This window comes from Phyllobates terribilis, unplaced genomic scaffold (genome assembly GCF_046119375.1).
Source record: "Phyllobates terribilis strain yellow unplaced genomic scaffold, ASM4611937v1 Scaffold_2__4_contigs__length_985480577, whole genome shotgun sequence".
Classification (NCBI taxonomy): Eukaryota; Metazoa; Chordata; class Amphibia; order Anura; family Dendrobatidae; genus Phyllobates; species Phyllobates terribilis.
In genome coordinates this window covers 905,698,370-905,823,044 of record NW_027362762.1, presented here as the reverse complement: position 1 = coordinate 905,823,044, position 124,675 = coordinate 905,698,370, and the positions used below count along the sequence as shown (strand labels likewise).

The window sequence follows — 124,675 nt, the reverse complement described above, 5'->3', positions numbered from 1 at the left end:
CGCGGCTCCCATCCCAGGCCAGTAGAAATGCTGAGCTATCCTGGCCTTGGTTTTAGCGATCCCTAGGTGTCCGGCCATCGGAATCTCGTGTGCGATCCGCAACAATTCCGCCCTGAACGGATAGGGTACCACTAACTGTCGGTCCCTGGGCCACGCCTCCGGTGAACCCTGCTGGACCGTTACCCGGTACAGCCGTCCCTGGTCCCAGACCACACGCTCGCAGTCTGACTCCATGGGAGGCTGTGCCGCCTGTTCCTTGAGAGCTTTCAGGCTGTCGTCTGCTTCCAACGCAGCCTGAAATTCCTGACTTGATGTGGCCAGAATCGACGAAACTGCCACATCCTCCGTCAGCCCCTCCGGGCATGTCACCTGGCCGCTGTCTGACCCGGCAGACACTTGGTCAGAAGTGGGGAAGCCGTCGGACCTCTGCAAGGCTCCTTGGGCTCCGGCGCTCCCACTCCTGGTGACAGCGGCTATGACCGCTGTGACCGTGGGTAGTGCCTGCTTCCCCTCTGTTTCTGACCAAGCCGCCCGATCAGGCAGGCTTCCTAGGCCTTTGGACATCTCGGATGTGGGGAACTCCTGCCCTGGGGTCTTACCTGGCGGCTCCTCTCTTGGGACACCCCCACCCCCCATGGCCTGTTCCTCCCCCTGCAGTGGGCCTATACTCAGCAGCCTGGATACCCCTGGGAGCCCTACACTGCCGGTAGCTGCCCCCCTCTCCATCCCTGAGCTTCCCTCTACAGAATCCTGCCCGCCCCCTCCCTCACCGGAGGACAAGAGGTCACGGCACGCTGGCTGAGCACCTCTGCGGGCATCCCCACACTCCCCACCTGCTTTCACTAACCCTGTTTGTGTTGTGTCTGTGCAGGTGTTACCCTCAGGTTTCACTCCCTCCTCCTCAGCAGGACACACACTACATACAACATGGTTGGCATTAGCAGCAGACAAATCAATACACTCTTGGGGGGCCGAACTTGGGGGTTCAGAGGGTACATACTGCGATACTAGACGCCCCAAGTCGGTCCCTAATAAAACATTTGCGGGAATATTTGGCGTTACTCCCACCTCCCGCATCCCCCTTCCGGCACCCCAGTCCAAATACACCATGGCAACGGGAAGTGCCGGCTCCACGCCTCCAACCCCGGAGACGGAAAGAGTCTTTCCTGGTACCAAGTCCTGGGGGGACACCACCTCAGGCCGTACCAGTGTTCGTTCAGCGCCCGTGTCCCGCAGTCCCATGACCGCAGAACGGCCTATGGTGACGGGTTGGATGTTGTCCAGGGACCTACCACCACCCCCTCCCACACACAAAACATTGGGCGCTCTCTGGGACTGGGATGGGGTCTTTTGGCGCTGGGGACACTCAGCCCTAAAGTGTCCTGGTTTGTTGCATAGATGACAACGTCTTACGTCTGGTCCTTGCCTGGAGAGGGCAACAGGGGGATACACCCCTTGTGTTCTAGGGGCCGGGGAAACAGGGGCATGACTGGGCTTACCCCCTCTCCAGGTGCTGCTGGCAGACTTCTTCAGCTCAGGCGCCCTGTTATTGGCATACTCGTCTGCCAGGGCGGCTGTAGCAGAAGCCCCTGTTGGTTTTCGGTCACGGAGGAACTGTCGGAGGTCCTCTGGGCAGTTCCACAAGAACTGCTCCGTGACGAACAGTTCCTGGACCTCCTGGCGGGTAGTAAGCGCTAGACCCGAGGTCCAGTGCTCTGCGGCTCTCAACAGCGCCCGCATATGATCGGTCCAGGTGTCCTTGGGGCCACGCAGCAGGCTCCGGAACTTCTGGCGGTACGACTCGGGAGTGAGGTTGTACTGCCGGATCAGGGCCCGCTTGATGCAGTCGTAGTTCTGTACCTCCCCGGCAGGTAAGTCCCCCAAGGCATCCAGGGACTTACCCCTCAAACGGGGGGTCAGGTATCTGGCCCACTGATCCCGGGCCAGATGGTGCTGAAGACAGGTCCGTTCAAATGCCACCAGAAAGGAGTCCAGGTCCCCATCCTTCTCCAGTAGAGGGAAGTCCTCAGCTCGGACTTTGGACGACTTGGTCTCCTGATGGGTTGGTTGCTCTAGCGGAAGCCCCCGCTGGGCCAGGTCCAGTTGGTGCTGGCGCTCCGCAGCTCGCTCTGCACGCTCCGCAGCCTCCCGGCGCTCTGCAGCCCGCTCTGCACGCTCCGCAGCCTCCCGGCGCTCCGCAGCTTCGCGCTCCTCCTCCGCTGCCTTCTCTGATGCTGCCAGGAGGGTTTTGTAGACGGCATCGCCATGAGACTGGAGACTTGCCATAGCCGCTTGTAAAAGGGCTTGTGATCTGGACAGGCTGGGCTGGGTAGGTGGTGGGCAGCCCACTGCGGGACCGTATACTGGGGACTGGCTCCCTGAGGTGCCCGGGCTGGACTCCTCCTCGCCATGAGTAACAATGTCCTCCCCTCCTGCCACATGGACCGTAGCATTAGCCTCCTGCAGGGTCTTGCTCCTGGTGCCGTCTGCCATCTTGGTAACCGACACCGCTGCAACCCTGAGTTTGCACACACCTTGTTATACTTTTAGCCTGACCGTCTAACGTTGGGCTGACCTTAAGACTCCAGCAGTGGAAGTTACCACTGGCAGTCTTTAGTGCCTGGGAGTAGGGGTCCCACAACACTATTATTCTGCAATCCCACCGCTCTGCCACCAATGTGATGAAAGCCGGCCGGTGGGTGCAGCTCTCTGGCGCCCCCTTACCTCTCAGGTCAGTCAAGGTACTGCACCTAGAGAAAGTAGTGCCAGGTAGCTGCAACCAGCGCAGGGAACACGGTAGTGTGTTATCCCTTCAACGTCACTACACAGCACAACTCGCTAGCGCCCTCTTAGCCTCAGGTCAGTCAAGGAACTGCACCTAGGATAAGCGGTCGCCAGAGAGACTGTCCTGTAACCTACTGGGTATCGGGGCCCTCTGTAGTGAGGGCGGTATATATATCTTCCTTGGCCGCGCCAGGAATATATATATCTGAACCTCCGACCGTCACTACCAGCCTTCCCCAATCCCCAGTTGGTATGCTGCCACCAGTCCCTATTTTAGATATACGCCCAGTCCGTGAATGGGCCTATATCGGGTCAGGGACCAACCCTGGGTAGCGTTTTGGCTTGAGCCGAGCTCACACGGACGTGCGTTCGTTATGCAGAATAAAAGGCAGGCCCACAATTACTTGAGGTAATTGATTATAATAATACACTAGATACACGATATACAACTAAATATACACAGGTATAAGGTCAGGCTAAACTATACAACAATGGAATACAACACACAGAATCACCACAGCATATCAGTTACCGGTTTCTTGATTTTCTTGTGACGCAGGGAGAGGATTCTGCGGTCGCAGGCACGGTTCTTTGTTACAGGCTGAGGCCTACCACCGCATGGTCAAACTGCTCCTCCCCTTGGTGGCCTCAGCTGGTGCTCAGATGTTCAGCACACCACTCTTGGGTCAAGACTGACTTGTCTCTTGTCTGTCCTGCTATCTTACCTGCCCCGTCCCGCCCACTGCTGGTGAGGTCAGCTGGCTCAGTCTCCACCCTCAGGTCTAACTTCGATCAGAAGCCCAAATTCTATGGAACCCAATAACTTCTTCTGGGATGGTCTCATGATACCCCCAGGGGTTCCCATGGATTCGGGCCGCCGTAACCGACCTTTTGATATCAATTATGATACCATACGGTCCTCAGGAATGGCTCCGCGCTATATCTTGGCTTCCAGAGCACGTACAAACGTCTACCGCGGAGGCTTGTGTGCGCAATGGCTCCGGGACGCCGTGATATTTTTTTTTTATTGGCCCATCCCATGCAACATGCGTGTACTTTTCATGTTTCTATATCTTATGCCTCCATGCTTGTGACAGACAAAGAAACTAGTCCTATGGGACAAATGGTCAGGTACAGATAGACGAAGCACCCCCCCCTGCTGGCTGTGTTTCCTCTCGAAGTCTTTGAAGCTCCTAGCATTCAAGTGTTAAGTAGGCTTCTTATCTTACAGGAGCCTGGATGGGGGGAAACTATCTAGTTGACGTTTTAACAGAAGGTCCCAAGGGTGGGGGCTGCTGAAGTGTGGCCATCCCTGGATATGATTTATCATTACCAAGATGGCGGCTACAGGTTCATCACAAGTGACATCTATGAGAACCTATTACCATTTTGTATGATATGAATGCAGTTTAGTTGCTGAGTTTGTGATATCAGGTTCTATTGAAATGATGCTACGTGATGCTAATATAAAGAAGAGCTTTACTTAAAAAAATAATTCAAATAAGCAAATCTGCGTCTTACATTTCTAGTAATATGAAGAATTGGTCTCTCCAAGGATGTAATACAGAAGAAGTAGAACCAAGCAGCACAATATATTCCTGTTCATCTTATGAAGCAGCCTGAGCTCTGCAAAACAACCTGGAGGACAATCTCCTACTTCATCCACAGTAGGCTGAATGTTCTTGGAGGGGGATAGGCATTACGTCTGATGGCTGCACTCCCAACTGTGACTCACATCGAAGGTCACCATCTCGGTTGCCAGCAGCAATGAGCCTATAACATAGGTCAAAGACCGTTAGGTTCACACTAGCAGGAAATGCTTGAAAGAACTTTACATTAAGTCATTGCAAAGAAGAGGTAGAGGCACAGGATTATAACCACCTGACTAATACTGTGTAGATCCCCTCCTGTGCTCTTAATCATTGGCGCGTAGGCTTCACAAGACCTTTGAAGGTTATCTGTGGTATCCTGTACCAAGAAGTTAGCAGTAGATCCTCTAAACGCCCCCATACACATTTGATGGCTGTCGTAGATGCTTCGGATGATCGTTCGGCAATCAGCCACTTTGGCCATCTCTCCCATACATGGCAATGCTTGTTTGGCAGAGCGCTCCTGAGCCAGCCGCTTATGTCTGGGAGATTCTTCTTTTTTCATTATTAGTCAAGTATTACATAGGGGATTATGCTATTTTGAAAACGACATGCTTCCAGCTAAACTACTATTAAATTGCCCTGTGAATATTTTAAGAGTCTTACTTTTTACTTTAGTAGTACTTCTAGGGGGGCTGTGGGGGCATCATACAATATGGGGGCATTATAATGTGTATAGGGGAGCTATGAGGGCATCATACTCTGTATAGTGGGCATTATACTGTGTACAGGGGCCTTTGGGGGCATTATACTATGTGAAGACTAGTGTAATTGGCTATCATACAGTATGAGGGGCATTATAATGTGTATAATAAGCTTTGAGAGGCATTATACTTTGTGAAGACTATGTGGGGGTTTTGGCTATTTTACTATGTATAGGGGCTTTGGGGGTATTATACTGTGTATAGGGGGCTTTGGGGGCATTATACTGTGTATAGGTGGCTTTAAGATCTTTCATAATATGTATAGGGGAACTATGGAAACATCATACTGTATATAGGGGAGCTATGGAGACATTATACTCTGTATAAGGGAGCTATGGGGACATCATAATACGTAAAGGGAAGCAGTGGGGACATCATACTGCATAGAGGTCATTGGTGGCCACCATACTGTGTATAGGGGAGCTGTGATCCCTTCATACTGTGTATAGGTTGGTGTGGAGACATCATACTGTCTATAGGGGAGCTGTGGGAACATTATACAGTTCATAAGGGAGCTGTGGGGGCAATAAACTCTGCATGGGGGAGCTATGAGGTATTACCCTCAGGAAACATTATTAAATGTTAAATAAGCATTTAAGAAGCATTATTGTTATGGGAGAACTCAGGCTATTGTGAAAGTCATAGGGGCACACAGGGGACATTATTACTTTCTATGGGGCAAAATGTTGGAACTGTTTTCTAGGACACTTGTACAGGGCGTTAATATTTTCTGGGGCAATTTTACCCTCTAGAGGGCCCCATATAGTATGAGGGTCCCCCTCACAAACCTGATACAGTATGATGTATCCACAGCTTCCATATAGTATGAGGTTCCCCTTCACAGCCCCCATACAGTATGATGGTCCCCCACAGGCCCCATATAGTATAAGGATTCCCACTCACAGCCCCCATACAGTATGACGGTCCTCCTGACAGCCCCCATATAATATTACTAACCCCTTTACAGCCACCATACAGTTTGATGTTCCTCACATCTCCAATACAGTATGCTGGTCCCCCACAGCCCCCAGATATAGTATGAAGGTTCCCCTCACTGCCCTAATACAGTATGATGGTCCCCTACAGCTCCCATATAGTATGAGGGTCCCTCTCACAGCCCCTATACAGTATGATGGTCCCCCAAAGCCCCCATATAGTATAAGGATTCACACTCACTGCCCCCATACATTATGTTGGCCCCCTCACAGCTCCAATACTGTGTGATGGCCCCCCACAGTATCATGGGCACCACAGCTCACAAAAAAAATACCCAAAACTTTATACTCATCTAATCCAGCCTCTGCGTCCACTGCAGTGGTTGCTTCCTGTTCTATCGCGTCTAGAAGTGACCACCAGGGCATAATGCAGTGACATCATTGCATCGCTGACATCACCTGTGTGGTGCTGGCCTCCTGCAGGCCGCAGATCGAAAGTATCTTGCGGCCCCCTGGAGTAAGTGATGGAGCATGGAGGATCCATGCTCCGCTACAGCTGTTACCAGTCCCGGCATCCTGAAAACACCGATACCGTTAACAGAGTCACAACTGAGACCCAAAGCCAGACTGGCCCACCTGGAATTTGCTAGAATTGCCAGACGGCCAGTCTGGCCCTGATGGTCACCATATGGCAGTAATATCGGTGTTGGTCTTTGTAAAGAGATTCATTTTCAGTAACATCATGGTCAACTACTGAGATTCTCCTAAGCCCACGATTAGGTTGTGCCACCGTAGTTGTCAACATGGTTACCTGATTAGGGGGTCCCTAACTCAGAAATTTTGCCCCCTTGTTAAGTCCACATGAATGCCAGAACCTTAGCTTTCCAAGCAGAGCATTGCTAGGAGATCACACTACCTATTTTGGATCCCCATAAAGTATCTTGGTGCCATCTAATCCCCAAGTAGACAGCAGTATGTAGCTGCACATGATGAAATAAAATGGTCACATCACTACTTCTCACATCTTGAAAGCACAGCGGCTCTTACAATGCAGTACTGAGTCTCATGAGTCCGGATCTATCATGGTTACAAACACGAGGTACTTATTTTACAGCTTGGACAACATTTCCCTGGGCATGTGACCTACAACTAAGCTCATGCATGTCACCAGAAATATATATATATTTATTTTTACTTTTTGCCTATGGGATTTATGGCTTCACAGAAAACAGGATTTGCAATAATTTAGAGAATAAATCATATCCATATGTTATACAAAGCACTTAAGAGAAAATATCAGCTACTTGTGTTTTCCTGTAAATAAGAAGCAGTGACCTCACCGAGGGACCGGCACAGATTGTGGAGACTTGGCGGAGACCTGGAAAATCTCAGGACAGTCTGAATCCCTACTGCTCTGAGGCAGACGGCAAAGCTTGCACACAGCTGAGCATATTGTACATGAGCACCGAGGAATTGTAATACAAGCGGCAACGTCACCTCGCTGCTCCTTCATTTTTTTCCAAATGCACCGCCAGTACACTATGTACTCACCCGAACGTGTAAATGTGGCCTTAAACAATGAATTGTTTTATGTATTTATTCAGCTCGTCAAAATTAACTGGATATAGTAAGATTAGAATTGCTCCCAGAGCTGTGTAAAGTATCTGCCCCCTTTAAGTGGTCATCTATTATGTCAGAAAAGTCTCTTTTTAAAAAGTGCCCAGCTGAGCGCACCATATAAATGAGAGTGAGCCTTGCCTAAGGCTATATTTACACATCTTGGTTTTTTCAGTGTTTTTTGATGCTTTTTTTATGCAAATTTGCAGCTGCGTTTTACAGTACCAGAAAAGTGTATAAGATTCCAAAAATCTCATGCACACATCTTGTTTGTTTTTTTTATCAGGATTTTGTGCTTTGCATGTTCTTTTGCAAAATAGAACACGTCACTTCTTTCAGGGTTTTTTTCAGCGTTTTTCACCCATTGGAAGTAATGGGTAGTGAAAAATTGCTGAAAAAACGTCTAGTGTGAACATACCTATCATGTTTTGCAGCGTTTTTAGTGAAAATAAGCAGGTACAACAGCATGTGAAACACATTTATTTTTGTGATTTTATCATCTTGTCTTGGTCACTGAGATGGTAGTTTGTATTAGGAGACTTAATTTAATTAGTGATATGTACAGTGTAAACATTGGCTGAGCTACATGTGAGATTGAACAATACCTGTGGCCCAGGGAGGTGTGAAATTGAAGAATGCCTGTGCAACTGAATGGCAGACCACATAGTGTGAAAGTAAATAGTGTCCTACAAACTCAATGCACTGCCAGTATCTTAGGTAAACTATTCCTGAACAATTCACCTCCCTCACTTTTATATTTCACATTTTGGTTAATATGGTTTCACATATGTCTTGCATTGGTGACCTGTGTTCACGCTTCTGTGGTGGAAGCAAAGCTGAACTTTGGGATCCTGAAAAACGCACAGAAAAATGCACCAAAACCTGCGTTTTTGATGCAGCTTCTTCCTGCTAGGAGATCAAGTTTTGCTGCAGTAAAAAACGCTGAAAAAATGCAATGTGTAAAGATAGCCTAAGTGTGGGTTTTTTTAGGCATTCAAGTCCAGGGTGTGTGTAAAACATTGGACTGCACTCGGTTGTCATTGGAAAAAATACATGACGTTCATGATGTTTTTGAAAATTCCCCTCTCCTTCCAAAAAAAGTCAACAAAAACTATGACCTAATTCAACAGTTGCATTTTTTTAAGTAATTTTTCGGTCTTGTCTTTCAGTTTTTGGACTTTGTGCCAAAATCATCAAAATGACACTTGATTTTTGATGAATTTGGCACATATTGAAACACGTTTTCTCTGTGTCATTTTAGAGTTAAATGTTGCAGACACGTTTCGACAAGCTTTAAAATGTCATACAATAAGGCGCGATTATCGTTAACGAGCGTTCCTAGGAATGCTCATTTCACAAAAATCACACAGTATAAACAGGCTGCCAATCGCCCGATGAATGAACAAAATTCTAGTTTGTCGGGTGAAATGATTTGTTGGCTGCAGAATAGATCATCATTCTCGGCAGCGCATTGTCCTGTGTAAACAGAACCCTCGCTGCCGAAAATAATGGCAACCTATCCGCAGTGAGCCAACTGCTGACCGGCAAGCATCGCACCGTGTAAATTGACCCTTTGTCTTCACCTACGCAAAAAATTATAATCAATTAATCAGATTTTTTTTACTACATTAGTGTACTAGAGCACTATTCTCAGAAATCTTGCAACATTTCAAAAATACAAAATAAATTTCTCAACAGGTGCATATTAGACTATAATCAAAGCTAAATAGCTTGCACCTAATGATGTGAGTACGGGAAAATCGCTACGCATAGGAATTATAATGAAGAAAACACGCGATCAGAAACAACCCAACGAGTGTTCAATAATAAAAATTAACCTTCATTCATAATATACTTAAAAGTCAGGAATAGATATCTAGCATGAAAGGTGCAAATGCATACATTGTTAAAAATCCATCATATACAGGATCAACACGGTCCATAGTGTGAAGAAGCCCAATAATTCTATTGTCCTGTAACCCAGTGTATCATGTCCAGTGCCATCATACTGAAATCCCACTATATCCAACAGTGGTAATTTATACTTTTCAAGACACCAGGGATGTTAAGGCACTAAGTGTATATACCTAGACATTGCATAGAAAAATCACCTGGTGACCGCACAGGGTATAGGTAAGTACATATATGAGGGAGAGCATACCTGGGCAGAGGACTGTACTTTATAGACTTCCACAAATGGACCGCGCGTCCTCCCCAACATTTCAAAAATGCAAATGATGAATAAACTGCAAGCATCTGGATAATGTAAAGCATGTCTAGCAAACCCAAAAAATTACAAGAACTGGAAATACTAGCGTAAATATGGTATAAAAGCCACACTGAATTTGGCACAAAAATAAAATTGCCTAAAATCCAAACTTTTGCTCCAAAATAAAAATGCAAAACAAAATGATAACCCATTGGGGAAATTCATTAATAAGTTCTCGCCCAAAAAGTAGAATAAAAATAAAGATAATTTTTGCCCCCCCCCCCCCCAAAAAAAAAAAAATGCAGATTTTGGCGTTTTTACACCAGAAGCGAGACAAGTTGAACATCACTCTCCAGCCAGAATCCAGGTTCGTTCGTGGGGAACGCAAAAAGATAGATGTTGCAATATGTCACCAACTTGTTCATTCCATGCCTAGAAGACTTGGTGCTGTCCTATAGGAAACGCAACATACTAGATGTGGTTATTTTTTATGTGGGGTGTACTCATTTTTGCATCAAAAATTATAATTTTGCAATGAAAGTTTACCAATGCAACGAAAGTTTATTAACCTCACCTTCATGTTATGGGTTAAAAAAATGTTCTATGAGTCTAGTCAAAAATTTTGGAAATTGTTCTTGCGTTCACTGAGATATCGATCACTTTTCAAAGGGGGTGTGCTCATTTATGCTGAGCGCTATAGATAAAACGGTAAATCTTGTTTACTAGACATGAATAGACGGCTGTGATCTCAGCTAAACATATATACCCTATAGGCAACAAGAATATTCCCTGCAGCCATGTTGACTGTGGGCACGTCCTCGCCGCTGACACCACCCTGCTTTGCACTTTCCTGCGCTGCTGGGGGAGCACGAGGTGATTGATGCTGACTCACCACACACTATTCAGCCCCTATCTTACCCCTGAAACAGGTCAAAGATTTATACGCTTTCTACTTGTTTGGAAAATCTCTGGGGTGTTGTCACTGACTGAGAACAAGCCAGTTTGCGCTTGACAAAACCCTGCTGCTTTCCTCTATGGCCTAACGTCCCTATTCCCTGAGCCAGGGAGGGGATATGTAGAGATGGGGACTGAGCCAAAAATCTGCTAGTCCCAGTTACATGGATGGATGAGATGGGATAAAATAATAATAAATGTCTAGAATTATATAATGTAGCATAATATATATAATATAAGTCAGCAGCACCTACATGGGACCCGCGAGCTATCAAAGATTCTGGAATAACGGGCGGCCATAAAAAATTCTATATATTGCAATGGTGGAGAAATTTACAGGAAGAAAAGATCAGAAATTAAATAATAGCACATTACTGTAATTATCTTGTGAAATTTCACAGTATGTTGCAATTCTGTGCAGGAAACAGTCTGGATTGTCAATCATTCTGGATCATGTGACTGTCGAATGAAAGGAATTTACTATATTTAAAAAATAAATAAATAAATGTATATATAAATATATATATATGTATATAATGCAGCATGTAAGATAAATATATTTGTATATTTGGTAGCAGCTATGAGGAAGCATTTGCAAAAAAAAAAATGGTTATATCATGAGACAGCATCGGTGATGGTGAGGGTCCGTGTTTTGTAACATGGACCCTCTGCCACGACACAAGTGGAAAGAAAGCTTCTTGTATGACTGTGTACTACTAATGGAGGCCATATACCAAACATAAATATTGCCAACCCCACCATTATGTCTGTATATAAAGCTGCTCTGATGCTGGGGGTGAGAATTAGAAGAGCCCCTCATTCCCTGGGATTAGACATGGGTGAATATGTTCTGGCCTAGGGGCAATGGCTAAATCCTGCCGGACTGTAGAGGTGCAGAGTTGCACAGCACAGCTCCATCAACGGAATAGTGTCCGGGACCGGGTACTGCACATTGGCCCTCTATTGATTTGAACAAGGGATGGATGTGCAGTACCTGGCTGCGGCCACTATACAGTTGATGGCGCTGTGCAGCTCGGCAACTGAGCAGTGTCAACCACTGAAGCTGATAGGCGGGAATGGCGGGTGTTGTATCCCCACCATTCAGACATTGATGACCTATCCTAAGGATAAAGTTCCGGAAAACCCCTTTAAATAAATATTTGATAGATAGATATTCAATACTAAATAGATACAGTGGGTAGGGAAAGTATTCAGACCCCTTTAAATTTTTCACTCTTTGTTTCATTGCAGCCATTTGGTAAATTCTAAAAAGTTCATTTTTTTCTCATTAAAGTACACTCTGCACCCCATCTTGACTGAAAAAAACAGAAATGTAGACATTTTTGCAAATTTGTCAAAAAATAAAAACTGAAATATCACATGGTCATAAGTATTCAGACCCTTTGCTCAGACACTCATATTTAAGTCACATGCTGTCCATTTCCTTGTGATCCTCCTTCAGATGGTTCTACTCCTTCATTGGAGTCTAGCTGTGTTTAATTAAACTGATAGGACTTGATTTGGAAAGGCACACACCTGTCTATATAAGACCTCACAGCTCACAGTGCATGTCAGACCAAATGAGAATCATGAGCTCAAAGGAACTGCCCAAGGAGCTCAGAGACAGAATTGTGGCAAGGCACAGATCTGGCCAAGGTTACAAAAGAATTTCTGCAGTACTCAAGGTTCCTAAGAGCACAGTGGCCTCCATAATCCTTAATGGAAGAAGTTTGAGACCACCAGAAGTCTTCCTAGACAGGGCCGTCCAGCCAAACTGAGCAATCGTGGGAGAAGAACCTTGGTGAGAGAGGTAAAGAAGAACCCCAAGATCACTGTGGCTGAGCTCCAGAGATGCAGTAGGGAGATGGGAGAAAGTTCCACAAAGTCAACTATCACTGCAGCCAGCAGCCCTCCACCAGTTGGGCCTTTATGGCAGAGTGGCCCGACGGAAGCCTCTCCTCAGTGCAAGACATATGAAAGTCCGCATAGAGTTTGAGTTTGCTCAAAAACACTGAAGGACTCCCAGACTATGAGAAATAAGATTCTCTGGTCGGATGAGACGAAGATAGAACTTTTTGGTGATAATTCTAAGCGGTATGTGTGGAGAAAACCAGGCACTGCTCATCACCAGACCAATACAATCCCAACAGTGAAACATGGTGGTGGCAGCATCATTCTATGGGGGTGTTTTTCAGCTGCAGGGACAGGACGACTGGTTACAATTGAAGGAAACATGAATGCGGCCAAGTACAGAGATATCCTGGATTAAAATCTCTTCCAGAGTGCTCTGGACCTCAGACTTGGCCAAAGGTTCACCTTCCAACAATACAATGACCCTAAGCACACAGCTAAAATAACAAAGGAGTGGCTTCAGAACAACTCTGTGACCATTCTTGACTGGCCCAGCCAGAGCCCCGACCTAAACCCAATTAAGTATCTCTGGAGAGACCTGAAAATGGCTGTCCACCAACGTTCACCATCCGACCTGACGGAGCTGGAGAGGATCTGCAAGGAAGAATGGTAGAGGATCCCCAAATCCAGGGGTGAAAAACTTGTTGCATCATTCCCAAGAAGACTCATGGCTGTACTAGCTCAAAAGGGTGCTTCTACTCAGTACTGAGCAAAGGTTCTGAATACTTATGACCATGTGATATTTCAGTTTTTCTTTTTTAATAAATTTGCAAATATTTCTACATTTCTGTTTTTTTATCAGTCAAGATGGGGTGCAGAGTGTACTTAAATAAGAAAAAAAAAAAGTTTTTAAAATTTACCAAATGGCTGCAATGAAACAAAGAGTGAAAAATTTAAAGGGGTCGAAATACTTTCCGTACCCACTATAGATAAATATTAGATTGCTTGATAGATAAAGATTGATATACAAGACATTTGATAGACAGGTATTAGATAAATACATAAATATTATTAATAGAAAGTTATTAAATGGATACATTAGACTCATTTGTACATGTTATTATATTTAGATATAATAGACATTAACTAGAATAGATATTAGATGTATAAATATTAGGTAGGTGTATATATAGATATTAGATAGATGATAGATAAATAATAGAAAGATAGATAATAGATGATAGATAGATAGATATGAGATAGAAAGATAGATAGATAATAGATAGATATTAGATACATAAATATTATATAGATACTATATAAATATGTATGTATACGATTCATAGATACATATTGAATAGATTTGTAGATATTAGAGTGCTTGATGTATAGATAGATAATAGATATGAGATAGATATATAAATAATATATAGATATTACATAGATACATTATATATATATATATATATATATATATATATATATATATATATATACACGACTATATACGATGTAGATACATATATACTGTATATATAGATATAAATGTACGCCTGATAGATACATATTGGATTTATAGATCTTAGAATGCTTGATGTATAGATGGATAAATATGAGATAGATATTAGATAAATATTATATATACTATATATATATAGCTATATATACATTATATATATATACACACGACTCAGCGATACATATTGGATTGATAGATATTCTAGCGCTTGCTGTATATTGATGTATAGATATTATCTCGGTAGAATTGACATTAGATAGGACAGACATTAGCTGTGGTTCTGGCTTTCCATGTAGTGGTGGAGCTGATGCCCCCAGTATTGCTGGGTGCAGACCCCCAGGCTGGCAGCACATTGAGTGGCAGTGGAGCAGGGGCTGCTCCTCCCGGCTCCAGTGACAGCAGTGCTGTGTGGGTGGAAGGGTTAAGAGCTGACTGAGTGGATGAATGGCAGTAGTGGGAGGGCTGTGCAGAGCCGGGAGGGCTGTGCGGAGCCGGGTGAGCTGGAGGAGGACACTCAGACATTGCAGCAGCCGGAGCCGCACACAGGAGGCGGCCGGCGCCGAGGACCCTGCGCTCCTGCTCCTCACTCTCTGGATTTGGGGGACAATGTGGATGCTGCGCTGCACCCTGGACATGTGGACTCATGAGGCCCTGGCTCTGGGGTGAGTAGCAGTCCTCCTCTTCGTCTCCTCTTCTTCCTCCTCCTCTCCTTTCTCCTCACGTTGCTGCTGCTGTATTGTTACAAGGAAATGGCCATGACTGTACAGCTTCTCATCCAGCCCAATGTCTGACTCAGCCATGAAGGGGGAGGCCGGGGAGCCCAGCCTGGTGGTCCCTGGAGCCGGGCCCCCATTGTACGCCGGTCACAGTGCTGCTGTGCGATCAGGGCAGGCGGGGAGATGTCTGGTTTTAGATTAGACCTCTGGCTCCGGGGCTCTGGATATGAGGTAATGCTGGACCTGGGGAGGCTGCACACTGACACTGCACAGCTGGGGTCTGTCCCCAGAATCAGGCACACGCTGGAGGGGCTTCTGCTATTACTTACAGGAACAGGGGGCTCAGCATTACCCCGGGGGGCTCCAACCCGAGCTGTCACAATGGAGCAGATAGCTGAGCAGGGTGGGGAGTGAACCTGGGTGACACACTGTTACTGGCAGTGCGGGGGCTACTGGTGGGATACATTGTATTATTCTGCTTCTTATGTGTGTAACGAAAAGCAATAACCTGTACTTATATGGCACCAACACATACTGCAGAGCTGTACAATGTATACTGCTATAGCACCAACACATACTGCAGAGCTGTACAATGTATACTGCTATAGCACCAACACATACTGCAGAGCTGTACAATGTATACTGCTATAGCACCAACACATACTGCAGAGCTGTACAATGTATACTGCTATAGCACCAACACATACTGCAGAGCTGTACAATGTATACTGCTATAGCACCAACACATTCTGCAGAGCTGTACAATGTATACTGCTATATCACCAACACATACTGCAGAGCTGTACAATGTATACTGCTATATCACCGACATATACTGCAGAGCTGTACAATGTATACTGCTATAGCACCAACACATTCTGCAGAGCTGTACAATGTATACTGCTATAGCACCAACATATACTGCAGAGCTGTACAATGTATACTGCTATAGCACCAACACATTCTGCAGAGCTGTACAATGTATACTGCTATAGCACCAACACATACTGCAGAGCTGTACAATGTATACTGCTATAGCACCAACACATACTGCAGAGCTGTACAATGTATACTGCTATAGCACCAACACATTCTGCAGAGCTGTACAATGTATACTGCTATATCACCGACATATACTGCAGAGCTGTACAATGTATACTGCTATAGCACCAACACATTCTGCAGAGCTGTACAATGTATACTGCTATAGCACCAACACATTCTGCAGAGCTGTACAATGTATACTGCTATAGCACCAACATATACTGCAGAGCTGTACAATGTATACTGCTATAGCACCAACACATACTGCAGAGCTGTACAATGTATACTGCTATATCACCAACACATACTGCAGAGCTGTACAATGTATACTGCTATAGCACCAACACATACTGCAGAGTTGTACAATGTATACTGCTATATCACCAACACATACTGCAGAGCTGTACAATGCATACTGCTATAGCACCAACACATACTGCAGAGCTGTACAATGTATACTGCTATAGCACCAACACATACTGCAGAGCTGTACAATGTATACTGCTATAGCACCAACACATACTGCAGAGCTGTACAATGTATACTGCTATAGCACCAACACATACTGCAGAGCTGTACAATGTATACTGCTATAGCACCAACACATACTGCAGAGCTGTACAATGTATACTGCTATAGCACCAACACATACTGCAGAGCTGTACAATGTATACTGCTATAGCACCAACACATACTGCAGAGCTGTACAATGTATACTGCTATAGCACCAACACATACTGCAGAGCTGTACAATGTATACTGCTATAGCACCAACACATTCTGCAGAGCTGTACAATGTATACTGCTATATCACCAACACATACTGCAGAGCTGTACAATGTATACTGCTATAGCACCAACACATACTGCAGAGCTGTACAATGTATACTGCTATAGCACCAACACATTCTGCAGAGCTGTACAATGTATACTGCTATATCACCGACATATACTGCAGAGCTGTACAATGTATACTGCTATAGCACCAACACATACTGCAGAGCTGTACAATGTATACTGCTATAGCACCAACACATACTGCAGAGCTGTACAATGTATACTGCTATAGCACCAACATATACTGCCGAGCTGTACAATGTATATTGCTATATCACCGACATATACTGCAGAGCTGTACAATGTATACTGCTATAGCACCGACATATACTGCAGAGCTGTACAATGTATACTGCTATAGCACCAACACATACTGCAGAGCTGTACAATGTATATTGCTATAGCACCAACACATACTGCAGAGCTGTACAATGTATACTGCTATAGCACCAACACATACTGCAGAGCTGTATAATGTATACTGCTATAGCACCAACACATACTGAAGAGCTGTACAATGTATACTGCTATAGCACCAACACATACTGCAGAGCTGTACATTGTATACTGCTATAGCACCAATACATACTGCAGCGCTGTACAATGTATACTGCTATAGCAGCAACACATACTGCAGAGATGTACAATGTATACTGCTATATCACCAACATATACTGCCGAGCTGTACAATGTATACTGCTATAGCACCAACACATATTGCAGAGCTGTACAATGTATACTGCTATAGCACCAACACATACTGCAGAGCTGTACAATGTATACTGCTATAGCACCAACATATACTGCAGAGCTGTACAATGTATACTGCTATATCACCAACATATACTGCAGAGCTGTACAATGTATACAGCTATAGCACCAACATATACTGCAGAGCTGTACAATGTATACTGCTATAGCACCAACATATACTGCCGAGCTGTACAATGTATACTGCTATAGCACCAACATATACTGCAGAGCTGTACAATGTATACAGCTATAGCACCAACATATACTGCAGAGCTGTACAATGTATACTGCTATAGCACCAACATATACTGCAGAGCTGTACAATGTATACAGCTATAGCACCAACACATACTGCAGAGCTGTACAATGTATACTGCTATAGCACCAACACATACTGCATAGCTGTACAATGTATACTGCTATAGCACCAACACATACTGCAGAGCTGTACAATGTATATTGCTATAGCGCCAACACGTACTGCAGAGCTGTACAATGTATATTGCTATAGCACCAACACATACTGCATAGCTGTACAATGTTTACTGCTATAGCACCAACACATACTGCAGAGCTGTACAATGTATATTGCTATAGCGCCAACACGTACTGCAGAGCTGTACAATGTATACTGCTATATCACCAACATATATTGCAGAGCTGTACAATGTATACTGCTATAGCACCAACACATACTGCAGAGCTGTACAATGTATACTGCTATAGCACCAACACATACTGCATAGCTGTACAATGTATACTGCTATAGCACCAACACATACTGCAGAGCTGTACAATGTATATTGCTATAGCGCCAACACGTACTGCAGAGCTGTACAATGTATATTGCTATAGCACCAACATATACTGCAGAGCTGTACAATGTATACTGCTATAGCACCAACACATACTGCAGAGCTGTACAATGTATACTGCTATATCACCAGCACATACTGCAGAGCTGTACAATGTATACTGCTATAGCACCAACATATACTGCAGAGCTGTACAATGTATACTGCTATATCACCAACACATACTGCAGAGCTGTACAATGTATACTGCTATAGCACCAACACATACTGCAGAGCTATAGAATGTATATTGCTATAGCACCAACACATACTGCAGAGCTGTACAATGTATACTGCTATATCACCAACATATACTGCAGAGCTGTACAATGTATACTGCTATATCACCAACATATACTGCAGAGCTGTACAATGTATACTGCTATATCACCGACATATACTGCAGAGCTGTACAATGTATACTGCTATATCACCAACATATACTGCAGAGCTGTACAATGTATACTGCTATAGCACCAACACATACTGCAGAGCTGTACAATGTATACTGCTATATCACCAACATATACTGCAGAGCTTTACAGTATCTGGGATTAATAATAACACTATACTACTATGGCATCAACATATACTGCAGTGCTGTAGAATGTATGGCAGCAGTAATTACTGTATTCTGATATGGCACCAACATATACCATAGGGCTTCATAGCTAGTGGGAACAGTGATAGTAATACATTAGTGTGTATTAGTATAGCACCAAGGTAGCAATAATAGTATATTGATAGATCTCCAACATATCCCACATTCAAAAGGCAGAAAGGATAGTGAAAATGTGTATTAATATAGCACCAACACAGCAGTAACAGTATATAGCATATATACAATATATCACTGGTATATACTAGAGGACGGTACAATCAAGGAGCAGTAAGGATAGTGAGATGTGAATTAATATAGCATCTACTTATACTGTATACTACCTCACAATCAGAGAAAGTAATATAAAACAATAACATGACGCTACCATATACCGGAGTGGGGGCAATAGTAATAGTGTGTATTATTATAGCACAAACATGGTGAAAACAGCATATTGATGTGGCACTGGCATATACTGGAGGGCTTTACTATGAAGCGGAAGTAAGGATAGTGATATTGTATATTGATATGGCACCTAGGTATACTGTAGTGCTTTAGCCATCATATACCAAAGGGTTTTACTATCAAGACGGAACAATGATAGTAATGGTGTGTATTATTATAGCACCAACCTATGCAGCAGTGGATTATTATTTGGAGGAGTCATAGTGATGTAACACCTATCAAGAGAGAGCAAGGGAAGTATGATACCGTGTGTATTACTATAGCGCCAACATAAACTGTAATGCTTCACAGTAGCGGAAAGGAATAACACTATATTAATATAGCACCAACAGATACCAGAGGCCTGTAATATCAAAAGGGAGCAATGATAATAATATTGTCGTGCTTTACAATCAAAGGAAGTAATAACACAATATTGCTATGGCTCCAACCTCTGCAGTAGTGTTGTACAATCTTGGGATGTAATAATAACACAATATTGCTATGGCTCCAACCTCTGCAGTAGGGTTGTACAATCTTGGGATGTAATAATAACACAATATTGCTATGGCTCCAACCTCTGCAGTAGGGTTGTACAATCTTGGGGTGTAATAATAACACAATATTGATATGTCTCCAACCTCTGCAGTAGGGTTGTACAATCTTGGGGTGTAATAATAGTAACACAATATTGATATGTCTCCAACCTCTGCAGTAGGGTTGTACAATCTTGGGATGTAATAATAACACAATATTGCTATGGCTCCAACCTCTGCAGTAGGGTTGTACAATCTTGGGGTGTAATAATAATAACACAATATTGATATGTCTCCAACCTCTGCAGTAGGGTTGTACAATCTTAGGGTGTAATAATAACAGTATATTGATATGGAAACGACCTGTTTGGGAGAGCTTTACTATGAGCCTAGACCAATGATAGTAGTAGTATATATTAATCTAGCACTGATCGATGTATATACTGTACTACATTACTATCTTGGGGAGAGTAATAACAGTGTATCGACATGGCACCAACATATACAGTGTTCTGTTATCAGTGGTGCAGTAGACATACAATAACATAATAATAGAGCAATTATTGATTTACTTTATGAGATCTGGGCCAAACGCATGAGATATAAGGGAGATAGATTGCCAGCTCTGCAGACCAGGCAGCACTTTTACAATCCTGGACTGTTCATCTTTTGATTTATTGCATGTGGCAGTCACAGTTAATCTCGTCAGTGGGGTGATGGGGGTTACATAGTACAGAACAACCTCAAAGTCATACACAGGAGGGAAAATGACTGTTTCAGTGAGTCATGCTGACGGCCCAATAACTGGCAGCTCTCCCAAGTTATGGTTTTAATCATCACACAAGTGCGGTTTACTTTAACCACAGCTGGCTTCCCCTGCATTGTTTTGACCTTATATTGCAATTTAGGATGTCACATTTCATGTAACGCAAATGTTGGGAGACAGAACAATTGGTTCTTTTTGCCTTGGATTTTTCCTCACCAAAAATAGTGGAGAGAAATTTGCCATTTATTTTCATATCGCTTTTTGTATCTATTGGATTTTTCGTTAGTTTCACAGAAAAGAAAAAATAGTGGCACTCACCACCAGTCTAAAATTGGCTGCAGGGAGGGAAGGAGCACGTGTAGAGGACGACGTCCGTTTCTCGCTGACCTGCGCTTCAATGGGTCCGGATAGATGATCTACCTGGTGATGGTCTAGCAGGACACGTTGAAGCGCCGGTCAGCGAGAAACGGATTGCGGACTGTGGATTTTCATAGGACTGATGAATGCCGCTGTTTTTTCTTTTCTGTGACATTTATGCATCTATATATGTGAGCACCCGGCACATTTTGGCTGAGTTGCTCAAGACCAAGATTGGATTGGTATAATACAACACAGGTATTAGGTGCCAGCAAATTCTCTTGTTTTTCATTTTTAATTAGTTTATGTATAATACCATACACAGCAGAGCTGGATCTGTAGTTCGGCATTCATTCTGATGTCACAATTTATTATCAGAGGTGTAACTAATTATATATATGTGTGTGTGTGTGTGTGTGTATATATATATATAAAATATATAATTAGTGTATATACGGTGTATATATATATATATATATATATATATATATTTATTTTTTCTATTTTTTTCTCTAGAACAGTAGGTGACATACATATATATGTCACCTACTATTCCAAAATATATTTTACATTGGTGACTATTAATGGTCATCCATCGGCCAAATCCACCTGCTTCCCATCCATTAAATGTGTATTACAGGGTTGTGGGACTACAACTCCAAACATGCATTAACAACTGTTGGATGGCCTGGTGAAGAGCCCAAGATTGTTGATTCTTGATGCATCATCCATCAATCATGCAGCCGACATCTATCTCTCATGACTCCCCAACAAAGAGAGTTCGAGTGCTCCTGTGCTCTCTTTGAGATCCACTGGCAGATCCCTCTGGCGGCGGCTTATCTCAGGGAGAATAAAAGAGTTGGGAGTCCGATATGTGACATGCCCGATCCTTCTCTGACATCCTCTGTTGCTAGACAGCCTCCACATACACATTAGACTAGATCCCGCTGAATGTGAATGGGCCCTGTAGATGTTAGTCTCATGTTTGCTCCTGTTTGAAATTCATCATGCCGAACCATATGTGCCCAATCCTGTGTTCTCAAGGGAGACAAGCCCCCTCCTGCTTTTTCCTCTCTCCCCATTGAAAATACATGCACACTCCGACAATGTGTGACCATCCTACGAAGGGTACGTTCACATGCCATATGAGCAGATGGCACTGATGGGGGTCTGGGAGCTGGGATCCCCACCTCTCACTATATTCTGTGCGCCATCAGTTTACAGCGCATCTTTCGAAGCTGCGCTACTAAACACAATATAAATTCACTTTTTAATGCTTGGAAGAATATTATGGTTTTTGTGTTCTAGATATTGGTGTTGCTTTTAATCCCTGGCAACTGTCATGTCAAAAAAATGGATTTATAGCATTATAGAAGAACTTGGAGGTGTTATGTTCTTAATTGTCCTTCCTTGAAGAACTACAAGTCACAGTAGTTTCTGAAAGGTATTAACTAGGTAGACTTTGCTTGGACTTTCCCAAGAACTGTGCGGCACCAGGCTGTTTGGCTGTTTTACGTCATGGGCTTTTTATAGTTGTTTTCCCTGTTTGTTTGTTTATATTTAGATGTTGTTATTATCTGAAATTCTGACTGTGATTTTCTCTATCTGTGAGACCGCTTGACTTCTGGAGAACATGATGCCATCGCTTGTCATCTCATATTAGTCACTGTTTATCACCCTCAAAATAGCAGCCTGCAAAGTGATGGGCGAGTTTGATTTGGGGTCTTTGCGGTCATTCATTTACTATATCAGGTATCACATTAGTCAGAGATGGGTTAAGAAATAGATCCCCGCGAAAGACAAATATTGGAAACCTATGTATCAGACCATCACACAAAGACCATTCTGCAAAAATGACGCTATAGATACATCGCCCTATATACATCACCATGTAAATAATTGAATTAGATATGTGTGGTGTCGTCAGTGATCCATGTCATACCGCTGGACTTTGTGAAAGGAGATTACAGCTGATGGACTAATGTTTATTTTAAAGACACGGTGCGTTAACTCCCTAATGCTATTTTGTGTGCCCTGGATTGTCGCTGTATTAGTCCCCTACACCTTTATGATTGTGGCAGCCGAGCGTTTCTGCGTAGAGTATTCTTTGACTTTGTTCCCCAGAAGGTGAAGTCATGAAATGCTCTATTATCTTATCTAGGAGATTCCCATGTGTTTGTGATTAGGAAGAAGTGGCAGTGTGGATTATATACTCTGATAGATCCAGTAGCTGGGCTGCGGGTTGTCTGTCTGGCCTCTGCTTTATGAGTAATGTGCAGAATCTTGTGTAGATGACTGTTTATATGAGACATTTAGTTTAAAAGAACTAAAGAATAAATGTATATATTTTTTTACCTGGCGTAAATGCCGCTGTTCTCCTGAATCCGATGTTGTTGTTTTTTTGTTCCTACACCTCTCCATTCCTGAGATATGGCCTTTTCTTCTCTGTATATCAATCTAGACATTTTAGTCAAGGGGGTGTGGAAGATGAGTTGAGGGCTATGCCCTCTTGGCTAAAAAGACTAAGTTTACATACATTAAAGAAAGGGTTATATCTCAGGAACGGAGAGGCATAGGAACAAAAGAAAAACAACGCTGGATTCAGGAGAACAGCAGCGTTTACAGCAAGTTAAAAGCAATACATATATATGGCAAGTGACAGGTTCTCTTTAAAGTGAATCTTGGCGTATAGTTACTAATTCCTCCATTGTGCTGTTTGGCTCAAATCAGTAATAGCAACTGTTATGTGGGCCCCGTAATGTTCAGGGGAGACTTCCTAGCCTTGACATAATGGGGCAGGTTTCTGAAACTGACTTGGTTGCCCTTAATGAGCAATCACAGTGCAGTTTTTATTTGAGAAGAGCCGTTTTAAAAAAACAAACAAAACAAAACCCCATATTTTCTTTTAGATTGTTTTCAGAAATGAGACCAAAAATGTTGTCCCATCATGAGAACCCCTGTTCATATGCAGTATTAGGGATGATGAGCATATTAGAGCCTTAGACCGCTTGCCAACTAGGAGAGCACAGCAAGGAGTGGCTCTTGCATTGGGGAACCATCTATTTTGGTTACCTGCAAAAAAAAATTATTGTTCTTCTCACTACATCTTCAGACAATCACACAACACAATTCGGGTTGTGTGGTGGCACACTGAAATATGAGTATTGGGCTGTCTGTTAGATCAAGCACATATCCAATAGATTAAAGCAAAAAGAATGTAAGAAAGCGTCTTTCAAGCCAAAGTAATGAACATCCGAGGAGTTTCAATCTTACAAATCCTGTGGTTTTTAGTCATAGCGTATGACTAATCTACGACATGACTAAGAACCACTCCGACTTAAAGACGGAAGGAGTTAAGCTTCTCGGATGTGCGCCAATGCTGTGGAATATGTTGGTGCTATAGAAATAAAATTATTATTACTATGGTCTTACAAGATGCTTTCCTAAAAAAAAAATATATATTTTATTCTCAATTGGACATGTGCTGGATACGAGATAAGGTGCTAAAGGTAAATCTCCCAAGCAGAGAAGTAATGTATGTGTATGAAACCATGTATACCTGCATGCCATATAAACTTTATAACCCTCAGCAGTCTCCCAGTACTGTTATAGAATGACACAATCACTCATAGATGTCTTCTGCCGTGGCTGACGTTACCCCATGGGCACTAAAGTAGGGTTTGGTTTATGCACAATATTGTCTGATATCATCAGTTAAAATTGCACAGTGGGGTTGTATGCAGCAATATCCATTTGTTGCTTCCATTGTATCTGTGGACTTTACTCACCTTAAAAAAATATATAACGCTGATAAAATGGACAATCCCTATGTTTCCTCCCAGTTAAATAATAACACTTATATTCCCCTCCGGTGCCATCGCTGTTCCAGTGATATCGGCAGTGGCTCTCCAGGGGATCAGGCCAATCAGCGCTGGCTTCACTCTCCCTGCCTTCAGACATCTCAAGACAAGTGAGAGACCAGCCGCAGGTCTCACTTCCTCCGTATGGCAACTACTTCTGTAGGAGAGGAGAGTGAAGCCAGCGCTGATAGGCTGCAGGGATTGCTTGGCATAACAATGTCATGCGATCCCTGGGTGAGCCAGTGCTGACACCACTGGAATGGCACCCTCACTGGAGGTGAGTATAACTGCTATTATTTCACTGGGGGGGAAACATAGGGATTCAAAAGGGGTTGTCTGAGTAGTGGACAACCCCTTTAATGTAAATAATAAAATTGTAATATATTTAAAGAGGACCTGTCACCTAATCAAAACTGACCAGTTTTTGCTTAAATTTTATTCTCGAAGCTCGCCTAAGTATTCTGTATTTTTTTTTTAATCTGTCAAACGGTTCCAGAGGTATGGTTCTTTTTATTTGGTGCTGATTTTTACCGCCTTTAACAAGGGGGTGTAGCTCACAGGATTTATCTTTAAGCTGCTCTCCATAATTACCCTGTGAGTACTACCTCCTTGTAAACACATTAAAAATTAGCACTGAATAAAAAGTCCCTTATCTCTAAAATTGTATGTCGGATTTTTAAAAAAAAAAATAAAAAAATGGATTACTCGAGGGAGCAGTGGGAATAAAATTAGAGCCAACCCTGATCATTTTAATCAGGTCTACTTTACTGATGTAGACTCGCTGTTATGCTTTTCATACAGATGCCCCTTTTTCAGGACTGAATTTGTCATTTTCACCCACTGGGCTATAACAGTGTGCAAAAGAACCTGTGAAATGATGACATATTCAACTCTGCTACGTGTGTACACCTTACCCTTTGGTGGACAGATTAATAGATGCTATTAAACTTTTTATGGTTCAGTGTTCCGTGTTTTTGTTTTGGAAAAAGAAGAAAAAAAAAAAAGATTCCGCCAAGGTGAAGTATGCAGCTCCCACGTGTGCAAATGCCGCCATAAAGTGAGTGGTGTGGGAGGCTTCCTCTCTAAATTGCATTGCTATAACTCCAATTCCTGACTTAATCTTTAACATAATTGGCCTTCTGTCAGATGTTTGTTGAGTAGGCGCTGCTATCGTAAAAAATGACCTCCATGACTATAAAAGTGGCCGTACACCTTATAGCTCGCTTGACAGCTATTCTTCATGACACCCCCCAATCCAGTTGGACTTTTGGTTCCTCTGTCCACAGCTTATCTCATCTCATTAAACATACCTGACCTTGACATCTACTGTTGAGGAAGAACCTGAGGAAGAACCTGTGCACCCTTGTAGGAGTTGGTCACCAATGTTGTCAAAATTGGCAAGAAGTGAGTGAGTATCTGAAGGCTTCCCAAAGAGTGTTATCTCGTGAGGAAGAACCTGAGGAAAAACCTGTGCACCCTTGTAGGAGTTGGTCAACCAATGTTGTCAAAATTGGCAAGAAGTGAGTGAGTAACTGAAGGCTTCCCAAAGAGTGTTATCTCGTGATGTACATTGGGGGAAGGGGTTGTAATCATTTTAGAAGATTAGGTGGTCTTGTAGAGGTTACCCTGCTCAACCTACCCATCCACTTGAATTTTTGGCTCAGTTGGCTAAATTTTATCTAATTTCATCCAATATGTCTGACCCTAACATCCGCTTTCAAGGTAGAACCTGTGCACCCATATAGGAGTTAGGCAGCCATTCTCACTGAAACTGACAGGTTCGGCATCTGATGTAGTCCTTGTTAGGACAGCTCTACTTTTTTTTTATGAAATTGGCTAAATAAAAGTTAATTTATATGTCCCCTTTAAATGAAATGTGATGGACCATGAGGAAGTGAAGCATCCTAAATGGACAACTCCTTAAAGACTATGATGATAGATCATCAGCCTGAATTGATCAAACTGTCGCTGTGCCGCATCCCCCATGATGCTTAGCTTGTCCTGTAAATTGTCCATTATTGACCAGTCTTCTGCTTAGTAAAGATTTTCATTTGTATTATTTCTCTGTAGAAAGGCTATAATTCAGTTAACCTGTACCTGCTCTACTTATTATCTTTATGGCTTGTGAGTCATAAAATTATCGGTAGATATTTGCTGCGCTCAGCAGCTTGCCCTTGGCGAGGATTGAGCTGCAATGCTGAATGCAGACCCTGTCTTACGTGCACTAAAGAGTGTAGAGCTCTATATACAGTGATATCGCTCATTCTAGACTCTCATTAAAGGAAAATTTTCGGCAGGTTTTTAGACCCTAAACTAACCTTTGTATCAAAAGTCTGTGCCTCTGTTTTCTGGAAATCCAGCGGTGAATGTATATGCAATGAGCTGACAAGTACAGGCGCTTGTCCTGCACTTACAGATCTCGGGCTTCTCCAGCCTCTTTCTCCTCCCGTCGCCGGCCTCCTGCCTGTGATTGACAGGTCTCCCTTTTCTGTGACCTGCTTCCCCGCCCAGGCACTGTAATTCCCAGGGCCGGCACATGCGCAGTAGGGACTTGATGACGTTGTGAGAGCTGGACTATATATGCCGCCCACATGATCAATGGGGTCTGCTGAGGATCTCAGGCGAAGGAGCAAGTCAAAGAGAAGAGTGACTGTCACAGACAGGAGGGCCGGCAGTGGGTGGGGAAAGAGGGAGAGAGGCCGGAGAGCTGCAAATGCCGGCCAAGCCCCCTACACTTGTGAGCTCGTTCTCATGAACATTTGCCACTGAATTTCAAGAAAACGGAGAAACGGACCATTGATGCAAAGGTATAGACGTCAGACGCTTTACGTCAGTTTAGTATCTAAAAACATGTTGACAGGTTTACTTTAACCTAAAATGTAAGTGCTCTACCCAAAAGGTATAAATTACTCAAATCCTGCATGAATTCCAAGATTGTAAACCCAGCTATGAAATGTAATGTGAGTTCAATCATCTCTAAGATTTAGTTAGGGGCAAATTTTTAAAAGTTTCTTCCACATGCAATTTTGCTTATAGAGTTCCCCTCCATCCTCAATTTTACTTCTTCCCTAGAATAACATAATAAAATTTTGCCTGCCTGTCACCACCACTAGAGGGAGCTCCTGCATATGGTTTAATAAAAAGTTTTATGCTGAATAATCATTATGTCTGCACTAAACTTCATCTAGTGGTGGCAGAATATGTTCTTAGCTTCTCATAGGAGGGTTTGGGGTACCAGGAACCCCCATCCCTTAATTTGCCTATTCCTGTCTTATAAAAATGGGCATGAACCGTTATAGCAGCAGGAAAAAAAATTGCACTTTTTAGTGATAATAAATATAATCATTCCCTAGAGCAGTGTTCCTCATCTCCAGTCCTCAAAAGCCACCCTCAGATCATGTATTCAGGATTTCCTCAGCGTTGCCCAGGTGATAATTCCATTACTTGTGAAATACTAAGGAAATTCTGAAAACATGATCTGTTGAGGACTGGAGTTCGGGGATAAAACCTTAGAGAGTCCAGCCCTTGTTAAGCAACAACAGAGACATTAAAGCATGCTGAGGGTTGTAATTATTCAATAATTGGAAGGTCACAAGGGGTTGTCCAACCTTGAACAAAAGTCTGCAGTCGTTATGTGTCACTGCACACTTGTGAATCCTCACATCGCACGCACTGCACGCTGTGTGGATTTGCTGGTGTCAGGAGAGGGTGGTCATGTGACTTCAAGTATGTGATTTGTATACGTCCGGTCACATTCCAACTAGACTTGTCCACCCTCACTGAATACACTTGCACATCTAATTGGCATGTATACAAATCGCATACTTGCGGTCACTCGCCCACCTGCTCCCTGGCCAGCATCAGAAAATCCTGACAGCGCACAATGTGCGCATTGAGAGGATTCACAATTCTGCAGTCATTTGGAATGACTGCAGACTTGTACCCAAGGAGGATGGGCAACCCCTTTAAAGGCACATTAAAGTAGATGTGTGTTTTAGCTATTTTCTGATCTAGTGATACAGGTTTGGGAATGCCACGTTACTCTCTTATCTGTTTCACTCCCGATAACCAGGGATAAGTCACGTCTCTCTGCACCTGTTGGGTTAATGCAGTTTACGTGCAATGTTAATCTCTGTTTGCTGGTTGCTCTAGTATGATGTTTTAGCTGGTACCGTTACCTTTATCCTAATATGTGTGTGTATATACATACATAAAAGCATGTGAAGCATGTAACACTTTAACAGACCTGTAGAAAAGGACCTTGCTTTGCAAATCGATATCTCTTAACGCTGTATAGTGCTGAATATAGCACAAGCTTCAAAAAGACGGATGGAGACGTGTCCCCGAATTACCACCGGTACCAGAGGTTTGACTTGCATTGGCATCTGGGACTACCTGCTTTGTGTTTTGGATAAGGAGGTCATGCAAACTGTATAATGACTAGTTGGCCTAAATCTGTGCGCTTCACCCTATTCCACTCCTGATATTGCAAAACCATGAATCCCATTAGGCGATTCTAGTCCGTAGGTTTCAGGACATGTATAGTAGGATGGTCACCGACTGGAGGCCACTAGCCTAAAGGATCCAATATCAGTTTCTTCTTTTACTACTTTGGTCTTGTGTGCAAAAGAATTCCATATCCATCACTTGATGGATACCACCCAAGTGACCCCATTAACTTATAATTGGGCCCGTTGTGTTGTGATTGAGAACTTTCTCACAGTTCTATATTATCAGTATAAATCCTGGATATCGGTGGTATGCTGGGCACTGTTATAGAATACGGCATTGCTCCAGGATAATGTTGCTTTTCTTGCTTCTTGTCAACTTTGTGCGAATTCTGTCTAAAAATAAAAAACTGCATTATTCTCATATGAGCTGTTGGTCAAAGAAGTCAGAGAAGTGTTGGACAAAGACAAAACGGAGGCTCATCGGGCCATGATGTGTTAGGACTAGTGTGCTAAAGAATTATGGGACTAAAGGCCGCCATACACATTAGTCTAATGTCAGCAGAACCCACCAGCAGTCCAATGTGTATGGGGGCCTCCCGACTCTCCACCAATAGAAATTAGGGTTAGGGCAGCTCAGACTTTAACTTCAGACCCTTTTGTATTTCCAAATGTAAGACCCCGGCAGAGATATTTGGAAACGGCTTCCTACTCTCTACTCTGAAAACACATGGATTCTCACCTAAGCAGAAAATCTCATGAATGTGGGGGAGTCGGGAAGGATAGATGAAAGCCAAACGAGTGCTCCGCCATCAGTTAACTTCTGTATGTCCATCTATGGTCAAAAAATGACCTAGTGTTTAAATAAGATGTTACATTTATTTTTTGTTTTTAATTTTGGCATTTTTTTTACTTATCACAAATAAAAATAAAATCTAGATATAATGCACTGGGGATTTTTTTAGTCTCTAACTTCCTGAAGTTTCAGGAAACAACACATGTAGATAGCCAGAATGGTCAGATCCCCATCCTATATAGATGGTGATATAAAAAACTGCCAAATATGTTTAAAATAATACATATAGCACAAAAACTTGATTTAAACAACCGTCATTTTTTGTTGATAGCCTCCCATTATGTGCTGAGGGTGTATCTATAATCAGTAAATAGAAGGTGTCTGAGGCCACCAATTTTGGTGGGATGAGTTGCTGATATGATGTGTACATGTGGACCTTACAACACTACCAGATGTCGAGGGAAGATGGGTCTGTTGTCTTTCCTCTGAACCCATGTAAAATAATCTGCTGCCTGAACAGTAGCAGCAAGTACTCACCTAACTCACCCTGCCCCACTGAAATAAACATGAATGCTCGGCTAAATTGAACTTGCATGTTTATATTTAAATGGAGAGATTGCTGTTGGCTGAATAAGCATTCATCGGATATCTTGACTTGACTCTTATGTTTTTAGCCACATTGAATTTGCAGTTCCACCTAAAATCATCATTAGATGAATCATATCGTATCGTTAGACTTATAAAGTGTTTAAATGGGAGGTTGTAAGAGTCCGACAAAAGACGATCTTTTGCTTATTAAAAAAGACCTGCTCCTCATTATTATTATTTTTATAACATTTTTCTAATTAGTCCCAGAGATATGGGCTTTTTTATTAATGCTATATTTTATAGTTTTTAACAAGGGGGTGTGGCTCACAGGGTAATTGTGCAGAGCAGCCTAAAGACACGCCCTCGAGGATCCTGTGGGTCACGCCCTGTTGTAAAGACCATACAAGAAATCACTAAAAAGGCCCATATCTCTGCCTGCTGCCACCACTAGAGGGAGCTCTAGTATGCTGTTTTATGCTGAATAATTATTCTGTTCTGCACTAAACTTCCCCTAGTGGTGACAGAGAGAATATCATCATCTCAGCTTTTAGGAGCAGAATTTAAAAGAAAAGAATAATTAAATAAAAAAAAATATTCATTTATTCAGGAGCAATGGGAATAAAATAAGAGCAAAAATTGGCCATTTTTGACCTGGTGACAGGTATTGAATATAGTAGGTTGTCGTCCAAATGTTGCTTCACTGGTCAACAAACAATGTACAAAAATGGATTTAGTCTCTTACAAAAACTTGAAGCTCTTGGGCCCCAATTAAAATCTTCAATGTCCCCTTGGTTAATATTGGTCTCATCTTATGTGCCAAAGGGACCTTTTTACGCTCCTACCACTATTAGGGTCCAGAGGCGACTGCAACCCTTGCACCCAGTATAGTTACAGCCTATAAAACTACATTTGGTTGGTATCCTGATATCTTCACATATGTGTTACTAGAATCATTTAGGTTCTGTGAAACTTTAGAAAATGAAGTACTGGCATAAATGAGGAGAGACTGAGACAAAATATTTCACGATGGGGTAGTACAGTTTGGGATATCACATGATGCACCCACTTACTTACAAACCATCTGCTCCGGAGTTGCTTTATTTTGTTGTTCCTGTGGCTCACACCCATCACTCTCTTCGCTCTCTTTTATGTGCTTGACACACAGTAAACTTTGTTTTATTGAACTTGAACTTTTACCCCCTTTCCCAGTCTTTACACGGATCACATTTCCCCTTTTCAGACCATTTAAGTTTAAACTGCTTGATTTATGCACAGGAATAAAAAAGTAAAAAGTTCAAGAAATTCGACTTTGAACGTGTGAGCTGCGCTTAACTCGCATTCAAACTTTATGGTATATTATGGTATATTATGAAAGACGTGAGCATCACCACCTGATGGAAAGTGGATGAAGTAGACGGTCTGTAGGGTAGTCATTATGAGTTTATGGTGGTGACTCATGGCTGAGTTGTTTCTACCCAGGGGAATATATCTACACCCAGACAAACAGTTGTCCAGCCAGCGCCACCGCCAAGAACATGTCATGCTGAATTATCTGTTGAAGTTAGCCTGTAGGGTGCCGACTAGTGAAGAGCGCAAGTGCTCGTTACTTGAGTTTGCCTAGGGTGCTTGGGTGTGTACCAAGTATTGCGGGTGCTCGAGTGACATCTTTGAGTCCCCGCGGCCGCATGTTTCACAGCTGTTAGACAACCTTTAAGCATGCAGGGATTGCCCGTGTTTGTGGGTCAATACCCGCATGTTTTGTGGCTGTCTAACAGCCGCGAAACATGCGGCCACGGGGACTCTAACATGTCACTCGAGCACCCGCGACACTCGATACACACCCTAGGCAAACTCGAGTAACACTAGTGCCGGCATGAAGGAATACACCTAAAAAGTGAACAGTCCACATGCTCATTTTCTTGACAGGTGTCCACCACTTATCTAAAGTTTCCACAATTGCAACCAGCGTCTTTGGATTTTCTTCGAGTGTCTTTGGTCTCCTTTAAGTTTTGATATTTTTCTCGCTTGTTAAAGTGGATCTGTCACTAGATTTCACTTTAAAAAACTACATACAATATATATATAAAAAAGGATTCCTTAAACCTGACTAGGCTAGTGTACTTACTTTGAAAATCCATGTCAGAATCCTGAAATGAAAATTTATTAGTCCAGCTAGAGCTCATTTTAATACTTGGCAGAGAAACTTTTCATAAAGGATTAAACAGCCATTCTAAGGCTGTGTGCCCACGTAGCGTTTTTCAAGCGTATATGCTGCGGAATTTCCGCAGCGTAAACGCTTGAAAAACGCATGTATATCCGCACCCCATGGTCCCCAATGGCATTCCGCAATGTCAATGCCCATGCTGCGGATTTTTCCGCAGCGTATATGCTGCGGTCAAAAATCCGCAGCATGTTCATTAATTTTGCGGAAGCGCAGCGGAATCAATGTGCGGATGGTACCCAAGTCTGGATGAGAGGAGACTCTCATCCAGACCTGGGTACCAACGAACCTGTAAAAAAAAGAATAAAATAAAGTTTATACTTATCTTCTGATGTTTTCCCTCCGTCGCGCTGTTGTCTGAAGGACCTGCCATGTCATTGAGTCATGTGACCCACCACATGACTCAATGACGTCACCGCAGGTCCTGCACACAACAGCGTGAGCCGCTCAAGCCTCTGGACGGGGCAGAGAATGCATCAGAAGGTGAGTATAAAGTTTATTTTTTTATTTTTTACCATTCTGAACAAGTTGTCAAGCACTTTTCCAAGTGATGCTTGGAGAAGTGCTTGATAACCCGCATGCGGAAATGCATGCAAAGACGCCTCACAAACGCTTCTACCTGGCGGGAAAACCGCATGTAATATCCGCATGCGATTTTCCCGCCAGGGAGAAGCGTAAAAAATATGCTTCAGGTCCGCAACGTGGGCACATAGCCTTAGGCTGAGTTCACACGATGCGTTTTTCATGCGTTTCCGCGGCGTTTTTGCAGTTGCGTAAACGCAGCGGAAACGCATGAAAAACGCATGGTAGAAGGGCAGCAATGTTCCCCAATTGAAATCCGCATGTGCTGTGCCCATGATGCGGATTTTTCCGCAGCGTAAACGCTGCGCTCAAAAATCCGCAGCATGTCAATTAATTTAGCGGAAACGCTGCTTTTTTGGCGCCATTGACTTGCATTAGACCGCATGGAATCCGCATCACTGTATATGTTGATGCGCTTTTCATGCGGTCTAATGTGCGGATGGTACCCGGGTGTGGATGAGAGGACTCTCATCCAGACCCTGGTACCATTAAAAAAAAAAGAATAAAATAAAAAATATATACATACTCACCTTCTGACGGCCCGCGCAGCGCTCCTGCTTGGTTCCCGGCACTTCGCGGTTGAATGAAGAAGGACCTTCGCTGACGTCAGAGTCATGTGACGGGTCACGTGATGCTGACGTCGCCAGGTCCTTCAGTCTTCACTGCCGGTAGCCGGGACCGAGCAAAGCAGGACACCAGGGGCCATCAGAGGGTAAAGTATATATTTATTTTTTATTTTTTGACATTCACACACTATATAAATCCATGCCGGCTGCATGGATTTATATAGTGTGAAGTTGACAAGCACTTTCAAAGTGATGGTAAAATCGCTTGGGAAGCGCTTGTCAACCCGCATGCGGAAATGAAAGTGAAGACCGCTTCATTTCCGCATGTCCCTGGCAGGAAAACGCATGTACAATCCGCATGTACAATCCGCATGTACAATCCGCATGCGTTTTTTCCTGCCAGGGAGATGCAGAAATGCTCAGGAAAAAATCCTGAGCATTTCTGCATCGTGTGCACATACCCCCAAGTGATGCTAAAATCGCTTGGGACGCGCTTGTCAACCCGCATGCGGAAATGAAAGTGAAGAACGCTTCACATCCGCATGTCCCTGGCAGGAAACCGCATGTACAATCCGCATGCGTTTTTTCCTGCCAGGGAGATGCAGAAATGCTCAGGAAAAAATCCTGAGCATTTCTGCATCGTGTGCACATACCCTTAAATAGATTTTTTTTTTTTAAAGTAAGTACATCAGCCTCATCAGATGTAAGAGATTCACATAATTATGTAGGCAGTTTGCGATGTCTACCTATTTTTTTGGAAGATATAAAACTAACTATGTACATAAGGTACCTTAGCGGTTGGGTGACTATTAAGAATAGTGGCCAGCTACTAAACACCATGAAGCTTATGATTATTTTTCAATACGTTTCAAGAATGCAATGTGAGAAGAAAGGTGAAAGTGTAAAATTATTTTGCTAACCATGTAGTGTCCAAATGTACTTGAATTAGCTCTTCTGGGGTTGTTTTTCCTATCACTTCATTCCTCTTTCAGATCTTCCTGGCGGCCATTCAGAATGAAAGAATCCTCTCCTATACCGCTTATTATGCAGGAAAAATTATTTTATATACTCTCCACAATGAGAGCGATGAAGGAGGAAAAGTTCTCTCGCTGTGTGGGTGTATCTATATGCAAATGTTTATCTATCAGGAATGTGTTGCATAGGTCTTCACAAGTGAGGAGAATATTGTTTCGCGAGACCCTGGTCAATGGTCAACCGTCTATGTCGGTACTCTCTGGCCGTGGACAGGAGCTGCGTGAATTTCCTTACACTCCAGGATCCCAGGCTTGGTTTATGAGTACCCGGACTGGTGAGATGTCACCTGTACACCACAAGCTGCACAGATGACGTCAATCCAGGCCGGCAAAAAACTACTGCATCGGGGAACTCAGAAGCTCAGGAAATCTAGATATCTCCTGTCCACGGCCAGAGAGCACTGACCTGGACCATGGACAAGGGTCACGCTATATGATCTGCTCATCTCTAGTCTTCACCCTTTATAGCTGGGCTGTAAAGACCCTTCGTAGATAACAGTTGGCCGAATTTAGTGGGATCGGTCGGCCATCTAATGTGTATCGTGGCTTTCCGACTATCTCCTGAAAGTTGATGTCGGGGGAGATAAGGACTTGCCAGTTTGAATTTTTCTGCCTGATTCTATTGTTCCCAAATAAATCGATATGTGAAAGAGATACATATGGATAAAATGTGGCCAATCAGTGATGTGTCAGACCGTTTATATGAACGATCCAACCAATAACCTGCCAAATAAAACTGGCAGATTAAGAAACCTTATAAAACAAAATAATAAAGCACTCAGCTTGCACAAAGTGGCAAATGGTTGTTCGAATTTGACCAATATTGTATTTTTAGCTGACAATGGCCAGAAAATTCCAGCCTAAAACATCACATTAATGGTAGACAGTAGGCCATTATTAATAACGAACAATCATTCGCTTATGGTCAAAATCTGCCATAAACGTCTTAATTTTTTTGGAATATTTAAATGTGTACATCATTGGACTTCATTAGTACTGGCATCCTCACACATGCCTACATGTAAAAAAAGAAACGGTTGTGCTTTTACAGAACAAACATTGAGTTCTTGGTGTACTCTTGTAGACGGCTGCAGAATATATCACTCCTACACATGATTAATTAGTAAGTAACCCTGAGGAGTCCAAAGCAAGTTAATAATTGAAGATTATTTGCCTAAACTTAAACCCTGGATGCTATTGTCTTGAGATAATAGAAGCAGTGAAACATCTCACCACATCTAAGTGATCATAGTGTGATTCACCTGCCATAACTTGCAAAACTTGCATTCGTGACGTTGGTGCCAGCGATGTCATCACTGATTCCTCATCCATTTCATAGCTCTGAAACATCTGAGCTTCTTATTGATTGCTAAGATCTATCCCACCCACAGTTGTAAGTTTTTGTCTTCCTGGTTGGTATTTTATTTTTTGTTTCTCAGCATGTATACCGGTAGCGTTGTCATTCTCTGTCTCGAATCATGGAAAGAAAGTCTTCGGACTCTCATTGCACTGTCCTTAATGACTCTGGATGAATGACTAATGATTACCCTTTTGGCCTCTAATGAGCTCAGGATGACATCATGCAGATTAGTGAATCATGTCCTTCATCTTAAAATGGTAGAATTTATACGTCCCTATAATCCCTTACGAGTTGACCTAGACACTGCATAATCCATACCGTCTAACATGTTACGGTAACTACTGTCATCTTATTGGCTGCTGGGAACCTGCCCTTTTGTTGCCTGATGAAGGATTTGGGGAATTGTCTCTTCAGCTGTCCATGCAGACAAGTAAGCAGCTTAGTGAACAAAGCTTATGATGTCAGCGCTCTGTTGAGGTCTCTAGTCTGAGTTTTTTGAGAATGGCATTCCCTCCCGACCTTTCCTTTCAATGTTACGAACTTGAACATTTTGATTAAGAAAGCTGTGCCTTAGAACAAATTTAGACATACGTACTTCATGCCACAGGTCTCCTGACCCGAACTTGCTGGCCTCAAAATATACCTAGACTGTTGAGTTCAGGTCAGGAGACAGTACATCTTGAAACACGATACACGAAAACCTGAATTTGACCATTGGCTAAAGATAGTCAATGGAGACCAATGGCTGAAATAGAATTTTGGTGAAAAGTTCTAATATACAACCAATTCTATCTCCGTGCATCTGGTGACTTTCAGGGTTGGAGTGAAGCTAAGGCCAAAGATCGTAAGACAATACGCTTCTGAGAACAGTGATCTTTTGTGTGGCCCAAAAGACCATTTCAACCAACGAACAAGTGTTTTGCTCATTTCTCAGGTGATCGCCAGCCTATTTGGATAGATTGAGTATTCCTGGCAAAGATAATCATGTAGTGTAAGAGTTTAAGTGGACTTTACTGGGGGCATTTAGGCTCTCTGACCTGCAGTGGAGCTTTGCTTGTTTTCATAGAATCAAGCATACAACGATCGTTTACACAGGATGTTGTGCTGCCGAGAACAATGATTTTTCAGTAACGAGTGGTTTCTTCATTCATCATATGATCGGTTAGACATGCTGATTATCGGGAAACAAGTGTTCCTAGGAACATGCATTGCCAACGATTGGCAAATATATAAGCTCCCAAAGCTGTCATATCTCCTATAGTATATGCAGACAACATGAAGAGGTTTTAAGCTCTGGCATATATACACTGCTCAAAAAAATAAAGGGAACACTCAAAGAACACATCCTAGATCTGAATGAATGAAATATTCTCATTGAATACTTTGTTCTGTACAAAGTTGAATGTGCTGACAACAAAATCACACAAAAATCATCAATGGAAATCAAATTTATTAACCAATGGAAGCCTGGATTTGGAGTCACCCCAAAATTAAAGTGGAAAAATACACTACAGGCTGATCCAACTTTGATGTAATGTCCTTAAAACAAGTCAAAATGAGGCTCAGTATTGTGTGTGGCCTCCACGTGCCTGTATGACCTCCCTACAACGCCTGGGCATTCTCCTGATGAGGTTGAGGATGGTCTCCTGTGGGATCTCCTCCCAGACCTGGACTAAAGCATCCGCCAACTCCTGGACAGTCTGTGGTGCAACGTGACGTTGGTGCATGGAGTGAGACATGATGTCCCAGATGTGCTCAATCAGATTCAGGTCTGGGGAGCGAGCGGGCCAGTCCATAGCTTCAATGCCTTCATCTTGCAGGAACTGCTGACACACTCCAGCCACATGAGATCTGGCATTGTCCTGCATTAGGAGGAGCCCAGGGCCAGCTGCACCTGCATATGGTCTCACAAGGGGTCTGAGGATCTCATCTCGGTACCTAATGGCAGTCAGGCTACCTCTGGCGAGCACATGGAGGGCTGTGCGGCCCTCCAAAGAAATGCCACCCCACACCATTACTGACCCACTGCCAAACCGGTCATGCTGAAGGATGTTGCAGGCAGTAGATCGTTCCCCACGGCGTCTCCAGACTCTGTCACGTCTGTCACATGTGCTCAGTGTGAACCTGCTTTCATCTGTGAAGAGCACAGGGCACCAGTGGCGGCTTTGCCAATCCTGGTGTTCTGTGGCAAATGTCAAGCGTCCTGCACGGTGTTGGGCTGTGAGCACAACCCCCATCTGTGGACGTTGGGTCCTCATACCACCCTCATGGAGTCGCTTTCTAACCGTTTGTGCAGACACATGCACATTTGTGGCCTGCTGGAGGTAATTTTGCAGGGCTCTGGCAGTGCTCCTCCTGTTCCTCCTTGCACAAAGTCAGAGGTAGCGGTCCTGCTGCTGGGTTGTTGCCCTCCTACGGCCCCCTCCACGTCTCCTGGTGTACTGGCCTGTCTCTTGGTAGCGCCTCCAGCCTCTGGACACTACGCTGGCAGACACAGCAAACCTTCTTGCCACATCTCGCATTGATGTGCCTTCCTGGATGAGCTGCACTACCTGAGCAACTTCTGTGGGTTGTAGAGTCCGTCTCATGCTACCACGAGTGTGAAAGCACAACTAACATTCAAAAGTGACCAAAACATCAGCCAGAAAGCATTGGCACTGAGATGTGGTCTGTGGTCCCCACCTGCTGAACCACTCCTTTATTGAGGGTGTCTTGATAATTGCCAAAAATTTCCATCTATTGTCTATTCCATTTGCACAACAGCATGTGAAATTGATTGTCAATCAGTGTTGCTTCCTAAGTGGACAGTTTGATTTCACAGAAGTTTGATTTACTTGGAGTTATATTCTGTTGTTTAAGTGTTCCCTTTATTTTTTTGAGCAGTGTTTATAATTTGTAAGATTTTGTCCCTTATTTTATGTTAAAAGCCTGGAGTTCTACAAAAAATCTATGTCCGATTTACATTTTGAATTACTAAACGGACGTTAGGGGGTTCAATGATTTTCTCCGTAAATTTTCTATACTTCTTCGATTAAGGATTCTAGGCAGACTGACATTCTAGTAAAGAGCACACAAAGAAACGGCGCTGTCATACAGCGTAATAGGTGTATGGAGAAAGCGCGCAACATTCTTCTTTATAATCCACTTTATGCCTGAACTGTAACCTACATGACATGGCAAACAAAGCTTTTCCTATGCTCCTTCAGTCACCGCTTGCTGCACATTCCCCAATTAAGTTTATTTTTCTTAAGCATTTGAACTTCTGCTTGGTATGGATAATAGAAGAGAACAAAAGGTCACAACGTGAAGACATGGCGTTAATTAGAAGAGTGCAGGAGTGTCTTCGCTGTGTGACAATTAAGTAGATTTCCCACAGTCCTCTTACTCTTCTGCCATTTTTCAAGCTGAATGACTAGCTTGGAGTAAAGGGCAAAGGAATCTACCATGTTGACACGTGAAGCGTCCTTAGTCATTTTTATGACGGCAGTTGTGTTGTTGGTCGGCACAGAATTTTATAATCTCAGCAAAATACTGTTTTGTTTCTTTTGCTAAGTCATTGTACACAAAATAAATTGTTTTAAAATAAAAAAAATATATAGAATTTTCGAATAGATATGTTGGGACGTATTGTATTGAAGCCTGGGCCAGAATGTGCTTAGAAGGTATCTAAACTCATGGATTATTTTCTAGCCATGACTATGAAAATTTTTGACTCCTGGGTCTGCACACATCCGTGGTAACTAGTGATGAGCCAACGTGCTCGGTCAACCCTTTAACCGAGCACGCTCGGGTCCTAACCGAGTATCTTCGGCGTGCTCAAAAACTGTGTTCGAGTCGCCGCGGCTGTAAGACAGCTGCGACACATGCAGGGATTACCTGTTTGTTAGACAATCCCTTTAAGTGTCGCAGCTGTCTAACAGCCACAAGACATGCAGACGCAGCAACTCGAACAGAGTTTTCGAGCACACCGAAGATACTCGGTTAGGACCCAAGCGTGCTCGGTTAACCCTTTAATGCGCATCACTAATGGTAACTAAAGATGAACTGATTGCTTCTCGCAACCTCGTACCACTTGTAGCGCGATCTGGGACCCGAGGCTCGGTTTTGGCTTAGCCGGGCTGGCAAGATGTCACCAGTGTGCCGCATGCTGCACCGATGATGTCACGCTGAGCCGGCAAATCAAAGGAACCTTGAAAGTTCGGAAACTCAGCTCCTGTCCACAGCAAGAAAGGACTGACCTGAAGGCAAAGTAACCAACTCAATTCTAATGGCAACCACAACATTGGGACGCAGCCACCACCTCTTTAGGGGTCCCCATACGTATGGATCCCATTGGTGGAACCAAGATGTGTCAGGTGTTTACAGGAGATTCCAAAGTACCCAAACTGAGTATATCTAACCAGTCACTCTGAGACTGCGGCCTAGCTAATGAACTGTATAGTAAAATATTAAGAATTTCTTGAGAAGGGAGTGGATTTTTAATAAGGGGTTATTTGCAAAGTTGCTTGTTTTTACAAGCACTTTGCAATTTTACCAATTTATGAACTTGAGACAACCCCTTTAATCCTGATGTTATCACACATGTTCTTTGTTTGTTGCCGTAAGGCTCATAGCCTGCATATGGCTTAGAACACTGGCGTAAATTGTATGTGGACTATTTGCCATTTTTATTAATATGCTCACACTGTTGTATTATAAAAACCTTGTTTAAAGCAGCAGTTTCGTAAGCTGCCTTAATTATTTTTTTTTGGAGCAAGACCATAAGAATTCCCAATCAATCAAGAGAAAACAGTTGTAGATTTATAGGTATATTCACATCTCCAAGATCCTATCCTAATATGTAGCAGGTATATTAATAATAATATTAGAAAATACCTCCAATTAGAAATGTAGTATATTTCTTCAGATTCTCTATGTCTCTAACCCCATTTGCAGGGCATTACAGTAGCTAAGGTATCTATGGTTACGACCACTAAGAGCTGTCTAACCAACTAACTGTCACTATATGAGTGGACGTAACCATGGATACCTAAGTTACTGCAATGCCCTGCACATGGGGCAAGAGACAGTGATCCTGAAGAACTATACTACATTTCTAATTGGACGTATTTGCTAATATTATTAATATTACACTTACTGAATACTGAGATAAAATCTTGGAGATGGGAACATCTCTTTAAGCTTTCAGCAGGATCTTCAGCAAGCAGACATTTTGTGAGAATTAAAGGGAATCTGTCCCTAGGTTTTTTCTACCCTATGTGAGAGCAGCATATTGTAGGGGCAGAAACTCTTATTCCTGTCCTGTTTCACTTACTGAGCTGCTTGCTGTTATTTTGATAAAATCCCCATTTTTTTCTGCTGCAGATCTACCAGTCTTCTGAATGCTGAACTCTGTATAACCCTGTCCACACCACTGATAGGCCGATTTCTGTGTATACTGGTCTTAGGCAGAAAGCAGCCAATCAGTGGTGTGGGCGGGGTTACACAGCGCTCATGAATATGGAGGACTACATAGCCGCAAGTTTACTAGTCCTTTAGTGATAATATCCTACTGATAAAACAGTGATTTTATCAAAACTTCACTAAGCAGCCCAGTAAGTGACACATTGCTTGAAGGAGGGTCTATGTCTCTACATTATTCCACTCTCATTTCTCTCACTTACTGCCTCACTTAGGCAGCAAAAACCTGCTGACAGATTCCCTTTAACTGTTTTAGTAACCATTATCTGCATTATCACAACCTGGAGGACAGGACAGAACAGAGAGGGATCACCTAAATAAGCTATAACATTTAACACCTCGACATCTCCTGTCTGATCAAGATAGTCCCTCTATAGCATAAGCCTGCAGCTGTTGTACAGTCCAATAAAAAGACTTCCCAATAAGTTACAGGCAGCAGATATCTAGGTGTATTGGTTACCTGTGATTTTGGTCTTTCCTAAATATGTTTTGGATGTATACTGTATATGTATAGGGGTGCTTGTGATATTTCGGCATTGAGTACAGATAATGGGGCGGGTTTACGTTATTTTAAATCTTACAGATGACGTTATATTATCATGATTTTACGTTGGTCTCCCAGCAGTACTATGTCGGTGTATATTGATGGGTTTATTGGTATTATTACAGATCATCCCTTACACTTGGCTTGTTCTTTATTCTATAGTGTCACGTCCCAGGATGTGCCTTCTCTTTTGCTTATGCATCCCATTAGCTGTAGGGTTTTTTTTTGTCCACCTCGCGACTTTGTAAAGTTAGAGTTGAGTTATCTCTCGCAATTCAATACTATTAATAAAATGTTGATGAGCGAAAAAGCTGCGGAGGATAAGGTTTGTAGTTCATTTACAGTTCAAGGTTGTTCTCCGGTTAATGTCAAGCGGAGGTCAGGCCGTGTTGTCTAATATTAACACAGTCTCAAGGACGTGTGATTGACTTGGCAACAAACGGAAAAAAAATATGTTGACTGTGAACATCAGACGAGGTTATTTCTTTTTTCCTTCTCTGCCGTGCTGGATGTAAGCGGGGCACACCTCTTTGGAAAACAGATCATTGACTTTGCTTGTACCCCTTGCCCCATACTTATTGTTAGCAGTGAGGCGTTGTTCAGTATATGGCTCGCTCTAAAACAACATTGACATCTGTTACCTTAGAGTAACCTCAGCGAGAGGCTTTTATGAGGTTCTTGGTCATTGTGCTGACGTTTGTACTGGGCAATATATACCAGTAAATCTGATCGTAGGAAGTAGGCACAGATATATTTCTTTCTATAACAGATTTATTGGATATTACTTAAAGCGAAAAACCATGGTCTTCCTGCCCTCACCATATAAAACTACTTCTGAGGCACATATCAGTCTAATATGTCAAGGAACTGTCCCGATTCTCATGGTCTGTTACTTGCAATCAGCTTCGCTTTATCAGAATTCTACCAGCACTATAGGTGCTGCATCATCCTTTCCCCCACTTTCCAGCATGCATTGCTCCTGCCATTGACCACTAGCTTGCTCCACCTCTCTTTTAAGCCTGTTTGTCCATCTGATTTTGCTTTCCTGCTTGTCAAACCGCAAAGACCTGTCCTAGCTTCTTGTAATCCGTCTCAAGGTCTCTGCTGCTAAAGAATGATTACACCAGACAACAGGCAGCAAACAGAAAGTTACACCTGGTGATTGGCACCTTGGAGTGTTTTTTTTCCTTGGACTAAAATTACTTAATTTTTGTAATTAAAGTGATTTACAGATTAACTTTTAATCACTTCAGATCCAGTTGCCTGAAAGGACAATGGCTATTTTATGGGCAATTTGTAAACTCAGTTAGATTTGCACTTTTTTAGCCTAATATTTTGGTATGGGCCTACCATTCCCCTCCACATGCAGCAGCGGGTGGATTATTTTATTTGTCCTGGAAGTCCATGCATCAACTACATGGTTTCCAAGTGAGGCCCCATTTTATCAGACATTTCGGTTTTTTTTGAGAAATTCATGTACATTACATTACATTTATTGGTTAAGGACACTTACAGTGGCGTAACTAGAGTCCGATGGGCCGTGGTGGAATTTAGACCCAGGCATCCCAGCTGCATGTTAGTCAGATATATGGGACCTTGTAGCATTCTAGATCCTATAAAGACATGTGTGTTCTCCCTCCCGTGTAATAATGTCCCCCATCTGGCCCCTTCCAGTAATAATGTCCCCATCTTATAACAATGTCCCCCATTTTCGTCCCCATCCTATAAAAATATGCCCCTTCCTGGTATAATGTCCTTTGTTCTTATCAAACACATTAAAAAAATAAAATAAACAATTTCTTATCTTCTCAACTTCCACGACCTGCAGTGTCCTTCTATAGCCGGTAGCTGACTTCGGCATTCTGGCATGGGCATTGCATAACATCACTGCCATGCGCCGCCTGTCACTGTCAAGGTGATGACATTCTAGCCTTCCTCTGATTGGCCGGCAGCATGTATTGCACTGCAGATCATGATGTCACTGCAAGGTGCCACCCGTCACTGTCAAGCCGTCCTCTTATTGGCCAGCAGCATGTATTGCACTGCAGCGCATGATGTCACTGCAAGGCGCCACCCGTCACTGTCAAGCCAGCCTCTTATTGGCCAGCAGCATGTATTGCACTGCAGCGCATGATGTCACTGCAAGGCGCCACCCGTCACTGTCAAGCCGTCCTCTTATTGGCCAGCAGCATGTATTGCACTGCAGCGCATGATGTCACTGCAAGGCGCCACCCGTCACTGTCAAGCCATCCTCTTATTGGCCAGCAGCATGTATTGCACTGCAGCGCATGATGTCACTGCAAGGCGCCACCCGTCACTGTCAAGCCAGCCTCTTATTGGCCAGCAGCATGTATTGCACTGCAGGGCATGATGTCACTGCAAGACGCCACCTGTCACTGTCAAGCCGTCCTCTTATTGGCCAGCAGCATGTATTGCACTGCAGGGCATGATGTCACTGCAAGACGCCACCTGTCACTGTCAAGCCAGCCTCTGATTGGCCGGCAGCATGTATTGCACTGCAGGGAGCCAGCAAGTCTCTGCACCACAATACATTTCACCTGAATTTGTGTCCTAGGACGCACATCCAGGTGAAATAGGTGCTTGCATCAGTGGGCCTCCCTCTTGCACGGGACCAGTCGCGGTTGTTCCCTCTGCGACTGCCATTGTTATGCCCCTGGTTACTTATATAGTTTATAACCTGTTTTCTGAAAGATGTAAACCAACAAGGCTATGACTATAACGTTCATAGTGGTTGCCATTCAATGGAGGGTGCCGGAGGGTCATGTGCTTCTCGTGCAGGGTAATAAGAGGGGGTGCCAACAATCTACTTGGCCTTGGCAAGGGTATTTGTGTCTACAGTAGTGAAATAAATTTCTTCTTTTGTTAAGGGGAAGGAAAGCTTAGTTATGACTTGGATTTCCCAGGCTTATGAACTGTAAATCTGTCTAGTTATGCAAGAGTTTTGGGTTGATAATAAGCCGATGTGCATATTTTAAAATTATAAAAATGCTAAGTGACCACTTTGTTGGAAGCTACACTGTATTGTCTGTTACTCAACTTTCCAAGAAACTGACATATGCAAGAAAGTCATGTGGTAATTTAGGACAACCTGAGGACTCCTGCTTACTAAATATTACTCAGCTTGGACTTTTTTTGTGGATGACCTAGATGAACCGATATGAGGGTTGTATAGGCAGAGTGCATTGTAGGATTATTTGATATGGGATGCAGCCATTATTTTCTTTTCCTTTTGTTCCTTTATAAAGGTTCGGTGACATTTGTTTCGCACACAGATTGTTTACCTCTGCCCGTGTGACCTTCCAGATTGGAAAGGTTATTGGAGGATAATAGAGGTTAGCTTTCCACCTCTAATATTTTCCAGTTCTGGAGGTCATGGGAGAATGTGCGATAAGGGAGTAACCTGACCTCTGTTCCACGACCCGGTAATTATTGCTTCGGCTGCAGACATATGACCCATGCCAAATGTGACCATAGGAAGGTCTTCTTCATGTCTGGAAAAATCTGTTAATGAAGGATTACCGTATATAGAAACACACAAGATCAGACATATGCACTATACATCTCGGTAGCTATAAGATATTGTAATACACAAAGTACAAGTATATTCAAGTCCTACTAATAAAATTACCAAGTATGTGTGTAAAAATATCAAAAGTATTTCGAGGAATTTTTCAACCATTTTTGCAGAAAGCATAACAGGCTTTTCTCACCTTAGATGTTGATGGCATAGCAATAGGATATGCAATTAATGTCTTATCGGTAGGACTCCAACTTCTGTGACCCTCACAGACAGCGAGGATTTGTTTTCTTATCTGCAATTTGCTGTAATGGACAGAGACTGATCCTCTCCGTGGGCCGAGCGTGCATATGTTCATATTTGGGTGAGGGAGTTAGCCGTGTCCAGACACTTCTCAGTGGCTTATTTCCCGTGAGAACAATTCCTGACTTCATCGGTGGAGGCGAGAGTCGGGAGGCACCTACACACATGAGATGGTTGTCCTGTCCTGCTGATATCATTGGGTTGACCCGACTTTGCTCTTATATGTATGGGCGCAGTAGTCTTAACAGTTAAACCCGGTACTCAGATGTTTATGGCCTGTCTTATCATTGTGATGGGAAATCCTTTAGAAGTTTTCCTGATTATGGTGTCAATTCCGCTCTCGGTATTGTACTGGTTTGTGCTAAACAGTAGTCTGTCATCTTCCACCGCCCACACGGATTTAGGGTGGTTTCACTGTCCTGACATTGATAGTCTGAGAACGGACCGCAATGTCTTGACTGGCCATAGGTCCGGTGACCCAATCCCATCTGCCTCATGTGCATTTCTAGTACCTTGTAGGAAAGAGCTAGACTAGGTCCGGTTTCACACATTCAACATTCACGGCCTGAGTACACATTGCAATGTTCAGGATCAGCTATGGGTCTCCTAACCCGAACTGAACAGCCTCATATAAATATATGAGGCAGGTAAGTTTGGGTCTGGAGACCCACTGTCGATCCGGACATCATGGACCATCTTCAAACCGTGAATGTCAAATGTGTGAAACTGTTTTTTGTGTAGTTCATACCTACTAGAGACCAGAAATCAAAAGGGTCTGTACTATTGTACCTGGGACAACAGGAGAACATATTGTATGATGACGACGATGATGACTGACTGACTGTCCTGCCTAAAGCAACCTTCATGACTTTGCTTAAAGGGGTTGTCCAGGCTTTGGGATCAAGTCTGCAGTCACCCTATATCACTTCAGACTTGTAAATCCTCATAGTGCTCACTGTCAGGATTCTCCGGTGCTGGTGCGATTTGCATACAAGCGGTAACGTGCCGGCTACATGTGCACGGCCTCACTCAAACAAGTGAATTGAGCAAGGCTGGAAACGTCTAGTGGGAAAGTCGCCAAATGTATGCAAATTGCATACTTGCAGTCACAGGACCGCTCAGTCTCACCAGCGGCACTGAAGAATCCTGACAGCATGCACTGTGCGCAATGTGAGGATTCACAAGTCTGCAGTCACTCTATTTGACTTGAATCTCAAGCTTGCACAACCACTTTAAGGATTCTTAGGTTCTGTCGGCTGATGGTTCGGCCAGCAGCTATATCTTCCGAACCCTGTATTTACATATGAGAGCAGCTGTGAGACACTTTTTGCAGTGGCAGCTTATCGCTTAGAGAACAAAAGTATCGGTAGTCCAAAATCGGACTTACTGGATCTTTATTTCCCCCACAACACCATCTGGCAGAGGAGAGTGGAGACCCCCATACACGGTAGACTGTTGGCGGAGTCTGCTGATGCTGGTGCGTTCGGCTGATATTAGTCTAATGTGTGTATGGAAGCCTAGACGCTCCTTGTGCTGCCATATGCTGCTTTTGCATGCTATGATGTGGCAGCATTAATCGGAAATATATTATGGGCCCATAGAGCTTTATGGCTTTGAAAAACCAACCAATGTTTTTTTAGTTTTTCTTAAATCTATGGGCTTCAGACGGGTTCCAGCATTTTCCTCCCACCTCTTGCTCATTATAATTTACTTTGCATAAAGTCATTTCTGGGGTGAAATTCCCTCTTTTGGTTATGTCTTGTAACATTATTTATGTGAAGGACGTAGGTGCTGGTATGTGAAGGTCAGGGCTAAGATCTGTCTCAGTCTATGGAGGCAATTTTACATTTTGAAAGAGTTTCAGCGAGACCTTGAAGTCTCTGCGCTCTTCTCCTTGCCAAGTAACATTTTCTGCTAAAGCTTTGGATATATTTTATCAACCTTGCCAGGAGCAAATTGTTTCAGCCTTTCCATAACTTACAAACAAATAGCCGTTGATCTTAAGATTTTTTTGCTTTCTATTGTTTTAACTTGAAATATTAATTGCTTATTTTTCCGAGTGTCGCAGAATATGACACCCTCATTGTATTTGTCCAGAAAAGCTGTGCACTGAGGAGTTCATGGGCTTGTTGCTCTGCAGCCATTTCACGCTTTATGGCATGCCGCAGCAATATCTTCTGCTCTGTTCACCGTGGGCAGTAGTACGACTACAACACCCAACATGTTCTGACAAAACATAGCTAGACTAATAGGATAATTGGCTTCCTTTAAAGGATTTAATTCTAGATTGTATATTTGTATAAAAGAAGATCAAAATAAGTACGGGCGCTCGGTGCACCCTTGGCGTGACCACATACTTAGGTGCACCTTCCCACCTACTTGTTTTCCATCTATCTTCACCCTTCTCTGGAGCTATAAATCCAGATCTGTCAATAAAAAAAAAGAGGTTGGGTGGAGATAGAGGGAAAACAAGTAGGTGTAAAGGTGCAGTTAAATGTTGGTCACGCCAAGGGCGCACCGACTGCTTGTACTTGTCTTGAACAGTCATTCTGTGCTGACAGACTCCCTTGAAGTGCACCTTACCGTCTACTTGTTTTCCATCTATCGCTGCCCTTTTGTGGCTCTATAAAGCCATCCGTTAATTAAAGATGAGGGAGGGGGATGGAGATAGAGGAAAACAAGTAGGTGAGAAGGTGCTCTTAAATGTTGGGCACGCCTAGGGTGCACCGACCGCCTGTACTTGGCTTTAACAGTCATTCTGTGCTGACAGACTCCCTTGAAGTGCACCTTACCATCTACTTGTTTTCCATCTATCGCTGCCCTTTTGTGGCTCTATAAAGTCATCCTTTAATCAAACACGAGGGAGGGGGATGGAGATAGAGAAAAACCAGCAGGTGGGAAGTTGCACTTAAATGTTGGCCACGCCTAGGTTGCACCGACCGCCTGTACTTGGCTTTAACAGTCATTCTGTGCTGTCAGGCTTCCTTTAAGTGCATATTCCCATCTACTTGTTTTTCATCTATCGCTGCCCTTTTGTTGCTCTATAAAGCGATAAGAGAGTTGTTAATCAAAGAAGAGGGGTGGGTGCATGTAAATGTTTGACCACGCCATAATGCACCAAGCGCCTGGGTTGAATGTTCATTCTGTGCAGACAGTCCCTTTAATCCAATCCATATAAGGGTCTTTGACCTCAGGAACTGCAACCATCAATGGTCACATTGTTCCAGCAAGCTATGCTGCCCCCTTCATTTTTTTTTACACCGGTACATCGACTTGCCTGGAAAGAAGAATTAGTTTGGTTCCGCAGCCGAATCCTTTACCTTGTCAGGGCTGTCTGTTGAAGGGGATGCTGATTCTTTTGGCTGGTTGGATGAGAGTCCTGGGGTACACACCCCCATTGATCAAACATTAAGGACTTGCCAACACCTAGACTTCAAGAGGCGTTGGCAAATCTCATGGGTGCTTCCAGGGAACGTGGGCAAGGCATGGGGCACGGTTAAGAAAAGGAGCATGACTACATAGAAACGCACTTTGCCCACTAAGATCTATTTCCGTCCAGTGACGAACCCAAGAAAATTGTCAAGTTTAATATAATGCATGGCATACGCTTGTGTCTGTGGTAATATAATACTACTGTTTCATGATTTAATAATACCCTGATACTAAACAAAAATGTGCAGGACACAAATGATAAGAATATTCAACAGTGTTTCGCGCACGTGGTACATGCACATTATTATTTAGAACAATATTGGGTTTGGTTTTCGGTATTTAATAGGAAATAGTTAAAAACGTTTCCCTACAGGGCAATTCAAATATTCACATATATTTTGTAATTGTATGCAATGGCCTGGAGCTGTCAGGCTTTTTCCTCCTGATGACACTGGCTTTGTTGGCGTAGGGTAGTTGGCACTTTGCACTTTTCGTTGTTAGTAAAGCCTGCGCAGTTTTTCACTATTTGAACAGTTTGTGCACGGAGGCGTTCACTCTTTTCACATTAATAGAACGGCATTATCTTCTGCGTGGGAAGAGTTCTTTACAGAATATGAAACAATATTTCTTCAATGATAGCGGTCTCTTAAGTAACAGTGCTTTTTGTATGGGCAGGGAGGGAGGTCGCATGGGAACTTAGTACACAGTGCACCAAAATGAAATACCGGGACACCATTCATTATAAATCCTAAACCATTTAAAGAGACAACCATGATTCCTCTCTTTACCAGTATATAGCTTTTCAGATATTGTACAAGCAGAATAAAGATTGTTTCTGCACTTGGGTATGATGGATGGATTTGGGCATTGGAGCAGTTTTTGGAGGACCATGTCGATGATGGGGGGGCTTTTGGGCTCTAGATACAACACACTTTTAAAGTTAATCTGTCACCTGATTTAACAATACAAATGGCATACATTGCATAGATCTCTGAGACCCGATAATGATGCCGAATGTAGTTTCAAAATCCATATCAGAAACGCTGTCTGAAAATTTAACTCAATATCCGCCTACCCACTCTGATTGACACTTCCTCAGTGTCCCTCCATCCCTGCTGAGATCTTATACTGCTCAGTACAAGCTGCAGATGTCAGACCGGGTGGGCAAAGACTGAATACACTTGGACTCAAGAGCTAATTCATTCTATGGCTGGACTCAATGCTGATATTAATAGCTGGATTATGAAGCTATTTTGCCATGGATTTTCAAAGTAAGTACACCAGTCTCATCAGGTGTAAGAGGTCTATTTAATAATATATACAATTTATATAATGGAATCTGGTGACAGATCCACTTTAAAATTAGAAGCCCTAATATTAACCCTAAGTGGAGGAGTACGCATTGCTAGCCAGCTGTAATGTGAGCGTTCATATCTCTGTATAGGCAGGAGCCTTCACTATGACAATATAATAAATAAAACTGATTGATAAAGAGAAAGATGACAGAATAGCTTGCGTAATATAAAGGTCAGTGACCGAGTGACCAAAGGAATCAGCTTTATTGCTCCAAATTGATTACTTTGGTTAATACCAAACAAAAGATATAGCAGAAGCTTATTTCTAAACACTTTTAAAGGGATACTCCAGCTGTAAAATTTGTGAAAAACCGCCCAGAATGGAATAAAATAACTAAAAAAAATTAAAATCATATTCATATTAATGTTTCCGATCCCCCATTCCTCCTGTTCTGATGGTTCCTTTATCCAACCGGTCTTCACTTCCTGCTGCAGCATTGATGTCCTGACACTGTTATGTGACCACTGTGACTGGTCACCACTAATTCTATTTTTTTATAGGGAAAGACATATTGTTCTTCTTATGTAAGCCAGATTGTGGTGTCTTTGTGTCCAGATATTTCTGACAATTACCAGCTGTGAAAATTTGCGTGTGTGTGAATTTCCTAATAATATTGTGGGCTTAACAGATAGCCACTTAAAAGCAGAACATTCTGTGTTACTTTCAGTGATGTCATGGTATGAATATTTTTAGGCCCCCTTGCTCTGCCTTTGGATAGTGGGAATACTTTATCTTGGATTAACCCCAACCACCCATTATAATGGAGGAAGGTCCGTGTCGGAGAGCTGTAAACTCTGGCTTTTGCCAGAAGGCACTGAGAGCCAAACTTGGATGCTTGACCTCGGACAACCTTTCAACTCTGCTTTTAATAAAATAGTTGTGGGTTACAGTCACTGGTTGAGCTGTGCTATTCTGCTTTGTTATTGGGTTGGCAGCAGTGTTAGTATCTGCGTGCCGATGTGTCCTGATATCCTTCTATAAACCGGGGATGAATTTTATTCCATGCCTTCAGGCCACGGTCTACACATTTGACCTTCTACGACACAGCATTGAAGGTCCGCCGGCTATGACCTTCCACCGCACAGAACTTTCTGTATGTTCTCAGTTCTTTTTCTTTGTTTTAATGCTGCTACTATTTGCTGTGTAATGTTCCCAGTTTTCATTACAAAAGTACCAATTGTGGATCTAGACATCACGATGTACAATTCGTCTTTGCACCCCACAAGGCCGAACACCAAGACTGGGTATGAATACAGGCCGATGATCGGATGGAGCTTTGACTTGAGATAACGGCAGAGCGTCTTCAGACTTCATAGTACAAAGATGTTTCTGGAGCCATCCTGCTGATAAATGAATAATGAAACTCAATTACTCGAGGAGGAAGCCCGGTCATTAAGTATTCAGTAAAAGCTGTTGATCTGTTGGCGATGGAAATGTTTCAAGCTTTTTTTTTTTCTCCCTTATGAAACCTGTTAATAAATTACTTATTGCATGTCTGAAGCCGTTTGTGACAGGCAATAAGGAGTCAGCCAACAAAGAACTGCGTGCTTCTAGTTTCCCGTTTATTGTGATTCACTTCTATGTGTATTTTTAAGATTATATCAAGTCACCTGCTGGAATACGAAAAGATTTCGTTAATGGTAGAACATGGTGCCATTCGCACCACTCGTTAGAGTAAGCAACACTGGGGGTCACCAATAGAAAAGGGTCCTTGTGCAAAAACAATATATGTGCCTTTTGCATCCAAAAGCTCATCTTAATGCACAATTTCACTTCTTTTGGGCCCCCTTATCTCTTGGGCCCCTGGTTGCACCAATGGTATGTCAGCCCCTGGTAAGCCATCAATGTTAGGTCAGTAGGGGTCTAAAGTTGATCATACACATTAGATAGCTGACAGCTAGCTCTCCTGACGCCTCTATATACAGGAACAATCTGCTCAGCTCCTCTGACAGCGGTTAATCTCGAACAATCTTTGAAATTTTACAGGTCGGACCCCCCCTCTTCTCCCACATTATCTGTCCGGGAAGAGTTTGGAAGCCACATTAGGTGGTTGCTGATATTGTGGGGATCGAACAACTTCTATCTAATATGTATGGGGGCTTTAAAAGGATTGTCAGGCCTTAGGCTACAAGTCTGCAGTCTCTTTATGCGACTGTCGACTTGTGAAGCCTCACATCATGCACACTGTGAAGATTCCCCGCGGTGCTGGGTGTGTGACCACAAGTATGTGATTTGCATGCATGTGGTCATGTGTCAACTAGACGTGCACAGCCTCGCTTAATGCAAGTGTATTGAGCGAAGCCGGACACAGTCTAGTTGGAATGTGGCCGGAAGAATGCAAATCGCACAGAACTTTCAGTATGTTCACAGTTCTTTTCTTTCTTTTTTTTCAATACTGCTACTATTTGCCCTATTTGCCGTGTAATGCTCCCAGTTTGGGTTATAAAAGTACAAATTGTGGATCTAGACATCATGATGTAAAATTTGTTTCTGCTCCCCACAAGGCCGAACAACAAGACCGGATATAAATACAGGCCGATGATCGGATGGAGTTTTGACTTGAGATAACTGCAGAGCGCAGTGAGCACGATGTGAGGATTCACAAGTCTGCAGTCACATTAAGTGCCTGGAGACTTGTAGCCTAAAGCCGGACAACCCCTTTAATGCTTGGCATCCCCTCTATCAGCGTGCCCTGTGGCCCTCCTGTGGAAGCACAACGCTTTAGTGAATTGTGATACCAGGCACTTCTGTTACTAAATATTTTGCGTCTTGCAGTGCAGACCTGTGTACACAATGAAGGCGAGCACCCTAACCACTAAATAAGCTAATTGGCAAGGGTGCTGAGATTCAGCACCCCCACCTTTCTAACTGGATAAGTCACCAATTTTACAGGACTGGTAATAACCCCTTTAATACCTGAAAATATTCCATTGATCTAGTCTAAGGTGCATTTGCACTGCCCGACTATCGTGCAAGAACATTCCTAGGAGCACTCATTCAGATAATTGTGTCTAAACAGACTGCCGATCACCCAACAAATGAGCAAAACACTTGTTCGTCTGGTGAAATGATCTTTTGGGCTGCACAAAAGATAGTCTTTGTCGGCAGCTCATCATCCAATATAAACAGGATCTGCATTCCTCAAAAAATTATTACAGTAACTACTACAGATCGCTCATTTCGCATATGAAGTCTAGTTGTCCTGTGTAAACAGGCTGTCAAGCATGCTGACGGTTAGCGGTTCTTTAACACTGCGCATCGTGCAGTGTAAACTCATCTTTATGATACTCATTGATTGCAGCTATCTTACGGGAAATAACATGCAATATAATTTGTTTTTTCCTTTCTTAGGCTATGTTGTTCACATGTCCAGTAAATCATCCGTTAGAACGGATCCAGCAGCAATCCATTAACAAAAAAAGTTGTGCAGGTGCAAGTTTTTTGTCCAACTAAAAAAATCCTGATTTCAACTGGATCCGTTTTTTTTTAACCTTGAAGTCTGTGGGAAACGGATCCATTAAATAGCCATCAGTTTTGTTCCATTTGAAACAGATTCAGTAAGAAAAAATGGATCTTTTTCAAATGAAAGAAAAACTGGTGGAATTTATGGAAGGCATTATGCCACTTTTATAAAAATTATTTGTAAATATATCTTTTTTGCTCAACCCACAGTTGTGCACAAATGTTTTTGTATTTTCATGACCGCCCACCCCTTTCCTAAAAAGTAGAGTGGTGTTGTTACTGGTGTGTCAGATGGGACTGACAGACAGTCGCCCCGCAGTTGATTGCAGGAGATCTCTTCGTTTGGCATTACAGACACCTTCTTAGATCTGTCTCACTCTAGGACCCAGTGGCTAATTGACACCCAGGCTTGGGTGTTTAAATACTTCCTGTTTGCTATAGGGAGGTGCCAGATATATTCACATGACCCCTTGTGAAGGCTTGGAGCTGTTGCAGTCTGCTTGCTTCCTCTTTGGTGCTAAAAGGCCATGTGTGTAATCTCTCTGAAGTCAGCTCAAGCTAAGTTACTTCCCCCGTGTCTGTCTCCCCTTGCTGTCTTTAGTTGTTAGTGGGGACTGACTAGCGCTCATCCCCCTCTTCCCTAGACAGGGCCTAGCTCTAGGGAGATACAGGCTTTTAGGTTTCTGATCGGCGATTGGTGAGAAACCAACATAGGGACGGTAGGGAAGACTGGGTAATACCAGATCAGCCTAGGAGGTCTCCACCCCCTCTTTTCTTATTGTCTGGGCTCCCTTCCCCTCATCCCTTCGTGTTGCACTTTGCCTTTCCTACATTGTGCGTGACAGGTGTGGACTATGAATCAACATATTTAGTGTAATTTATGGCAAAAATTGTTGGAAGAGCTGGAGTAGATTTTAGTTGTGGTGCCTGTACAGCCCAAAGATGCACCAAACTTATCAAGAGGCGTTCACTTTGGCGCATCTTACTCCGAAGGGCTTTTGATCAAGACTGGCACGGGAAAAGCCAGTCTTGATTGGAAGAAGTTCATCGAAGTGTTTGTCTTTATTGCCTACATCATGTATTCTTTTAACCAAGCTCGAATTGTCCATTTCAGAAGGCAGTAGCCGGTTTGGAGGGAAGGTTTGGCATGACTTGGATCTATTTGGACGAACACTGAGTGATTGAGTTTTCCTACGGCAAGTTAGCGACTGATAATCTTCAATGTGTGTATATCAGGACATGATTTCATATACTATCACTGATGGTAACAATACAGGATCCTTTTAGACCTTTCCATGGGCCCACTTCTCATTTTTAGTGGTCGGTTGATCCAGACATCTAAGGAAAGCAACGCAAAAAATTGGTTTCATTAGTAAATTTCTAGGCTTCTTAGGACTTGCCCAGCTTTGACATCATATTTTACATACATATATGTTCGTGTTAATACCTGTGCCCTTTAGTATTGTCCTTAAAACTATTTTTTGCTGCTGTTTCCCCTTCCGGTGACCTTGTAGTCAGGTTTGAACAATGTTGTGAGTCATGTAACTAAAAGTAATTATGGCAATTCTTATCCAAGGTGTCTGCTGTTCTATCCAAGGGTGGTATGTCTTATGTGACTGGATCAATGTCACCTGCCCTTCCAGTTAAGAAGATTTCTTGCTCCCTTGTGTGATAACAAGAAAAATGGTGTGATTGCAATTAGATAAATATAACTAATGCCAGATTAAATAGCCCATGCCGTCTCTGAAATCGGAACCACATAGTGTTTTGTCAATAACTGATTGTGCAAGATTAATTTTTTTAATATAGAATCTCGTTTTGAACTACAAATATATTCTGATTTTATTATTATTTTTATGTCACCTTTTAGCTCATTTTTAATGCGGTGTCTGCAGGATTTTATGTACCGAATGTGTTTTTTCTGGGTTGTAACCATTTCAGACACAGTAGACGCTAACCTAATGGGATCGTTGAAAGTAGGTCCTCCGTAATCCTTGGCCCATCATCAAGAACATCTCATATATCACCATTTCTGGAAACATTTCCTTGCATTTAGGTGAATTTTATTAGCAGCTCATTCTTTAATCTTGTTTTAGATCAGCTTTTATTTTTTCTTGGTTTGCTGGACTCTTCTTGTCAAATGACCTAATTGCAATTCCTAATAGATGGAACCAGACAAAAATGGATGGACTGGGAGTCACATCGAGAAGACCTCTCCCAAGACAAATGTTCATGTATGAAAACAAAAAACCTGACCAGCACCTCCATATAGTGTGAACAGGGCACGGCACACTGGAAGGACCAAGACATATGCAAACACTGAGAACATAAGAGCTAAACCGCATCATTGCTAAATAAAATGTACTTACAAAATGAAGGCTCTTAGCGCATAAATTGGCCAATTCATGTATGCCCATCAACCACGGCAAGGTGGCCTCCGCATGATGGGTATCTCTCCTCCTAAACATGCCTCTCTTGAGCTAAAAGCCTACAATGTAAATGGGCAGGCATGCCTCTCTTGGGCTTATTAAATGTTCATGTATGGTCTCTTAAAGTAAAAAGTAAAAGTAAAAAAGAAAATGTAAGGACCATAGACTTGATGGGTGTTAGGGGGCACCATGAAGCCATCTTATATGGGATTTAGGTTGAGGGTTCAAGTTAACTTTTTCCAGTTCCGACTTTACAGCAATATATTATGGAGGTATTTGTTCACAGAAGGGTATTCTTCTTGTATTCTTCTTGTCTTATTCCAGTGAGTCCTTTTCCCATTGAGATTTGTTTTTACACTTTTACTGAAAGTTACGTGGGGTTTTGCCGAACGGCTTCTGGTTCCATACTTCGTCCTTTGTTATTTATTTAGAAGAACAGCCTGACTGGTCACAATGACCTGCTTATCACTGTGCTTTCCATTCTTCTGCTTCACATGCTTGTGTTTATATAAAACAACCTGATAATGTACAGATTAAAGAAATAGCTGTTTCTGCTTTTCTTCATCTGCTGAATATAGAAGGATCCCTTTTGTGCTAAAGAGGGCTGTCCGCTCTTTATTTCCTGCTTTATCTCCTCTATCGGTTATTGAAATATTGGATGATTCTAGATTGATTCTTTTTTTTTTTTCTACTTTTATTTTTTACATAGGTCACTTTTGGCTTTTGATGTACTTGTGTTTTGAAGGCTAAGAACATGTTTGGGCCAAATTTAATTTCTTCATTTTATTGTACAAAAGCTATCGGGGATCATGCTGTCATTTAACTTGGTGAACGGATTTCACACTGAATTGCATTCTGCAGCCTGAGATGTATTGGAATACATGCAGGCTGCAGAACAACAAAAAGCATTTTTTTTTGTTTTCTCTTCTATGGTTTTAGTTACAGTAGACATCAGTGATTTTGTTAGCACACAAAATACGGTCTGATTTTCTTTGGTGTTTGGTCAGTGTGTCAGTTTTTACCATCAGTGATTTTCTTGTAGGGAAAAATAAATAAAGCACAGCATACAGACTGTATAGGATGATAATATGTATGGTCAGTGATTTTTCACAGACCCATAGACTTGCATGGGTAATTTTGAACCATGAATCAGATCAAATACGAACATGTCTCCAATATTTTTTGTACACCACTTGATTTGCTAAAACACTGACATTGAGCCACCAAAACATTAATGGATACATATTCTAACCATGAAGATCACAGAACATGTACATTATTCACAGACGGAACCCAGTAAAAAAAAACAAAATGAGCATATACCCTATAGTAAGTAAATAAAGAGTAATAGTACATGTAAATAACATAGGGTACTTGGTTAACACTATTTTGATCAAAAATCATAAAAGCCATCTTCATTTTCCCTACAGCACACATATGCTGCACATACCGTATATAAGTAGTGTCCAGTAATGTTCAGATACTTAAACACTAATCATTTATCTCATAACTTACCTGATTATTCATAACAATAAAGCTAATAACATGTAGCACTTTTTGATATATTTTCGACCATTTGGAATCACAATTCTAATGACTGTACAGTGAGATTGTTCATTTCTTTGTCGGCTCTGAGGCCACAGAGAGCGGCGTCTGCCTGATTTACCATTTCCTACAGCTAACGAGATTATTTGCTTTGAGACATCTCTCGTTTATAGTGACTCCTGATAGGTGTCTAGACTGTGGTTTAGTAATCTGTCTTCAGATAAAGGTTCTTGCACATTGCACATGTGGCCACCTTCTGCACAAAATGTCAAACGTCTACATTAATGGCCTGCAATAATTACATGAAGCAGTAAATGCAGGGAAGGCACAATTCCTTGGCAGAGTCCAGCCAAAACAGCACTGCGACCCGTGGACGTTCTTTTCTCTCACTGTACAGCTCGTACTGTACTGCTTAGTACTGCTTAAATCACACTGCGCTCTCAGTACTACATGTACCGTGCTGCTCTCTACCTGTCCTACATGTACTGTACTGCTTAGTACTGCTTAAATCACACTGCGCTCTCAGTACTACATGTACCGTGCTGCTCTCTACCTGTCCTACATGTACTGTACTGCTTAGTACTGCTTAAATCACACTGCGCTCTCAGTACTACATGTACCGTGCTGCTCTCTATCTGTTCTACATGTACTGTACTGCTTAGTACTGCTTAAATCACACTGCGCTCTCAGTACTACATGTACCGTGCTGCTCTCTACCTGTCCTACATGTACTGTACTGCTTAGTACTGCTTAAATCACACTGCGCTCTCAGTACTACATGTACCGTGCTGCTCTCTACCTGTCCTACATGTACTGTACTGCTTAGTACTGCTTAAATCACACTGCGCTCTCAGTACTACATGTACCGTGCTGCTCTCTACCTGTCCTACATGTACTGTACTGCTTAGTACTGCTTAAATCACACTGCGCTCTCAGTACTACATGTACCGTGCTGCTCTCTACCTGTCCTACATGTACTGTACTGCTTAGTACTGCTTAAATCACACTGCGCTCTCAGTACTACATGTACCGTGCTGCTCTCTACCTGTCCTACATATACTTTACTGCTTAGTACTGCTTAAATCACACTGCGCTCTCAGTACTACATGTACCGTGCTGCTCTCTACCTGTCCTACATGTACTGTACTGCTTAGTACTGCTTAAATCACACTGCGCTCTCAGTACTACATGTACCGTGCTGCTCTCTACCTGTCCTACATGTACTGTACTGCTTAGTACTGCTTAAATCACACTGCGCTCTCAGTACTACATGTACCGTGCTGCTCTCTACCTGTCCTACATGTACTGTACTGCTTAGTACTGCTTAAATCACACTGCGCTCTCAGTACTACATGTACCGTGCTGCTCTCTACCTGTCCTACATGTACTGTACTGCTTAGTACTGCTTAAATCACACTGCGCTCTCAGTACTACATGTACTGTGCTGCTCTCTACCTGTCCTACATGTACTGTAATGATTATATCACACTGCGCTCTCAGCACTACATGTACAGTGCTGCTTTCTACCTGTACTACATGTACTGTAATGATTATATCACACTGAGCTCTCAGCACTACATGTACAGTGCTGCTTTCTACCTGTACTACATGTACTGTAATGATTACATCACACTGCTCTCAACATTACATGTACAGTGCTGCTCTCTACCTGTACTACATGTACTGTACTGCTTATATCACACTGCCCTCTCAGCACTACATGTACAGTGCTGCTTTCTACCTGTATTACATGTACTGTAATGGTTATATCACACTGCGCTCTCAGCACTACATGTACAGTGCTGCTTTCTACCTGTACTACATGTACTGTAATGATTACATCACACTGCTCTCAACACTACATGTACAGTGCTGCTCTCTACCTGTACTACATGTACTGTACTGCTTATATCACACTGCCCTCTCAGCACTACATGTACAGTGCTGCTTTCTACCTGTACTACATGTACTGTAATGATTATATCACACTGCGCTCTCAGCACTACATGTACAGTGCTGCTCTCGACCTGTACTACATGTACTGTAATGATTACATCACACTGCTCTCAACACTACATGTACAGTGCTGCTCTCTACCTGTACTACATGTACTGTACTGCTTATATCACACTGCGCTCTCAGCACTACATGTACAATGCTGCTCTCTACCTGTACTACATGTACTGTAATGATTATATCACACTGCCCTCTCAGCACTACATGTACAGTGCTGCTCTCTACCTGTACTACATGTGCTCTACTGCTTAGTACTGCTTATATCACACTGTGCTCTCAGCACTACATGTACAGTTCTGCTCTCTACCTGTACTACATGTACTCTACTGCTTATATCACACTGCGCTCTCAGCACTACATGTACTGTGCTGCTCTCTACCTGTACTACATGTACTGTAATGATTATATCACACTGCGCTCTCAGCACTACATGTACAGTGCTGCTTTCTACCTGTACTACATGTACTGTACTGCTTATATCACACTGTGCTCTCAGCACTACATGTACAGTGCTGCTTTCTACCTGTACTACATGTACTGTACTGCTTATATCACACTGCCCTCTCAGCACTACATGTACAGTGCTGCTTTCTACCTGTACTACATGTACTGTAATGATTATACCACACTGCGCTCTCAGCACTACATGTACAGTGCTGCTTTCTACCTGTACTACATGTACTGTAATGATTACATCACACTGCTCTCAACACTACATGTACAGTGCTGCTTTCTACCTGTACTACATGTACTGTACTGCTTATATCACACTGCCCTCTCAGCACTACATGTACAGTGCTGCTCTCTACCTGTACTACATGTGCTCTACTGCTTAGTACTGCTTATATCACACTGTGCTCTCAGCACTACATGTACAGTTCTGCTCTCTACCTGTACTACATGTACTCTACTGCTTATATCACACTGCGCTCTCAGCACTACATGTACAGTTCTGCTCTCTACCTGTACTACATGTACTGTAATGATTATATCACACTGCGCTCTCAGCACTACATGTACAGTGCTGCTTTCTACCTGTACTACATGTACTGTACTGCTTATATCACACTGCGCTCTCAGCACATGTACAGTGCTGCTCTCTACCTGTACTACATGTACTCTACTGCTTATATCACACTGCGCTCTCAGCATTACATGTACAGTGCTGCTCTCTACCTGTAGTACATGTACTGTACCACCCTCTACATGTACTCTACTGCTCTACTACATGTACTATGCTGCTCTCTACGTGTACTACATGTACTGTACTGCTATTTACCTGTACTACATGTATTGTAACACTCCTACCTGTACTAGATGTAATGTACTGATTTATACCTGTACTACATGTATTGTAACACTCCCTACCTGTACTACATATACTGTACTGCTTTATAACTGTACTACATGTACTGTACTGCTCTATACCTGTACTACATGTACTGTACTGCTCTATACCTGTACTGCATGTATTGTAACACTCCCTACCTGTACTGCATGTACTGTACTGCTCTCTACCCTTACTACTTGTACTGTACCACTCTCTACCTATACTACATGTACTGTACTGCTCTCTACCTGTACTAATTGTACTGTACCACTCTCTACTTGTACTACATGTACTGTACTGCTCTCTACCTGTACTACATGTACTGTACCACTATCTACTTGTACTACATGTACTGTACTGCTCTCTACCTGTACTACATGTATTGTACCACTCTCTACTTGTACTACACGTACTGTGCAGCTATTACATGTACTGTACTCATCCTGTATTGTACCTCTCTCTACTGGTAGTATATCTACAGTACTGCTCTCTACCTGTACTATATATACTACATTTCTCTCTACCAGTGCTATATGTACTGTATTTCTCTCTACGTGTACCACAAGCAGGGTATTTCTGTCTACCTGTTTACTGTACTGCTATTTTTCTGTATTGCATATACTGTACTGCACTCTACTTGTACGCTTCAAACAAAGCAGAATGGGAATAACAACTCTCATTATCCGTGACCATGATTAAAGAACTTGTGGAATCTTTCTTTTAGCATGAAGCTACTCCCAGGATTTCAGCATGAAATAGGAGAAGGACCACACTTATGATTTTTACTCTGAGAGATGAGTGCCAATATCGTACAATCTCTGTAGTGGATATTGGATAACTGGATTGTTGTTGCTTTGACGCTTCTGTATCTATATTTGGCTACTATTAATACCAGATTGTGCTTTAATATTGCTGTTTTGTTTTTTGACAAATCCTTGTTTTGTTTTGTTTTTTTCCTACTACTCCCAAAAGTTTACACCATATGTACAGAGGTCACAACATGTAATAAGACGGCGCTTGACCTCTTTCTTCATTTTGACTTTTCCTTTTTCCTAGTGATGAAATAGCTGTAGCTCTGTACAGTAGGTCATTCTCACAGTACAGCTTCCTGCACTTGTTTGCCTTTCATCGGTTTGGCTTTTTTTGGCGGTCACTAGTATCACTTTAGTTACAAAAAAAAATCTTCTCCTGACCTGTGGAGTGCCAAGAGCGCACAGAGTTTGCAGAAAAACATGCATACGTATTTTTGTGTGTCAGACCAACATAATAAATACAGCCTAAATACACAGGAACGTTATGATCTGCCAAATGTTCCTGTGTTCTCTATGAGTCTCTGCCCGACTCTGCTGTCCCCCTCCGAGACTCCTCTATCCCCTCCAGACTCCTCTGTCCCCACCAGTCTCCTTTGTCCCCTCCAGTCTCCCCTGTCCCCTCCAGACTCCCCTGTCCCCTCCAGACTCCTCTGTCCCCTCCAGTCTCCTTTGTCCCCTCCAGACTCCCCTGTCCCCTCCAGACTCCCCTGTCCCCTTCAGACTCCGCTGTCCCTTTCAGACTCCCCTGTCCCCTCCAGACTCCCCTGACCCCTCCAGACTCCTCTGTCCCCTCCAGACTCCCCTGTCCCCTCCAGACAATTCTGTCTCCTCCAGACTCCCCTGTCCCCTCCAGACAATTCTGTCTCCTCCAGACTTCACTGCCCCCGCGAGACTTCTCTGTCTCCTCCAGACTCCTCTGTCCCCTCTAGATTCCACTGTCCCCTCAAGACTCCCCTGTCCCCTCAAGACTCCCTTTTCCCCTCAAGACTCCTCTGCCCCCTCAAGACTCCTCTGCCCCCTCCAGACTCCTCTGTCCCCTCCAGACAATTCTGTCTCCTCCAGGCTCCTCTGTCCCCTCCAGACAAATCTGTCTCCTCCAGACTTCACTGCCCCTGCCAGACTCCACTGTCTCCTCCAGACTCCCCTGTCCCCTCTAGACAATTTTGTCTCCTCCAGACTCCACTGTCCCCTCTAGACTCCTCTGTCCCCTCTAGGCTCCTCTGTCCCCTCTAGGCTCCTTTGTCCCCTCCAGACTCCACAGTCCCCTCCAGACTTTCCTGTTCCCTCTAGTCTCCCCTGTCCCCTCCAGACTCCCCTGTCCCCTCTAGACAATTTTGTCTCCTCCAGACTCCACTGTCCCCTCTAGACTCCTCTGTCCCCTCTAGACTCCTCTGTCCCCTCTAGGCTCCTCTGTCCCCTCTAGGCTCCTTTGTCCCCTCCAGACTCCACTGTCCCCTCCAGACTTTCCTGTTCCCTCTAGTCTCCCCTGTCCCCTCCAGACTCCCCTGTCCCCTCTAGACTCCTCTGTCCCCTCGAGACAATTTTGTCTCCGCCAGACTCCTCTGTCCCCTCTAGACTCCTTTGTCCCCTCTAGACTCCTTTGTCCCCTCTAGACTCCTTTGTCCCCTCCAGACTCGTTTGTCCCTTCTAGACTCCTCTGTCCCCTCTAGACTCTTTTGTCTCCTCTAGACTCCTCTGTCCCCTCTAGACTCCTTTGTCCCCTCCAGACTCTTTTATCCCTTCTAGACTCCTCTGTCCCCTCTAGACTCTTTTGTCTCCTCTAGACTCCTCTGTCCCCTCTAGACTCCTTTGTCCCCTCCAGACTCTTTTGTCCCTTCTAGACTCCTCTGTCCCCTCTATTGTATTAACAATCTTTCTGTGTGCATGGAAGTGCGGTCAGGATGACCAAGCGGGACATTACATGGCTGCAGATCAGTTTGCATGTAGCCAATCAGCAGTCATTTAACAGCCGGCCGGCCTTAATGGACCCCAAAGAAGCTTTGTTTTCCAACAGATATTTTGCTTTTAATCTCCTATTACGAGGAAATGTGTGTAAGGCCTATAGACCAAACCGGTCTCCTGAAGTGACCTCGCCAGAAGCACTAAGCTCTTGGATTTCAAATGTCCTTCAGTGGATTCTTCATTTCTTGCTTCTATTAATGTGATTCTTCGAAAGTATTTATAAAATGCGACACTAATATTAACGTTAGCAGATTTATCCAACTGATACAATTTCCACCAGACACGTGAGAAATGTTAGAGGTGGGGGTCTGACCTTGATGAAAACTAATACGAGGAAACCTATTTCTCTCATCTTCCTTCACCCAAACAACCTCACTGAGAACTTCCAGCAATCTTATGTTTATTTCCTATCCAACGGTATCCACTAATATATACTTTTAATTCATTGAAATACTAAAGATATTTTTTATTATCACGACTATATTTATATTAATATTTATTTTATTAAGGCTCCCATAACCATTGTATGTAAGTCACCCGAACTCTCTGATTTTGGCCATCTGATGTTTATGGGGGCCTCGTGACTTTCTCCCGATGTCATCTGTATTTCAGTGCCTGATCTTTTTCCTTTCAGGAGAGGTAAGCCACTGGCAAAGGAGTTTGGCAGCTGCTTTTCCCTCTCTACCCATTAAAAACACATGAAAACTTGGCCAAGCCAAGCACTCATGTATGGGCAGTCAGGAGAGATAACTAATAACTAGGAATCAGTTTGTAGGACCCCGACCTCCGGCCATGACAGTCATCTCTGCCTCTTCTGCCTCTTCTCTGACAGCATCTGCGCCTCTTCTTTTGATTAGCCAGCTTGATTAGCAAACTTAGGCAGGCTAATCAAGAGAAGAGCGGTGGTTGATGTCTGGTAAGAGGTGGTTTTATCTCCAATCCAGAGGCCGCAAATTACTATCCTGGCTGGTGGACTGGGCTAACCATATTGGCCAAAAGTTTGTCCAGCAGAAAGCTATCTCATGTGTATGGCCGGCCTTATACTTTTACACAAACTCCAAGTTGTGTGGAACAGTACTAATATGGCATCCATATGCAGTGGCGTAACTTGATGCTTGTGGACTTCAAAGCAAAATTTCCAACAGGGCCCCAAATATTATAACTCTTTAATAACACTGTTCTTCTCATATGGACCAAAGGTATGTATTGTGCCTCCCTAAGCTTCAGAGATAAATAGCAACCCCTGCACCCATTATAGTTATAGCCCTGTAGATATGAGGCCATAAACATCAAAGGTGAGAATTCCCCACTACGCCTAATTTTCTTCTTTTGGAGGGATAGTTTCGGGGTCTTTAGAAGCAATGAGTAGATTTCCATAGAATTAAAGTGATCAACCCAGAATAAATTCATTACCTTGAAGGACCCCATAGCCTGAATGAGACTTTTGCATGTCCCACCAGTGCTGAAGTCCTAATATTTCTTTACGATATGTTAGACGTCATCCAAACCAGGGAGTTGCTTTAAATATGGTAACTGAAATAGCAGTCTAATTATAATATTACCACAAACCCTATACGAGTTGGAAGGCTGATATTTCAGTCATACATTAGTGCTCCGGGAAGTTAATATGCCCCTGGAGGGGGTCAGCTCAGTGTTAGCTTTCCTGACCAGACGTTCCCAGGTACTTTGTAAGGTTATTTCTTCACCCGGTGTTTACATCAGCGAAGAGTTATTTTTAACAGTATCTGTTGGGTGCCGCGCATCCTCCGGGGCTTTGCACATCGCTGATAGCCTCTTTCTAAGTATCTACCTCAACGGCAGTTTGTTTTTGGACAAGGCCGCGACGCTTAATGCAGTTGTACGTGTATTATATTAGATTCATCTATAGATTCTTTGGATCTTTTCTCTGATCTGTGAGAGTTGTATTGTACCTACCTTAGACCATACATGTCAAACTCTGGCCCGAGGGCCAAATCTGGCCCGCAAGGTGGATTTATTTGGCCTGTGACACCAGAATCACCACCCCTATGTGGGGCCATTATTCTGTATGGAGGACTATGTGGGGCCATTATTCTGTATGGAGGACTATGTAAGGCCCTTTATTCTGTTTGGAAGACTATGTGGGCTCATTATTCTGTATGGAGGACTATGTGGTGCCATTATTCTGTATGGAGAACTATGTGGGGCCCATAATACTGTATGGAGGACTATGTGGGACCCATTATTCTGTATGGAAGACTATGTGGGGCCCATTATACTGTATGGAAGACTATGTGGGGCCATTATTCTGTATGGAGGACTATGTGGGGCCCATTATTCTGTATGGAGGACTATGTGGGCCATTATTCTGTATGGAGGACAATATGGGCCATTATTCTGTATGGAGGACTATGTGGGGCTCATTATTCTGTATGGAGGACTATGTGGGACCCATTATACTGTATGGAGGACAATGTGGGGCCCATTATTCTGTATGGAGGACTATGTGGGGCCCATTATACTGTATGGAGGCCTATGTGGGGCCCATTATTCTGTATGGAGGACTATGTGGGGCCCATTATACTGTATAGAGGACTGTGTGGGGCCCATTATACTGTATGGAGGACTATGTGGGGCCCATTATACTGTATGGAGGACTATGTGGGGCACATTATTCTGTATGGAGGACTATGTGGGGCCCATTATACTGTATGGAGGCCTATGTGGGGCCCATTATTCTGTATGGAGGACTATGTGGGGCCCATTATACTGTATGGAGGACTATGTGGGGCCCTTTATTCTGTATGGAAGACTATGTGGGGCCCATTATACTGTATGGAGGACTATGTGGGGCCCATTATTCTGTATGGAGGACTATGTGGGGCCCATTATACTGTATAGAGGACTATGTGGGGCCCTTTATTCTGTATGGAAGACTATGTGGGGCCCATTATACTGTATGGAGGACTATGTGGGGCCCATAATACTGTATGGAGGACTGTGTGGGGCCCATTATACTGTATACTGGTTAGCCTGCAACTTTGTCCAAGTTTTTCATTTTGGCCCTTTGTGTGTTTGAGTGTGACATCCCTGATTTAGACCATTTATATATAAATATGCCCCTACTCCACCATTGCCTTTATTGTTGACCTATGGCAGAGTTTCCTATGTTTTGGTATAACACAGGGTGGTTGTCATGTTAGATAGTCTTGTCTTTTAACAAAGACTGGACACATCTATTTTCAGAAAGGAAGCAACCCGTCATCTGAGTAGTTACCTGGGGGGAAGGTGAAAGAAAAATGTCATCGGTTCTGAAATTGTACTTTTTATATTTCAATCTGCTGCGTTTCAATACGGTTTTGACACTACGTATAATTCTTCTATGACTCTGTATGATCGTCAGTGCTTTTACCAGATGCTTAAAGGGGTTTTCCCGGGCTATAACATTGTTAGCCTATCCTTTGAGTAGACAATCAGTAATTGACTGGTGGGAATCTGACTCTTGTGTCCCCACCAGTCATGAAAACAGCCCCTTGTATTGTTTATCCAGACACAGCAACTTGTCCATATGTGCGGCTGTGGCTGGTACCGCGGCTCAGCTTCAATCACCTGATGAATGGCGATGCAGTGCCAGGTACAGTCACACTTACAGACAAGGCACTGCACCTGATAAATAATCTGGGGGACACAATGCTCCCATGTTTTGGTGATGAGCCTGGTTTAGGGGGCAGAAACCCTTCCCAAAAAACAATTAAAGGGAATTTGTCATCAGGTTTTTACTCTGACTGTAATTTAAGATCAGCATAATTTAGGGGCAGAGACACTGATTCCAGTGATGTGTCACTTACTGGGCTGCTTGCTGTAGTTTTTATAAAAAGACTGTTTTATCAACAGGAGATTATCGCTAGTGGACTACCTGGTCTGCTGCCAGGTAGTCTAAGCACACCACCACCATTGGGATCAGCTTTCTGCCTATGCACAGTGTACACAGAAAGCAGCCAATCAGTGGTGTGGGCGGTGTTATACAGAGCTCAGCATTCAGAGAACTGGGAGATCACAGGAGATACAATTATTTTTAAATCAAAATTCTTTCTGTGTGCACTGTGCATAGGCAGAAAGCAGCTAGTCAGTGGTGGGGGCGTGGTTGAACCAAGAGGCAAGAGACAATAAGTCCTGCAGTGATAATTTCCTGCTTATAAAACACTGCAACCCCCAGCCCAGTAAATGACACATCATTGGAATCAGAATCTCAGACCTTACATCATGCTGCTCTCAGATTACACAACAAAAACCTGCTGACGTTTTCCCTTTTAAAGGGGACCAACCCTTTTTAAAAGACAGCGATCAACTGGTCACAAAGTCTGGTTGCAACAAGGGGATTTTGACAGCGGTTGTCTAGTTAGGAGAAGCTCCTTTAAATGTCAGGTCTAAATCTGCTACATCAGTGCTTATCATTCCGATTTAATACCAGAGTAATACACTTGCCTACGGATTTGTTCCGTGTCATTTATTTGACTTTTGCGTGCCATTATGCTGACTTTTTGTTTCACCCGTGTTGAGTGTTACTCCCTTCCAACTATGCAGAGGTGTTCAAAATAGATTGTGTGATGCCTGGCGAGTGAATCTGATCACTCTGGAAGGTATTGGTCTCCCTTTCACCTCTTCTGTCTTCCCCCAAGGACATCTGTGACCTATACGCTAAAGATGCTTGGAGGCATTGTCATAGTGAGCCTTACTAGCTGGAATTCGCCCGCTCTCACCAGATATAACCACAGTTACTGATGCTAGACGTGAGCGATACCATCAGCTTCCTGCTGCAGGAATGTATCCCTTCTTATTTACTTTCTATATTCGCTCAGCCCGATTATTTCCATCTGTTTGATGCAATCTAAGTCAATATTAGCCCTGGCTGAAGATTTAAAGGTGAATTCCCTAAGGTCAAAATAATCATTTCTTTCAGATTCTTAGTTTACATTTCAGTTAATGAAATATTTCTTTTTTTTTTTTTTTTATGCCCAACTCAGAAAAGCTGAGCAATTTTCTCTGGTGTCTGTGCTCTTAAATTGTACCAGTCTGTGATAAGAAATTGCTTAAATAACAATAGCTTTTTTTGTTTTATTTGAGGTCAATGTATCTTCCAATTTCTCTGATCATCGGCCTTAATAGATATTCCAACCAATAAGCTTGATTACGTCTGTTGGATTTGTAGGGCGTCTAGCCCCTAGAATAGGCACATCAGTCCTCCGTCCCTCAAAACCAGCAAAATCGCAGAGACCAGTTGTGTGGTCAAGAATGATTCCTGCCCTCCATACAACTCACTCTATGGGCAGTACAGAAACAACCTAGACTGGGGTCCGGCATTCAGACCCCTACTGATTAGTGTTGGATCGAGCAGTGAAATGCTCGAGTTCTCGGTACTCAAATCGAGCACTTCGGACATGCTTGACTGAAGTGAATGGCAGACTCAAGCATTTTTACGGAGGAAAGAAAATCTCTCTCTAATAATTAAATTATGGGGATCCGCTCACTCAAGTAACATGTGATACTCAACACTCCTCGTTATTCAATCAAGCACCCCGATTATCGATCGAGTGTCGAGCAGTGCCGAGCTTGTTCACCCATCATTACTACTGATCTAACCTTCTCTTACTTATGCTATGTGTCATGCAAGGTGAGGGAAAGACTAAGTGCAACACGAAGGGAAGAGGGGGAGGAAGCCCAAACACTAGGGAAAGGGCAAGTGGAGACCCCTAGGCAAATCTAATATCACCTGCTTGGCCCTAGATAGGGAGGGGACAGGGTGAGCACTAGTCAAGCCCCACTACAAACTAAAGACAACAAGGTAGAGAAACAAAGGGGATACACTTAGCTTGAGCAGACACCAGAGAGATAACGCCAACTGTCCTCCAAGGGCACCAGAGAAGAAACTAGCCGACTGCTAGTGCTCCAAGCCTACACAGAGTTACTTAGAACTATGACCGGCGACTCTTTGGAGAAACTGAAACTATTTAACTACCCAGCAAGGGTGTGTCAATCAGCAGCAGAAGGTGGAGGTCGCTGCTGGGTCCTAAAGGAAGAAGGATATACCTATGCTACAGAGATGAGGAAATCAAGAAGGCGTGAATGTGTTCTCAGAGAGGATAGTGGAGTTACATAGCTGTCAACCGACAGCCATCTCTCCCGACGCCGCCATGCAAAGGCATGTTCAGCTGGGCCGATCGCTCCTGTGTTCTCTATGAGAGCAAAAGCCAAACTCCAGGTTATCTGCAGGCAGAACAAAAGGATCAACCTTTGGAAATACGATGTGCTGGATCTTTCTCACGTAGACTTTTATCTATTGTGTATGGGGGCCTTAAAGGGGTTGTCTGGCCTTAGGCTACAAGTCTGCAGTCACTCTATGTGGCTGCAGACTTGTGAATGCTTACATCGTGCACACTGTATACATGCGGTCACGTGCCAACTAGACGTGCAAGGCCTCGCTAAATGCAAGGTTATTGACGTCCGGACACTTCTAATCGGAATGTGGCCAGAAGTATGAAAATCACATGCTTGCGCTCACGCTCCCGGCACCAGTCCTGGAGAGTCCTCACATCATGTAGTGCGCACAATGTGAAGATTCACAAGTCTGTAGCCAAATAGAGTGACTGGAGACTTGTAGCCTAAGTCCTGACAACCCCTTTAGGCCACTGAAAGGCACCTCTGGCAGCAGCTTATCTCTCAAAAGAACAAAAGGATTGGACATGTTATAATCTAACATGCCTGTCCCCAATTTTCCTGCCATCAAACCCAAAACGCTTTAGAAAGCCAGCTTGTATGTCCAACGTTCTCCTTGGTAGACCGAAGCTGTACATTTCATTACATATTATTAATATTAAATTGGGATTATCTTTGTCTTGTTTTTAGTAGAGTCAAAGCGATTCTCAGGCGCCTGGTCCAGCAGCCACGTTGGCACTCCAGACTTCCTACTACCTGCGACTTTCACTTAAATCACTTATCTAATTCTGAAAAATACCTTTTCTTTTGGAAACCAACGTGATGAAAGTATGAAGCACATAATGGCTAATGCCTCAGTAATGTCACTAATTGCTTTCCTAATTATTTCCCAAAACCTCTCACTAATTGTATTTCATACTAATGATGTTACACTATAGGTCCGACCCAAAAATTTCGGCACTGAGACACATTGGCGTTGAGTACAGTATTAAACATTGGAGCTTTAATGAATTTATTACCCATGAGGATATATTAGGTTTCATGTGTTGCCTAATGTGGGGTTGTCTTTGTCAGTATTTTGTAAAATTAGGTATCACAACAATGAAAAGGATGACGACAACCCGAAAGGGTTAAGAGGAGACCACATGCCTGTCAAAGACCTTGTTTTTCATTTTGCCTTTCATACTGGCACAGATCCGGCTAAGAGCAGCCCAGATTAGTTCAGAAAACCTTTGAAGAGATTTAAGATGTCCTTCAGCCAGTTTGAAGGTTTTTGTCTTGTAAATCCAGTACAAGGACGCCTGCAGGCATCTCGACCCTTGCTGTGTTGCTGATGCATCTCAAGGTCAAGCTAACCCGCCCTGTGACATTCAGCGCACAAAAAATTATGCAGTGAAACTGCTACAGCATCCAGCCAACCAAAACTTCTCCGCTCATCAGTAAACGAGGTTATTATTTTATTTCTTTTTCCATTTTTTTTTTTTCATTTTTTTTCCCGCTGTAAGACATAATCCAGGATTTCTGCTGTGTGTGATGACAAGGTCATTTCTTACTTAATTAGAACACATGTAAAGAACAAAGCTAAACTGCTTCAAAACAGCTTTGTAGTAGATAGAGAGGATTTCAATTATTTAAAGGGATCTTCTCCCATTGTAGAGCCGAGTCTTAATTTTAGACTTTTTGATCTTCCTTCTTTTTTAAGGTGGTCGTATACCCAAAGATAATTCTGCCAATTTTATCAATAATTATTTGTTGTTGAAACAATAACTGATGCGTCTGCCATGAAGACAGGGGGATCTATTCCATTTGACAGAAAATGCATTGGACTGTTAGCGAGACAGTTTTCTTCCCTTTGAAGGCATGCTAATTTGCTTACTAGTCCCAAGAATCATAGCGAGTGTGCCTCCCGACACCAGATGAATATCCGCAAGAAGAATCGGTACCTTTCTACGCAGCCAACCAGAACCCTGTCCTGTACTGATGAGGAGCAAATATTCCGAAACAGTGTTGTCTACAGATTGGCCGATATCCTTGGTCATGTTTTAAAGATAGCACTAGAGAGACCATTTTCATCCTTCTAGCATAATTGCATAATTTCTCCCAGAGATCTTTGCTTGAAAAGGCCCAATTGCGCATTAGATAAAAGATGTCCGAACCTGCTGATTTCGGTGGGACCATCTAATATGTATGGGGGGGCTTCCCAACTCTCCTTTGGCATCATCTGTTGGACGAACTTTAACAGACGATCCAATTGCACATTAGATAAAAGGCTGGCGGCGAAACGCGCGTCAGGGTGAGGGGACATTAGCGCGGCCTCATAAGACCACTGTGAGCTTCAAACTCATCCACTACCTAAAGGTAATTTAGGGACGATTCATAAGGGATCTCACTGGAGCAATACTTTTTTTGTTTACATTGACATCCATTATAGGTATTATACATCTCTTTCTCACTGGTATGGTATTTTGCAATAACGATTATTGTTTTTTACCTAATGGATGGCTTCTTCGCTCAGTTCTTGGTCACATAGGCCTGAGTTTTTTGTTATGTCGTGTTGTATATTTAGTGAAATTTATAGCATTTATAGACATGAGTATTTATTAGATAAAAGATGTCCGAAGCTGCCGATTTCTGTGGGACCAACTGACCATCTAATATGTATGGGGGGCTTCCCAACTCTCCGCCAGCATCATCTGTTGGGGGACCTTTAACAAACGATCCTTTTGTTTTTAATGGAGATAAGCTGCTGCCAGAGAAGTCTTGACAGTGGCTTTCCCCTCTGTTCTGGGTTGAAAACACATGAATGTTCAGCCATGCCGAGCACCCGTGTATGGAGGGTCAGGTGAGATAGATGACTGCCGAACAAACATTGGGCTGACAGTTGTCTCGTGTGTATGGCCATCATTATACTTCTTTACTTCTTACACCAGCTGAATCTCCCCGAGGAGAACAAGTATCTTCCAAGAGCATCTTCTTAAAGTTAACCTATTACTTTCTACATTTTTTTTTTGATTTCTCCTCCTCCAGCACTCTGTGAACTTATTGTAATGTTGGGGAGCAGGTCCTGTAACAAATTGTGCTATATTTTAAGTCCCATCCCAAAATCTTCCTAGAAATACATGTAAATCCTCATCTCTTTCAGCTCCTATTTGCGGGGCAGTGCAACAATGTACAAGGCTGATGGAACTTGTGATGTGATGACCTGAACTTATGTACGGTGGCAAATGTCCACTAAGGAGAGGAATTCCTGGTACTTCACGCACTGGCTATGAATTTTGCAGCACTCATTGTCTTTAGCACTGCAAGTATAGTCAAGTTAGAATCCGCCATATATGTTGCTTCTACTACAGTATGTAGAGGTGGTTAACCGCCTGTTACCTGACGGCATCCAAGGCTCTTCTTTTAATTAGCCGGCTTGACACTACATCACGTGTGAATTATACCGCAATGATGACATAAGGTTAGACTAGGTTCTCCGAGCTCACCAAAGATTACAGACGTGGCCGATTGATCGGTTCCTTCGAATTGACTCACACCAACTTTACTACTGTGGTTCCAGTCATAACAGAAATTTGGCCTTGTCCAGGCTTCACACATGCAGAATATATTTTATATCTATGGCTAGGTGCTGCGCTATAGTACCTGGCATTCTTGGATAATACATGAGATATTTAGACCTTTTACACGAGGACATGTGTTGCTGAGGAGAGTCTCAATAGAATATAGTCTGACCAGTCCAATTCCTCCGTCCCAGTACATTCACTAGATGTTAGGACCATTGACACATAATCTGCTCAGTCTGATATATTCTGCTTTGTGGTACAGTTGGAGAACATAATTGAGACACATTAGCCTTCAAGTTTTCCCATAGGTCCAAGATGTAATATGGTGAAATCACGACATTATATCCCATGAGGAAGCAGAACCAGGTTGATTGCTCCATCGCCTGCTACTTCCTGCTGCCACTGAGGTGCCGGCTGTTAAGCGCTAAGGAAACACATGACCTGGTGCCATAATAGAGGTAAAACATTATTTCTGATGTTCAGTGCGCCATAGGTCCACTACCCTGCCCTCTACTAAATGGATCTTCAAATTGGGTATTTTTTTTTTATAAATATGAAAGATTGGTTGCTGAACTTACATATATATAGTTAATGACAAGAAAGTATTTATTGGGTTTTCCGGGTTCAGAAAACTGGTGTCTCCAGGTGGTTTACTTTAGAAAAACAGACTGCGCTTTACTCACCCTCCCCAGATCTGTTATCTGCGGATCTAAGGTCATGACTGCAGCGCTAAGGTCGTGTCTGTGATGCTGACGTCCTTGTTGTGGCGCTAACGTCATGTCTGTGGGGCTGATGTCATGTCTGCGAGACTAACGTCGTGTCTGCGTGACTAACGTCATGTCTGCGGGGCTGATGTCAGGGCTAACGTCGTGTCTGCGGCGCTGACAACGTTTCTGCGGGGCTGATGTCGGGGCTAACGTCGTGTCTGCGGGGCTGATGTCGTGTCTGCGGGGCTGATGTCGGGACTAACGTCATGTCTGCAGAGCTGACGTCGTGTCTGCGGGACTAACATCGTGTCTGCAGAGCTGACGTCGTGTCTGCGGGGCTGATGTCGTGTCTGCGGGGCTGATGTCGTGTCTGCGGGGCTGATGTCGGGACTAACGTCATGTCTGCAGAGCTGACGTCGTGTCTGCGGGGCTGATGTCGTGTCTGCGGGGCTGATGTCGGGACTAACGTCGTGTCTGCAGAGCTGACGTCGTGTCTGCGGGACTAACGTCGTGTCTGCAGAGCTAATGTCGTGTCTGCAGAGCTGACGTCGTGTCTGTGGGGCTGATGTCGTGTCTGCGGGGCTGATGTCGTGTCTGCGGGACTAACGTTGTGTCTGCTGGGCTGATGTCGGGGCTAATGTTGTGTCTGCGGCGCTGACATAGTTTCTGCGGGGCTGATGTCGTGTCTGCTTGACTAACGTCGTGTCTGCGGGACTAACGTCATGTCTGCGGAGCTGGCGTTGTGTCTGCGGGGCTGATGTCGTGTCTGCGGGACTAACGTCGTGTCTGCGGAGCTGACGTCGTGTCTGCGGGGCTGATGTCGTGTCTGCGGGGCTGATGTCAGGACTAACGTCGTGTCTGCAGAGCTGACGTCGTGTCTGCGGGGCTGATGTCGTGTCTGCGGGACTAACGTCGTGTCTGCGGAGCTGGCGTTGTGTCTGCGGGGCTGATGTCGTGTCTGCGGGACTAACGTCATGTCTGCAGAGCTGGCGTTGTGTCTGCGGGGCTGATGTCGTGTCTGCGGGACTAACGTCGTGTCTGCGGAGCTGACGTCGTGTCTGCGGGGCTGATGTCGTGTCTGCGGGGCTGATGTCGGGACTAACGTCGTGTCTGCAGAGCTGACGTCGTGTCTGCGGGACTAACGTCGTGTCTGCAGAGCTAACGTCGTGTCTGCAGAGCTGACGTCGTGTCTGCGGGGCTGATGTCGTGTCTGCGGGGCTGATGTCGTGTCTGCGGGACTAACGTTGTGTCTGCTGGGCTGATGTCGGGGCTAATGTCGTGTCTGCGGCGCTGACATCGTTTCTGCGGGGCTGATGTCGTGTCTGCTTGACTAACGTCGTGTCTGCGGGACTAACGTCATGTCTGCGGGGCTGATGTCGTGTCTGCGGGACTAACGTCGTGTCTGCGGAGCTGACGTCGTGTCTGCGGGGCTGATGTTGTGTCTGCGGGGCTGATGTCGTGTCTGCGGGGCTGATGTCGTGTCTGCGGGGCTGATGTCATGTCTGTGGGGCTGATGTCGTGTCTGCGGGAGTCGAGACTAACGTAGTGTCTGCAGCGCTAACATCATGTCGCAGTCAATCATTGACCTCAGCAACTCTGCCAATGTAGACGGCACAAGCCTCTGAGCTCAGTGATTGGCTGCAGCGATGCCAATGTGATGTCAGCGCTGCAGACAACAACATACAGCGAGGCAGCATTGGAGACTCAGCACTGGACCTGGGGAGATAGAATAAAGCATGGTTTAGTGCCTGGGGACAAAGGTTTTCTAAAAACAGAAAACTCCTTTATCGGGACAATGCTAAAACATATACAGTATATTTTCAGCGTTGTTCTTTTTGCTAGCAAATATCAAGGTCTAAACTCATTATTAGGCCACGTTCACACGTTCAGTATTTGGTCAGTATTTTACATCAGTATTTGTAAGCCAAATGGTGGATTGTACTTGACCAATAATTACGAGGTCCCCCTTATAATTAGCTATAATTCATTTTAAAAAGTTTCTATATTATTGGGGAGCCCCATCTGATGGTCAGAGCATAGAATGGTTGCAAGTAGGTGAAATATTTAGTCCAGTTTCATCCATGAAGGACTGAGATTTATTTATATTACTCGCTTATATGGCGCCATTAATTCCACAGTGCTTTACAGACATTATAGGCACTGTCCCCATTAGGGCTCACAATCTACATTCCCTATCAGTATGTCTTTGGAGTGTGGGAGGAAACCAGAGGACCCAGAGGAAACCCACACAAACATGGGGAGAGCATACAAACTCCTTGCAGATGTTGTCCTTTGTGGGATTTGAACCCAGGACCCCAGCGCTACAGTGCTAACCACTGAGCCACCGTGTTGCGATGGCAATATCCCTTTAATAAAGGAACTTGGGACATGTACTGCAACATCCATTTCATGAATAATATGTGATGTGCCCATCATTTGTTAACTCCTTCCATTTACTCATTGTATCTTCATTCATTTGACCTCTTTATATCGTCTGTCACCGCTTTTAGGCCGGTTATACATGGTGTGATTTTTCACAATTTTTTGGGGATCAGTCATTTGCTGTTTTGGACAATAGCACTTATCACATCGGACAAACGATCGTGTCTCTCAATATGACATCTGTCTCAAGGGGACTATCTGTCACACATTGTGAAAAGTCATTTTAACAGATGTCTGCTATGTTGACCAGTGGACGCGGTCATTCACACTCGTGTACCGGGACAGTAACTGACAATGCTCCGGCGGTACGCCTTACAAAATTACTGCAAAATGCAGCCTGTGATTTTATCGTTTAAGACAGAATTAGGGAATGATGGAATTTCATGATTTATTAATGTAGAAACTTTAGAGGCATTTTTTTTTGTATAAAAAATAATAATTTTTGCAATTCAGTTTCTTTAAAAAAAAATTTCCACCATTTGGCTTGTAAGGGTATTTGTTATCTGACGATTCCTGGCTGCAAACTGAAGAACTAAGAATCCATCAGCGAATTCTGAATCGTTCTGATGCGGAATTTGTAATTCTATATCCTTTCCTCTCTGCTGATTTTGAACTGCAAACCACATGCAAGGAGAGCTGACGTTTTCATGTGAACATAAATCCGTTTAAAGCAGCTTCTTAAAGACAAATAAAAGAGTTTACAATCTCTCTTCTCTGAATGAGCTCACTGATGAATGCTCAGTTGACTCATTCTGCAGCCAGCAATAAACAGGTTATAAAAGCCAACATTTATTAATGAAACCCAATTGTAAAAAATGATTTTTAGCCCAAAATACATGCATATGGGGGAAATTAAAGATCACCCCCAAAGATGTCCATACAGTAATAGATAATGAGGAAATTCATCACATCTGTCCACAATGGCTGTGCCTCCCTGGGAATGTAGCTTGGCTGTCAGGAGGAGGAAATGATAGTCTGTGTATCTCAACGCAGCCAAAGTTTTCCAGTATCTCCTTGCTGTAAGCGGAAAGTTTCCTCCTAATGCCAGTTCCTTGCTTTGCCTCCCTATGTCAGTGGACCTTGCCAAGAAGTGTCAGATGTGTCACTCATGAGACTGACGGCTAATTGGATGTGAGTTCATTGACCTATTTATTGACCAAGTGACGTGATTGCGATCGGTTTCTTGCTTTGCTGTAAGTTTTCCCCATCAAATAAACAGAAAGAAATTTTAATGTGAAAGTTGTGAGCTTCTGAAATGTGTCGATGTGCGCGGTGCAAGAAATGTATATTACATTTATATTAAAATTAAATGTTAACATTAAATTTATAGTAAATGTATTATTTGCAATTTTTTTCATGCCACGCGCTTACAATGATAGTACTGTCACCAGATTTCCCAAAGCATCCTACATACCTTAATCAATACATCTGTTATACCTGATGAGGCCAGTGTACTTATTTTGAAAGTCCATGTCAGAATAGCCGTCCAATAAATTTTGAAAGTTTCCCTCTATCACATTAATATGGGCAGCGTTTTCATTTCACCATTATACAGCCAATGTTGATATGGATTTTCAATGTATGTTCACCAGCCTCATCAGGTCTAAGAGATCTATCTACTTAATAACGGATGTAATTTGTGTTGTGCAATCTTCTGACAGATCTGCCTTTAACTCCATAACGTCCTAGGATATACAATTTTGTCCTGGGTCACTAAGATAAGCCAGCTCAAAGATGGGGACACAATTTTTTTTTTTTTTTTTTTTTAAGGTTCTGTCAATTTTTTAACTATGAAAATGTAAAAAATACTTTACAAGTTTAGTATTGCCATAATTGTACAGATCTGAAGAAAAATGTCTGGACCTTAAAGGGTTAAAGACTCACTTCCAAATGCAAATAAGTTTTTAGTTGCAGGGGAATTTTTTATGTTGGATATTAAATAGATGTAAGGGTTAATACCCCTCCCCCATGATGTCTATAAGGGCTTGTAGGTGGGTGATATTCACAGGGATTGTCTCATGAAGACCACCTGTGTCTATGTACCCTATTAGGCTTTATTCACACATCAGTATTTTTGATCAGTATTTCATCAGTATTTTGTGTCCAAAACACAGAACAGGTGTCAATCTATCAATTATAGTTTTTCTCTGTCAGTCCCACTCCTGGTTTTGACACACAAACACTGATACAAAATACTGACCAAATACTGATGTGTGAATGAGCCCTTAGGGTGTTATAGGGACCCTCTTCTATGAGCCAATAAGCAAAGACAGCGCTCTAGTTCCTTGTATTACATGGACATGTTTTTATCTGAATAGCCGCCATGTAATACTATATTTCCCTACAAAGGTCGCTGCAGGAAGATGCAAAATTGGAAAGGCTCGTAATCTCCACCATGACCACATTCTTAAAGGGGTTTGTCTTTAATGAGATGATCCCTTTAAAGCCTCGTGTACATGACCAATTTTGCTATCTGTGGTTTTTACTGATAGAATATCATAGGTGCTATCGGGCTGTGCATGTCTGATTTTTTTTCCTCGGACTGAGCGGTCCGTGGAATAAATCGAAGACATATCCAATTTTGATCCAAATATCAGATCAAAATCGGCAATGCCAGTCTATCGGATAACAGAATGGAGAATGTGGAAAACCTTTTTTTTTTTCTTTGAGAAAAACTGATGCCACTGTGATAGTCTAAGGCCACGTTCACATGTTCGGTATTTGTTCAGTATTTCACATCAGTATTTGTAAGCCAAAACCTGGAGTGAGTGATAAATACAGAAGTGGTGACGTGTTTCTATTATATTTTTCCTCTGATTGTTCCACTCCTGGTTTTAGCTTACAAATACTGATGTGAAATACTGACCAAATACTGAACATGTGAACCTGGCCCTATCAGAATAACTGGACTGTTTTTCTCGGACGTGGAATAAACGGTCGTGTGAGTCTGATAGTTTTGTGAGTCCTTCTTGAGTATTGTTTGCATTACACTGAACATTGTCGTGTGACCCTACCCTGTGAGTCTGATAGTTTTGTGAGTCCTTCTTGAGTATTGTTTGCATTACACTGAACATTGTCGTGTGACCCTACCCTATGAGTCTGATAGTTTTGTGAGTCCTTCTTGATTATTGTTTGCATTACACTGAACATTGTCGTGTGACCCTACCCTATGAGTCTGATAGTTTTGTGAGTCCTTCTTGAGTATTGTTTGCATTACACTGAACATTGTCGTGTGACCCTACCCTATGAGTCTGATAGTTTTGAACATTGTCGTGTGACCCATAACTGGCTTAGTGATCGGACTCAAAGGGTGGTTGTAAATGGCTTCACATCCAGCTGGATGAATGTCTCAAGTGGGGTACCACAGGGCTCCGTCCTGGGACCTGTATTGTTCAACATCTTTATCAATGATTTAGATGAAGGAATTGAGGGTAAACTGATTAAATTTGCTGATGACACAAAGCTAGGAGGGATAGCTAATACCAGAGAAGAGAGAGAGAGGATTCAAAAAGACCTAAATAAACTGGAGCAGTGGGCAGCAACCAACAGAATGGTTTTTAACAGGGAAAAATGTAAAGTACTACATCTGGGCAATAAAAATGAAAAAAGCATATACAGAATGGGAGGAATAGAGCTAAGCAACAGTACATGTGAAAAAGACTTAGGTATACTAATAGATCATAGACTGAACATGAGTCAACAGTGTGATGCAGCAGCAAAAAAGGCAAATACAATTCTGGGATGTATTAACAGAAGCATACAGTCTAGATCACGTGAAGTCATTATCGGTCTTTACTCCTCTTTGGTCAGACCTCATCTGGAATACTGTGTACAGTTTTGGGCACCACATTTTAAAAAAGACATAGACAAACTGGAGCAAGTTCAGAGAAGAGCGACCAGAATGGTGACTGGTCTGCAAACCATGTCCTATGAGGAACGGTTGCAGGATTTGGGAATGTTTAGCTTGCAAAAAAGAAGACTGAGAGGAGACTTAATAGCTGTCTACAAATATGTCAAGGGCTGTCACATTGTAGAAGGATCATCTTTATTCTCATTTGCACAAGGAAAGACTAGAAGCAATGGGATGAAACTAAATGGGAGGAGACACAGATTAGATATTAGAAAAAACTTTTTGACAGTTAGGGTGATTAATGAGTGGAACAGGCTGCCACGAGAGGTGGTGAGTTCCCCTTCAATGGACGTCTTCAAACAGAGGCTGGACAGACATCTGTCTGAGATGATCTAGTGAATCCTGCTTTGAGCAGGGGGTTGGACCAGATGACCCAGGAGGTCCCTTCCAACTCTACCATTCTATGATTCTATGACCCTACCCTATGAGTCTGATAGTTTTGTGAGTCCTTCTTGATTATTGTTTGCATTACACTGAACATTGTCGTGTGACCCTACCCTATGAGTCTGATAGTTTTGTGAGTCCTTCTTGAGTATTGTTTGCATTACACTGAACATTGTCGTGTGACCCTACCCTATGAGTCTGATAGTTTTGTGAGTCCTTCTTGATTATTGTTTGCATTACACTGAACATTCTAGAGCAGAAAAGTTTACGTTCGGTCAACAATTCATAGTGAATATCCACACAGAAAGTGGAGACACTTTGTACTATTGTTCCATTTTGTTGGTATATATTAGTTTTTTATACTTTTTGTACAGTAGCCCTGACCTTTCAGAGCTGCCTTTCTCTCGCCGGCCCCATCATTACACATGTCCTACTTTCCTGACCTTGTTCTTGGATGGAATGCCGCTGAGGTCACGGGTGTATACACTGGATTATCACGTCGCTGCCAGTAATGTAGCAGGTGAACGTTTCCCATAATGGCCCGTGATGGGATACTGGAAATCTGCATGGACAGGTATTTAAGCCGTACATTAGCTAATACAATGCGCTGATTTTAACCCTGTAATTGTCATGTTTGTGCTTCCATAAGGACCTGCGTTCATTCGGGTCATTCAGGGGCTTTGTGTCTTTTTAGTGCCCCTCTGGGTATGGCCTCGGTCATTTAACACAACTGCTCTAGTTCAATGCCATGTTGTGATAAATTCCCCCCATGTTGTTTCCGTGCAGTTTCCGGCACCCAAAGGGTGGAAAGATTGTTGTAATTGGCACCCGCAGCTGCTCTTTCTTTTGACAGGGGATAATTTTGCATCCAATGCTTTGTGTGACAGCTGCCTAATTGGGCATTCTCTCCTTGTAGCAAGCATGCCTCCTTCAAGCCTCCCCGCTGACAAATGGTGGCGGATTATAGATGGGGACATGCTGACCCATTCGACCTTGCTGAGACTGCAAGGAGGAGTCTCCCGCCTCATGCAAGAGGCTTTGGGTCAAGTAAAGGACAAGGTCACAAGCCAGGTGGGGAAGCGGCTCCCGTAACACATGACCGCCATCCAATGTCACCGTGTCAAGGACGATGGCTGCGTTATTGATCATCGTCCCTTTCATGATGTCTCATTGCGGCTGCTTATGTATTGGATGTCAGTGATTAAAGTACGGTGCAGTGAGCAAGCCATGGAGAATGGAAACGATAATATTGAAAGCCCGGGACATTGATCTACATCCTTGTCATTGGAATTAGTCGAAATCTCAAATCGCTGCATAGTCAACATCTCCGGCTTGTAAAAAGTTCCTTCTTTTTTTTTTTTTTATTATTGTTATTTTGTGACCTTTTTGTATTCCGTCCGTGCCGCCGATTTGTATCGCACGCCCCTTTTGTGTAATCTCAAAAGTATCGTTGTGTTTATTATTAGATGTTAACTCTTTTTTTTTTTTTTTTTTTCTTTTTCTTCGTCTTCTTCCTCCTTCTTGCGAAAGGTTAATAAGATGTTTCACGGCTGAGCGCTCCTTTATAGAAGTAGGTGCTCAGTGGAGGGGAATAGCTTGGCAGATTTTTGTGTCTTGCCCTCAGACGTCTCCGGACAAAGAGGTTACCTGCTGTTTGATGCTATAGCGGCATAACAAACCGCGCACGGACGATTCCGTTGTTACCCAAGTGTAGTGACACGAAAGCCAATAAAATCGTATGCTTTGGGTTTTTTTTTTTGCAAAACTGACTTCTTAATAGAACACAGGCGGCAATCCTTAGAATGCGTTTTTTATTTTATTTTTTTTTTACAATGCATTTGATCCTTACCCCAAGATGTATTTGCAATCCCCGGAGGTAAAAGTCAGTCAATGGTACTGAGTGATGAATTAGTGCGCTCAAGTCTTCTCGCATGTGTGTGTGTATACGTGTTTAATGCTGACCTTGTTCTGAATACGCTTAGCTGCTCGGAGTGATTCGAGCGTAGTAAAGGTTTTAATCCTATGCCCTGACACGCATACTGTTGATTAGTACCAGTAGGTGTCTTAGAGGATATTCTCTCCTCCTTTTTCGTACTGGTCAGGACCTGGGCACTGGGGAGTCAAGTCGAAGGAGAGCGAAGGATGCATTTTCATTAGTATTCTAAGGAAGCCATTCTGTCTGCAGAACAAATTGATTGCCACACCGTACCTGCGCCGGGCACCAGCGCTTGCAGAGAGAGAGAGAAACATAGAGGTAGGCTTGTAATCTGTTGTTACCGCATCGTAAATTGAAGCATTCCTAGATTATTTTCTGCCGCTTCCGTTGGGAAGATTGAATTATAATTATGGATAAGAGAAGTGCAATCTTTGTTCCGGTATTGGGTCTATCATCTCCGTAGATTTGAGTTATATAAAAGTTTGGTTTCTTTTATTTTTTTCCGGCAGGGGACCTTATTGAATGTGAAGTGTTTTGTTGATAACTGCACTTATTAGAATGCTTTTTGGCTGGGAACTCCCCAGCCGCGGTCCCCAGTGAAAGTGACCAGAGATGGGTCTACTATGTGAACCATGCGCTGTTTACTCTGACAGCGGAGGCAGCTCAAGTATTTTTTTTTCCCACTTTCGCAGAACAGACCGTGCCATTAACATTACTGGGCAGGTGGCAGACGTACATGAGTCTTAAATCTGCATGGCAGCTTATGGTATAATATGTGGAGGGGGAAGGAGAAGGTGTCTTTGAGGGGAAAGACCTTAGGAGACCTTTCTCCTATGTGGGATGTAGTATTGAGAAATGTTGGGCATAAGGATATAAATATTTGATGCGATATATAATGAGATACATGTGATATGTATAATGTATACATCTATTTATAAATATATAAAGTGGTTTCAGTATTTTATGCACATCCCCTGCATTATAGAGATTATACGTTCTACTATAACTTGTCTGGTTACAGGTATCCCTCCAAATCTTGAAGAAATCAATCAAAATGAGAACCTAATTAAAGTACAAGTAGGCTCTCATGGATATTCCTGAAAAATGAACTTGCACCACAAAATTTTTCTTTATAAGTGTAGTCTAATAATACGCAGCTTTTACAATATTTTTGCTACTTTTCCGAGTTTTTCACCTACAGTTTGTAGTAATAGTGCATTTAATAACCCTTATTACAAACCCCTTCAGTCTAACAGGTTCATCACTCTTTTAGATTTTAAAGAGGCTAACCTCCCTGTGCACTATACAGTCTAGTGTTCTCTGATATCAGACATTCATTCTGGAGGATATCTAGTAGTTATTAACTTGTAAAAGCTAGAGTAACCCTTTAAATAAATGGATACAACATGTTTCTAAGGTCATGGTAGTGGATTGTAATACTTCTGGGTCTTTAAAGAGGTTGTCCAAGACTTTAACAATGATTACCTATCCTTGGGATAGGCCATCAATGTCTGTTCGGTGGGAGTGTGACACCCAGCACCCTCACCCATCAGCTGTCTCGTCGACAGCGATCAGAACTGCTCAGTTACGAAGCTGCACAACACAGCTCCGTCGACTGTATAGTGGCCACGGCCGGGTACTGCACACCCACTACCTATACAAATCAAATAGGGGTGAATGTGCAGTACCCAGCAGCGGCCACTATTCTGTCAACAGAACTGTGCTGTGCAGCTCCGCAACTGAGCAGTTCTGGTCACCACACTCCTACCGATCAGCTTATAACTAGGGATGAGCGTACCCGTGGAGGTTTGGGTTCGACCAAACGTATGTCCAAAGTTCGGTTCGTGTACCAGAACTGTACCCAAACTTGAAACCGAACTCCATAAAAGTAAATGGGGACCCGAACTTTGGTGCTTTACAAGGGCTATAATATGGTTGTAATTAGGGGTTAGGGGTCTCGTTCCCTCTCAACACTAAAACGGACTTCCGGGGGAAGTCTGTGTCTGGAGTTCAGCACCGGACACTAGGTATCCGGTACGAGCACCGATCTTTACAGTACGGATTTGCTCATCTCTATGGATAGGCCATCAATGTTAAAGTCCCGGACAACCCCTTTAAAGAACGGAGATTGTAGGCAAAGTCTCTGATTATTATGAATTGAATATTTGGTAGTTTCAATTTTTTTCTGCTTCTGCTTTTATCATAGAAAATAAGACATTAAAGCAATTGGATTCAGTTTTCATTTAGCCATAATATAAGCATATTTTAAAGGGAAACTGTCCTATTATTCATGCTAGCCAAACCGCTCAGCAGCATGAATCTGCGACCGGCTCCTGCATTATAAATATGTTTGCCGCACTCTAAAATTCTGCAGAGTTTCAGAGAAAACTGTACAGGGAGCCAGGAACAGGGTGACTCAGCGGAGTAGTCACAGCCGCAGATCCCCACCAGCATCTCTCCCCACTCTGCTGTTTGATTGACAGATCTCTCCCTTTCTGTGTACAGTGATTTTACAAAACAGTGAAGCCAATATGTACATCCAAGATATTCCAATTACATTAGTTTGGGGACTTTTTTTGTTGTGACCCATACCAATGTTATTTTTTATAAAACTAGTTAAAAAAAAAAGTCTTACACATGCAGCTCGTGTTTTTGACTCTACGTTCGATACTATAATTATAGCCGTGCCAATGGTCAAATTTAGAGATGAGCAAATTTGCCAAAATTCAAATTTGGCAAATTTGCTCACATTCAGCCAGGATTTCAAATCAGACGTGTCTCCAGATCTTAAAGCATATTAAACATAGAGCTTTAAAAAATACTTATATTTTCATCTTCCTCTGGTCCTCACCTGTCCCTCCATGCAGCTCCACGCCCAGTCCTCCAGGTTCCTTCTAGGTGCCCTGCTCCTATCCGATACCTCTGGCAGTGACTAAGCCTCGCCACGCCATAATGTCATGGGCTGACACACGTCGTGACATCAAGCCTTGTCAAGGTATCTAGAAGACAACTGCAAAGGACCGGGAGGCATGTAGAAGAGGACCAGAGGACTGGGCAGAGAGGCAAGGAGGGGTGCTTTCCCAACTCTTTAGGACCCAACAAAATGGTGGCTGTTGTTGTTCGTCTAAAACAAATTGCAAAAAAAAATGTGTTTTTTTATCTTTTTAATCTCAGAAGTGGACATAAAGTTATAGAAGCTTGATATAAAATGTGCAGTTCCAAAAATTCTAAAATACCAATCAATACCAAAAAGAAATCCAAAGATATATAAAATGTGATTTATTTGTAATTTGTAGGAATCTGTGTAGGAATGAGTTTCTCATCATCTCATCCAGCGCAATGGAAATGGCACAAATATTTAGGCACTAAAACATATAATGATGTAATATTATCGAATGTTCCTGCTAAGACATCATCCGATAAAAATGTACAAAGCACAAAGGCAAAATAAGTTGTTGATTCAGTGACATGGCCGGTACAGTGAGCGTATTGTCTTTAGCCGAGAGTTCATTTATCGGGTCATTTAACTGCTGTAAGTAGGTACGGCATTGTACTGAATGTCTTTATGCCAAATTAGCCGAGTGGCTAGAGTTTAGCGTGAGGTCATGGACTTTAAATAAATGTATGCTTTGTTCAATGCTAAGACAGCATGGCAGGTTTATGCAAATTTCTTTTCTAGCAAACACTATGAGATTTGCTCAGAGCTCCTTTATAAATTACTGTACCTATAGGCTCTCGGATAAATTGCAGTCTGCAGCTATTTTATTCCAAACCAAGGGAAATAAAGTGCATTTAGATTTTACAGGCTGTTAAGATTCACGAGGAAGGAGATCATTGGAGCAAACTGGAAGAAAGTACTATAACCCCCAAAAGAGCAACTAAGTGATTTAGATGGCATGAGACCCTCGGAGTCCGTACAAGCAGGCATTCGGCTGACTTGTCTGTAGGCACATGGAGCACAGTGCCATACTATGGAGCAATAGGCACGCAGGTGTTTGGCATTGTATTACAGAGATCTTCAGCAATGGTTCTAGAGAAGAATATGTCACTTAGGCTATGTGCCCACGATGCAGAAATGCTCCGGATTTTTCCTGAGCGTTTCTGCATCTCCCTGGCAGAAAAAACGCATGCGGATTGTATATGCGGATTGTACATGCGGATTGTACATGCGTTTTCCTGCCAGGGACATGCGGATGTGAAGCGTTTCCGCATGCGGGTTGACAAGCGCTTTGTAAGCGATTTCAGCATCACTTGGAAAGTGCTTGTCAACTTGGTCACATTATATAAATCCATGCAACCGGCATAGATTTATATAGTGTGACCGTAAAAGAATGGTACCCGGGTTTGGAAAAGAGGAGACTCTCCTCCGGACCCGGGTACCATAATACCTGTAAAAAAAATAATAAAATTAAAAATATACATTATATTTACCTTCTGATGGCCCCCGGTGTCCTTATCCGATGCGTCTTGGCTTGCTGGCAGCTCGCGGTGGACTAAAAGGACCTGCCATGACGTTATTTAGTCATGTGACGGGTCACGCTGTGTGCCCACTATGCATTTTTTAAGCGTTTCCGCAGCGGCAATCCCGCTGCAGAAACGCTCAAAAAACGCTTGGTAGAAGGTCTGCCATGTTCCCCAATGATAATCCGCACGTGCTGTGCACATGCTGCGGAAATTTCCGTTGCGGATTATTATTGCGGAAAAATCCGCAGCACTGCCAATTATTTTGCGGAATCGCAGCGTTTTCGTCGCCATTGACTTGCATTGGAACGCTTGTATTCCGCATCACTGCATCTGTACATGCGGATATCATGCGGTTCAATGTGCTAATGGTACCCGGGTTTGGAGAAGAGGAGACTCTCCTCCAGACCCAGGTACCATAGTACCTGTAAAAAAAAAGAATAAAATAAAAAATATACATTATACTTACGATGTCGGCGGTCGCGTGGCCCGTCACATGACTAAATGACGTCATGGCAGGTCCTTTTAGTCTACCGCGAGCTGCCGGCAAGCCAGGACAAGGACACCGGGGGCCATCAGAAGGTAAGTATAATATTAATTTTTTACCATTCTTTCGGTCACGCTATATAAATCTATGCCGTTTGCATGGATTTATATAGTGTGACTGAGTTGTCAAGCACTTTCCAAGTGATGCTAAAATCACTTGGAAAGCGCTTGTCAACCCGCATGTGGAAATGCATGTTAAAAAAGCTTCACTTGGCAGGAAAAACGCATGTAAAATCCACGTGTTTTTTCTGCCAGGGGAGATGCAGATACGCTCAGGAAAAATCCGGAACATTTCTGCATTGTGGGCACATAGCCTTACTCGGCATCTGATGGAGCATGCCGCAACTTCACCTGTCTGTGTATGATGTCAGGCACAATGAGCCACAATATGGCCCCATAGACTCCTGTGAAATTCTGTATGCATGAGCCCTAAAGGCCCTGTTGATTTTAGCCTATAAATGGCGAAATGAACAATTGTAAAAAAAAATCATGTGTTCCCGATCATTGTCCCAAGTAACAATAGCAGCACTTGACCTACGAACGAACAAACTGTGTTTGATGGCCGAGGACATCTTTTATGAGTTATACAGTTTGCATTGACCAAATTAAAAGTCCTTTAAACAGGCGCCGATAGGCTTGTTGTTTAGTTGATTGGCGCTTGTTGTGGGCCAGGAATCTGCAAGTGTCAACTGTAAGCACAAAATGACTGGGGCACCCTTTGCATGGCCGGGCATCTTCAGGGCACCAGAGCTGTCAATCAAGGAAGGGAGGGCAGAGATAGATGGAAAACAAAAATGTGGGAAGGTGCACTGGACTGTTTGGCCACGCCAAGGGTGCACTGAGCCGCCTGTGCTTGGTTTAATTAGACATTTTGTGCTCCCAGACTCCCTTTAAGGGCAGGTGCAGTTCATCATATGTTCTACATCCAAGAAAAAATATCCGATTATGCTAATCACACTCTGATCAGAATCTGGTGAATACGTTTTTCTCGGATGTGGAGAATTAGACTGTGTATGGGCACATTAGACTGTATGGCCTCCTGTGTGGGCACATTAGATTGTATGGCCTCCTGTGTGGGCACATTAGATTGTATGGCCTCGTGTATGGGCACATTAGACTGTATGGCCTCCTGTATGGGCACATTAGACTGCATGATCTTGTGTATGGGCACATTAGACTGTATGGTCTCGTGTATGGGCACATTAGACTGCATGGTCTTGTGAATGGGCACATTAGACTGTATGGTCTCGTGTATATGGGCACATTAGACTGTATGGCCTTGTGTATATGGGCACATTAGACTGTATGGCCTCGTGTATGGGCACATTAGACTGTATGGCCATGTGTATGGTCACATTAGACTGTATGGCCATGTGTATGGGCACATTAGACTGTATGGCCATGTGTATGGGCACATTAGACTGTATGGCCATGTGTATGGGCACATTAGACTGTAGGGCCATGTGTATGGGCACATTAGACTGTATGGCCATGTGTATGGTCACATTAGACTGTATGCCCATGTGTAATGGCACATTAGACTGTATAGGCTCGTGTATGGGCACATTAGACTGTATGGCCATGTGTATGGGCACATTAGACTGTATGGTCTCCTGTATGGGTATATTAGACTGTATGGCCTCATGTATGGGCACATTAGACTGTATGGTCTCGTGTATGGGCACATTAGACTGTATGGTCTCGTGTATGGGTATATTAGACTGTATGGCCTCGTGTATGGGCACATTAGACTGTATGGTCTCGTGTATGGGTATATTAGACTGTATGGTCTCGTGTATGGGCACATTAGACTGTATGGTCTCGTGTATGGGTATATTAGACTCAGGAGATTCATGTGGCTGAACGTAAAGGTGTAGCATGGTGGAAACCTAGCATTACACAAGGGAAAGGCTAAATAATTATTTGCAATCATAGTTAATTACATAGTGTGCGTGTAACGATTCCCCAGTAGCAGTGAGTCAGACATTGGGCAGAGACTCCATATTAACGCTAGAGATTTACGTGTTTTTTATTGAAGAAAGGAGAAGAAATTGAATTTCCTGTTGTATTTGCTGCGGTGGAGACTTCAGGATTATTAGAAAAGTTTGCATTTGTTGACAAGAAAGTTTTTTTTCCCCTAAATGATTACAAGAACTTGATAATTACATTCTTCCAGAAATCAGTCAGGATGAGAAAAGCCGATCTGTTTTCAGGAATTTCTGTGTGGCATCAATTACTGTAGACGGGGAGGGAGACCTGACTTTATTCTTCCATCAATCAATAGGTTCACATCCAGTGAGCCAGAAAGACTTGGTGTAAAGGGAAAAATATAATCCATAACAAAGAAGTCATCACTTTCTCTTACACTATGTGAAATTAACTGTGTGGAGCGCTGGCAAGCAAGACACGCCACATATATTTTATTAAAAATAAATGTCTGTGAGAACCCTTGTACCTAGTCTACTGCACAAAGAACCTTTATATAAGAAATAACTATTGGGTGCTACAATGGTTGCAATCGCAGTTGGGTTCTAGGGCCTTAAAGGGAATCTGTCACCAGATTTTTGCTACCCCATCTAAGAGCAGCATGATATAGGGGCTGTGACCCTGATTCCAGTGATGTGTCACTTACTTTACTGCTTGCTGCTTCAGTTTTGATAGTATCCTGCAGATCTGCCAGTTCTCTGAATGCTGAGCTCTTTATAGCCCCGCCCACACCACTGATTGGCTACTTTCTGTGTACACTGTGCATAGGTAGAAAGCTGTCAATCATTGATGGGGCGGGGTTATACAAAGCTCATGAATATGGAGGACTACCTGGCAGTGCGTTTACTAGTCCTCTAGTGATAAAATCATTTTTATCACCAGGAGATTATCAGAACTAGAACAAGCAGCCAAGTAAGTGATACATCGCTGGAATCAGGGTCTCGGTCGCCACATGATTCTAATCTCAGATTAGGTGGCAAAAACCTGGTGACCGATTTCCTTTACCTGGCCAAGTTCCACAATAGATTATGCCAATACTATACATAGTGCATCATAGTCGGTTGCCCTTTAATGGAGCTCCATATCCACGTTTTAATTTAGCTAGGCTGAAAATATACCGCTGACTAATTGGTTAGTCAAAGAATTAAAGGGGTTGTTCAACATTCACAAGTTATTACCTATCCACAAGATCAGTATATCATCTCTGGAGGTCCCATTGATCATGAGAACAGGGACTCCTTTATTCCCCATCAGTAGCGCATGCATAATGCCGCTCCATTCACAATCCATAGGAATGATGAACATACCCCAGAGGTGTACTTCGCTATTTCGATTGACAGCATGCTTGATCAGCTTCCACTTTATTCAAACTGGAAACACAGGGCCCCATTGTTATATTCAGCTTGTAAGCGCTGCACTGAAGCTGGCCAGGATGCCTTGAGCTCACTCTTAGCTCCCTATCCAGGCCAGCTTCACTGCTACTTTACTCCTTTTATGCTGTAAAGGCAAAGCTGCCTCAAAATAGCGGCATCAGAAGCTCACAGTTCCTGCCAGCAATGCTGAAAGACATTGTAGGACCAACAATTTAGGCTCAGTTCTGTAAGTGGCAACAGATTTGAACTTGTTTTTAATTTATTATTTGTAAGGCTTTTTGCCTTTTTGTTTTTAGTCGTTCAGTCATAATAAGTGTTAATCTGCATAATGCCATGATGGACCTGTTTCTTGTGCTCTGTAACTTACTTTTTCTAGAGCTTTTTTTTTCCTTTAGTTGCTGTATTTCCATTGGTTTAGACAGAATGTCATACGAGGCTAAATATTTGCTCGTTCTTAAGCGTGCTAAACACTTGTGATACAATGTACAGTATGCGTAAATTGAGTGTGTGTATGTTAAGTGTATTCTAAACCCCAGGAGCCTGGATCAAATGCCAGCTGTTACATCAGTCCTGCTGGTAATCTTACATGCTAGTCTGTGACCTTGACATTGCAGTTGTGGGCTTACCCTGTGTAACATCTATTTTTAAGGGTGATTTGAGTGGGATGTGTAGTGTTTAACCTGTAGGATAACTTATTAATGCAAATATCTACATTTTAATATTTGTTTCCAATTATAGGGTTTTCTGGGACCAAAACCTATCCTTAAAGGGAGTCTGTCACCCACAAAATGGCATTTAAAGTGCCTAAACATTTGGTATAGAGGAACTAGCCGCTATTTAAATCATACTAGGCAAGTACAGCTTAACTTTATAGTTAATTAGAAATTAACTTTAGATTTGATATGCAAATGAGGGCGTTTCAGTTCAGCCTTGGTGTGGCTTATGCCTTGGTGCACCATCACGCCCTCCTATTTGCATAATAAAGCCAGTACTCCACATTGATTGACCTGTCTCTAAGGCTCAGAGGAATCATTGCATCTCCTGTCTGCGCCTCCACACTGACACTGGATGATCATAATGTCAGTGTAGACGCACACACAATGGCTGCGGGCGTGCACTGATGTCTGGCTCCTGCCTGTCTGTGACCACCGCTGGGGCCAGAGGTCAGAGCGCGCTCACGCAGATCCTCTTATAAATGTTTAGGCAGTTTAAATGCCATTTTGGGGGTGACCAAGACTCCCTTTAACATACTGACTATTAATATGATGATCGCACCAACAGGGATTGTCTAGGATTAGTGCTGGGCGAAAGTGCTTGGATTGCCTGTTTGTCAGACAATCCCTGCATGTCTCGTGGCTGTCAAAGAGCCGCGAATCATGCAGCTGCGGCGATGCGAACATATTTTCCAGAGCACACCGAAGATACTCGGTTAGGACTTGAGCGTATTTGGATAGCCCCTTATCCGAGCATGTTCGCGCAACACTATTTAGGATTTAAAGAAGCACTCTTCCTCCTCCCATCAAAGTTTGTATCCTCTTAATATATTGCAGTCATCATATTATATAGCACTGCGTACTTACAATTGCTCATTTTGCCTTTATACCCATCTAATTCTTCTCTTTTCTGTTCTCTTGGTAGAAACAGGAAGTTTCTTTTCGCTGTATGAATCATCCCCCCCTTCACCTCCTGACCCAGCTGCCCCCTCCTCCCCCTGCCAGGGACTTTTGCAGTGACTTATCACTCATATAGGGAAAATAGACTTTCTGTTTCTACATAAAGCTTATAAGAATTCAGTTCGTTGTTAATCGCGTGATGTCATAGACCTAATGGAAAATAGAAGAATTAGCTGGGTACAAAGGCAAAATGAGCAGTTGTAAGTACACAGTGCTGTATAATATGATGATTGCAATATATTAAGAGGATAAAAACTTTGATGGGAGGAGGAGGAGGAATGCTTCTTTAAGAAATCTGGTGAAAGATCCATTTTAAACAAGGATTAATTTGATACGCATGAATTAATTGACTGCAATTCTGCTGATTGGTTATTGAGTGCTGTGACTTGCTGCTGCGTTAGAGGTAGAGAGAGCTCCCACAATTAAGCTGGAAGTGTAGGGTATTGCCGCTTAGCTACAGTCACTTGTAGGTGACCTGCAAAAACCAACCACAACAAACCCCCTATAAAGAGGACCTGTCACCTCTCCTGATATGTCTACCTTAGTAAATACTTCCATTCCTTGTAACACAACAAATCTTTTCTTAGAGCTGTGTTATCTTGCCGTTCCTGTGTTGCTTCTCCTAATATTTATGATTAAATAGACAACTGGGTGTTACTGCTTGGGGCGTGTCACTGTACTCTGTAAGATTATTCTATAAGTGCCTTGTCATTGCATTTAAAAAAAAAATTGGGGTATTTTTGCTTTTTAGATAGGTATAAAGAGTAGTAGGTCCAATAAAAAGTTCTTTCTGCTCTATGACTATTTTTGATATTTTAGTACTTACATGTATTTCCTTTTCTCTTTCTGATTTTAAGGTGATTGCAAACCGAAGAATTAAAGCCCGGTTTCCATGGATAAATTGAGAAGATTGTCTTATGTGAGCAGAGTTCGGACAGATTGATGCACACCATTTCAACATGTTGCCTCAACACTAATTTGATGGAACATTCATATTCTTGGCAAAAGATTCTTCAGAGGACATCTGCTTGGAAAATATTCTGGAAATGATTTAAAAGAACATAGACATCTCTGAAATTTTAGCCCAGAGTCTTCGGTGTTCTCTAAAGAAGATAAAGACAGAGCTTCTACGCATACGTTTGTTGAACATGACTCATGGAGAAGAGCTTAGCTCTGAAATGCAACAGGATCCCATTGTTTTAACGTATCTAGAAGGATTACTAATGCATCAGGCGGCAGGCGGTTCTATAACAGCGGTTGACAAACTCTCAAGCCGTGTAAAAGCTGATGACAACTTTAACATTTCTGGGAATGTTTTTACGAACTGTAAGAATAATGCCCCAGTGCACAACAGTAGTCAGTCATCTGGCATGTTGCATCTCAAGAAGGCTAGACTTTTGCAGTCTTCAGAGGACTGGCATGCTGCAAAGAGAAGGCGTTTATCTGATTCTATCAATGGAAATGGCAAAAATGAATCTCTCTTAGCTGGAATGGTTGAAAATGTTCCAAAAGGAAAACAAGATAGCACGTTGCTAGCTTCTTTGCTGCAGTCATTTAGCTCCAGGCTACAGAGTGTTGCACTGACTCAACAGATTAAACAAAGTCTTAAAGACCAAGGATTTGCACTTAGCCAGCAGGGAAACCTGGATGAAAAGGATAACCAATGCTATGGCTTGGCTTCAAATCACCTAAAGACTCTCTTAAACAAAAGCAGATCAAAAGATAATACAGTGGACAGTAACTTGACCGGTCTGGCTAAAAGTTCAGTTCAGGAAAAGTTTGTTGAACCTTCTCTTTCAGCACAAAGTAGCACTAAAGTGGTTGGTGAGCCAATTTCATGTGCTGCAAGACTTCAAGCTGTTGCTAATATGGTGGAGAAAAGGTCAAGTCCCACCGCTTCGCCTAAACCTAGTGTGGCCTGTAGTCAGCTTGCTCTCCTGCTTTCCAGTGAAGCACACTTGCAGCAGTACTCTAGGGAACATGCCCTTAAAGCACAGAGCGCAAGTCAGTTAGCAAGTGAAAGGCTGGCAGCAATGGCGAGATTGAAGGAGAGTTCGGAGAAAGATCTTGGCCGACTTCACTTGTCATCGAATGTGCCAGCTAGTCTCAATAATCAAGCAAGGACAGTAACCAATGGCTTAACTAATGCAGGCAATATTTCTCCCTTTCCAAACACGCTTGCTGTTCCAAATTCTCCTCTGAAAACAGTTGGGTATAAGAATCAGTTGGAAAGGACCCATGGAAAGCCGTCGCCCAACAACAGTTTACTTTTGCACCTTCTGAAAAGCCAAAATGGGGCAAGTGTTGGAAAAAAACTTTCACACAATGAGAAATATTCTGCGTTTGAAGGAAGTGCAACACCTACAACTACAGATGATTGTTCCGATAACAATCCTAGCTTTACCGAAGAAGAAAGCAGTGATGATGAAAGCACTCACTCCAACTGCGTACCTATAGATTTGTCCTTTAAAAATAGAGCAGATAAGCCCAAGATGTTACATTCTGCAGCCTCTATTGAAAATTTAACTGAATCGTTGCTTCACAACTGGGATCCGAAAGTCAATGAAATAGAAATCAGCAAAGGAAATAAACACCTATCCATGGACTCTACTCTAAAACCATATCAGAAAGTAACACTGTTACAACTATTGCTCGGACATAAAACTGAAGATGTCCCATCAACAATTGAAGATCTCCAGACCCAACAGAAAGCTACAGATTTGTCAAAGTTCAGTTTCCCAGCACCTGGTCCTCTCTCAGAAAGCCCAAGATTACACAATACCTCTCCATTAAATGCACTTTCTTTGCACTCATCTTCAAAAGCAGATTCCCCCATGAACCTAACTCACCAGCCATTTCCTGTCAAGCCTCAGTTCACTTCATTCGTAAACCACATCCAACCAGAAAGGGTCATAAATCCAGCATCAAATCACCTAATAGAGCTTACCAGAAACAAAGGACTACAACCAACTGTCCCACTAGCCAATGAAAATACAGCACAAAATGCACCTTTCAGTGCTAGCAAGTTGTTACAGAATTTAGCTCAATGTGGAATGCCACCTTCTGCTCCCAATGAACAGGGGCAATCAAAACCAATAGGCCCGGCAAATCCAAAATCTTCAGGGTTAATTGAAAGACTGAACAGTCCTCTTGTTACAAATCAACCACGGACCTACGAAGAAGGTAGAGGATTTAGTAGTCCATCTACTCCAGTGGATTCTACGTTTTCGGGCTCTGAAATTGAAAACCTTCTAGAGCGACGCACTGTCCTTCAACTGCTGCTAGCCACACCTAACAACAAATGCAAAAATGAAAAAGTGCAGAAACCAATGGTAAAAGATGAAGTAAACACAGACAGGACTGATAGGTCTCCAAGTGAGCATGTTGTGGCTTTCAGAGTTAAAACAGAACCGGAGGATAACATCAGTGCTGCCGACCAAGAGGCAAGTGCTCCAAGCCCCTTGGCTGCCTCGTTGCACAAAACCGGTAGACCTGCTCCAGAAGATGTCAGATCTCCACACTCTTCTCCACATGATTTTTCACTTTCAAAAAATGGCCTTTTAAGTCGTTTGCTACGTCAGAACCATGACGGGTATGATACCGGTGATCTGGAGGTAAATAATAAACTGAATAATCCCGAATCCAAGCAGATCGATTCAAAAATATCTTGTATTGTGCCTAAAAAAAGAAAAATGCACCATAATGACCCCATAGAAAGCCAAGTAAAAATAGCAAAAATGAATTCGCCAGAGTATGGAAACTTGCAGTTCTGCACTTCACCATCTTTATGCGAGGTACCTTTTCTTCACGAAGACAAAGTCAATGGCACAAAGACCCATCATGATAACAAGAACCTTCCGAGTCAAAATTCATTGAACGGAAATAAAAACTTGAGTTGGTCAAGAGAGAGTAAAGGGTTTAATGTGCTAAAACAGTTATTGCTTTCCGAAAATTGTGTCAAGGACTCTCAGCATAGGAACAATATGCCAGTTGATGAACTTCTAAGAGGAAACAGAAGTAACTTGACAGGAAACTCCGAATTTATGCTTCCTTCTCTCAATATGTTTATGGGACAACATTCTCACCAAAATAACTTAGGTCAAATGTCATTTCAATATCCATCTCCTTTAAAGAACTCTCCTCATTCTTCCCCAGATATTTTAAGAAATAACCCACCACGGACTGATTCCGGACATATGAACATGTGTCTTCCCCCCAATGATAAAGGTCCCATTAAATGGGTTATCACAGACATGGATAAAACTGACTTTGGAAAAGATTCTCCTAGACTGACAAAAACCAATCCAATATTGTACTATATGCTACAAAAGGGGGCACAAACGGCCGCTAGTCAGGACTTAAGAGATCGAACCAGCTGGACTGAGTCTCTGTTGGGACAAGCGGCAGAGATGACGTTTAAAAGAGAATCGGCCCATAGTAGAGGAACAAACAGGATTGCTTTCACCAAACCGCCCAATGTTGTAAATAACTCTTTGTACAATTCCAATAGCAGTAAATACGGGCTTCTTGATATGCTTACAATAAAAAAGGAGCCTGAATAAAAAAAATAATTAAAAAAAATTGTAACAGATTGTTTCAAATTAAAAAAATAATATTTTTTTTTTCTTTGTATCATGCATGACGTAATAAATGGCATGATCTTATGGACATGTTATTTTATGAACTTAGGTTGATCTTGCTTGTGGTCCTAGTAAATGTACACGTATTGTTATTAAAACTTCTTCTTTTTATACCTTTTAATATCTTATTTTTCTCCTAATTTAACAGGTAGGTGTATCGGCTTATAATACTTGTTAAGGACAATGTCAGCAGTTTCAAAATATATTCTGGTAAAATGGGTGAACTTGAAAAAAAAAGGGCAATTAGTGACTTTTTGGTATGGAATACTTTTATTACGGGTAAACTATTACATTACATTTCTAACTCATTGCCCTTCAAAAATCCACAATTTATTTACTAGAAAACATTCTCTGAATAATAATGACATTTTATTGATGCAATTTTTTTTTTCTTTTACAATAAATGTCTTGCGATATTTCCAGTGTCAAAATATCCAGAAGTAGCATTAAGCTTTCTCAGTATTTTTAAGCACATAAGTGACCAGATGGCGACCAGAACAGAATGTTTTTTATTCTGAATATTATGGTTTTCTTTTGGATATCTTCATGCTCCTGGCAGTTTGTCTTTAATGTAAAATCAATGCAGCAAGCACAGTGAACCTGGATGGTTACCACAAGGTCACAGCGCTGTAACCCGGTGGTAAATGGAATACTTAAAGTCTTTTCCCAAGGTAACAACTTTGTCGTTTGAATTTACACATAACTTTCCATTTCTACAAGGAGAACATTGTGACAGCACCTCATTTCTGTGAAAATCCATTTTGACATTCTGTTTTGCTGTTTTGACCATCAATAATTATATATTTTCATATTGATTGCTTGATCAATGAAATTGTTTCTGTTTATTTATAATATATATATATATATATATATTTCATTTTTTTTTTAATTTATTTATTTTTTTTAAATCCCTCATATTTTAATTTTCTTTTTATCTAAGTAGAACACATTAACTTAAAGGGGTTGTCTGGTCTTCATCTACAAGTTTGCAGTCACTCTATGTGAGGATTCTCTGGCGCCAGGAGCAGCGACTTGTATACATTCGGTCACATGCCGACTAGACGTGCCCAGCCTTGCTCAATGCAAGTGTTTTGAGCTTGGTCAGATACAGTCTAGTCTGAATGTGTGGCCGGAAGTATGCAAATCGCATAAATGTGGTCACAGGGGCAGGGAATGCCCGCTCCAAGCACAGGAGAACCATCACAGTGCACGCAATGTGACTATTCACAAGTCTGCAGTAGCATAGAGTAACCTAAGGCCGGACAGCCCCTTTAAAGGAATTTGTCTTTAAAGAAGTTTTCTGAAACATACATTTACGGCCGTTCAATGGTTATTATGGCACTGCCATTTACAGGTGTGGCCATGCCTGGTACTGCTTATTTGCCCTATAAACTTAAATGGAGCTGGGCTTTACTGCTAGAGAAAGTGGCATGTCAGGTGTCACTGTGCCTGGATAAGCAAGGAATGAGAGGTTCTGGAGGATAAAGTGAACTCTTGTCTTAGAGAAATTTTCCGGGGTAACTCACTTGCACATTAGAGGTGAGCGATGCCAATGATGTTACAACTGCATGCACCTGTCGAGATGTTTGCATAATCGGCAGGTATCCTGAAGGTGTCCTGCTCATCAGAAGGTCATAATGTCATCGTTATCACTCAACTCCGATGCAGAAGTGAGCATCCCCGGATGACCCCTTTAAAGGAGGGCTATAGGTATCAAGTTTTATTTTTCAATCATTTAGATTAAGCAGCAGAATATCCAATAAGGTCACAGTAGAAGACAGTACTTTTGATGGAAATGAGGATAGCCCAGTTCCCTTCTGGTCTTTACTTCCTGGTCTTTACTTCCTGGTCCCTCCCAGGAGACTGACCATGAAGTAGACCATGAAGTAGAGATCAGCGGGGGTAGAGGTAGTGGCAGACAGCAGTGACCGGGATCGGTGAGGTTTCTTCAAGTTCTATTGATTTTCTTAAGCCATTCTGACCCCTTTAAAAAAATTGTCAAGACAACTGTTTAACAAATCAGAATTAAAACTGGGTGCAAAATCCATTCTGTTAATCATCACACAAGGTCTCATGCTATTTGATTTTAATTGAAAAAAAAATTAATGAAATATTTTATAACAAACTATTATTTCAATTAAACTTATAGAGAAGAATAAATATTGGACGATCTCTCTGTTATAGACCTATAGCCTACTATTTACTGAAACAATTAAAATTGGGTATGTTCTTTGCTACTTCTACATATACTTTCTCTTCACATTCGCTAACCTAAACCTGACTCTAAGATGGTTATATTAAAGACTAACCGTTGTCTTAATATTTTTTGTTTCATAAATCAATAGTAGATGTAAATATAAGAAATTTTGTAATACATCTTATCAGGGAAATCCGCTTTTTTTCTCCTCCTGGGTTGATCATTTTTTCTCAAAATTCTCAATTGACAATCTGTATTCAGTGAAGATACGAGTAGAATGTTGCATTACTGAGATAGTAGATGACAGCTGGTGCTCATAAAGTTCTATGAAGAACTCTAACTGTCCTCCATAGAATTTTTAAAATCACTAACTGTCATCTCCTCTCTCATTAATGGGAACATCTATGTTCACTGAATACAGATTTGAGAGTGAAAGAATAAATCCAAGAGGAGAAAGAAGCAGATCTCTCTGATAAGATATAAGTTTCTTATTTCATGTGTACTATTCATTTATGAATTAAAAATTATAATGACCGTTTCTCTTTTAGTTGAATGCTGACCTAGCTGTTCTTCAAATTACCTGAACCTAAAGTTTCATTGTGGTTTTTCTCAAACTTATTTTAAGGCCCCGTCACACTTAGCGACGCTGCAACGATCCCGACAACGATCCGACCTGTCAGGGATCGTTGCTGCGTCGCTATGTGGTCGCTGGTGAGCTGTCAAACAGGCAGGCTCACCAACGATCAGGGGACCAGCGACATCGTGGAAAGAATCTTTCCACGATGTCCTGCTCCTGGTTACCAGCCTGCTGAAGCAGGAGCAGGCTGGTAACCATGATAAACATCGGGTTACTAGGGGCACACTCGCTACGGTGAGTGGGAGGTTACCGCTCACTTTAGCAGGCTCGTAACCATGATAAACTGCGGGTTACTAGGTGCGCGTTTGCCCCTAGTAACCCGATGTTTACCATAGTTACCAGCCTGATCGCTGCTCCCGCTGGTCACACACAGCGATGTGTGCTGACCAGCGGGAGAGCAACGACCAAAAAATGGTCCAGGACACTTTGCAGCGATCAGCGACCTCACAGCAGGGGCCTGATCGCTGCAAAGTGTCACACATAGCGACATCGCTGGTGAGGTCGCTGTTGCGTCACCAAAACCGTGACACAGCAGCGATCTCGCTATGTGAGACGGGGGCTTTACTGGCGATTTTCTTTAAACATCTTGTTTACAGTCTGCCCAAAATTTAGCATCCATCTCCAGACTTGTGCCCCACATCTTCTACAATTACAGACATATGATACATCTGGCGCTTTAGTTACAGCCCATGTGAATATTCAACTGATCGATGCTTTATTTTATACCCAAACTTTTTTCTTTTTCTTTTTTTGAGTTATTTACTTCTTTAAGAGGCAGCTAACAAAGTTTACATGTTAAATACTGAAAATACCATTTTACTACACGAGTATCTATGTGACATGCCCTCACTTTTTGTGTGCCTAAAATATGTATATAGATACTGTATATGCTGTGTATGTATATAAAAGCGATATGTGGGGCGAGACATTCAGAAAAATGTTATTTTGCTGTTTTAAAATGTAGCGTCGTTTTATTTTACAGATTTTTTTTAAATGGGTAAACTGTTCACTATCGATGTATCTTTTTATTATTATTATTTTTCAAAAATTACTATTTTTTTTTCTAGCGAATGAAACAAATTTTAATTTTGTGTTCAAGATGTTTAAGATGTGTTTAAGACGAAAATTCTGGGGAAAAAAATAATCAAAGCTGTTAAGCTTTAAAGAAAATTTTATTACTTATGTTTTAATGCTAAAAATTGTCAATGCATGCTAATGTTAAGGTTCGATGCACACACCAGTGTTCAAAGGCATGCAAAGTCCCTACAACTCTGTAAATCGGAAATATAGGCACTCATTGTGCCGCCATTAGGCATTAAGGATATATTCTCCCCTAGAAGCTACACCATGCTTTATTTATTTGGATTTTGTATGCCATTGGCAATATGGGGGGTCGTGCTGAGCCCCAATATAGTCATGCACATGAGGCCATATTTGTGCGTTTTCGGTCAGCGCATGGTCATGCAAGGTAAACATTTGGAATTACGAAATATTTACATCTGAAATATTAGCAACTTTTTTCTAGTACGGATTTTGTCCAACAGTCCCGAGTCACGTGTAAGCCCTGAATTTTATTTTTTTTTGTTTGGAAAACACACAATTCAATGTCTTTTTTTCCCCGAAGTGTACTTATTGATCTCTATCTGTTCGTAAATGGAAAGTTATGAACACCGATAAGTAGAGATGAGCAATTTTTTTTGCACTGCCATGGTCTGGTGTCCAATCTGGTCCTTCTTGGCTGCCAGCCTTCAGTTCTGCTCCTGGCATCCTGGCCCTTTTGGTGCTTACTAAGACCCCCGAAAGTGATGAATTTACGTGATGCTAAGCCACTAAGCATCACAGAACACCTTGACTTGCATTGTGCCTCTACGTCATGATGTTGCAGGGCCTTGTAGGATGCTGAGCTGAGGATGCCGAATGCAGAAGATTGGCTGCAAAGGAGGATCGGACTGGACTTAGGGCAAGTTGAAACACTCATCCCTAACCATAGCTATCAATTTTTATTTTTTTTTTAAAGGGGTTATCTAGGCTAGGGGTTCAACCACTGTATGCTATCAATATTCTTTGGTATATGGGCAGGCGCGTGACTGCAAGTATGCGATTTGCATACTTGAGGCCACATTACGACTAGACATGTCTAGCCTAGCTCAATTCACTTGTATTGAGTGAGGTCGCAGACGTCTAGTTGGCATGTGACCGCATGATTGTAAATTGCATACTTGTTGTCAGCATTGGAGAAACCTGAGTGACTGCAGACTTAAACCCTAAGACTGAACAACCCCTTTAATCTATAATATAATAATATGCATCCATCCTTTTGTGCTGATATTTAAAAAAATATATATTTATGAATTACCTATATAGACATAACATAATATTTTGCAATGGGGGGGAGGGGGGCTGATGTAATTATTGCATACTACTCAATATAGAAACAATTTGTAGTGAACCAATATTCCCTCCCCCCCTAAAATTTTATTCAGCACAGAATACTGGAAATCAAAGGACATGATGTTGGAACGCAGACATTCACATAAAAGATGGCTGCTCATATCGTTGAACATGTACTAGACCCCAATGTTGCCCAGGCTAGCCCTGATAGGATCAGTGTGCCTTATATGATCATGTACTGACCTAAAATGTTCTATCAATAATTAGGATTGTTTTTTGTTTTTAAGTTTTCTTTGTAAAATTAATTTCTCCAAAAGAACATTGTTTGAAAGAAAAATATTTTAAATTGAAAATTTGTTTCATTTACCAGAAATTGCAACATTTTTCTGTTGCAAAACAATATTTCAATTTGTGTAAAAAAAAAAAAAAGAAAATAAGAAAAAAAAGCTCATTTGGAGATAACATTTTAAAATATATTGTATTTTTTAATACAAAAGAATAAAGTATGTTTTTCTTCCCATGTAAATCTGACTGTAAATATTGTATCGGTTATATATGCCTTGGTATGTTAGCATTTTTTAAAAAAAAAAAAAGAAAATTCCTGTAAATATTGTTTTCCATAAGTCAACCTTTTTGTATTGTTTTAATGAAACCCGATTTCGGGTTCTATACAGTCTGTGAATATATGTGTATATAGAAGCAGATAAGTTCTCAGCCTTCTTGTTTTTGCATGTATGCATATCATTGTACCTTGGGGAAAAATGTACAGAAATTGAATTATATTTAAAAAAAAAAATGTGATTAAATTCTGCATGTGCGATGCATGGGAAGACGTCCTGTGCGTTACGACTTCAGTCCGGTCAGAGATTAATCAGAAATAACAATGTTGTGGGTTTTTTTTTCATAGTCCCCCTGCTGTAGTATAGTAAGTGGAGGGTCCCATTTAATAATATATCATGTTGAATTTCAGCGGGGAGCCCACAATTGTATTGTGACTGATAGGTTATATATTTTTCATTTTATTAAAAAAAAGAAAAAAAAAACTGAATTAAATGAAGTAATTTGGTATTGCAATAGGAATCCTTCTTTCTTTGCCATTCAGTTATGGATTCTGAGGTTTACAGAAAATTGTTTAATTGTATTATTTTATTGGAAAATCTCTTTGTTTTCCTGTGGTGTCACAAGCCTTGTATATAATGCGGTGTGATTCTTTTATTATTATTATTTTTTTTTTTTTTAATCTTAGTGTTCATTTCCTGATGAGGATTTGAATAAATATTAAAATGAAATTTGTTTTATGTTTTGGTTTTTTTTTTTTTGCTTTTTCTTAAAGAAGAATCTACGATGCCATAATTTCACATCTATAAACATGCTTCATAAATTGCTAGGGATGGCTCCCAATTCACGCGGCTTATTCCAAGGTCTTTGTCATTGTGCTGGTTTTCTTTTTTTGACATACTGCTGCCCCTAACTTCTATACTTTTTACTTAAATCGATATAGTTGGGGGTCAAATCATTTTTTGAAATTGGGTTTCATTAAAAATATTGCACCATTAGGCTTTTACATGCTCCTTGTTTTCCTGCACATTCAATTTTGATGTCTTTTTGTGGTCATAAATAGGCTTAAGAGCAGCTCGGAAAAAGACATAATCATGTCCCAAAGTGTTTTCACCCTTAAAATTGTTCCATAAAATGTAGTATTTCTCCTAGAAAATTATCACAATTGCACATGTTTATTTCCTTTGTGTGTATTTGAACAACTCAAAAAAATTGAGGAAAAAAGGAAAATTGGACATAATTTCACACAAAACTTCAAAAATGGGCCGGGCAAAATTGTTGCACCCACAACTTAATATTTGGTTGCACACCCTCTGGAAGAAATAACAACAATCAATCACTTCTTATAACCATCAACAAGCTGCTTCAGTCCAAAGAAGTCTGTTTTTAGGCTATGCTTAAAACTATGGGTACTGGGAACTAATTGAATTGTCCGGGGTAGTGTATTCCAGAGAGTTGGTGAAGCACGCTAGAAATCTTGGAGACGCAAGTGGGAGGTTCGGATTATTGAGGATGTTAGTCTTAGGTCATTAGCGGAACAGAGGGCGCGGGTAGGGTGATAGAGATGAGGAAGGAGATTTAGGGTGGTGCAGAACAGTATTTTAGAAGGCGAGCAGTGTAAAACGTAATTCATTTATTTTACTTCTATGGCGTCATCATATTCCGCAGCGCTTCACAGATATCATCATCATTGTACCTATTGTGGCCCACAATCTGAATTCCTTATCACTATGCCTTTGGAATGTGTGAGGAAACCAACACAAACACAGGGAGAACATACAAACTCCTTGCAGATGTTGTCCTCTGTGTGATTTGAACCCAGGTCCCTAGGTTATCCTTTTAATGAAACCCAATTACATGCATTAAAAAAAAAATGCCCCCAAAGATAAACAACCCTTTTAAGCTGACCAGACTTTCAATAACCTTTTGGTAGACTGGTATCTCTAAGACCCAAATACACATGCATGCTCAGCAAGTGTTCATGCATTTTCAAAAAAGAAAAGGTGAGTAATCCACTTTTGGCTTATCTACCTTGAGAGTAATGGGAATATTTAAATTTAACATGTCCGATCCATTCTTCCACTAAACATGTCGTACACATTAATTTGGATGACCCAAGATCTACTTTGGATGTAGACCCACTGGATTGATGTAGGACTTGATGTGAGCTACAGCGGAGAACAAAGTCTAATGGACTCCCTGGTCTTCATCTTTTAAGCTCTAACTATAGATGTTGACTTCACTGCATAGAATCCACCGATTGCTTTCTATAGCGCAGTCTGTTAGCTATGGCTGATGAACAGACGAGAAGAAGACTTCCCTTTAAGGTACCATGGTCAGTCTGGTACAGGTCATGGCAAATGGATTTTAATTGTATATGGTAGAAAGGCAAAAGGTCAGGATGAGCAACAAAATAAGGCCGGAAACAATCTGGGTCTAAGCCAAAAACAACAAGACTTGAATACACCATTGGAAGATATGTTAAACCACCCCATTGGCCTTAACAGACACTAGACTCTGCCGTGAAGGCTGGTGGATCTGCAACAAAATGAGCCACACAGAGGGGATGAATCGGCCAGTGAGACAGGAGAAAGCGGTGGTGCCATTGGAGACTAAGGGAGAAAGGCATGTTTATGGCCAACTTTAGTGTTGAGACCCAGAAAAGAGTGGCCATCTTCATCCAGTAATTGATACTAGAAGGCGGGCACCCGTGTTTTCCTGTTGTTTTTTTTTACTGGCAACAGCAATTTAATATGTCTCATCAGACTATGATGGGTAGACCTTTCTGCTCTCCGTGGACACGGGGAGATCCCAGCAGCTGCTCAATCCCATCTTCTCGGTGCTCTATGTGAACCTGCTCTGATCTCTCTGATCGATGCAGGGAATTATCAGAAAGCTGAACATGAATAATGCTAGAGCCTGTGGAGATGAGTAATCCACTAGACTGCAAAAATTGATTATCCACACTACACCACCAGGGATGCTCACATTAACCCCTTCTGTTCTCTGTACCATCTGAGCTGCGAACAGTAAAGAGTACCTAGCTCCAGATTATAAATGGCCAGTTGTTGCTCTTATTATATTCCTGCTGCTCCACTCAGTAGACACTATTTTTTATTATATTTTTTTTTTATTTGCCATATTGTTCTAGAGATGTGGGCCAATTCATTTAAAGCTAATTTTCATGTTTTGTTTTGTTTTTTTTTTAACAAGGGGGTGTTGCTCACAGAGTAATTCTACAGAGCAGCCTAAAGATACGCCCCCAAGGAATCCTAAAAATACCCATATTTGTGGATCCGTATGGCGCATTAAAAAAAAAGGAATACTCGGGAGCAGCGAGAATAAGAGAAGAGCAATGTCTGGTCACTTATCACATGGTGACAGATACTCTTTAACCCCTTTCCACAAATGGGCATAATTGTAAGATCAGATAGCAGGTGATTTCTTGCAATTGGTTGTACAATTACATCTGATGAATGGCATAGGAGTTGTACCTCCGCCACCTGCAGCAGGAGCCATCTATTACGCAGGCTCCTGCGGAAAGTGCTGAGATCGAACATAGAGCCAGTCTCAGCACCTTAACCCCTCATATGACTTTGTCAGTAGTGACAGCAGCATGTGAGGAATCTTTCAAAGCCCATCGGTTCCCCGCAGCGCGATCACAGGGTTCCAATGGTTTCTATGGCAACAAGGAGGCCGTACAGTGGCCTCGCTGTCTAATATATTCCTCAACTAATCAGAACCCACCGGGGGGAAGGGCATGATTGGCTAACTATCGTTCAGTCAGTCATGTGATCAAAGGAACTCAAGTCCTTTATGTAGTAGTAATTACTGTAAAAAGAAATGTTTTTAAGTGTCACAAAAAAATAAAAATCATATCACAGTTTTAATAATGGCAAAAAAAGGTTCATCTGTAACCCCTACCCCTGCAAAAATTCACATATTTGGTACTGTGACATTTGTAAAGGCCCCTACTGTAAAAAAATATCAATTTTCATCCCATATGGTAAATGCTGTAATAATTAAAATATGAAAAATTATTGCCATTTTTGCTACATTGAAAAAATAAAAGGTAATCAAAAAGAAATTTCTATTACAAAACAGTGCCAATAAAAACTACAGCTCGTTATGCAAGAAAAGCTCTCATACAGTTCTATACACAAAAAAAATAAAAAAGTTGCAGCTCTTACAATCTAATGTTCAAAAAATAGATTTTATTTTTTTTTTGTGATTTTTCATCTGAAAAAAGTAGTAAAACATTAAAAAATAGCTCTAAACTGGGTATCGACATAATTTTTTGACCTGCAGAATAATACCAACCTCTCAAAAAATAACATTTAAAAACAATTTTAGATTTTATGCTTTTTGTTCAACCATCCAGAAATTCCAGGACAGTCTGTAAAAATAGGGAGCTTTTTTACCCTGTCTTTAAGGCGTCCGTGATTTTTTTGAAGATTATTACACAGATTATTTTGACAATTTCATAGTGAATGCAGCTGTTGTCTTCATATCAGAATTATGAGCTTTATAAATGGATCACTAATAATCATAATGATTTATTATGGTTTTCAAATGTGTCCGTAAAAAATATTGTCTGTCTGTGATTTTTTTGTCCAGAAAAAAATAAAAAGTTTCTTAACCTTGCTACTGTAAAAAAAATATATATATACACAGTGATCAAAAAGTAACATGTACCAAAATGTACCAAAAAAACTACAGCTTGTCCAGCAAAATACAAGCCCTCATACAGTTCCATCTACAACACAATGAAAAAAAGTCATGGGTGTAAGACTGTGGTGATCCAAAAAAAAAAGATTTATTTTAAAAAGTAATTTATTATACAGAAATAGCAAAACATAAAAAAAATCTATACAGTCATTTAGTCCTCCATAGTCATGAACTCTTGTGTAACCCCACCAACATCACTGATTGGCATCTTTTTGCCTATGCACAGTGCACACCGAAAGCTGTCAATCAGTGGTGTGGGCGGGGTTATACAAAGCTCAGCATTTAGAGAACTGCTCAATTTGCAGCAGAAAAAAGTTTTTAATCAAAACTCCAGTAAGCAGTAAAGTAAGTGACACATCACTGGAATCAGGATCTCCGTCCCTACATCATTCTCATTTAAAATGGGGTAGCAAAAACCTGGTGACAGATTCCCTTTAAGAGGAAGGTGACCGTTCAGTCTCTTTAACTGTATACTTATGGACTGCTAAATTATTTAGGAAACTAAAGAGAAGAGCATTACAGAAACTGCAAGACTGTGAAGGTGGAGAATTTTGGGATCGCTGCCAAATGTGGCAATTTTGGAGCAAATATTGCATTATGAATGATGTTACCCAAGAAAATAAATTTAAGGCTGAGTTTTCCTTTAAGATGACCTGAGATGTGTTACTATTCAGTGAGAGTTTGCTGTGCCTTTTATTGTTCTTGGCTATCAGTTTCATTATTTTTATACTGGCAGCTGCAGTGTCCTTCAGAAGACTGTCGGGAAGTTTTGGGGGTTAGGAGCACGACCTTATCTCAAACATTTACTATTGTGATAAGCTCTGAAAAAGTTTCATTGTATATATGTAGATATAATTAGCAGTTCCTTTATAGAAGTGAACTTGAAGTTTAGTTGCAGATGTTGCAGATGACAAACCAGCAGCTGCTAACGAGGCCGGCACTTTGCCGTTGGTGCCTTGAACAATTAACTTAGTGACACATGTTGTGATAGAGGTCACCCTGTATATCCTGGCACATTCCATCACGTGATGTGATGTGACAGTAAGTGTACACCAGAGCAACCTCTACTATCCATAGGTCATATGGACATTCTCAAAAGAGGAGTCCCCTCTCTATGAGCCGCAATGGAGAGTCACTAACGATCATCTCCTGGTAGATTGTGCACCAAATAAGTAGGTGCTGCTAACGGTGCTGTGATGACTGTCGCACCATGGTAGTAATATCTGAGTACAACCATTGGACTCTTTCGCTAAACATATTTTGTCCCTTTACAGAAAACTTTGTCATAGGCTGCTTTAGTTATTAAAAAAAAACGAGTATTACTCTTTCCGGGTCTAGCGCTGGCTGCTGCGGTTTGTTGTTTGCAGCGCTGATATCATATTGACAGTGCTACAGCAAAGCCAACTAGTGCCCTCTAACCAGGTAGAGCCGTTGAGCTCACTGATTGGCTGCAGCACTGTTGACGTGATGTCAGCTCTGCAGACAAACAGTAGAGACTGGGGCAGCAGTGGAAAGCTGGGGATAGACTCGGGGAGGGTAAGTAATGCTTGGTTTGTTTTTTTTATACCACCACAGCCTGTGAAAGGAAGTTTTCTGACAAGGGACAAGCACTAAGACCATAAGTTGCAAGTTACTCTTTCTTCTGTCTACATATTACATGACAGCCTTGTTATATTACTATTTCTGATGGACACAGCCTTCCCCATCAAAATCCACTATTTGCTTGGGGTTGTGAGAGCTGAAGCTATATCGATTAGATGATCTCCTCTGTGGCTCTGTTCAGAGGTTATTTAGTTTATTTTTCCATTTCCAAAACTTTTTTGTGAGAGTCGTTGTCCTAGCATCCTAATATGATTTCACCAGACAAATGTAATGGGGTTCAGGGCGGTAGCCGCAGGCGACATACTCGTCTTCTGTGCCACGGCCTGCTACAGGGAAATGGGGTCCGTTTTCAGTGTGTGTGAACAGGTTACCGTAATGGACACCTTCCATCTCTTCTGGTCTGCCACGCATTGCATGGCTCCAATTCCTTGCGACGCCAGAAACTGGAAACCACACCTGTCCATAAAAACAAAATCCTTTTTACTAAAAGTGTGTCTTGCACTCAAAGCACAGCAGGTCTTCAATAAACATTTTCTGCACAGTAGGTGATTTGCAGAACAAGTTAGACTTTAAACCTTTCTAGATATAGAAACACTTTAACTGAGCTATTCCAGTGACCTCTTTACTTCAGCCCACTTTTCAGGAAACACGTAACGGTGCGCATGTGGCTGCCACCTTACTGAGTGTGACCCCAACCTTGCTGACTCGTCTCTTCCCAGACCCGCAGCTTCCAAGACCTGGCTGACACTTTTCCGTTCCCTAGAGACCCTTAGGGACTCAACAAACTTTCCTGGCTGTACGTCCCCTTCCCCAATTCGCCTGCTAAGAGTATTCCTCCACCACCAATGGCAACGCTTTCTCTCTCTTTCACTCTGCTTTTCTGCTTTCTTCATCCACACACACACCCCAACTGAAGATCGCCTTAACCAGAGGGTGTCCTTCTTCCTCATCTGTTTCTTAACTAACTCACTACAGAAACTGAAAATAGCCCACAGATCACCATTGCTCCTCCCCAACCCTGGGTTGGCCCTACCATTAACCCATGTCTCACACCTAACTAGGAGGGACTGCAGCCTAACAGGAGGATGACAATAAAACACAGTACATTTTCACACATATATAACATGAGGAATTGTCAGAGACGTGGAACGCCATCTTCTTGACCCTCACACAGATACACATACTCAATAATGATAAAGGTATTGGGACACCCACACATTACACCATTTTTATGACATCCCGTTCTAAATCCATATGCATTAGTATGGTGTTCGTACCCATCTATCACAGCTCCCACTCTTCTGAGAAGGTTTCTACAAGATTTTGGAGGTGTCTGTGATCATTTTTGCCTCTTCATCCAGAAGATCATTTATGAGTTCAAATACTGATGGCGGAGAGGCCGGGCTCACCGTCTCTGTTCTAATTCATTCCAAAGGTGTTGAATGGGGTTGATGCCTGGGCTCTGTGCAGCTAGTCAATTTCTTCCACATCAAACTCCCCCAGCCAAGTTTTTATAGAATTACTGTGTGTACTCGACAGAGTCACGCTGGAATAGAAAACTGTCTTGTATGATGAAGCATTAACATTTCTCTTTAGTGGAACTAAGGCGCCTAGGCCAAACCCTAAGAAACAACCCCATAGTATTGTACTTCCTATACCAAACTTTACAGCGGTCACAATGTAGTCAGGGAGGTCACGGTCTCCTGGCATTCACCAAATCCAGACTTGTTCATCACATGCCAGATAGAGAAGGGTGTTCACTACACAGAACACGTTTCCACTAATCCAAAGTCCAGTGGTGGTGGCTTTACACCACTTCATCCAGTGCTCCGCAATGTAAGGCTTGCATGCAGCTGCTTGGCCATGGAAGTTCTCGGTGCAAACCTTTGTGCCGATGTAAATGCCAGAGTAGGTCTAGACTCTGCAGTGATGGAGTCAGCAAAGCGTTGGTAACTTTTCTGCCCTGTGCCCCTCAGCACTCGGTGACCCCGCACGTTACAGGGTCTCCACTTCGTCACTGAGTTGCTGCGGTTCCTTCCACTTCTCAATAATATCACTCACAGGTGATGGGCGAATATTTGGAAGGTAAAAAAAGTCATGAAAGACGTGTTACACTGGTGGCTCCTGTTACAGGACCGCGCTGGTATCAGTGAGCTCTTTGCCACCAGCCATTCTGTCACATGCTGGTAAAGGCAGATGGCATGGCGAGGGGCCGGATTTTATGCTCCCGTGACAATGAATAAAAAAAAATGATTAACCCCTTCTCCACATCCGCCATATATATAGCTGTGTTCCCACAAAGATTATATACGGCGCCACGATCACACGGGCTCACCCTGAGTGCCGCCACGATCGAGTGCCGGTGTCAGCTCTATGTGACAGCTGACACCACGCAGCAACACCCACAATCGTCGCAGGCGTAACCCCTGTGATGCCACTGTCAATAGCGACAGCGATGGCCACGGGGTCCTTCAGGGTCCTGCAGGAAGGTGGCCTGTCAGCGCCTGCTCAGAAAGCAGGAGCTGAGATGCCTCCTTCCTGCCTGTCAGATGCTGATCTGATGCTTTGCTGTGCAGATGCATTGCACAGTATTAGATCCGCGATCAGGGCAGGGAAAGTTGATGTCTCATAGTGGAACAATGCAGAAAAGTAAAAAAAAAAGTTACTAAAAATTATAAAAATATTTTTAAAAAATTACAAAATAAAGAACAAAAAAAGAAAAATATTAATCCAATAAACACATTTATCCATGTGTTTATTGGATTAATAAACACATGGATTAATTTATCCAAAGTACACATATTTGGTATCGCCTCATTCGGAACAAGCCGACCTATAAAACTGTTCCACTAGTTAACCCCTTCAGTGAATACCGTAAAACAATAAATGAAAAACTTTGCTTTATCATCATACTGTCGAACAAAAAGTGGAATAAAACCCAATCAAAAATCAAGGCAAATGTAAATAAAAATTATATCACAGAAAACGTCATCTTGTCCCGCAAAAAACAAGCCGCCATACAGCTCCATCAGTGGAAGGATAAAAAAGTTACGGCTCTCAGAATAAAGCGATGCAAAAAATAATTATTTTTTTCTATAAAATAGTTTTAATTGTGCAAAAGCGCCAAAACATAAAAAAACGATATAAATGTGGTACCGCTGTAAACGTACTGACCCGAAGAATAAAGATGCCTTATCAATTTTACCACACGCAGAACGGCATAAAAAAAATCCCTAAAATACAATTCCTGAATTGCTGGTTTTTGTTCATTCTGCCTTCCAAAAAACAGAATAGAAAGCGATCAAAAGATGTAATTTGCCCGAAAATGGTACCAATAAAAACGTCAACGCAACCCGCAAAAAACAAGCTGTCACACGACTCTGTCTGCCGAAATATGGCAAAATTATAGCTATCAAAATATTGCGTTGCAAAAACTTATTACAATAAAAAGCGTCTTTTAGTGTGTGACAGCCGCCAGTTAGTGATGGGCGAGCACTAAAATGCTCGGGTCGAGCAAATTGGAATACTCGGGTACTTGACCCGAGCAACGAGCCCAATGTAAGTCTATGGAAAACTCGAGCATTTTTACGGCGGCTCCCCCTCCGGAAGTCTGCAGAGGGCCTAAAAATTGCCCAAATCGATGGATACAGTGCTCGAATGACATGGGAACAGCATGGGGAAGACCCCAGGAAGCATCTCTGACTCCTAGATCACTGCTGTCAGCAACGTGGTCAGAGGTATTACACCACTTTTACAGACTCACAATAAAACATACAAAAACGAAACCAAAATGGATTTTCCTGGAAAATATGTTAAGGAACATCCTTTCCAGGGTAATGACTTGTATAGAAGGCAAAATAAATAACCAAAACCAAAAATACTCCTGCACACATTGGGCTATGTTCAGACGTAGCGTTTTTGATGCGTTTTTGCACTTTTGCATTGCTTTCAACCAAGACAAATGCATTCACTGGGAAATGTCATTTTAACATTTTACAACCTTATTTGGCCATGTGGTGTGTGACACATCATCAGACACATGCATACAGTGCTGAAAAGACATGGGAACAGCATGGGGAAGACCCCTGTAAGTGACGCGCCCCTGGGCCTACTTGGTGTAGCGTTGCGCACGCGGGGACTACCCGGAGCCGGGCCTGTTGGGGGTAGTAGTCTCGTGGCGGTGACCCGGTCCGTGCCCAGGGAGTCAAACTGTGTGGCTGAGTATTAGCAGTAGATGTTGGACGACTACGCCACCCGTTGAATGCAGCTATGGAGCTGCCGCTGCAGGGCAGACCGCTGAGGCCGGTGGAAGGATTGGGCAGCGTGGATGGTATAACCCCTAACGGGAGGGGTATGGCCTCAGGGCAGCCGACGTGGATGATGGGGGTAGCAGGAACCACTCAGAGACGATGCGGTGTAGTTCAGGGTCTTTACTGGTGATAAAGATAGACCCTCCCGGAGTACTGGCTAGCGATCGGGGCCTGGTCAGTCTTTGAGCAGATGGGATTTCCCCTGGCCAGGCAGAGTTGTAGGCCTCCCCAACTAATTGTACTCTTCTGGCTACCTTGCTAGAGGCGGGTAAAAGTAGCCCACGTCCCTGAGTGTACCGTGTGGTGCTCACCCGTATGGCCGGTGACTCGGGGCCTTTTAGTGGCTTCCGCTCCACGACGGCGGTGCTGGTCACACGCGTGTGACCGTGCCTTCGGGTTTCTTGGCCAGAGGACCTGAAATCCCCTGCCGGTCGGTTTCTGCTGCTGGGTAAGGATTAGTCCCCACAGCCTCGGACTCCGGGTCCGGTAGTAACTCTTCAATCAGGGCGAGCTCTACAGCTGCCAGCCCCTGATTCCTTTTAGCACGACTTCCCCAGAGTTCCTGATCTCTCTTTCCTTTAGCTGCTTCTCCTCTTCTCTCTCTAACCCTGCCTCAGCCCCAGTTTTATATAGGGGAAGTTCTTCCCCTCCCAGGACTGGGCAGGAGGTGTGGCATGCATAGGATTCCTGAACAAGAGACCTCCCACCTGCTCTCAGACGTAATATTGCTATCACTGTGGAAACCAGACCCCTGGGGTGCCACATTCCCCCCTAGTGAAATTTAGTACTCCGGGACTAAACATACTTTTGTAACATAACAAATTACAAACAGAAACAACGCAATAAAGAAAAACATTAGGATGGTCACGGCGTGTCCGCAACCGGGTGCAGTTTTTGAGAAAACAAGGGTGTCCATTTCACCAAAACAGGGAGACGTAACCAGGTAGGGGTCTGTCCTGCCCCGAGTCCTTATCAGTTTTTTAGTCCGTCCTGGGTTACGCTCCAACTATATGCACAAAGGATTCCCGGTAAATCCACCAAAGACTCCTACAAATAACTAGAAACACATAATTATACACAAGCGACAATAAACAGGTAAACATTAATAAAATAGCTTGAACATTTAGATCCTCCACCGTATGGGCAACTGGCCTCTAGTGACCCTAGTGGACCTACAGAGCTGGCTGACTGGTCCTGAGCTACAGGGTATAGGAGCTGTCAAGGGTAAACTGGGCAGCCGTCTACGGACTCTTTGGCTCACTAGGGGTATGGCAGGCTCACTATAAGCAGAGGGTTGATTCTCCTGGTCTGCTTGTGTGGGGTCTTCTGCCTCCTGGACCGGCTGTTCTTCCAGCTCTACCTGTGTCTCCGTAGGCACTTGGGATGCTGGTTGGAGGAACGTGAGGACGGGTACCACAACAGCACCATTGACTTGAGTCCAAGACCGAGGGAAGTCTCCGAGCACAGTACTAACCATATCTTCCCTTTCCTCTACGGGTCGAGGGTCTTCTTGTTCCTCTTCAGGGTTCCGTAGCTGTTCGGGACACTTCTTCAGGTGATCCCGGGATACAATGGCTGTGGTTTCCCCTCCGTCTTTACTGATTGTACAGATCTTTGGGTTGTCGTGGCTTGAGGGCAGTACGGTGTACGGGTCCTTCTCCCACTGGTCGTCCAACTTGTGGAGCCGTCTTTTCCTCTTCAAGACCTGCTCTCCGGGCACCAGGGGAACAGCGGGAGCATACTGGTTGTAAGTTTTCTCTTGTCTTTCCCTAGCTTGACAGAGACTTCGCTCCACGCTCTCCTGTACTTTCCGGTACTGCTGCTGCCTCTCTGTGTCCCAGTCTGCTTCTGGTGAAGTGTCCTCGGGTGTCAGGACTCCCATCTCCAGATCAACAGGAAGCTTACCAGGTCTTGCCCTCATTAGGTAAGCCGGGGTACAGTTGGTGGAACCTACAGGGATGTGGTTGTATAGGTCCACCAGGTCGGGCAGCTTTTCAGGCCACAGACTACGTTCTTCCAGGGGCAATGTTTTCAGAAGATCTATCACCACCTGGTTAATTTTCTCACAAAGTCCATTAGTTTGCGGGTGATAGGGTGTTGTTCTTATCTTCCGGCAGCCATACAGGGTGCAGAACTCCTGGAAGACTTCCGCTTCAAAGGCAGGCCCCTGGTCCGTCAGCACCTGCTCCGGGTATCCGTGCGGACGGCAGAAGTGCTGCTGGAAGGCTCTAGCTGCTGTTTGAGCCGTTAAGTCCTTGACGGGGACGACAACCAAGAACCGGGAGTAGTGATCCACGATGGTTAACGCGTAGACGTAGCCACTTCTGCTTGGGGTCAGTTTTACATGATCCAAGGCTACCAGTTCCAACGGCTGTCTGGTGATGATGGAATGCAGGGGAGTCTTCTGGCTGGCACGGTCCCTCCTTCTTAGGTTGCATGGGCCACAGTCTCTGCACCACCTCTCGATGGTTCCTCTCATGCCTACCCAATGGAACCGCCCGCGCAGCAGGAACTCCAGCTTCTTCCATCCGAAGTGCCCAGCTCCGTCGTGGTATGCCTCCATCACCATAGCTGCGTCTCTTCTTGGCACCACTACTTGCCAGATTAGTTCATGCGTCCGGGAGTTAACCATTCTGCGGCACAACTTCCCCTTGTAAAGGAACAGTCGACTCTTCTCAGCCCACAGTTGCTTGGCTTCCTCCGGAGCGTCTGGGTCAAGGCGTGCATCTGGCCGAGTCAGCATCTCCTTTACCAGTCGGACGGCAGGGTCACTGTCTTGCGTCTCCGCCCAGTTGTAATGAGGTAATGGGTTGAACGTAGCGGATTGCTTACTCCTTACACGGTGGGAATACTGGATAGTCCCATGACGGTGGAACGCGGGGAGTTCAACTTCTTCCAGTTCCTCTGAATCTTCCCCTACGTCCGGTAGGTTCGGCATCCTGGACAGGGCGTCCGCGTTGGTGTTGGAGCATCCTGCCCGGTATTTGATTGTAAACTCATAGTTGGCCAAGCGGGCCATCCATCTCTGCTCTAGGGCACCGAGTCTTGCAGTGTCCAGGTGTGTCAACGGGTTGTTATCCGTGTACACGGTGAACCGGGAAGCAGCGAGGTAGTGCGTTCGGTGACTGCCCACACCACTGCCAGGAACTCTAGCTTAAATGAGCTGTAATTCTCAGGGTTTCTTTCGGTGGGTCGCAGTTTTCGGCTGGCGTAAGCAATTACCCGTTCCTTCCCCTGCTGGATCTGGGACAGTACGGCTCCTAGCCCGATGTTACTGGCGTCGGTGTAGAGGATAAAGGGCTGGCTATAATCAGGGTACGCCAGGATTTCATCCCCCGTGAGGGCCATCTTCAGCTGGCGGAAGGACTCTTCTTCCAGCTTCTCCCATCTGAAGGGTGGCTTCTGGTTCTTGGCCTTCCTGGACTGGCCTATCAGGAGGTCCTGCATAGGAGCTGCCTTTTTGGTGAAACCGGGAATGAACCTTCGGTAGTAGCCTACCAACCCGAGGAACTGCCTCACTTCCTTTACGCTGGAGGGGCTTGGCCATTCCTTAATTGATCTTATCAGGGTCGGGAGCCACTCCGTCAGCACTCACTACGTGTCCCAGGTACTGCACCTTTGGCTTCAGGAGGTGACACTTGGAGGGTTTCACCTTTAGGCCGTAACTTGCCAGAGCTTCGAACACTTCCGCCAGGTGTTTCAGGTGGTCCTCGTAGGTCTTGGAATAGACGATGACATCGTCCAGGTATAACAGGACCGTCTCAAAGTTTCGGTGTCCCAGACAGCATTTCATCAATCGCTGGAAGGTTCCTGGTGCGTTGCAGAGTCCGAACGGCATGCAGGTAAACTCGCTAAGTCCCATCGGGGTGGTGAATGCGGTCTTCTCCCGGTCCGCCTCTGCTACAGGAACCTGCCAGTACCCGCTAGTGAGATCCAAGGTGGAGAAGAAGTTAGCAGATTTTAAAGCAGCCAAAGACTCCTCTATTCTTGGTAAGGGATACGCATCTTTGTGTGTGATACGGTTAATTTTCCGGTAATCTACACACATTCTCATGGTGTTGTCTTTCTTTTTGACCAAGACTAGTGGAGCTGCCCAGGGGCTACAGCTATCCCTGATTACCCCAGCCTCCTTCATGTCTCTAAGCATCCCCTTGGCGTGTTGGTAGTGTGCAGGGGGTACGGGTCGATACCTCTCTTTTATGGGAGGATGGTCTCCCGTGGGGATGTGGTGTTCTACCCCCTTGACTCGCCCGAAGTCTAACGGGTGTTTACTAAACACTCTCTCGTACTCTCGAACCACCCGGTAGACTCCCTGTTTCTGGTGGGAGGGAGTGGAGTCAGTACCCAAATGTAGTTGCTGACACCAATCCTCCATTATTTTCGTAGAGCCGTTACCTTCCTCCGGGTGAGATGGAGGCAAGGGTTCCACAGACTGTATAGAATTTTGGTTGATAGTATATAATTTGGCTAGCGTAGCATACCGGGGCAGGTATACTTCCCTTTTCCCGATATTTATTATACGAACGGGCACCCTCCCATGGCGTACATCAACTACCCCCCGTGCTGTCAAAATGGTGGGCCTACTGTCTGAGTAGACTGTTTCTACCATGGCCTGGTAATCTCTACCTCTCAGACCAATAGCTGCCCTGCACCAAATCATCATTTCACTTTTCGGGGGCATGGCAATAGGGAAAGGGTCACACATTCTTACGCTACCAATCTCACCACCAGAGAGTTCCACCTGTTGCCGTCGCATCAGTGCCCGGATCTCTTTCTGGAGCACTCGCTGCTGACCGGAGCTGGCGTTCTTGGCAACCTGCTGTAAAATGAAAATCACCTCTGCAAGACAATTTTCAATCACATTAGTTCCTAGAGTTATCTTTGGGTGACTCTCGCGCTTGTCAATGTCTACAATGATCAGTCCCTGTGCTGCCAGTTCGACTCTACCGATTTTAATGGTCATTTCTTTAAATCCGATCTGTGGCACGGGCTGACCATTACTGGCGATGATACTCAAGTCGTCGTCTGGATAGCGGGTTATATCCGAGTCATTCCAGTACTGCTTGAAGAGCACGTACGGGATGGTGGTGACCTGTGACCCGGTGTCCAGTAGGGCACTCATAGGGATGTCATCCAGTACCACAGGCAAGACTGGACGTCCTCCCACATATTTGTCGCGCCAGTTCGATGGGCCTGGTGATCTTTTTCCTGGGGGTTGGCCCTCTACCCCAGGTTGTGCCAGTTTAAAGGACAGTACCTTGCCATATGTCCGGGTTGATTGCAGCGGCGGCAGATAGGTTGTCCGTCCTCGTTGTACCGGTCGCTGGGTCTTCCTCTGGCCGGTGGGGTCCTCCTTGGTCGATGCCACGGGACGTCCTCCGGTCCGGATGCCAGCTGGATCTTCCCTGGAGTGGAAACCTGTAAAGACTGCACAGTTCGGGTTAGCGCAGCAACGCTTTTAGCTAGCTCTTGGACCTGATGGTGCAGGTCCGGAGCCGGGTCATTGTTCATAGCCTGCGCATCAGCCCCCACAGGCCCTGCCGACAAGGGCGCCGCCTCCTGGTGGTAAGTAATAGCTGGGCGCCTGTGGGTCACAACGCCACCCGGTGTCGGTTCTCGGAGCACCCGGATGGCTCTGTCCTTGAACTGTGCAAAGTCCAGATGAGGATCCTGTAAGGCTATGGCCCGCAACTGGGTTCGGTGGACATTGCAATATAGTCCCTCTATAAATTGCTCGGTCAACAGCCTGTCCTCGTTTCCCACGCTGTCAGGGTCGGTCTGCTTAATGGCTCTCAGGGCCTCTTGTAGGTTTAGTGCATAGTCCCTTAAACTCTCATGTGCTCGCTGCTTGCACCCATAGAATCTAAGCTTAATCTCGGCTGAGGTGCGGGTATCAAAGGTGTCCCTCAGCCGGGTTAGTATCCCTGCGACAGTCCTCCTCCCAGGTGGCCAGGATTTTACCTCCCTTTGGGCTGCCCCGGTTAGTTGGGCCACCAGGATGCTCACTTTTTCTCTTCTGTGAGGGGGTACACCTGGAAGAGGCTATCCAGCTTTTCTTTAAAGTCATTCAGGGTATGTGACTCCCCTGAGTACTGGGGTAGCCAGGCTGCTCCCGGGATATAGGACATGGTGAAAGGCATGACTGCAGCAGCGGTGGCGCTGGCGGGGGTTGAGGCAGTGAAGCTCTCCTCCGTATCCGACATCTTTCTCCCCCCCTAGTGGACCGTGGCCTACCTTGCGATGATCCTCTTCCGTAGGCCGCGGCTCCGCAGTGGATCGTCAGGGTTGAGGACCTTCCGTCGTGCTCCTGTGACGTCGGCATCTCCTGGGCTCCTTCCAGGACATTTACGCAACGTCCGGACGTGAGGCGGGGCTTCAGTTCTCGTGCGCTTTCGGAGTCCACGCCCCTCTTCTTCCCGCGCGGCGTCTTCAAGATGGCGTCCAACGGCGGGAAAACTCCACGGATGGCGGGAAGAAGGCAGAAGATGGCGCCGGATGGCGGGAAAACTTCGCGGATGGCGGGAAGAAGGTAGAAGATGGTGCCGGATGGCGGGAAGAAGGTAGAAGATGGCGCCGGATGGCGGGAATCTTCACCACTGGTAAGTTTGAACAGTCTTTTTCAGGCACGCAGTACCCGGTGGTTGCGGGCACGAAATCCTGCCGACTACGCCAAAAGTTGACGCGCCCCTGGGCCTACTTGGTGTAGCGTTGCGCACGCGGGGACTACCCGGAGCCGGGCCTGTTGGGGGTAGTAGTCTCGTGGCGGTGACCCGGTCCGTGCCCAGGGAGTCAAACTGTGTGGCTGAGTATTAGCAGTAGATGTTGGACGACTACGCCACCCGTTGAATGCAGCTATGGAGCTGCCGCTGCAGGGCAGACCGCTGAGGCCGGTGGAAGGATTGGGCAGCGTGGATGGTATAACCCCTAACGGGAGGGGTATGGCCTCAGGGCAGCCGACGTGGATGATGGGGGTAGCAGGAACCACTCAGAGACGATGCGGTGTAGTTCAGGGTCTTTACTGGTGATAAAGATAGACCCTCCCGGAGTACTGGCTAGCGATCGGGGCCTGGTCAGTCTTTGAGCAGATGGGATTTCCCCTGGCCAGGCGGAGTTGTAGGCCTCCCCAACTAATTGTACTCTTCTGGCTACCTTGCTAGAGGCGGGTAAAAGTAGCCCACGTCCCTGAGTGTACCGTGTGGTGCTCACCCGTATGGCCGGTGACTCGGGGCCTTCTAGTGGCTTCCGCTCCACGACGGCGATGCTGGTCCCACGCGTGTGACCGTGCCTTCGGGTTTCTTGGCCAGAGGACCTGAAATCCCCTGCCGGTCGGTTTCTGCTGCTGGGTAAGGATTAGTCCCCACAGCCTCGGACTCCGGGTCCGGTAGTAACTCTTCAATCAGGGCGAGCTCTACAGCTGCCAGCCCCTGATTCCTTTTAGCACGACTTCCCCAGAGTTCCTGATCTCTCTTTCCTTTAGCTGCTTCTCCTCTTCTCTCTCTAACCCTGCCTCAGCCCCAGTTTTATATAGGGGAAGTTCTTCCCCTCCCAGGACTGGGCAGGAGGTATGGCATGCATAGGATTCCTGACCAAGAGACCTCCCACCTGCTCTCAGACGTAATATTGCTATCACTGTGGAAACCAGACCCCTGGGGTGCCACATAAGCATCTCTGACTCCCAGGTCACTGCCTAAAAGTGTGCCCATCATAAGTGATCCTTGGCGCATGCAAAGATGCCTCCCGCCATGCACCTGTCGTTGCAGACTTGCAACAATCACCGTTCACGTCTTTATCCCAGTGCAGCATTCAATTGTCCCTACCCCATTCCTTCGAATGCAAGCGCAAGTATGCAGCCAGCCACCCTCCCACAGGCTGCAATACCATACTGCCAAATTTTTGACAGCTGCTTGCGCTTGAAATGTGGCCTTTTAGGCTCGTGGAGGTGGAAGCTGTCCACAATCTTATGGCGGCGGCGACCAGGTATCCATACTTGGTCCCCAGCCGCCACTATTTGTCCCGGTGTCGTCTCCGCCTTCCACAAGCACGGGTCCTAGAACATTACCCGTGCCCTCCCCAGTGAACTTACTGGGAAGGACCGCCTACCCACAAAAACGTGGACAGGTGAATGTGGCCAGGGACGGTACAGAGCCAATCCACAGGTTTTTTTGCTGAGAGTTGTATTTCACCACAGCCATATTCTTTAGCTTGGCAAAAGGACTTGGGAAACCATATCTACTCCAGCTGTCATTTCTCCCAGGAAGTCCCCTAAAGCTGCTTTCACATGAAATGTGGCCTTTTAGGCTCGTGGAGACGGAAGCTTTTCACAACCTCATACTGGTGGCGGTCGGGTGTCCATACTCGGTCCCCAGCCGCCACTATTTCTCCAGGTATCGTCTCCGCTTTCCACAAGCACGGGTCCCACAACATTACCCGAGCCCTCCCCAGTGCATTTACTGAGAAGGACCGCCTAACCACAAACACGTGTACAGGTGAATGTGGCCAGGGATTATATGGAGCCAGTCCACATTAAAAATGCAGCCATAGAGTGTCTCAGCATGGTTGGACGGGCCCACCGGAGAATCCTCGGGTGGGCCCTGGCTTCTCCATCAGGAGAGTTCATGATTGTAATTGTTCTTGTATGTATACCCCTTCTTCACATGTAAAGTGCCATGGAATAAATGGCGCTATAATAATAAATAATAATAATAATGATACGCACAAACTTTGCAGCAGTTATGGGGCTCTTCAGCGTGGGAGAAAGGTGGGCCCTCAGAATCAAATCCTCTGGTGGGCCCAATGTTTTTCAGTCTGACACTGCTTCTCAGTGAGAGTTGTATTTCACCACAGCCATATTCTTTAGCTCGGTGAAAGGACTGGAACAGAGGGAAAACGTATCTGCTCTGGGTGTCATTTCTCCCAGAAAGTCCTCTAATGCAGCATGTTGCAGAAGCAATACAAGCCTGTCCAACATCAGCTCGCACTTGTCGATGGTGCTTCGACACACAAACATATTTCTTTGCGCCTTTAATTTTATGACTACAGAGTTGAGCAATGGCCTGATCTGCAATGCGGTTTGAGAAATAACATGCATAAGGACGTCCAATCCACATTAAAAAAGCAGCCATAGAGTGTCCGGGAACCTCCCCACACACTTTTCTTAGCCAGGACTTCTTCTCGGCGCGGTTGGACTGTCCCACCAGAGAATCCTCTGGTGTGCCCTGGCTTCTACATCAGGAGAGTTCATGATAGCGCTAACTTTGCAGCTGTGCTATGGGGCTCTTGAGCGAGGGAGAAAGGTGAGCCCTCAGAATCAAATCCTCTAGTGGGCCCAATGTTTTTCAATCTGAAACAGCTTCTCAGTGGGAGTTATATTTCACCACAGCCATATTCTGTGGTGAAAATGCAGCCATAGAGTGTCCGGGAACCATCCCACACACTTTTCAAATCCTTTGGTGGGCCCAATGTTTTTTTCAATATGAAACAGCTTCTCAGTGGGAGTTGTATTTCACCACAGCCATATTCTTTAGCTCGATGAAAGGACTGTCATAGAGGGAAACCGTATATACTCCAGCTGTCATTTCTCCGTCACCAGGTTCCGCCTATTGTCACACACGACCATGCCTGGCTGTATGTTCAGCGGTGAGAGCCACAGATCAAGCTGCTGGGTT

At 43.3% G+C, this 124,675-nt stretch overlaps 1 protein-coding gene across 2 annotated transcripts; it reads left to right on the top strand.

Annotated features, from left to right (window-relative positions):
• Positions 1 to 14,645: 14,645 nt before the first annotated feature.
• NRIP1 (nuclear receptor interacting protein 1) lies at positions 14,646 to 99,496 on the top strand. Of its 2 annotated transcripts, none has more exons than XM_073668246.1 (2): positions 14,646 to 14,884; positions 94,805 to 99,496. In XM_073668246.1, exon 2 carries the CDS (start codon positions 95,096 to 95,098, stop codon positions 98,507 to 98,509), a length of 3,414 nt encoding a protein of 1,137 aa, XP_073524347.1. In that variant the 5' UTR covers positions 14,646 to 14,884; positions 94,805 to 95,095; the 3' UTR covers positions 98,510 to 99,496. The 2 variants fall into 2 exon arrangements, with proteins under 2 accessions (XP_073524347.1, XP_073524349.1); XM_073668248.1 differs by lacking the exon at positions 14,646 to 14,884 and adding an exon at positions 14,953 to 15,169.
• Positions 99,497 to 124,675: the final 25,179 nt, after the last annotated feature.

What these genes read in the sequence shown, in the direction of transcription:
- NRIP1 (XM_073668246.1), top strand. Translation starts at nt 95,096, where the DNA reads ATGACTCATGGAGAAGAGCTTAGCTCTGAAATGCAACAGGATCCCATT.